Source organism: Chelon labrosus (genome assembly GCF_963514085.1).
Source record: "Chelon labrosus genome assembly, chromosome: 22".
In the NCBI taxonomy this organism is placed as follows: domain Eukaryota; kingdom Metazoa; phylum Chordata; class Actinopteri; order Mugiliformes; family Mugilidae; genus Chelon; species Chelon labrosus.
Genome location: NC_140355.1, coordinates 654907 through 781820, shown reverse-complemented (window position 1 = coordinate 781820; position 126914 = coordinate 654907). Strand labels below are relative to the sequence as shown.

Here is a 126914-nt window from a genome sequence, read left to right as displayed (position 1 = left end):
CCACCACAGTTGTGTCATTTGTCATTCTTTGCTACTTTACCTCTGTCATTTCCTTCCTTCATCCCTACCTTGCCAATTGATTGCAGAAACTACTAAAACTGGGTTAATTCAAGATTCAAGATTTACGATTTCTTTATTGTCAATTTCCCTATATGTTCACGGCATACAGACAAATCGAAAAAAACTTCTCTCTCTCCCACATAAGAATAAGAAAAAAATCTAAATGGACAAATGGGCAGGGTTCAGCACCCTGACAGCCTGGTGGACGAAGCTGTGGAGCGGGCCCTGAGGCTCCAGTACCTTTTCCCTGATGGCAGGAGACTGAAGGGGGGATGTAAGGGGTAGGAAGGGTCACTGGCAATGCTGATAGCTCTGTGAGTGAGGCGGGTGTGAGGGAGAGCAGAGGGGCACCGATGATCTTGCTGGCTGTGTTCATTATGCGTTGCAGAGTCTTTCAGCAGGAGGCAGTGCAGCCTCCGTACCACACAGTGATGCAGCCAGTGAGGACACTCTCAATGGTGCCCCGGTAGAACGAGTACATGATGGAGGGCGGGACTTGTGCTCTTTGCAGTTGCAGTAGAGGCGTTCTTGAGCCCTCTTGGCCAGTGATGTTGTGTTGTTAGTCCAGGAAAGGTCTTCTGAGATGTGCACCCCAAGGAACTTGATGCTGCTCACCCTCTCCACAGCAGCACCTTCGATGGTCAGTGGGGGCTGCTGGTGGTAACCTCTCCTGAAGTCAACAACAATCTCTTTTGTTTTCTCCACATTGAGGATGAGATTGTTGTCCTTACACCACTGCACCAGTAGGCTCACCCTCCTTCTCTAGTTGGCTTCATCGTTGTTGGTGATGAGGCCCACCACAGTTGTGTCGTCCGCAAACTTGATGATGTGGTTGGTGGTCTAGGTCAGAGCACAGTTGTGGGTCAGCAGGGTAAAGAGAAGTGGGCTGAGCACACACCCTGTGCTGTTGTCATCATTTACGTTCTTCTTGCTGGCAATAATTTCCATAAATACAAGGTACAATTTTACTCGTACACGGATGACACTCAGCTCTACTTGTCTACAAAGCTGACCTCCACTATTCCACTCCCTCCTATCTAATTAAATCCTCGTACTTCTTACAAATGAACAGCAGTAACACAGAAGTCATTCTTATCAGTTTCTAAATCCACTCCCTACTATACGTCTGCTTACTTCCACCTCCGCAACATCAACTTTAAATGTTCTTTTTGGTCTACCCTCGAAATGTATCCACAAACTTCAACTGGTCCAAAATGCTGCAGCTCATATCATCAGCTGAACTCCCTGCATGGACCACATCACACCACCAGCTCCACTGGCTTCAAATAAAATCCGGTATTGAATACAAGTGATCTTGAGTGCTCTAAAAGACATCCACAAATAAAATGGGTGTACCCCGCCTCTCGCCCAGTGACAGCTAGCATAGGCTCCAACCACCCTGCGACCCTCTAGAGAACAAGAGGTTACAGAAAATGAATGCTGCCGCCTTATCATGATGTAGGATAGGTTTGTCATCAGAGTTCAGGTATTTTATGTCTTTCCACAATACACCAAAGTCATATACTACACCGAATGCATATCACGTTTTACATTTAGCCATTTTTCATGTTTCAGTGAATGGCACTAATTCCGCAGCTTGTGCGATGATAGCCAGATTTTAAAACCACATGGTGCATCACAACGGTATGTTCACTTGATTTTGTTCAGTGGAGGGATCACAAGATGCTGAACCATCTACAAAAATAACAAGAGTTGTCATAGTTAGGCAAAAGTCTTTTCAGAGAGATTTGTGCAAGGAGAGCAAACTTCATCAAGCACAGCTACTCAGTTATGGTCTACACCTTCATCCAGTGCAGTAGTATCAGGATTTATCTCATTACAACATTTAGTAGTGAAATTAGTCATATCAAGCAACACTGTGTTGTATCTCAGACACCTGGCAGTGGACAGATGTGATGGTTTTTGTTCCATCACAATGAGAAAACTAAAAGAGTGAAATCAGAATAACCCACAATGTCCCTGGATACCATAACAGTTTTTATACTGACTTAAGTCTGCCACTGTAATCCTGTAGTAACTGTGGAGTCATACATACATTTCTCTTGTCAACAGTCTGTGTAAAGATTCTGATGGGGTCAGACAACTCTAAAGTCATAGGAGTTTGAAGTACTACCTTTAAGTCACTAAAAGCCTGCTCTGCCTCATGTGTCCACATCACCGTGTCACATGATTGTATGCCCTTACCAGAGAACTTGTTTTTAGCGAGTGAATGTGGAATGTTCTGAATTGCTTCACTGCATTCGGGTGAGAGGGATTTGCCCCTGCTGTGATCACATGACCCCAAAACATCACTTTTTCTTAAACAACTGGAGTTTTGAGAGGCTTGCTTTGTGTTCGGCTAAATGTTTTAACGGAGCAACCGTGTCTGTGACATTGTTCCTGGTTTCGGCTGCAAATCATTAGATCATCAACATATTGTGACAAAGCAGTACCCTTTGAAAGCTGCTCTTGGAGATTCATTGTAGATGGTGGGAGATTCACAATATCACTCACAAAGGCAAGTGACGCTTCAGTTTTTGATTTTAAACTGAAAGATGAACCAGAACTGAATGTCTGAATGAACAGGAACACTGAAAAATGCATTTGCCAGAACAGAGAACCATTGAGCATCTGAGCGGACTTGCTATAGAATAGTATATGGTTTTGGCACAGAGGGAGATCTACAGTAGGTTGTACAGCAGTATTTACAGCTTGCAAGTCTTGCACAAAGTACTATTTAGTAGACTGACGATGGTCACAAATCTTTGAGAAAATTAAGTGTGCTCAGGTGAATTTTCACATGAACCAATTTCTCCTGCATTTTTTGAAGGCTTATGGGAGTAATTCCTTCAATTACTTCAACCTTTGAAAGATATTGCTGCTGGCAAGGCCTATAACTAGATGAGGGGTGAACACCACTGGTTCTGCATTTTTAATTTTAATTGCATGCTAAGCAAAATAAATATTAAAAGATTAGTCCAGCATTTGAAACATTTGTTCCTGTGTAGGGGTTAACTGGACAGATGCAAACATTAAAAGTCGAAAACATTTGTGTAATTACAAGATGCTCATATTTCAATTATTCTCTTTAACCCTGCTTTTCAAATTGTATTTCTGAGCCCAGTGAGACAATGCGAAGTGTAGTGTGTCTCACTGCATGTCCATGCTTTGCCCAAAAATATGTCACTTGTGTCAGGTTAAATTGATTTGCATACAGCAGCAGGTCAGGATCATATTACACAAAATTTAAGGGGTCGATGCAAGGTAATCAAATTTAACTACCATTAGACCTTAAAAAAAAAAAAAAAATATATATATATAAAATTGGATTTGTCAGGTTTAAAATAGGGGTTACAATAAGCACTGACCTTCTTCTACGGAGGACAGCGATGCTACACAGCAAGAGACCCGATGTCCCTCGCGAGTTGAAGTGGAGGAAGAGAGGGCCCGTGCCAGGGTTGAACGTTGTGCCATGGAGGATTACGTGCGTTATTTCGGCTGCAGTCTGAGTGGAAGCAGTGCGGCGTCAAGGGGTTAGAACCATATCTGGCTATAAGTGAAACACAACACACAGCACAGAACAACCATGCACCTCCACTGCTCCCCCTTTTCACATCCTCAGATCCACCATTAACCCCCAGTGACCACCAGCGGAGTGGATGACGGCATCATCTACCTGCTGGAAAGAGCTCCAACTCACCTGGAGAAGACTGGGAGCACTGTGAGAATCATGTTCTAATAGACCACAGTATGAGACAGGGCTGTGTATCTGATGTGGTTGTCCGCAGCACAGGAGCCCCTCAGGGAACTGTAATGGCTCCCTTCCTCTTCTCCCTCTACACTGCTGACTTTAGACACCTCTCAACAAGCTGTCTTCTGCAGAAATTCTCAGATGACTCTGGGTTACCTGGGTGATCACTTGGACCAAAACTGGACTAGACTGACCACACTAGGGCACTTTATAAGAAAGGCCAGAGCAGACTCTACCTGCTAAGGTAACTTAGGTCCTTAGGAATGCACAACTGAGGTGGTGGGTGATCGGAGGATGGAAGCAAGCTGACAGCCCTGATGGAAAACTAATCCCACCCCTCAGCATTGTGCTGCGCCTTCAGCAGCCCACTGCTTCACCCACTGCATGAGTGTGCAAAGCAGTAATTAAAGCAAAGGGTGGCTATTTTGAAGAATCTAAAATATGAGTCATATTTAGAGTTATTTTTTCATTCATTCATTCATCTTCTGTAACCGCTGGACAGGTCGCCAGTCTATTTAGAGTTATTTTTTACTACATAGTTTTGTTAACTATATAATTTTTGTTTTTGTTTACTACATAATTCCATGTGTTCATTCATAGTTTTGATGCTTTCAGTGAGAATCTACAATGTAAATAATCATGAAAATAAAGAAAAAAACATTAAATGAGAGGGTGTGTCCAAATTACTGACTGGTAGTGTACTTCAGTATTTTACTTACATTTACTCACTTTACCTTTTTTCCATCCTTTCATTTTTTATTTCCTTCACTTTATTCCTTCATTAATTTCCATTCCTACATTCTCTCATTTCCATTCTTTCTTCCCTTCATTCATTTCTGTATTTTCCTCTTTTCTCTTCTTCCTTTTTGATTTCCGTCCTTACTTAATTTCATCCTTCCCTCCTGTATTAATTTCTATTCCTTCCTTCCTTCTTTCATTATGTTACACCCTTTCTTCCTTGCTGTCTTATTTCCTTCTCTTATGTCCCAATTAGTTTTATTTATTTATTTCTTCGTTTCATTTCTGTGTTTCTAGCCTTTACCCGTTCCTTAATTTCCTTGGTTTCTTCCTTCCTTCATTTCCCGCTTTCTTTCCTTGCTGTCTTTCTATCTCCTTTCTTCCTTTTTTGTATTTCATTTCTTTTGGGCCTTCATTTCTCTCCTTCCTTCATTTTCTGATTTTCTTAATTTCCCTCCTTTATTATTTACAGAAAATACTTCCTTCAGTCATTTCCATCCTTCATTTCATCCACCATTTCCTTTCTTATTTACTTCCTTCCTTTATTTATATATAAGATACAGAATTTGTAAGATATATAAGTTATGAAATATCACAGTCAGGTTTGGCAACCAGAGACCAGTTCTGTCCTCACAAGGAGTTGTTGTAGAACTGTATGGCCTGAGGGACAAATGATCATCTGCCAAAGGAGCAAGGCAGAGACAGTGGTAGACATTATTCATGATAGACTTTCATTGCTTCTGCCGCAGGCGTCAAGGACTTCAGCTCCAAAGAGCCAGCCCTCTTTATCAGCTTGTCCAATTGCAAGGTGCCCTTCTTTTTAGTGCTGCCTCTCCAGTAGAGAAGAGCACACTGGCTACCACAGTCTATAAAAACATCTCCAGCAGCTTTCAGCAAATGTCAAAGGACCTTAGCCTCCTGAGGAAATAGAGACGGCTCTGACTAGTCTAACACCAAGTCTTTGTTAGCTGACCAGTCCTCTTTGTGATCCAACTGTAGACTCAGTTACTTGCTGTAGACCCAGGTACTACCGACTGAGGGTTGGGGCACCATCTCTTTGCTCACCTTGAAGCGATGTTGTACATGCGTTTCCTGGACTCTTCCTCCTGTCCATCTCTGATATACCCCCACAAGAGAAGTGTCATAAGAGAACTTCTGCATGCGGCATGATACCACTATGTCCGGTAGGGGCTATTTGTCAGTCTGGAAGCTGAAGTCCCACAGAATCTTGGCCCTGTTGTTCTCAGCCACCTATACATATGTCAATTTACAATACATATATATATATCAAGGTACAAAGTCCCTGTGCACAGCCCTTCTTCCTCCAGGTGCAGATGGTGTGCAATATAACTATTACAAAATCAAAAAGTAGTATACATCGCACACTGGAGAGTATTTTGCTGACTTTATTTGGCGTGAACTCACGCCAAATAAAGTCAGATACTTTGATTTTATATCAATACTTTGATTTTGTAATACATATATATATATATATACCGTCCCTCTCACCCTCCTCGGGTGGTATCTGTGTCATCCTCAAGCTCGGGTCCTCTACCAGAGGCCTGGGAGTTTGAGGGTTCTGCGCAGTATCTTAGCTGTTCCTAGGACTGCGCTCTTCTGGACTGAGGCTTCTGATGTTGTTCCTGGGATCTGTTGGAGCCACTCCCCCAGTTTGGGGGTCATTGCCCCGAGTGCTCCTACTACCACGGGGATCACGCTTGCCTTGACCTTCCACATCTGCTCCAGCTGTTCTTTCAACCCTTGGTACTTTTCAACTTTCTCGTGTTCCTTCTTTCTGATGTTGGCGTCTGCTGGTATCGCCACATCTATCACCACCGCCTTCTTCTGCTCTTTGTCTACCACCACTACGTCCGGTTGGTTAGCCAGGACCTGTTTGTCAGTCTGGAAGCTGAAGTCCCACAGCACCTTGGCCCTGTTGTTCTCAGCCACCTTCTGTGGTGCGGCCCATTGGGATTTGGGTACTTCTATTCCATACTGGGTACAGATGTTCCTGTACACTATTCCAGCCACTTGGTTGTGTCTCTCCATGTACGCTGACCCGGCTAGCATCTTACACCCTGCTACTACGTGCTGGACTGTCTCAGGGACATCTTTGCATAGTCTGCACCTTGGATCTGATCTACTCTTGTAGATCTTGGCCTCTATGGCTCTTGTTCCTAGGGCCTGTTCTTGTGCTGCCATGATCAGTGCCTCCGTGCTGTCTCTGAGTCCAGCCTTTTCCAGCCATTGGTAGGTCTTCTCGATATCAGCCACTTCTTCAATTTGGCGGTGGTACATGCCGTGTAGGGGCTTGTCCCTCCAGGTGATCTGCTCCTCTTCCTCTGCACTCTTATCGGATTTCAGTTGCCTGAGACATTCACTTAGCAGTTCGTCCTTTGTATATATATTCATTCATTCATCTTCTGTAACCGCTTGTTCCTGTGAAGGGTTGCGGGGTCTGCTGGAGCCTATCCCAGCTGAAGAATGAAGGGTTAAAAAGCAAAAAAAGGAAAGAAGGTAGAGGGAAGAGTGAAAGGACGGAGCAGGAATGAATGAAGGAAGGAAATAATGAAGTAAGGAAATGAAGGACGAAAATAAAACTGAACGGAAACCAACGAGGGGGCTCGTCGCTCGTGAGAGCCGGACTGCGCTGTCGGGACTCGGTGGAGGGCCCTCCAAACCCGTTAGCAGGTGCAGTCAGGTGAGCTAACCCCAATTATCTCCCGTAGGAAAACCAGTTCCTTTCTTCCGTCACTTCTCCTCTTTCACTCACTCCAGGTTAGGACTGGTACCCCTGAAAACAGGTATCCTAGACCTTAGCAGACTTAGACTTAGATCAACTTTATTCATCCACAAGGGAAATTGCTTGGTCACAGTAGCAGTAACACTCTTAAGAACCACGGGTAAAAGAAAGATTAAATAAAATAATCTTTCTTAAGAGTGTTACTGCTACTGTGATACAGAAATATGGTGAAAGCCTGGAAGAATACATCCAAAGTTTACATGAACTAGCTCATAGCTCTGCAATGGCCCCATCCAGCCCCAGGATTGGCTGATGCCTCTCCAGCTGGACCGATATATTCCCTTCACCACCCCTGGAGGATCCTTGCTGAGGAGCCTCCAGATGGTCTTTGCCTTTACCACTGGCTTCCTGTCAAGACCCAGAAGCTTTCGTTGCCGGCCTGCTGGCAAACCTCCAGAGGATCTTTGCTTCTGCTCCGCTGGCCATCCTTGAGCCCACCCTCCAGCCCAGCCTCAAGAGGGTTTTTGCATTCATCCCAGGCCTCCTAGTCTCTAGGGCATATTTGTTATATTACAGGTGGGTGGGCTGGCATAGCACCATGTGTGTTACACTGTGTGTAACATTCATGTCTGCCAGTGGCATATCATTGGTGCTGACCAATTATAACTTGTGAGAAAGTACATATCTGGGTTTGATAACTCATACATTTATTTCCGTCTTGTTTCCAAAGGCTTCAGTGTTGACAACTTAGGGTCATTTAATAACATTTATGCTAACATTTAAACATTTTGAGTACATAGCACATTACATATTTGCTTTCTTTGTGTACACAAAATTATAAATAGTGGAGGAAGTTGCTGTTATAGGCTTTTATTTTGAATATGAACTGAAATAATGGATGTGTGTATTATCTTTAATTTTGAAAGACTAGTATATTTCCAGGCATAGCGGTTACCTCCTAAGTAGTTTTGGGCTTTTATTTTGAAAATCTGACATACACACTGTCCCTCCAGTTGTCCCCTGTTTGGTAGTTGGGTCTGTTTTTTTTTGTTGCTGTTTTGTTTTGAAATCCTGGCTTCCATTAAGTCCATCCATGATTTCCTGTTTGCGTCTTGCAGCTTTTATTGTAATTAATGAAAACTCGTTTGTAGCTCATTGTACACTTAACCATGAGAGGACACAATCGTTGCCTGTGTCTTAACATTGTTTCTTTAGTGAGTTTTTGATCATAGAAGTCCGAAGACCAACTTATCCACCAATATATCCTGTTATAAAGTGATTCTGACATGATTTTCTGTTTCTGGCGTGGCAGCAATGTGCTTCCATACTTCCATGTTACATTGTTTTGTTTCAGTATTATGCTACAGTTAACATAGTTCATTTTGTTTGATTACCAATTGTTCTCTTCGTTTTGAATTTTCTTATTATTAATTTTCCATTTTATTTTTTCTTTGTATGCGTTTAGTGCTGCAATTTATGAAGAATTATATACTACATGGCTATGTTTTAAGTTATTATAAGTCAAATGGTCCCAACATCCCTTTTGTTCACAGGATCTCTTGATGTGTGATCTTAGGAGCACAAATGTACAGGTATATAGTCCATAGTTGTAGCAGTTCATTCATCAGTCCAGTAATGTTTGTAATATTTGGATATATATAAAATATTCTAGGCTATTAATTTGTAATTCTAAATAGTCATTAAATTACTACAGGCCTGGCGTTGTAGTAGAGGTATATAGTCAAAAATGATATATAGATAATGGATGGTTGGATGGAGTTTAATCCTCAGTTTAATAAAAGTCTAAGATTTCTCTACTTATTTTGTTACACAAGTCATGTTTTTACTCAAATCAGTTAAAAAGCTCAGTAAAAAAAAAAAAACTTTTTTGGTCAGTCTCATTTTTGAGATTCACTGGAAATCCCTGGCTCACTCCTTCTTACTGGCTCACTCCTTTTTAACAATCCACATGTAAATTGTGTTTTTATTACCTGAAACCTGAAAACCTAAAACCTGTGTGTGGTATAGTGAATGAAAGTGGGTGAACAGCTGTCCGGATTTCTAAAATTTACATATTATCTCTTGACACCACTACCAGAAATAAAGCAAGACTGAATGTTTCCCAAACTGTTCAACTCTTGCTTTATTTGCTATTTAAACATCAAACACAAAATGCACAAAGACTAAATATAATAATTTATTTACTCCAGTCCAAGAAATGTACACCTGTGTACTTTGAGGGTATAAAATTTGTAAGAAACTGTTCTTTTATATATTAATGTAAAATATCATTATTTAATTAAAACCCCTAAAGGCTTATGTAAAACTGAAAACATCTGACACCGCAAATAAGCAAAATCATCAAAGAGAGAAAAGGTTAAGACTGTCAACAAAAGCCGCCCAGCAGTTTGCAACCTCACTTTGGATATAATTAAGGATATGTTCTTCAGTATATATTAACAAAGAATGAAACATATATCTAAATTTGAAACCTGAGAAAAGATAAATGCTTTGACAAAAAAATTACACAACAAATAAGTTAGTACAGATACTAAATCACAGAGCATGTTAAAGGCTTTGGTTGTTTTGTGCTGGTAGATACTTAAATTATTGCTGCTGTGGCTTGTAATGCTCCTGTTCTTGCAGCAGTTCTGTGTTGTCGTATTGTAGTTGGTGGTTTTGTTATTGCTGATTCCATTATTGCTGTTGTTGCTGTTCTCATTGTTGCTTCTGTCTCCAGACAGATGTTCAGTGTGATGTCACAGCGAAAAAGGTTTCTGTAACAGGAAGGTTGAAGCGATGGCCCCTGAGGCAACAAGTCAGAGCAGGTGATGTTTCAGTCAGGGAGCTGCCCAATTTGTTTTGATGTCTGGATTATTATGAAGATGGTGATAATTTCGAGGTGAACACAGGAACTCTAGAAAGAGAAAAGACAAAAAGTTGCTGCTGATAACACTGAAGTTGATATTTTTGGTTAAAAGTTCTGGGATTAGTTTTTTAATTTATTTTATTTATTTAAAAAACTGATGTTAATATCATCCCATTCCCTTTGACCCTTGTTATTCCATTGCCTCTGACCATTTTTCATCCAGTCCCCTCGGACCCTTTTCATCGCATCCCCTAAAACCGTTCTCATCCTATCCTATCATCTCATTCCTGCATCCATTTCTCTTACAGCCTGTCTACCAATAAACTTATTTGCATCAATTATGGTGTGGTCCTTGTAAACAAAATAACAAATACACAGTAACATTCTGTAATGTTTTACTGTCTGTAAGACATTGAATGTTTCCGAAACTTGTCATTTAGTTGTCTAATCGCTGTTTTTCCATTGTGTTTGTTTGGCCTCTACTACTTAACAGCTGTAAAAATAGCATCAATTCTGTCACAATAAAAGATGTTTCAGTCCTTTGTGGCCTTGCAATTCTTAGCAAATATGTGATTAGCAAGACCTTGTCCATAATTATGCAGTTAAACATACTGTTTTCAATTACAAAATATGTATGACATGTACACATGTCCTGCACATCAAAGGGGGATTCAGTAACATGGGGTCATTCACACAAAACTGACTGTGGAATTGCCCGATTTAAAATGAGATCATGGTTTTTAGTGACAAAATGTATCATCTTCCTACATTTTTAGAAAAGTGGATACAAAAATGTAATTTCCTAAAATAGACACTTGTAACATTATGTCAGTGACCATTTTCATCACTTCTGTCTGGAAACTCTAATTTTGACGAGTTGAATCCCCCCAGTATCTTCTTCAAGTATTTAATTTGAACTTCTTTCAAGCTTGAATTCTCAACTGTCTCTCTTCAGAACTTCATCATTTTGCCATGTTGAATCCATCTGTCACATTTAGTTTCACAAAAGGGTGGTTGGACCAAAGACAATGTAAGCAGGTAAATACAAAGCATGGGTTCAATAAAAGGGTTGATTCAAAGATAGCAATAAATCCAAAAAGAGGACCAAAAGCCAAGGCACAAGAAACCAGGTGATGCAAATAAATGAACAGGGGAACAAAGAAAAGAATATTCCAGTAAAAAAGACAACTGACATTTCATGGGTCGGCAAGCTCTCACCTAATCTGTCAAGTTTTATAATTGTACATGCACTCATGCTTGTGGGAACTATGGAGATGACTGTCCAAAGTCAGTATGTCCGTGACAAACCTGCCTCATGGGAAAAGAAAAGAGAAAATAAAGCCATTGACCCTAGTCAACATCCCTGAGCTGAGGATAGCTAACTGCTAGTTTATTACTGCTTTTAAGATGGTTTCAATATTTGCAGCATTTGCATCTGATTTGAAGGGACCTGAGATAGTTGATGCTTTTCTGAAAAAAGACATTTAATAGGAGTTGTGATTGGACCATTTGATAAAGCTTCCCTTCCTACTACAGCGCCAAATCCTCAGCACACATTTATATGCTCCTCGTGATGACAAAGCTCACAGCATCAATAGTTTCATTCTTTTGGCATCCTTCAGCCATCCAGAGTTCTGGCCCAAATGGAAGTGGAGGTTCCACAGGTACAGAACTGCTACCAAGATAGACAATAATAATGGAGAAATGCAGGTGTGTACTCTGCTGTATTTACTTGTAAGTGAAGAAGAACCTTTGTCTATGCAACCATAGATGATAATGTGTGTTAGGTCATGCTCGACAAACTGGATAAATACTTTGTACCCAAAGTCAATGTTATTCACGAGAGGGCTACTTTTCACCAGTGGATACAAAACCATGGTTAAAGTGTGGAAGAATACATGCACAGTTTACATGTACTGGCTGAAAAAATGTAACTTTAGCGAAAAATGTCGGATTTAACTTGAAAGACGGTGTGTACACAAGCCAGACAGTCGGAACAGATCAAAGGGCAGACCTTTCAATAGAGTGGAGCTTCAGCACTGTGAGGTGGCATGCACACACAGACAAGCCTACTCAGGCAAGAAGAGAGAGACGACCATACAAGCGGTGGATCATCTAAACAAAAGCATCATGTGGGCATGGAAAACACGCTCAAGGAAAATGATTAAGGTGTGGTAAACAGCATGCCAAGAATGATATCTGTGCTTCCTAATGTGCAGTGCTGCATGTGCAAGAAGAGAGGCCACTATGCTGTTATGTGTCGCTCCCTACAAGGCAGTGACATGTTTACAGAGCAAATGCAACCAGAGACATTTTTCTTAAGCTCTGTTGCAGGTTAGTGATGTGGGGTTCAAAACAGACAGTAGGACACCAGCATTATTTCCAAACAAACCTATGAACTATTGAAAACAAAACTTAGGCTGGAATATTCACATGTTGTATTGGAATGAAAATTGATTCAACATGCATGTCGTTGAAGGCCCTTCAGTCAATAACCTGTTTGGAACAGAGGTCTCAGCAGCCATGGGTCTCATTCAGAGAGTGGAGAACGTGATCAAGTGCACACAGCAACTCAGTTGGTCTTTTGAAAACAACTCTGGTGAAAATAAAACTGAGTGGTGGAGCAGTACTATATTCTATCACCACAGTTTGACACATCTTGGTTCCCCTGCTCCCTAAAGTGAAGGAGGTGCTGGACAGGATGGTCAAATGTATCCTTGTATGAGCATAACAAAGCGTCACCAAAAAGAAACACAATAGAGGAAACCAAAGTCAGAAAACAAATGTAGATAAATCAGCAGTAAGCAGCAAACATTTACATCAGTATGAAACAAACCATATAGTCTGACAATTTAGTGAAGATTTAAAATAGTTGTTTCACAGCTTGAAAACAGCCCAGCAGACACATACACAAACAAACACACACACACACACACACACACACACAGAGGTTGGCCACTGCCCCCCTCTCTCTGCGGCAGCCATAAAAACCCATTAGTAATCACTCTTTGCCTCTCAGTGGCATAAATCTGCATTAATTGAGAATTTTCCCTCCACAGAAAACAAAGGTTTTTCGATTTACGAAAACGTTATTTGTCGGCTTTCAGAGGAAGCGTCAGACCTCAGACACATATGTGCGCACAGCTGCACTCACTATTAACATCAGATACAGTATTTCACTATAGTAACATTTAGAATACAAATATAATGCAAGTGTTGGACAGAACAAAGGAAAGGCTAATGCTTTAGCTACTAATAGTGAAAGTCAAAATGTTCACCCTGTGAATGGAGATGGAGGAAACATCACAAGTATCTCTTCACTCTTTGGATTAATGATATGGACCCAGAAGAGAGTTCCTTGAAAATTTCACTTTCCTGCTCACAAGAGGATGAGCCAGTTTTATTTAGATGGTGTAATAGATAGAGAGCATGCCATACAGTAGTAGCATATGAGTGTGCTATTAGTGAGAGAGAGGAGAAGATAGATTGTCCAGTGCATCATGGGAAGTCTCCCAGCAGCCAAGGCCTATAACAGCAAACCTGGTTCGAGGTCACCCAAACCATACCTAAGTATAAATTTATCAAATAGTTTTAAGCCTTTAAGATAAGATGGAGCTGAATCTTTAAGGGCATTGTTTGTAAGGACAAGGATTTTAAATGTTATTCTGGAATCTAAAATAATAGTATAAAATTGGAGTCACGCTCACGTTAAACCATAGCTGCATTCCTCTGTTAAGACTATTACTTTTTTATGAAAATCAAAACAAAACAAAACTCTACAGCAAAAGCTTTTCACAGTGATATAAGTCTCATGTCTGTTGTGCGTTCTGTTGTCACTGGAACCTTAAAACCTTTATAAGCAGAGAGAGATAATGGATGGATAAGATAAGTAAGTATTAAGTAACAAGTAACTGCTATTTAATCTAGTTTTGTTTTCAGGCACCATGGAGGGAAACATAACCAATAATTAAACTAAATGTAGTACAACGCATTAACTGACCTATCACCTCAACCATTATCACAGACAACCCCACAGCCAGTCAGTCACATACACGCACAAACACACTACTAGTCTGCTGCATGGCTTTCCGTTTCAGTCAAATGTTGAGAATTCCATTTGCATTCACAAAAGGTCACACCACACTCACACATTGACTGGCTGGTTCTGCTGAGATCAAGGAAACATTCTCATTCTTGGCTGGGTGAAAACCACATGCTTCTAAACCTCACTATGTGGCACAAGGATGCAATTTAATATGTGTGTTGAAGTTACGGTTCCTCGCCCCAAAAAGGGTTAATCGTCATACATACTATTCTCTCTCCAGTCCTATCTGCAACTCATCTTCACATTTGAAAAAGCATATTTATTCAGTGTAATAGTTTACAGCTCACCTATATTTCTTCAGGTGGTCTTCCCTTCAAGCAGCTCTCGGGTGTTTTCTGCAGCGCGTGCCAAACTGTCAGCCATCAGTGCCTCCTCCAAACTCCTCCTGGCTTTGTGCACTTTTATTTCCTGCTCCCTGCACCATCATGCATACACAAGTGTTATTATCTTAGGATTTATCATTGCAATTCATGTCTGTTTGTCACACACACACACACTATAAAGCTGAATTAATTACCTTTTCTGTTAATGCAAATTTATCAAACCCAGCAGACAAAGTCTGCACCTGAAGCACTGAATTCCCCTGTAACATTGCTGAACATACATCATAAATAATACAAAGTGTGTCATTTGTGTGTAACAGTACAAGACTGAGGTCCTCAAACTCTGAAAAAAGTCTAATTTACACCTGATGCTAGGAATCAGGTCAGGAAAATTTCATAACAATCCAGAAAGTAGACATTAATAAAACAAAAAACATTCAAGCACATGTATACTACTATTTATGTACATGTACTATGTGCATGTATGTAAATTGTACATGTAGTTTACTTGGATTTATTTAACTGTTTAACAACCATATCACTATAATCTGCAAGTTTTCAGGAGGAGTTCCTATTTAAACCTCAAACTTCCCACCAGTCCCCTAGAACTGAAGAAGCTACTCGGATGGGTGGTGAAACGTCTTCTCAAAAAACTCTACAAGTTCAGTTGCCTTTTTTGAAACTTTGTTGGATATACCATGACCTGGATGACTGAGAACCTTCACAGACATATAAATGTTGGTGTATTGCCAAGTTGTTTATTTTTTTATTTGAAGAAGAATAGTTCCTGACACACCTTCTAGAAGCACTAAGAACAACAACATTTCTGAACTAGAATTATGGCCAGGCTGCAGTCTACATAACTGTTTGCATCATCATTTTATTGTATTAGATATGTGTGAACTTTTGTCATAATTTGTAAATTATTGGGTTATGAATTCTGAAGAGGACAGGTGCAAGGTCACACTGAACTTTGACAATATAAAATAATAAATATATAATTTTAAAAACTAAATACTCTGTATATTTTGACATTTTGAACAGTTTGAACATAACATTACGTTTTCCTTCCAGCAAGTGGATTTTGTCCTGTCTCCTCTCAGCTATTATCATCTATCACTGTTACATATGAATACATTTTCAAACGTTGTGATTTGTTTACAAAATCAAAAAAACACAGTTGACAGAATTGGACCCCTCGACAATCTATTACCAAGCAGTCAAATTTACATCATTATATCTTTAAAATAACATAGGAGCAAAACACGGCAGAGACAAATGTAATTAAAGAAAAATATGTGACTCAAATGTGATGGAGGAAGAAGTGAAGAAAACAGAAGAGGCAGGAGAAAAGAGCAATTTAGAATGACAAGCACATTCAGCTGAGGAGAGGAGAGACAAGAGGGAGAAAATGGGAAATTCATGGAGGGGAGGTATACAAAAGAAGGAGTAGAGGTAGGGAGGTTGGCAGGAAGGAGGGGGAGGGGTGAAAGAAAGGAGGCGGGTGGAAATTAAAAAACAGGATTAAGACAAGGATACATCATTGGAAGGATAGAGCAGATGAAGTAGAGAAGGATTAAATAGTGGATGGAAAGGAGGATAGAAGAAAGGAAAGGAGAAGGAGTGAATGAAAGAATGGAAATTAAATGTGATGATGATCACATCAATGAGGATGAGAAGGGAGTGAAGGCTCTATGTATTCCAGTGATTCTGCTGTTATGGATGTGGACAGCTCATCTCTGTTGTCAGTGAAAATTTATGTATTGCTTCCACATGTATAATGTGAAAAGAACCTTGTGGAACTCCACGAATAACTCTTCTATAAGTAGAAAAATCATTGTTGATACGGACAAACTGGAATCTGTGCGGGATTCAAACCAGTCAAGTGCAGTTCTTTTAATCTTGATCACACTTCCAAGTCTCTGTCATAAAATATTATATATTATATATATTATATATGATCAATAGAGTCAAATGCAGCACTGAGATCAGTCCATTATCTGAAGTCATGAACAAATTGTTAGTAACTTTAATGTTGTTGTTGTACTTAATTTACTTAAAATCTGAGCTAGAATTTTAGAAATGAAAAGAAGGTTATATATCGGTCATTGGTTGGCTAAAACATCTGGGTCTAAAGTAGATTTTTGCAGTAAAGGTTTAATTACAGCCATCTTGAAAGACTGAAGCACACATCCTGCAATAACATAGCAATAATAACAAGCAAAGAGATAACAAAACAAGTCCAGAAAAATATTACACCATTCACAACCAGAAACTACACTTTGTTTTACGGCCCACAGTGTGGTTTCATGCATCGGGTTGTGATGCATGAAACTACAGGCAGAGACTATAGTTTCATGTGAAATAAAGGCAGAGACAGACACTCTGCATGAATAGAGCAAACGTGATATACAGTGCTGCTTCAAAGTATTTGCACCCCCTCAAAATAATCTACATTTCTGCATAAAAATGACTCAAAACATCAGCAGAAGTCCTGAAAGAAGACAAGGAGAACTCAATCAAACAAATGATCTGCACCTCACATATATGCAGGATTGGGAACTAACGGATTACATGTAATGGCGTTACGTATTTAAAATACAAAATAAGAGTAACTGTATTCCTTATCCTACACTCACAAACAAGGCCTATTTTAAATTCTGTTCTGTTTTAATATACTAATTTGATGTGCTTAGCGAATTTTTTTTAAAATCATTTAAATATTGCTGGGTGTTTGTACATGCCAGCAGCCTACCATTTAGTCCATAAATGTAATGGCACCACTAGGTTGGTTCTTACCATAATATGGTATGGCTTATGAAGATATTATGTTCATCAGCACTGGGCTAATTATATAACATTATTGTATTTCTCAACCATTAAAATACCTAATCATCAAAGTACCTAATCAACTGATTATGATTCTTTTTTTCACTCTGTTTGCATTTATTTATTTTTATTTATATCCAGAGAAAGCACCCCATAGCCATGCAGAGGACAGCAGCTAAAAGGACTGAGAATTGAACTGCATGATTTTCATTAGTGTTGGAACCATTATATATTTTGCAGTTATCTTTAATTTAAATCACTGTGTTCATGTATTTACATGCAGTTCCGGGGTTTTACCAAGGGGGGGCACCAGTGTGGAAGTGCATATTGCTAAGCTGCAGGTGGGGGAAATGAGGTGTGTGTTTGTGGGGCAACAAACAGTTTTATGACCGTGTTAACCGGGAGCTCGTCAGAATGGCTGGTGTGTGAAGTATATGGATTTGGGACAGTGCTGTAATATTTTCAACGTGGTGACAGAATCTTCTGAGACTGAAAATAAATGAATTTCAAGAATCCGAATATATAGAACGCACTGGACATTGTTTATTGCTTATCCCAGGACACAGGTTCAAACAAGTTCACCCACACGCTACCTCAGTGGCTTATTTAAGTTCGTTTAGTTTTCTTTAAGTCACTGCAATTAGTCAATTTTAAGTAAATTACTTTTGTCAGTTTCAAGTTATTTCAGCGACTATCATTGTTTTTTTTTCTTTCTTCAACGGAAGGATATGTGTTTAGGATGTGTTTTGTTTTTGGAGTGATCATTGTTGGTCAACCACTACTGTGGAGGGTATCATTCTTCTTAAGCCTCCTCCATTTGTTCACAAAAGTCTGAAAAAGTCTGACTGTGAAATTATCACAGGTTTTGTAACCTTTTCCAGCCTGATGATCAACCACAACTCTTTTTCTGAGGTCCTCAGCAAGCTCCTTTGTCTGTGCCATCATACACTTTCACAAACATGTGTTGTGAAGATCAGACTGTGACAAATCCTTGATTTTATTAAACGACACCTGAGTCTTATTGCAATGATTGGAAACACTTCTCAACAGATGGACTCTAATTATTAACTTGTAATCATAGAGGTGCTCTTACTGTTGCACCTCACAGACATGAAATATTGCCTCATTTAAAAATGAAACAGATACTAAAGCATAATTGTTCTGTTTCATTTGTTTGACTGGGTTCTTTATATACTTTCAGGACTTGTGTGAAAATCCACTGATGTTTTTTTTTTTTATGAAGAATATTCTGAGGGGTGAAAATACTTTTAAGCAGCACTGTATGACAAGGAGCAGGGCAGAGCCTGCTCAGCTCCCCTCAGTGCAAGCAGAACCAGCTAAAAACTGAGATGAAATGGTAAACACAATGAAATGATGGACAGGGTAATGACACTGAAACAAGCAACCATAAAAGAATGTAAGAAGCTACAAGACGTGCAGTATGTCTCACCAAATATGTTCATCAGTGATGGTGAAGGCCTTACAGAGTGGCTGGGATGTGTTTAGCCAGATTGCTGGGTTCTTCTCAGCAGCACCAGATGTCTGTCCCATGATTGGAACAGAGCTCATGTGCAGAGCGCTGGCAATGGCTGACAAGAGAGTGTCATCACTGGAGTCTGGACCAATGCCTGCAGAGAAAGAGTGAGGGTGATACCAGATTTCAAGACTGTAGCACCGTATATGTTCAGGCGTATGTTGGAGACCTACTCTGCACTCCTTTGGGCAGACGCATGGTGCGCAGGACTTGTTCCGTGACATCTGATGACCGCAGACCTTTCAATCTCTTCTCCCAAAACAGCTGCAGACAGACAGACAAACACACAGCGTGATCATTCAGGCTTTCAGCCTGTTTCCAAAAAATGTTCTGCTGCTCCTTCACATTAAGAGCTTCCCAATAACATACCACTGGAATGAATTTATTGTGAAGGAGCTACAAGAAGTAATAAACCGGTTCCCAATGGGAATCAAAATTTATCATCATTTTATCATCTCATGACCTTTGGTGCTGATTTAGTCTGACTGAAATTGACCCCCAAAGATATCCCAACAATAAAGAAAATTCACTTGTGAGTTTTTATTTCCAGGTTAATGTTTCCAGGAATAATAGTTATAAAACAGATACCATCAATTATTTAGTCTTATTGTGGCTCACTATCGATTAAGGATATTCAAATATTGCATCCCTAAAATATCTATTTTATTTTGAGATTTATATTTTCTGAATATAAAACTATTTTGTTTCTTCACTTCCCGCCTTATGTCACACTTTTTCTTCTTAAAAATTCTAAGAAGTGTAAAGATACAGATAAAAATATCTTTATACTAATATATTACGTGATAAGTAGAGCACAGCACTGGTGTCATGCTACTTGTCCCAAGACACCTCAGCACCCTCTAGTGGCTTCAGTAGCCACGACAACCCTGTCTCCAACACGCAACCATTTCTGGTATGATCGTGTGTAGAATGGCAACACCTGTGTGTGTGTGCGTGTGTGTGGGTGCGTGTGGGTGTGTTTGTGTAACTTCTGACCTGCCTGGGTTGCTCGGTTGCTCTCTGCAAGTCTGTCTTCACCTTGTTACTAGGGTGACTTGTAACCTTAGTAACAGGCTGCTTAAAGATGGAAGCTGTCTGTCGGATTGGCAGAGCTGTGTTCAGGTCCGGTTTACCTCCCTGGATGAGACACAGGCAGAATTGTCATAACATGCTTTGCATCCTTCTTTCTTGGCCCCTTCCTTTGTTCCTTCCCACCCTTTTAACATTCTTTCTGTCTTTTCATTCTTCCTTTCCTTTACTTGTGTTTGCTTTCCTTCCTTTCCTTGCTCTTTACCATGCTCCTTTTGTCTCTCCTTACTTTCTCCTTGGTCTGGATGACCATCCTATTTGTTGGAGAGAAAAATAAGGAATCTTTATGTGTGTCATTTCAGCTTCGTACTTCCAACACAGATGTCAGGAGACATTACACTGACTAGCGGCTAGGTTAAGGTTTAGGGCAGGGGTGTCAAACTGATCCGTGAAAGGGCCACTGTGGCTGCAGGTTTTCATTCCAACCATGCAGCACCCATGCAGTGGGTGTGGCTGGCAAGTTTTTGTTCCAATCAAGCAAGAGGACACCTGAAATGACTGTGTGAAGGCCATAGACATATATAGATAGACGCGACATTGACTGTGGAGGGACGTGCCTAAAGCGCCGCCATCTTGGTACAGGGCTCGCAGAGGCAGCGGTGCATGAACATACGAAGGAAAGAGGTACTCCTCAATCTCAAAGTAGAACTATTTGCTGAATTTTGGACCGATTTCAAAACGTATTGAACTGTTAAAAACGTCACACATGTAGCTATGATAAAAATATGGTTTTACTACCCAAATACAATTCTTACTTAATGTTATCAGCAGACTAGCTTCTGACAGAGGATTGTAAAGAAAAGATGCCGGACTTCAACTGAGCGATTTATGATCACTTTTATTGTGTAGAAACCCCATTCCTCCATAGATGTAATGCACTGTAGGAGCGAGTGGCCCTGTTCCAAGATGGCCGCCCTGTAGGCACGCCGCTCTAGTAGATGGCAGCGCTCAATGTCGCGTCTATCTATATATGTCTATGGTGAAGGCAGTTCAGTTGATTGATTAAGCCAAGTCAGGTGTGTTGCTGCATGGTTGGAATGAAAACCTGCAGCCACAGTGGTCCTTTCACGGATCAGTTTGACACCTGTGGTTTAGGGTTATCTAGCCTAGCCTAAAGCTGAACCTAACATGTCTTCACCTTAAAATTAAATTATTTACATTATGAGAACTGGCCGTTTGTCCTTGTACATAAGACACATTCTCATAATGTGACTATGTAAACAGATTTAGGTCACCACAAAATGAGTAATACCTGAGGCATGTATTACATAGCAGGACTTGAGGTTGGTGAGGTTTCAGGTTTAACCATATACAAGATTAATAACAATACAAAATGTCTGAAGAATGCAAAACCTGGAACCCCCAGAGCAAGCACTAAGGAGATGGTGGCAATTGAAAAACTCCCTTTTAACAGGAAGAAACCTTGAGCAGAACCCAGCTCATCTGCTTGTGGTCAGCCGAAGAGAGAGAGCAAGAAGAAGTGAGAGAACAAATGAGAGGACAGGAGGAGAAAAGAGTTGATGCATGTTACATGATGATTATGAATATTAAGGGATGGATAGAGCTAGCACTAAAAATATTCATTACAGAAACATTTTGTGGGTATACAGAGTGCTCATAAAATTCCTGTTACAGGGTAGGACAGGAGCACAGGTGCATAAAAGTGTCACTGACAATAGTAGTTCTATTACATGTGAGTTAATTGGTATAATAATTGTATGTTAGAGGTATCATAAGCAGGTCACATAATGATGCATTGACCAATGAACACATGAAGCACAAAAAACTTGAATAATTCATTAGTTTAAGTTTTTTATGCTCATTATCCACCCAATGTTTTTCTTGCACTAATGCTACTGAACACTATATACTATATTCTTCAGTTGGCTTTGGATTCAGACTATGTACGATATGAGATACAAAATTTAAAAGACTCATAAAAGACTTTATGAGCACACTGGCATGGAAAGTGGACAAATGCAAAAAACTTCATAGTTAACAGTAGATAATCAAAAACAAAAACTTTCAACAAACCATCACCATTGCCCCTAATGAAATGATAGGCATTAACCTTATGGTAGGGCCCCCTACCAAGAAGTCCAGAAAGAAATTAACACCTCTAAGTGGTGGTGGATTACTTTACTTGCTGGGTTGAAGCTGGAATGTTACAGCACAGTACAAACAGTAGCTCGAATTCGAAAGAAGGAAGTGTTTTCCAGATGGGGTGTACCTGATTACATCTTATTTAATAAAGGTCATCAGTTTGTTTCTTCAAATACTGTCCAGTGCTGAACTCTGCTGAACTCTGTCAGCAATGGACAGTGACTCCCATCCGTGCATCTCACCCACAGACTAACATGAGAGAGCAAGTGAATCATACATTAAAATGTATTACAGCTTCTCATGTGGAAGACAATCATGATAAATGAGATCACTACCTTCCGAAGTTCAGATTTGCCTGCAAATCGGAAGGAAGTTGAGCAGCCCAATGGACAAAATTTTGAAAGGGAGGACTTAACCCCCAATGCACCTGCTCATGATATGGTTTATCAACTAAAACAAAAGCAGAGGAAAATATAAGGGTTTTAAAACGAAGGCAACTAAGGATTTACAACAAAAACTGCTATTCTGTTAATTTAAACACAAACAGAGACTATGGGTTAGAAATTTTCCTCAGCCGCATGGTAGGGAGAAATTTACAGCAAAGCTCGCCAAAACAGACAGCACAGATATCAGTATTTCTTCAAAAGGCTAATATCAGCAAAAAACGTATACCAACAATTAGTTCAACACCACAGCCACAGCCCCTTCCCAGCAGATGCAGGTCCATGACTATTACCTTGGCCAAGCTGAGTGGGTCATGCCTGAATCTCTGTTTGTTCTTCTGGAGTTTCCCAGGCATCATCTTCCCAGTGCGGAAGTCAAAACATGCCAGATCCACCGTGTTTCCAAGGTAACGGGACAACTGAGGCTTACTCCTGAACTTCTTCCCTGTAGGACTGGAGGGGAAAATAAAGGAAGGAAGAAAGGGTAACAGACAGAATGAGACTGATATTATCTTAACTGTGGATATCTTGACAAAATTATTTACATATAACGCATTCACATTTATGTTTTTGTTCTTGGATAAAGCAATGAGAGGTGAGTTAGATAATCTTATTTGTGAAACATATATAGGAAGTCAAATCTGTTCCTACCTACCTGATTTAATAAATTGAGTTTGATCTTACATTTAAACAAGCTCAGTGACACTGTAAAGGTTGAGTGTTGATGTTTATATATGTTAATGCAATATGTTAATGCAAAGAAGACAGTATGTTTATCCATTTTGCGCAGTGATTAGCCAAACAAAATGGTTTGTGTAAGTCACTAAACTACTTTATAGCATATTACATCTATGAACAAAATGTCATCATCAAATTATCATACCCAGTACCTGGGTCTACAGCTGGATCAGAAACTGGACTGGTCGGCTCTATTTCCTCAGGAGGCTAAGGTCATTTAACATCTGCCGGAAGCTTGTTACCAGTGCACCTCGCAGCTGGACAAAGTGATACAGAGGGCGGGCTCTGTGGTAGGGGCAGAACAGGAGTCCCTGACAACTACCTACACTTGACTACAATGTGGTTTCATGGACATCTCTGGGATATTCCTTTACCTGAGAAAAAGAAACGCAGTGGTATACTCAGCAACTGAAAAAGGGCTAAAAATTGACAGAAGTCAAAATTTATGGATGATTGCAGGACCCTTTCCAAGTGAAGAGTGAAGTGAAGTTATTATCCAAACTCATCATAAAGAGAAGACATCACTAGACCAAATACAGATTACCATGAAATGTATACCAAGAACAGAAAGCTGAAAAGTAAAAAGCTTTGAAGCAGTCATCAATAAACTACACACCTATAACTACACACTGTTTTTATAAACTGCCTTAGAAACGGAGAACAGCACTGATGCGCTGGCTACCGGCACTGAAGAGAAAGAGCCCTCCGACGGCACCGATGCCAATGTGTGTGCAGTGAGTATTTTTGGAGAACGAATACACTGAGGAGGTATCATTTGAGTAGGGCAAGGTAGTTGTTCACAACAGACTGTGAGGATGTTCTTTGATTTCTCCAGTGCTTTTAACACCATTCAGCCCTTTCTGATGAGTGAGAAGCTGCTCAGGATGGTGTCAGCTCCTCCATTGTCTCCTGGATTACTGACTACTTGTCTGACAGGCCCCAGTTTGTGCGGCTGGGGGGCTCCCTGTCTGATACTGTTGTCAGTAATGTGGGGGCACCACAGGGGACTGTCCTGTCTCCATTTCTGTTCACTCTCTACACCTCTGATTTCCAGTACAGCTCTGGGTCCTGCCACCTGCAGAAGTTCTCTGATGACTCTGCAGTGGTTGGGTGTATTAGAGATGGACAGGAGGTGGAGTACAGGACACTGATCGCAGACTTTGTGGAGTGGACCCAGACAAACCACCTACTCCTGAATGTGGACAAGACCAAGGAGCTGGTCACTGACTTCAGGAGGAAGAGGACACCAGCAGAGCCCATCACCATCCAGGGTCTGGAGGTGGAAGTAGTGGACCAATATAAGTACCTGGGAGTCCACATGAACAGCAGACTGGACTGGAGGGACAACAGTGATGCTGTGTACAAGAAGGGACTGAGTAGACTCTACTTCCTGAGGAAGCTTAGGTCTTTTAATGTATGCAGCAAGTTGCTGGAGATTTGCTACCAGTCTGTTGTTGCAAGTGCCCTGTATTTTGCTGTGGTTTGTTGGGGGAGCAGCACCAGCAAAAAGGACATAAGTAGGATCGACAAATTGATCCGAGAGGCTGGTCATGTGATTGGCAGTGAGTTGGAGACGTTTGTCTCAGTGAGGGACAGGAGGGCACTGGACAAACTGCTCTCCATCATGGACAATCCGTCACCTCCACTACACCAGACTATAGAGGGGCAGCGGAGCTCATTCTCCAACAGACTGATCCAGCTCCACTCCCACACTGAACGCTATAGGATGTCATTCATACCATTCTCTGTCCAGCTCTACAACAACTCACCTTTCTGTAACAGATAACTCCATGTTATTCATGTTAATGGACACTACTGCACCTTACACCTTACCCTGTATATATAATATATATTCTTCCGTCTCTATTTCTTGTACATTTGTCCATATGCTAATGTGCTAATTTGTACATTTTTGCTTATACTATTTTTATTTTATTTTACTAGATTTTATTTTACTTATTTTTATTTCTATTTTATTTAATCTTCTTTTATCTGAGGTTCTTAAGAGTGTTTTTTATGTACAACTAAGCTACTGTGACCAAGCAATTTCCCTTGTGGATGAATAAAGTCTAAGTCTAAAGCGTGAAGTCACTCCGTCTAATTTCAATTTCACCGCCTATAACTTGTCCTTGTACTGGCAAGAGCGGAACAAAGGCAGCAGTCTGCCACAGGGACATGGCGCTAAAACATGCCAGCAGACAGGCAGGGAATTAATAGGTAGCGCATTAGCTAAGAAACAGAAGTTCAAAAAGTCCGTTTTCAACTAAATCTGCCACAGCAAAACAACTTTTTGGTACGTACATCATTGACTCCAATAAATTTCCACACATGGATGTCTCTCCAAACAGCAGCGTAAACACCTGCTGCCTAATTCTCAACCCAGCAGGCAAGCACACTTCGCCTAAATATTATCATTGCAATATAGTCATTGGATGGTAGCTTGGCTAGAAAATACAGCAGCCAAATGACAGACACAAATTAGAATTGAATCACAATCAGATGACAGTAAACATTTTCGATTGTTCCACATTGGCCCATGGGTTTATAACAACAACAAATCAAAATTCTAAACAAATGATAGCTGCAGTATCACGAATAATATGCATTTCAGCCAGTTCAGTTCAGTTTCTTTTCCCCAAACCACTGGCTCCACCACTTCTTCCACTCCTAGCGGTACCGCTCGGTTCCCACACCCCATTGCTTCGAAAGCGTAACCAACTGAATTCATAATGGGCTCGATGAGCCTTTCCATATCATCTTCGTCACAGATGCTTCACTGTCAGTGAGGTCACTTCAAAATGGTGACTTGCTAGCTAGCAATTTTCATTCTCAAACATTTGGCTCACCGGTGTTAAAATCTGTGTTAAAACAACTGGTTAATGCTTTGTCTTGGCACTGACGGGTACTTCCTCTCCCTGTCTTTATAGTTCATATGTCGTTAAGCAAGTGGAGACACTGATCAACACTCAGGTGCCGTGTACAGCAATGTCCTGCTAACTTTTAGTTGTTACTTATAATACAGATGTGTGTCCAGTTTGGGACACTTTATCATAATACTTTTTCATTTCTTGTTTTCAGAGTATGTTCCTCTGGCGTCTGGCCGATGCATGTCAATGTCAGCTTAATGTATTTTTTATTTTTTTTGATTTATGTCCATCATTGAGTAAGCAATTTTTACGTATAACAGTAAATTATTATGTCCAATAAAATTCGCTGCCAGGTTGATCATTACAGACGTCTTCCAGTTAATGCACAAGATAGCTCTACCTATACGTTTGTAGTGCTTGCCATCATTGAAAATATCAACCAGTCACATGGTAAAATGGTAAATGGCCTTGCTTTTATATAGCGCTTTTCTACCTATTGGTACTCAAAGCGCTTTACAGTCAGAGACACATCTACCCATTCGCTCACACAAGCACACACCAGTGCCACGCACTGGGAGCAACTGGGGGTTCAGTGTCTTGCTCAAGGACACTTCGACATGTGGCACATTCCGGGGATCGAACCGCTAACCCTCTGGTTCGTGGACAGCCCGCTCTACCTACTGAGCCACAGCCGCACATATGGCTTGAAATGCAAACATGCCACTTCCAAGTTCATAAGCTTACAAAAATACAAAAATCAACACACAGCCAAACTGAATAAACAATTTGTAACCTTAGTTATTGCACACATTAGTTTTAGATTACTTCAAGGATACATTTTAATCCTAATGATTTATGTCATGTATTTAGTTGTGCAATATTATTTTAGGACTTTGCAGGATTAAGTTTATTTCATAATTAATTATTTAATTAGGAATACTGCAAAAACCAGTGAAACCAACAACAACAGCACCATCAGTGCTTAATCGGTCATCACTTACTGCTGAATAACAACAACGGCTTGAGGCTTTACTGCTGTCTTACAGTGGTGTTTTTAGCATGCATTCATAATAAAGATTATGGACGCACAAACATAGTCAGACACAGCACCAAGACAGGTGATCCACCATCAAACATCGAGCAAACAGAAACTTCCCCAACATCAGGGCAGAGAGATTAGCATCAGCAGCTCCTTTCATTAGACATTCACTCATTCATCTTCTATGTACCCGCTTATTCCTGTTAAGGGTCCCGGGGTCTGCTGGAGCCTATCCCAGCTGACATCGGGCGAGAGGCGGTGTACACCCTGGACAGGTCTCCAGTCCATCGCAGGGCTAACACAGAGAGACAGACAACCATTCACACTCACATGCACACCTACGGCCAATTTAGAATCACCAATTAACCTAATGAGCATGTCTTTAGATGGTGGGAGGAAGCCGGAGTACCCGGAGAGAACCCACGCAGACATAGGGAGAACATGCAAACTCCACACAGAAAGGACCCAGTCGGCCCATGGATTCAAACCCGGGACCTTTTGCTGTGAGGCATCAGTGCTAACCATCTCGTCACTGTGCCACCCGATTTTATGAAATATCAGATAACAAATCTATAAAGATCACATCATCCCAGATTACATGTTTAGACATTTCTGAGTGCCACCCCTTTCATTCGACATCATCGAGGAAAGATGTAGCCCCTGGTCTTCACCTGCTATTCTTGTCAGGAAAAAAAGATGGCAGCTACAGATTCTGTATTGATTACAGGAAGTTGAATGCAGCCACTATGGAAGACTCATAGCCTCTGCCACGTCCTGCAGAGCCACAAGACAGAGAGAAAACAGCATTCAACACTGGCAGTGGCCTGTACCAGTTCAAAGTTATGCCTATGGGCTTAACCAATGCTCCACCCATGATTCAAAGATTGATGCAACTGGTGCTCCATGGCCTCCACTGGAAATATTGCTTGATTTATTTGGATGATGTCCTTGTATTTAGCCGATCTTTGGCAGATCACCTTCAGAGCCTTGGAGAGGTATTCAGCTGATTTTGCTTTGCTAGAACCTTGAAAAGGTTTGTGGATGGCCTACACCCAAGACAGCCACAGAGGTGAGAGCATTCATTGGACTGTACTCAGATCATAAGTCACTTTTGAATCTGAAGAAAAGTCCAGTGGATAACAATCCCACTGGAAGGTGCACACAAGTAACCCCATTCTTGGCTGCAGGGGTCCCCTAAATTGCACCAGCCCTCTGCCTCACTGCTTTGTCGGGGGCCTTGCTTTTTCGACCTCCCACTCCTCCACATGTGCCTGTCAGAGACAGAAGGCAGTCTTTACCTTCTCCTGTCAGGTCTGCTCCTCATTGCAGTGCTCCACCTTCTCCTCATCCTCCTAACCTTCCCCCCTCTTCTCCCACAGTTCCCATTGGCCCTTCTCTATCTCCTTAGGAGCCCCTGGAAGATTCTTCTTTTGTTACGTGATGGACTGTGATTATCGGACTTTAACAGCTCCTCATATGTTGTGTTTCTTCTTGCCGAGGAAGCTGTGTGCTGTGTTTCTCTTATAATGTTTATACACTGCCTGGCCAAAAAAAAAGTCTCCACCTGGATTTAACTAAGCAAATAGGTACGAGCCTCCTATTGGATAATTACTGCATGGGTGATTATCTTTCAGCTGGAAACAAGTTATTTAACTCCAAGTGATGCAATGAGCAGTTTCTCATTTCTTAAACAACCATGTTGAAAGACACATCCCACGGTCATGGAAAAGATGTTAGTCTGTTTGAGAAGGGTCAAATCATTGGCATGCATCAAGCAGAGAAAACATCTAAGGAGATTACAAAAACTAAAATTGGGTTAAGAACTGTCCAACGCATTATTAAAAACTGGAAGGATAGTGGGGAACCATTGTGTTCAAGGAAGAACTGTATTCGGAAAAAATCCTGATTGATCGTGATCGGCGATCGTTTGGTGAAATCAATCCGACACACACAACAGGTTCAGCAACACTATGTTCCCAAAGAATAAGGTCAGCTGACTACCTGAATATACTGAATGACCAGGTTATTCCATCAATGGTTTTTTCTTCCCTGATGGCACGGGCATATTCCAAGATGACAATGCTAGAATTCATCAGGCTCAGATTGTGAAAGAGTGGTTCAGGCAGCATGAGACATCATTTTCACACATGGATTAGCCACCACAGAGTCCAGACCTTAACAACATTGAGAATCTATGTGCTAGAGAAGGCTTTGCACAGTGGTCAGACTCTCCCATCAGAATTAATGCAACACTGGATGAAAATATATCTTGTGACATTGCAGAAGCTTATTGAAACAATGCCACAGCGAATGCATGCTGTAACCAAAACTAAAGGCGGTCCAAAGAAATATTAGGGTGTGTGACATTTTTCTTTGGTGGTAATATTAGTAATTAGTAATTTTAGTTCCTACCTTATTTGTTTAAGGTAGGGCAATTAGGGGTGTGACTCTCTCCCTGTGTGCGGGTAATAAGAAAATATGACTGTGTGTACTGTCCTGCCGTGTTGGTGTTGATTAAAAGAAGATTTGAACTGTAACTCGCATTACACCCACAGCTCAGACAGTCTGGAGAAGGTCACTGCGAGAAACCAGGGTTTCAAAATGAATCTAATTTGCTCCACCATGGCCTCATAAAGATTATACCTCTCAAACAACATTATGCTGTGTTTTCCTATTGCTCCGGAAAGCATCTCTCCCTTACGGTGGCCCTGAAGGTCAAAACACAACGACATTTCAGAAAACACGACGACTTCTAATACTAATTTTATCAAACAAAACAAATAGCCTTATGTTATTTATCTTATTTACACTAGGGCATTTTATATCTGTCTCTACATGGGCGCGCGTTCACAATTCTCCTCTGCACTCTGTATCGCGCAGACACAAACACGCACACACAGGTGAGCATTCTCACACCAGCGGACAGAGAATATGTAGCATCAACCCTCTGAAAAAAAAAACGGCCAAAAAAATGTCGAACGAACTGAGAAGAAACGTTCAAAAGTTCAAATAAGTATTCAGTTGTTATATTGACTGCTGTCATTAAACAAAACACATGATCCACCACGAGTGAGCTACACCATCTTGTAGTTCACTTTAACGACACAAACACCGAGCAAAATTATGGTAACACGATATAGTACTTTTGTGTAAATATGTTTTTGTATAAAATGCATTATGTTCAGGTTTATGTACATTTTTATTAATCAAATTATTAATTGTGTAATTACCAATTATGCATTCATACTAACAGGTACCAGAGCAGACACAAATTCAACTGTATGTTGTAGCAGTCCTGGAACTATATTTTGTGGGTGTGAACATGGTTCCTGGTAAGTCTTTAAAGATGGAGCCAGTAGAGGCCCCAGAGAGGTGTTGCTGCTCTTCTAGTAACTTGACCTGCTGACTGGTTTCCTTACTGGAAATGATGAGTCACATTACAGACCATACTAACAGTAAACCGTATGTCAAAGCTTCAGGATGTGACTCTTTGCGAGCTGTTACAAAGATAGAGCCGTGGCTTTTTCACCAATCAACAGGAAGTGATTGCAGACTCCGAAAACAGCTGACAGATCAGAGTAGCCGCCTCATCACAGACCTGCACTAGGAGTGACTTCCTGTAAGATCTGCCACAGCAAGAGTGAAGATTCAAAAGTAGGAAAAATGTAACAGACAAAGCTTCAGCTTTCATTTGTGTGAAGCTGAACTGAAATGGGATTAATTCTGTCACAAGAAAAATATGCTGACTTGTTACAGCTTAGTGCTGAATGTGCATGTTTTGTTATAAAAAATGTAATGTGTTACGCATAAAGAAAAAAACAGAAGTGATTCTGCAACTTACTATTTTTGACCTTAAGTAATTAAATCCTGCGATATATACAGTTGAAACCAGATGTTTACATACACTGTGTTAAAAGACACATAAACCTTTTTTCCTAACTGTCTCTAGTTAAATCAGACTAAACCTCTCCTGTCTGGTCAGTTAGGACTATCAAAATTATTTCTATTTGCTCTGTTCTCTCTGGGTACTCCAGCTTCCTCCCACCGTCCAAAGACACGCTCATTAGGTTAATTGGTGACTTCAAATTGGCTGTAGGTGTGCATGTGAGTGTGAATGTTGTCTGTCTCTCTGTGTTAGCCCTGCGATAGACTGGAGACCTGTCCAGGGTGTACCCCGCCTCTCGCCCGATGACAGCTGGGATAGGCTCCAGCAGACCCCATGACCCATCACAAGACCAAGCAGTTACAGAAGATGAATGAATGAATGAATGAATGAATGCTAAATGGCACAATAATGAGAGAGAGAATTTCTTAGAGAATTTTTTATTACTTTCTTCAAAGTCAGAAGTTTACATACATTTCCTTAGTATTTGGTAGCATTGCCTTTAAACTGTATGACTTGGGTCAAACGCTTTGGGTATCCTTCCACAAGCTTCTCGCAATAGTCTGCTGGAATTCTGGTCCATTCCTCCTGACAGAACTTGTTTAACTGAGTCAGGGTTGTAGGCCACCTCACTCGCACACGCCTTTTCAGATCTGCCCACACATTTTCTATGGGATTGAGATCGGGGCTTTGTGATGGCCACTCCAAAACATTGATTTTGTTGTCCTTAAGCCACTTTGTAACTACTTTGGCAGTATGCTTAGGGTCACTGTCCATTTGGAAGACCCATTTGCGCCCAAGCTTTAAACTTCCTGGCTGATGTCTTGAGATGTTGCTTCAGTATTTCCACATAATGTTCTTTCCTCATGATGCCGTCTATTTTATGAAGTGCACCAGTTCCTCCTGTGGCAAAACAGCCCCACAACATGATGCTGCCACCCCCATAATTTACAGTTGGGATGGTGTTCTCAGGCTTACAAGCTTCCCCCCTTTTCCTCTAAATGTAACGATGGTCATTATGGCCAAACAGTTCCACTTTAGTTTCATCAGACCACAGGACATGTCTCCAAAAATTCAAGTCTTTGTCCCTGTGTGTATTTGCAAACTGTAATTTGGCTTTTTTATGTTTCTTTTGGAGTAATGGCTTCTTCCTAAGTCGATACAGGACTCGTTTCACTGTGGAGAATGACACTCTCTTACGCTTCAGCCATCATCTTGACAAGGTCTTTAGCTTTTGTTCTGGGGTTGATTTGCACGTTTCGGACCAAAACACGTTCATCTGTGGGACATAGAACCCGTCTCCTTCCTGAGCGGTATGATGGCTGGACCCATGGTGTCTATACTTGTGTATAATTGTTTGAACAGACGAACGTGGCACCTTCAAGCATCAGGAAATTGTACCCAAGGATGAACCAGACTTGTGGAGCACCACAATTCTCTTCCTGATATCTTGGCTGATTTCTTTTGATTTTCCCATGATGTCAAACAAGGAAGTAGTGTGTTTGAGGTGTAGCCTTAAAATACATCCACATAGGGCCGGGCGATATATCGATACAAAAAATATATCGATATATTTTTTAATGTGATGTGGAATTATATACCATATCGCATATATCGATATAGTTCAAATTTGCACTGTGATCCTTGCTCCAGGTAAGCTGCTGACCCGGAGCTCTCTGCACTGCTCCCCGCGAATCCGCCCCTCCTCTTTCATGCACAGAGGAGGGGCGCAACAACGTCTGCGGAAAAAAGTTTGGGCTGCTACTCGGACCGGGACTGCTAGCGCTAACAGCTCTTAGATGGCGCCGAAGGGTTGAAGTGCTTCGGTGGTATGCAAACTATTTTATTTTGCACAGTTTGCACAAAAACTCATCAGTCCTAGCAATGTGCTTTCATCCGATTCCTCCATTTTAGTAGCCGTTAGCCACATAGACATACACTATATTACCAAAAGTATTCGCTCACCTGCCTTTACTCATTCTATGAACTGAAGTGCCATCCCATTCCTAACTCATAGAATTCAATATGATGTCGGTCCACCTTTTGCAGCTATTACAGCTTCAACTCTTCTGGGAAGACTGTCCACAAGGTTGAGGAGAGTGTTTATAGGAATTTTTGACCATTCTTCCAAAAGCGCATTGGTGAGGTCACACACTGATGTTGGTCGAGAAGGCCTGGCTCTCAGTCTCCGCTCTAATTCATCCCAAAGGTGTTCTATCGGGTTCAGGTCAGGACTCTGTGCAGGCCAGTCAAGTTCATCCACACCAGACTCTGTCATCCACGTCTTTATGGACCTTGCTTTGTGCACTGGTGCACAGTCATGTTGGAAGAGGAAGGGGCCCGCTCCAAACTGTTCCCACAAGGTTGGGAGCATGGAATTGTCCAAAATGTTTTGGTATCCTGAAGCATTCAATGTTCCTTTCACTGGAACTAAGGGGCCAAGCCCAGCTCCTGAAAAACAACCCCATACCATAATTCCTCCTCCACCAAATTTCACAGTTGGCACAATGCAATCTGAAATGTACCGTTCTCCTGGCAACCTCCAAACCCAGACTCGTCCATCAGATTGCCAGATGGTAAAGCGTGATTCATCACTCCAGAGAACGCGTCTCCACTGCTCTAGAGGCCAGTGGCGGCGTGCTTTACACCATTGCATCCGACGCCTTGCATTGCACTTGGTGATGTGTGGCTTGGCTGCAGCTGCTCGGCCATGGAAACCCATTCCATGAAGCTCTCTGCGTACTGTACTTGGGCTAATCTGAAGGTCACATGAAGTTTGTAGCTCTGTAGCAATTGACTGTGCAGAAAGTCGGCGACCTCTTTGCACTATGCGCTTCAGCATCCGCTGACCCCTCTCCGTCACTTTACGTGGCCTACCACTTCGTGGCTGAGTTGCTGTTTTTCCCAAACGCTTCCATTTTGTTATAATAGAGCTGACAGTTGACTGTGGAATATTTAGGAGCGAGGAAATTTCACGACTGGATTTGTTGCACAAGTGGCATCCTATGACAGTTCCACGCTGGAATTCACTGAGCTCCTGAGAGCGGCCCATTCTTTCACAAATGTCTTGTTTCACAGTCTGCATGCCTGAGTGCTTGAATTTATACACCTGGGGCCAGGCCAAGTGATTAGAACACCTGATTCTGATCATTTGAATGGGTGAGCGAATACTTTTGGTAATATAGTGTATCATCAGTATAGTCGGTGTACCAGGAAATCGTTTGGAATGCAAATTGCGATTAGAGACAAGAGCCAATTAATAACGTCACTCGCCACCAAGTGGTCAGGGGTGTGAATTGCAATCTGTCAAAATGACAGATGGCCTTCAGATTTTTCCGTCACAGTTTTAAAAAACGGTCAATGACGGAAAATATTCGGTTAACGCGACCCCTGGTTATATGTAGATAGTGCCATATACAAGTTACAGCCAAGGGCGGAAGCACTACAAATCTTTTTCACCACCTAAAACAGTGGCACAAGCTGTCACAAGTGAAACTGCGAGCTGCAGAAGCCCCGAAAAAGCTCCATATCGTGATATATATATCGTATATCGATATTCAGCCTAAATATATCGGGATATGACTTTTGGTCCATGCAGAACCCACACAGATACAGGGAGAACATGCAAACTCCACATAGAAAGGCCCAAGTCGTCCCATGGATTCTCTTTTGTGAGGCATCAGCACTAACTACCCGAAATCATGTTGTCTATCATTTAAACAACCAACAATTGTATTATATCTATGATATTTGTCATCAATCTGATAAATATTACAAATTTCAGTTTCAACATTTGATATTTCATTGTTATACTATTTCCAAATGAGTTTCAAGTGTTGATGAATGATCTGCAAATCGTTGCATTCAGAAAGTAAGAACAAGACTTTACTGTATGCGTGTCCAAACTACATCCTGCAGGCCAAATGCGGCCCACGGTCCCACAGCTAATTCTAAACTTATAATGGAATATGGCCCACATATAGAACTTGCACTTGACTGTATTGTACGATTTAACAATACATAACACCAGCAGTAGGTGGCGTTAGCGTCTTGAATGCTGCAGCTTCTCTGCAAAACAAGATAAATCGAAGCAAACTTTTCTCCAAAGGTGGCCAAAAATGGCAGACCCAAAGACAGACATGAGTGCAGCGAGCGCAGACAGATTTGTGGAACACTAATTATTTCTTCGCAGAAAACGAGGGCAAGTGTGTCTGTTTGATATGCAATGAAACTATTGCTGTGATGACAGACATATATGACAACAATATGAAACCAAATGTCACACCTACACTGATGCTGAGCGAGAGCAGGAAGTTAAGCAAATGGTAGCTAGTTTGGAAGCTCTACAACTGTTATTTGCCATGCTATTAAAACACAGGAAAATACCATAACAGCGATAAGGCGTAGGCATAATAGACTGCCTCACTGAAGTCGCAGGATTGTTAGCAGCTGACAGAGACGCTAATCATAGCAATACTGGAACAGGCTGAAAGTACAATATCAATAGAAGATGAATTATATGACGCAAACCAGATTACATGATACCAGATGACATGATACTAAGTGATAATGGATGAAAAGGATGGACAGAGCCAGCATTAAACTATTAACAGTACAAAAGGTTGATAGGTGTGCCAGTGATTACAAGTGAGACAGCTATTTTTGCAAATGGGCCACGCTGAGTAGTGACATCCCCCTGTATCTACATTTACTGTTTTCCAATCTTTCATGTACGATTTCCAACACAGCCCTCATAATTCTCAAGAGAGAAATCCAAAATGACAGATATGCCGATTTGTTCAGGACTAGTAATATCGCAGGACCTCTTTCTTTGGAGAAACGTGGTGGCTAATTAGTTGTGTAATATTTCCATTACAAGTTATGGACATTGCTGATTGGCACAGGATGTTCACAAATGAACTCCACAATTATTACAAGTTAAGAAAGGTCCCCAGGAAATACTAGGCCCCTGCAAATCTAAATTTGTTAAAATCACAAGGTTTGAGTTTTTCTTGGCAATTTATATAGCATGATAGTTTAGTTATGCTTACAGCTAGTGGTTGTAAGCTACCACCAGCTATCAGTGGAACATACTGCCTCTATGTGGTATATGCCTGCAGTTAAACAGCATTGAAATACCAAAAGGAGCATACCACTAAGAGGCTATATATATAAAAACTCTAAAACACAAATGGCACACATAGCATGTGCTAGCAAAAACGAATCTGCCAGAAACTGGAGGGACAGTATGATGCTCCACTCAAATTGGAGATACCACCAGATACCACTCAAATTGGTGACTAAGATACCATCAGTCACTTTCTGATCTTTGCATCAATTTAGGCAAATAAACCCCCCAAATAAGTAAGTTATGTTGGCAAAGGGCATTTAGATTTCAATAAATAAACACTTAAGTAACACATACAATTCAGTATTTGGGCGGCAAGGGTGGAGGCTCATGATCTCAGAAGCTAAAATCATGCAGTGGTACAGAATTTAAAGGTTATCTAGCAGCATAGTCACTTTATAAACACATGTAGGACTGTTGTAGTGAAGCTGACGCAAAATTATGGGGCTGTTATTGAAAATAATTTTACAATGGATACCAGAGAGCCAGTGTGCAAACAGGAAATTTACCAACGCTGTTAACTTCTTCGACTGTAACTTAGTCACTATTTGTTCCTCTCTGAACAGCAGAGAGTGAGTTCCTTACTCAGGATTACAGAGCCAGGGCAAAAAAACACAGGTTAAATATTCTTTTATCTGTTTGCCGTGTGGTTACACCGACCGACTGCTTAGAGTGACGGACTACCTGTAGTAGTAGACGTCGCTCTTTCCAGCGCTCAGTCCGGACTTCCTGATCACTTCTTCTTTCTTCCAGCCGGGCGGCAGAGCGGGACAGTCCGTCCTCCTCCTCTCCATCATCAGTTATTGATCCCACAGTCAGTGTCAACCCCGTCGGATCACCAGAGAGACAGTGTGGTAGTACACCCAGCAGCAACACGGGAGAATTTCGACGAACAACTTCTTAAGCTCAGCTGTCTCCTTCCGCCCTGTCAGTTTCTGTCGTTTACTTCTGTTCTGGTTAAATAAAAGAACCAAAAAATGCCCTGTTCGGGCCAGATGCGCTGGGATGTTGTGTGTTAAAATGCCTCCATGTACGGATTTAGTTTCGTTTACTTCCCGGGAGAACCAACGGCTCATCCGATCTGATCAGACCGGGCTAACGGCAGACGTGACGTCTGAGCTATCAGACACACACACACACACACACACACACACGCTCCCACACCCCCACACACGCACAAGCACGCGCACGCGCACAAACACACACACACTCAAACGCGCACACACAAGCGCGCACGCACACACGTACAAGCTAACTCGTGTTTCTATGTTTGAAAAGACTTTCCACTGGCTTAATGCATTCCCTAGCCCCCAGACATCTCAAGAAAGAGCCTAACCATTACCAACCATGGTCTCATTGTAACTTTTATCCTAAAACCAGGTTTAATCCTCAAAAAGTTACGCAAGTGATTTATTAAAAACAAGAACTCACACACAATATTGCGCGCCTTATCTGAGATCGCCCACTAATGGAGATTATTTATCTAGAGGTAGAGTGGGAATAATAAAAACAGTTTGGAAACGCGACGCGCAGTAAAGTGTCAATTCCCGTATCTGTGTCACGTAGCTTTTGCCATTGCCCCGCCCCTTTGTGAGACTATAGCAGGTCTCCAATGGGAAAATTGATCATGTGCGCCAATCTGTAGATTTAGACCAATTATTTGACCGTATATACCTGACCGACGAGCTGTTCCCCAAATAGAGAGCAGGAGATTGTCCGTGTCAAATGCGCGTTACGTTCCCACCGACGGGAAATACTCTGTCCCGATTTTGCCGAGGTGGAGTGTGCGTTCGGACTCATCTGTAACAGGATAGTTTTTGCTACATTAATTCCAGCCTGTCCACGATATCAGATAAAGAGTGGAAAGTATACAAGCAAACACAAAAAATTAAAACTATTCTGTGTGCAGTGTGCGTGATAATCATCAACACACTCCGGCCACCAGCCTGCTATATTCAAACACACAAGACACTGCGCCCCGGTTGGACATGGCACTGATTTTGTGCTACAGAGCAGGAAGAATAACCTGTTTAAAGCGGATTAAAGTTCTGGCTGACATCATGATGTCGGAAGGCCAAACAGTCAAAACCACGTGAGTTTAAATGCGTTATCAACGCAATGGCAGCGTTATTAGAGTTAATTTGTCATCGTTAACCGTGTAAACAACGCCATAAACATCTCAACAACACATTAATAACAATTTCTCAGCATCTGCTCTCACACAATAGTTTCATTGTTATATTGAACAAATTTGCAGCTTGTCCATTTTGATCAGGTAAGTGTCATGTCTTCCCATTGGGGCCTAACCCATTTGTGTTCTCATATATCTCCTCCGAATGCTGTCCGGAAAACGTAGCTGCAGTGCATATTTGAAATACTCACCAAACTACACATTGGACCCACAAGCAACATGTCGTGCAAATATTTACACTCTAAAATTACGTTTTCAAACATACAAATCAGGAAAAGATAACTTTGTTCCAGACTTCTCCCTGTCTCAGTAGCACATCAGATCTGGCTACACCTCTTACAAAAACAAGTGGCACAATAGTTTTCTGCACCAACAGGCTGTAATAATAGGATGAACTTGTATTTATATTATGAATTAATCAGGTATCAACTCCCTGATACTCTGTCAGAGGGCTTGTCCTATTTGAAATGCCCTTTCAGCTACATAATGTCTGTGTATGGAGCTTTGACTTAAAGAGGACATAGAATGCCCATTTCAACAGGTTAATATGTTTCTTTCATGACTCTTACATGCTTTGGTTAAAAATTCTCAGTGATTGTGTTAAACAGGCCCTCTATTCACCAGGTCAAAAATGGCCTTTTTCACAGTGAGCCGTTTTGGTGAAATCATTGACTGTACAGAGGGGATGAAATGAACATGATGCCGTCATTTTGCAGTGCTAGATAAAACTTTTTTTTAGCACTGCTGTTAGCTCACTTAGACTTAGACTTAGATAAACTTTATTGATCCACAAGGGAAATTGCTTGGTCACAGTAGCTTAGTTGCACATAAAAAACACTCCTAAGAACCGCAAGTAAAAGAAAAATTAAATAAAACAAAATCAAATAAGATATAAGTAAAATCTAGTAAAATAAAAAATAGTATAAGCAAAAATGTACAGAATTAGCATATGAATAAAGGTACAAGAAATAGGGATCGAAGAATGTATATTATATACATAGGAATGATAGTAAGGTGCATTACTGTCCGTTAACATGAATAACATGGAGTTATCTGTTACAGAAGGGTTGTTGTACAGTTCTGCAGCGTTCACTGTGGGAGTGGAGCTGGATCAGTCTGTTGGAGAATAAGCTCCACTGCCCCTCTATTGACTAGTGTAGTGGATGAGATGGATTGTCCATGATGGAGAGTAGTTTGTCAAGTGTCCTCCTGTCCCTCACTGAGACAAACCTCTCCAACTCACTGTCAGTAACATGACCAGCCTTTTGGATCAATTTGTTGATCCTGCTTATGTCCTTTTTCCTGGTGCTGCTCCCCCAACAAACCACAGCAAAGTACAGGGTGCTCGCGACAGACTGGTAGAAAATCTCCAGCAACTTGCTGCAGGAGGTAGAGTCTACTCAAGCCCTTCTTGTACAAAGTATCGCTGTTGACCCGCCCCTCCAGTCCAGTCTGCTGTTCATGTGGACTCCCAGGTACTTATACCACTATAAGTGGTCTATTCCTTGTACATTTTCATGGCTAATAATGTAATTCGGTAGTAGTAACGGGTCTAGCAAGGGTGGAAAGAAACCCATTACAATTGATTGTAATGTTTGTTAACCACCATTTATAATTTGAAATCTGCAACCCATGTGTTCACTGTGAAAAGATTCCTGTGTATCTACAGTGTTATCACTAAAATCATGTTACAGGTGCCTTTGTCGCAACTGTGCCAAAATGACTACCAAACCGGAGAATATACTGCAGGGATATACCACAAGTATCGTAATTTCTCCTTGCTAGTTGCTATTATGCCTTATTTGTTTTATTTTTTCTTCTTTTTTGCCTTTTCCCTTTTTTAGGGTTACAAGGAGACCAGCTGCAAAATCTACCAGAATGTCTGGTAGATCATTCTGAAGTGGAACCTGATGGTTTAAATGTATTCTCCCTACAGAATGCATTCAGCATCTACAGTACAGAATATGGACCTTTGTGCCTAAGTGACATTGAGACATAAGTTGACATAAGATATTATATTTAGTTTTTGATAAATGTGAGTCACCAGTTGTCACTATAACATAAAAGACTGAGAAGTACAACTAAAATTACAGTTCCCCTTGATTCACTGTTCATCTTGTGCTTTTTTTCTGTAACATACCATTTAATGTAACATTAAAGGGATTGAAAGCAAACAAAACTATTTGTACATGCTTTTATTATTTAAGAGTTTGCTGTTCTAAATACCACAGCGCTCTTAAAACAGCTATTCTATACAACATGCACAGTACAACTGAATGTCTATAGAGAAATAGCAAATAAATATAAAAATCAATGTAAAAGTTGTAATAACTAACATTCTGTTTAAAAATATATTTGTGTATTTGTCTCAGTCATTACAGAAGGTTGGTTGGTGTTGGGGCTTCCTGGGCCGTAGAACCATTGTAGCTGCCCTGCTGTGTGGTGATGAATAAGGACCCTGATGCTCACAGAAGGTACGTGGGGTCCAGACCTGCGGTTGACTGAACCATGGCACAGCGCTGGCCATCACTTCAAGTCATCTGTCTGGTTTCTCAAAGTCACTGGGTGTGGAGATCTTCAGCACCCCATCCACATATGGGGTTGGGTTCCGGAAGAACACTATCAAAGGCAGCAGATTGTTCATATAGATGGAAAAATATATTGTAATTACTTTTTATTCTATTATTCCAACTCTGTAGGGGTGTAACACATTTTGCCACTGTAAGGTATTATATTGTTTTCATTAGTAGTAACTTTTTCCCCTTTTCTTTTTTACAAATATCATTTACAGAAAACACTTATTTATGTTCTGCTTGTGGGTGCAATGTCTGTCTTTTCAGAGTTTATTTTGAATATTAAATAAAAGCTTGTGAAACTCACAGAAGGTTGGATTTGCTTTCACTGGCTTTGCTGTGCACTCTCCGTTCTGGTACTTGGGGAAGTTCCAGTGTTTTCATCAGGTTGTGCCAGGTAGAGTCTTTGGAGGAAAATACTTCAAAGGTGCTTCCCTAAAAACACAATCCCAGCAATAATTAATAATAATAATAACAACAATAATAGTTGCAGTGCTATAGTTATATAAAACATAGAATCAAATACAGAATAGAATAAGGTAAGAAAGGAAAATTATATGAGTAAATTATATTAAGGGTACAAAATATATTTATAGATTGGATCAGGTTTTAAGTAACTAATAACTAAACAACTAATAACTAGTCATTTTATTTTCAAATGTAACAAAGGTAAAAAAAAAAAAAAAAAAAGCACCTCAATGTTTTAGATACATTTGACACATAAAAGTTCTTAATCTCGCTATTCATGAGCAAATAAGTGATCGTGTAACATAAACACAGTCATTGCAGCATACTGTTCCACGGTAGAACACAAATAGAAAACATATTAAAACATAAATGACAACACCACTACAGCTAAACAGCAGCCAGTTAACATACATACTAACATACAGTCACACTGAACGTGTCCGTGGGCCAAATAACAGCTGTAACTAGCATGTCCAACACGGCCTTAGCGTGCCAACTTAGCCCTGTTACTAGCTCCGCTCTCCACCGTATAGTAACCGCGTTAGCCCCGCTAGTCTCGTTTTATTCTGGCCTCCAGTTGAACAGCTGATAACAGCACATTCATACAATACACAAATAACGTTTGCCCACCATGCTGTGTACAATTACTCTCAGTTTCTTATAAAAAGTGTTAGCCGCTCCCGTTATAAGCTGCAGCCCTAGATGTTGTTGTTTTCTAATGTTAGCCGATATAAACACAAAACCAGAATTATTTTAAATAATACTGACATCTGTGTGACACGCTGGTGGCTCAGCTCCATCATCGTAGCACAACCTGGATCCGAGTACAGCGTCATATTGGGCCCCAGCTGGTAAAACAGTCCGAGGAAAATTGTTTCACTCTCTCCGGGACATTTCCGTAAAAAATAAAATCCAGACACTTTGTTCTTGTTCTTCCTGCATGGGAGTTAGTGTAAAGATGCGTGAAAGCATTTCAGTCGTGCACAGAGCAGCTGACATGTCAGGACCGCTTCACTGTCGATGCGTATCCGTGCTTGTTGAAAACGTGTCTTGCGTCGTCGAAGGAGGGGGCGGTCTGAAGGTCTGAAGCCGTGTGGTAGCAAGGGGCAACTTCCGGGTCTGAGCCACAGACTGTACGTTAGTGATGTTCGATACCACCCATTTCCTTTCCGACCCGATACTGAGTAAAATTCAGGCTTGTAACGGCGATACCGATCCGATACCGATACTATGTGCAAATACACCCTATGTGTCTGGTAAATCCAAAAAAGAAGTGTATTTTAATACTCTAGTTAGTAGACCCGTCATCCGCTCACCTCCCATGCAAAGAGTGATTACTCAGAATAGCTTCCTTTGACCCTCCTGTAAAATAAGAGAACAGAGCACTACTAAAGTAACTGCTGCTCCTAATTTGTACACAGTTTTGGTCAGAGTAGTGGACAGAACAGAACATCCAGAACTAAAGGGTAAAAAAAGAAAAAAAAAATAGACTTGACCTTTAAAAAAAGAAAAAAAAGAAAAGAAATTCCAAGTTCATAAATATTTTGTTAGCTCAGTAAATGTAAACATTTACATGATGTACTTGTACTTCTTTGCACTAAAGCAAAGGGATACATTTGGAGTTATTTCCAGGTTATTGTACTATAATATTTCTGGTCTGGTCCACTTTAGATTAGAGCACATTGAGCTGTATGTGGCCCCTGAAATAAAATGAGTTTGACACCCCTGGACTAGTCAATGACATCACACCACAGTAGAAAGTGAACTTTGCACCAATGAAATATTCTTGATCTGAATACATATTTTAGCATTTAACACAAAAGAAGATATGGAGGCAAGGTAAATGAAGCTTGCACAAGGGGTACTGTCAGCCATAGTCTACCCCAACACCATAAACACTGTCAGTCTGACACTTCTAATATGCAACTCTTGCTCTGCAATAGATAGATAGATAGATAGATAGATAGATAGATAGATAGATGAATCCTTTTCTGTGTTTAGCAGCTAAAGGTCTAACAAATTTAGACAATGAAATTCACCAGCAAATTGTTGAGTGTAATGCAAGGTGTGATCACAGGCACTAAACTGGTCACTTGCTCAGATCAGATTGCCCAGGTTGGATATTAATGAAAGGTCTGAACACGGCCTTACATGCTTTTGTCTCCTGTAACCTGTGGGTTAGATTAATTGGCCATAGGTGTGAGTGTGAATGGTTGTCTGTCTCTCTGTGTTAGCCCTGCAATAGACTGGCGACCTGGCATATCCAAGGTTTACCCCCCCACTCTTGCCAAATGAACCTTCAGAGGACTAGTGGTTACAGAAAATTAATGAATGAATAAAAGAGAGACAAGCAATATTTCAATAAAAATTGCGATAATCATTTAAAAAGTGCTCTGGTTGATTTGTAAATGTTTTAGTTAATTGCAAATTGGAAACTGCAACGCCACTACTTTTTATTATGGATTTGCTGCACCTAAAATTAAATCGGATGATTGTGAAAGATGAAAGAACAGCTATAGAAGGTCTCTGGGTTTCCGGGATTTTTCCACGCGTAAAAGAAAAGATCTTTTGAATGTGATGATGATTACAAACAGTAATAATCTGACTGGACGTACTAAATTTGCTCTAGAGACATTTAGAGGTCAGGTTGTCACCAATGATAACGTATCATGGAGAACCGTGAAGGACTGTGGCTGCATCTCTGTCATTGTTAAATATGTCATTTGCACAATATTTATTACTATATGATGGGGCAAGTGATAAGGTAAAAACGATAAAATGTGTATGGGAAGCCACCAATAGCATTACATTAGTGTGTAATTGTTCTGTGTATTGAGGTAGAGTTACATATCAGTTTTTTTTTTTTCATCTGTCAATACTTAAGTGCTGCATTATCTTGATTATCTAATTATCTGCAGCCCATTGCTGAATTGTTAACGATCACAGCTTATTATGTTTATATGGCTAGTCTTTCCAAATTTCCACCATGAAATCCAAATGTTACTTGAAGCAAATGTTTGGTTTGACATGGGCTCATGCAGTCTCTGTAGTTGACATAGGACATAGGTTTGGAACAGGTATTCTTGATTCTAACTTACATGAAGATGTCATGTTGAAGAATCATGTTGCTTTGGAGATCTCTTCTCAACATTACGTTGACAGGGTGATTGGTTGTTTACCGAAGACCAAGGAGGAGACTGGGAAACAAGAGATGCTGCACAGGCCTTGTGCTTTTCAACACAACAGCAAGAGAGTAACCTGGATCCAAGCCACTGCACATGCATCCAAAATCAGCACGATCCATATCCAGATGTTTCTGATCAGACCAGGAAGAGAAGCAGAGGGTGTCAATATTGTCATGTTGACCGAAGACAAGTAGAGGACGGAGTGAAATAGCGCCCCCCACATACCGTGCCAAGCTCCAACATGTGACACTTGATATGTAGGCGCACGTTTAATAATTAATAATAATTTGTTTTGCACGTGTTCATATCACTCAAAAATGTGCATCTAATGCAGAGGCGGTCCTGGCTAGATTTACGCCCTGGGCAAACCATCCCTAGGAATGAAATACAATTTATTTGGAAGCAGTACTACCTCTGCAGTCGCAAGTTGTTCCCCGCCCCCTTTCCTCTTTTGACACACAACCTGTATGACTCTCAGCAGCAAGTTGACATGACAATGAGGGCGCCCCAGCGCCCACTCCACTAACTTGACATGGAAATGAGCGGTAGTCTAGAAAACTGGCAAGTTTTGTTTTGAGGTTTTTTATTGTTTTTTTGGGGGGAGATTTTTTTTGGACATGGATTGCGCCCTGGGCAGTCGCCCACATTGACCATAGCAAAAACCGGCCCTGATCTAATGCAATTCAGGTTTGAGTCAAATAGTTCAAAAATTGTTTCACACACAAAAAAGCTAAAAAAAAAAAATCACCAAGGGAAGGGTGAAGGCAATCAGGTTGGCCCTGCCAATGAGGTGTCCCTTATTTATTTTTCAGGGAGTTGGCAACCCTTTGTGCATGTGTTGTTCTGCATTTACAAAATAGAATACATTGACTCCTTCAGTATGTTGTTGTAATTTCTTTATTTGTTACCATGATTACTTTTATTCTCTGGCCCCTTAGTTTGCCTCAGTTTCATGAGCTGGCCCCAATTCCCAATTAACCGAATAGCCCTGTTTACGGGTATATACAGTATGTGTGTGTTTTTATGTTTAAGTATGTTTATATATATGAATGTATTTATGTGCATGTGTATGCATATACATACACATGCATACTAACTGTCCATACTGTAGATGTTCATGGCATTCTGGAGGTGAACGTATAGCTCAGCTAAGGTATTCACAGCTGCACACTCAACTGCAGAGCGTAGATTTTCCACCTGTACAGGAACATCATCAGGCAGTGTAAACGCTCACAGACACATGGAAATAAAAAGAAACTGCATGAAACCAGGAAACAAAGATATAAAGAGGAAAGTGTGTACAATACCCCCTCAATGAGGACCGGACATACTTCATGTAGTTTTGTCTTCAAAGTCTCGGAGTGGTGCTGGGCCAGAGCTTGAAGGATTTTCAAGCAATCCATTTTCTTCTTCCTGTTTATATGAAAGGAATTAATTAATCACACCAAATGTGACATCAGGTACAAAACAAGTGACACCGACATTAAATGTTAAATATATAAATGCATTTTTATACTACATAACAATTACAGTATTTACTGTTTCGTCACAGTAAAGAGGCTGAGCCACAGTCACCCCTATATTTGTAGATAGATAGATATTCAGAGGGAAAGTCAGTGACCAGTAGCTGCAACACACCTCCTCAACCAGCAGCCTGTCACTGAATGTGCTTCTGTGATAGTGTTCTGACGTCTGTCAAGATTCTCAGCCATAAATGTCATCTAACAAACGACATAAATGAACGTTTAACTTTGCACTGACAGCCCCTAGTAAGATGGCGACGAAGTGATAACATCGTACGAGAGCATCGCTCATCACATGCCGTAAACGAAGGCCGTAAACCACTCATAACCGCGCATGCGTGAATTATAGCCTTTTATACTCGCGCATGCGCGATTTGGACACATCGGGTAACGAGAACAAAAACAGGAACACGATGAGAGTTTTTCTTTGATATTGTAAATACTTTATTGCATCAGCAGCTCCGCGCTCTGGGTGTTACTTGGATATAAGTATCATTCCTGTTTGGACTTTTTGTTTTCCCTGTGATAAGTGGTGGTGTCGGCACGAAGAAAAAGAGTTTCACTCAAAATTTGCTCAAAATAAGTCGAACCCACGAAGGTAAGTAAGTTTTAGACACAATTATAGGCATTTATTTTATAAAGACCAAATTCACATCATGTGTATATATAACCCATTCAATCTGATAAAACTAAGTCAAAAAATATGACATGGCACATGACGACGGCCCCCATGACTGCTGAAAATAGTGATTTCTCGGAGCTTCCGTGTTACTTGAAATTTAACATTAATTGTAAAGGCGTTACAATGTCTTGACTTTTTTGAATGGAATTTGGTTTAAAATATGTCATACTTGGCTGATACTTAATGTCTTGAAATGTGAAAAATGTTAATGCAGTTATTGTTGTAATAGCTTCATGGTCAGTAAATATTATTACCGCTTCAACCAGTCTTGTGTGTGAATCGGTTTCCTCATCTGGATGTCTACTCAAGCCTCCCTGAAAACAGGAAACAGTCAAGTTAGTTTTTCTTTTCCTTTTTTCTTGTATTGAACTAATTATTTTCACAACAAAATAGCCAGTTTCCAAAATATAAATAGAATGAAATATCTCTCCCAGATGAGAAATATTAAACAAATAGACAAAATACAAAACAAAAATGACAGAAAACAAAAACAAAACAACATATTTAAGTCATGATGTAAAATCAGCTGGCAGCATGCAGGTCGTTTGAAAGAATGACAGGATGCTTGGTTTCTGATGGTTATGCTGCCTTATGCAAGCAACCACCAACTCTGAGAATGTTGACTTGTAGGATCCTCCAATATAAGTTCCAGCTCGTACAATATGCTGTCTTTGGAGACCTTAACAGACCATGTTTCAGTTAAGCGATTTCACTTTTGAACTTGTGTCTCTGAACAAAACAAATAATTGCCTTTTCCACTTCATCATGATTCTCAGGAGTCAAAAATTCCCCTCCAAGTGTGACTTTGAAACGCTCAAGCTTCTGCTGGATGGAACTTCTAGTTCCTGCGTTCTTGTCACTCTCTGTGGCTTCAAGTTCTTTCCTCTTTTGACTCGGACTCAAAAGAACTCTTTTAAGCTCAAGGATCCAGGCAACAGAAGTCTTAAGTTTCTGCCATAACGAGAAATAGTTGATGAGGCTGTGGGACCTTCTGAGAGCTGAAAAATGGCATACACTGCTGATTCTCTCTTGACCTCCGGGTCATCAGAAGGAATCACGGCTAACTTAATGTCAGATACAGGCTACTCCTCTTCCGGCAAATAGAGGAACTCTGGGCCTTCATCAATCCGTTTTCCATGTGAAAGAAATTCCTCAGCTCTCAATCTATGAGATGCTGCGTTCACGGGGGTTGACCCTAAAACCCACATACCTCCATTGGGAAACATCTGTCGCTTCTCTAATAACAGAGACCCTGTCAGCGATGAAAGTATGAAAACGTTGACTTTCACCACTGATGTATCCAAAACACAGACTTTTCTAACTGCCACTGTAGCTCTTTTTGAAGCATAGCTTTCACTCGGACAGCGAGAACAACCGCTGTGATCTCCAGGCGAGGAATGGTAGTTTGCTTCAAGGGGGCAACTCTGGCCTTTCCCACCTGAAATGAAACATGCACCTTATCACCTTCTGTCAGTCTTAAGTAAAGCCCTATTCGCACCCGAGTAGTTTTATCCGGGGATGTCATGTCATTCAGACCCCCCCTACGTCTGTGTTTCATGTGCCGCATTTTGCACGGGAAGCAAACTTTTTGTTTTGCTCTAATTTACTACACATATTTATGTCTCTGCTACTTTTTGCTTCATTCCATTGCATGCCAGAGGACATTTTACGCCTTTTGACAGCTTTAGTTAGTTTGCGAATTCTAATTGATAATAAAAAATATACACTGCCAGTCCAAAGTTTGGACACACCCTCTCATTTAATGGTTTTTCTTTATTTTCATGATTATTTACATTGTAGATTCCCACTGAAGGCATCAAAACTATGAATGAACACATATGCAATTATGTAGTAAACAAAAAAGTGTGAAATAACTCGAAATATGATTCATATTTTAGATTCTTCAAAATAGCCACCCTTTGCCTTGATTACTGCTTTGCACACTCTTGGCATTCTCTCGATGAGCTTCATGATGTAGTCACCTGAAATGGTTTTCCAACAATCTTGAAGGAGTTCCCAGAGATGCTGAGCACTTGTTGGCCCTTTTGCCTTCACTCTGCGGTCCATCTCATCCCAAACCATCTCGATTTGGTTTAGGTCAGGTGACTGTGGAGGCCAGGTCATCTGGTGCAGCACTCCATCACTCCCCTTCTTGGTCAAATAGCCCTTGCACAGCCTGAAGGTGTGTTTGAGGTCATTGTCCTGTTGAAAAATAAATGATGGTCCAACTAAATGCAAACCGGATGGGATAGCATGTTGCAGCAGGATGCTGTGGTAGCCATGCTGTGCCTTCAATTTTGAATAAATCCCCAACAGTGTCACCAGCAAAGCACCCCCACACCATCACACCAACTCCTCCAAGCTTCACGGTTGGAACCATGCATGTAGAGACCATCCGTTCACCTTTTCTGCGTCGCACAAAGACATGGCGGTTGGAACCAAAAATCTCAAATTTGTACTCGGACCAAAGCATATTCCTTGTGTTTCTTGGCCCAAACAAATCTCTTCTGCTTGTTGTTTTTCCTTAGTAGTGGTTTTCTAGCAGCTATTTGAACATAAAGGCCTGATTGGTGCAGTCTCCTCTGAACAGTTGATGTAGAGATGTGTCTGCTACTAGAACTCTGGCATTGATCTGGGCTCTAATCTGAGGTGCTGTTAACTTGCGATTTCTGAGGCTGGTGACTCTGATGAACTTATCTTCAGCAGCAGAGGTGACTCTTGGTCTTCCTTTCCCGGGACGGTCCTCATGTGAGCCAGTTTCGTCGTAGCGCTTGATGGTTTTTGCAACTGCACATTCAAAGTTTTTACAATTTTCCGGACTGACCGACCTTCAGTTCTTAAAGTAATGATGGACTGTCGTTTCTCTTTACTTAGCTGATTGGTTCTTGCCATAATATGAATTCTAACAGTTGTTAAATACGGCTGTCAGCTGTGTACCAACCTCACTTCTGTACAACACAACTGATGGTTCCAACCCCAAGGCAAGAAATTCCAGAAATGAACCCTGACAAGGCACAACTGTGAAGTGAAAACCATTTCAGGTGACTATATCATGAAGCTCACTGAGAGAAGTCCAAGGGTTTGCAGCACTGTCAACAAAGCAAAGGGTGGCTATTTTGAAGAATCTTAAATATGAATCATATTTCGAGTTATTTAACAATTTTTTGACTACATAATTCCATATGTGTCCATTCATAGTTTTGATGCCTTCAGTGGGAATCTACAATGTAAATAATCATGAAAATAAAGAAAAACCATTAAATGAGAAGGTGTGTCCAAACTTTGGACTGGTACTATATTTTTTAAAAAAATTGATGAGATTATTGATCTCGGGGAAGAAATTACGAATGACCTGGCAGCATTTAAATTAGCTTCACCTTTGTCAATGAACTCATTAATAGATAGATAGATAGATAGATAGATAGGTAGATAGGTTTTATTTGTCACATGCACAGTTATACATAGTACAATGCACAGTGAAATGTGTTGTTGTACCTGCAGCCAGTAGTAAAAAAAAAAAAAAAGTACTACAGTAAACAGTAGTTACACACAAGGTAAGCAATGTAAGTGTAATGTACACCGATAGAGAATTAAATATAAAAAATAAAAAATAAAATAAAAATATAGACTGGTGACCTGGGGGGGGGTAGTTGTATATGTACATACATTTACAGTGGCTACATGAATGAAGTGCAGTGATATTTAAAGTTATAATTATATAATAAAGTTAAGATATTTAATGCTTGATTTAATGATTTCATCTATCTACCAGACTGGTTTGGGATATTTAAGTTAGAAAATTAACAAACTTGGGGCAGAAGTAGCTGTGGCCTTTATTATTAAATGATGCTGCCTTTAAGGATCACAGAAATAACACACTTGAATGTAGTTTCATGAGTCATTGTACCAAACCAGTGAGAAGTACAGATGACTCAAAGTAGCATTTTATGAATTTCTTTTTAAAAGATTAATAAAAATACACAACTTGGCCAATTTACATAAAAGTGATGCTGGACAATGCATAATAGAATCAACAGAACCCACTCTTTCTTTACTATTACTGTAGCGCCACCTTGTGGTTGAGATGTGTAAATTATTTCTAGAAAATCCTTTTTTTTGGCCCTACTGTCTACTGGTAAAGTCTCAACTTTGTACCGCCAGCGGTTCAATCTCCAGTCCAAGAAGTTTCGACATAGTAATAATAATAATAATAATGATGATAATAATGATAATAATCCGAACCACTTTCAATGCTTGAACCCAATAAAAAAGAACAATAGTCGTTAACTAAAGACAATGTATACGTGGATTAAGTTTTGGCAGACCCCTTTCCAAACCATCTGGAGATATCTACCAAGATACATGATGAAATGACAAATCATCTACGCCAACCACACTAACCACTACCCTACCTGTTCACTGTGTTTTTGTAATATCATAAATTGTGTTTGCCTTGAGAATAAAGTTCTTTGAACATGTGATTTTGGCATTGTTAGTTAGAGCTTCATTTCCTGTGAGTATGCTAACTTACTGCATTTTTACACTCCAAACAATATTTCAAGTTGAAGCATGTTATGAGCACAGTCGGTGAGGGTGAGTTTCCTACCTAGGTTTGGACTAAAAATACAAAACCTCAAATGAGTTAAATGTTTCCACTATGAGACTTTCGGCTACAGTTTCACTATATAATATTTTTTAAACACTGTATTGTGTTCTCCTTTGCAGCGTCAGTTGTCACCATGGGGTCTGCGGTCGAGAGGACAGACGAACATGTGAGGGAGTATCTGATCTTCCGCGGCTTCAACAGCACTCTGAAACACTTTGACAGTGACATCAAAGCTGACAAGGAGAAAGGCTTCAGGGTATGGAAATATTGATGGATGTAATTTTGGTCAAAAACATTTTTTTTAACAAGGACATAAAATGCACATTGTCCAAATTTCCATTGTTTTTGATAATAATTTCTCATGTGTGTTTAGAAACCCACAAAAATTCCCCTTGTTCTTTTCCCTTCTCCATTAGTTCAAAATAGTAATAGTATTTGAGTGAGATATTCAGTTTTGTGAATGATCCATATAGCACATCTGTCATACATACATTTGAATAAAGTGTACATGCAGCATGTAAACATGATGCATACAAGTCTAGAGAGTTTTTGAAAAAGGCTTCATAAGAGCAATGATGGATCATTCATCACAGAGTGATGAACAAAGACTCAAAACATACTGCAAAAACAGATAATGGATTAAAATATTCTTCTATAGAGGCAGTATCAGTCTGAGCATGATTTTCACTTAGACAAAACTAAAGGCAGAAAGACGGACAACTGATCATCACCAAGGAGGAAACCTTCATGGGCTCCAGACTTCAGGCAGTCATTTCCTGCAAAGATTATCAACAAAGTATTGAACCAGAAATGTAATTGTGCAAATTTTTCAGACTATGCAGAGTAACTCTTCTGGCCAGGAACTCAGAAATGTATAAACATGTAATCTGGGATGATGTGATCTTCATAGATTTGTTATCTGATATTTCATAAAATCGGATGGCATAGTGGCGTGGTGGTTAGCGCTGATGCATCACAGCAAGAAGGTTCCGGGTTCGAATCCATGGGCCGACTGGGGCCTTTCTGTGTGGAGTTTGCATGTTCTCCCTTTGTTTGCGTGGGTTCTCTCTGGGTGCTCCAGCTTCCTCACACCGTCCAAAGACATGCTTGTTAGGTTAATTGGTGATTCTAAATTGGCCGTAGGTGTGCATGCGAGTGTGAATGGTTGTCTGTCTCTCTGTGTTAGCCCTACAATAGACTGGTGACCAATGACAGCTTCATAAAATCACAAATGGCAATGGCAATTAATTTCAAGCGCTCCATGAAGTGAAAACTCAATGGACACTTACACTAAACATAACCCAACAATAATTCATAAACATTCCAAACAAGAGTGGACATTTTTTTTGCTTTTCTATGCCTGTCCATATGCTTCAGAAAATCTTAGCCATCTGCGATACTGGGGTCACTCCTTCAACATTGGTGCTTCTAATTCTGCAGCTCAACAAATAGTATCATCTTCCTCTATTCAACAACTGGGCCTCTGGCTATTGCTGCTCTGCTCTAGCTTCACACATTTGATTCTCTGCTTAACCTTAAGGCCCCAAACAAGTTCCAGGTATCGTTGTTGGTGGTATTTCGTTATCACTCTATAGCTCAGCTGCTTCTCATCTCTCTCCCACTGGCCTTTGACACCCTCAAGCCAATTACAGGCCCTAATTTCTCTGCCTCTGACCTTTGTGAACCTCAGGCTTTATCACAAGTTCTTTCTCTTTTCACAACAATTTTATTCATATACCAAAGTCCCATGTTTACATTCTTAATAAAATTAAACAGAGATGAGTCATGGTGAGGTCCTTTTCTCAGTATAAAGGTCAGTCAGATGTCTGCTACAAAAGAGACACACCCACATGAAACTGCCATGGCAGAAACTCCAGACCCATAAAGGAGATACCTAAGACTTAAATTAACTTGCTAAGAAAAGGGTATAGTAATTCTCATTTAAAACCTTTAATAAAAGCTACTTCAAAAGTGATTATTTTTGTTTTGTCTTTACATCCACAGGTGGATAAGATAATTGATCAGCTGCAGCACTTTGTCCAGAGCTTCGAGCTGTTAAGTCTCAAGGAGTACTGGCTTTACCTGGACAGACGTCTGTTCTGCAGATTGGAAGATGTTTATAGATCCACTGTAAACAAACTGAGAACCAGCCTGTACAGATATTATGTCATCAACACAATACAGGTAAAACATGATGGATACATTTAACAGACTATTATGTATGTGTCAGAGACAGAGCATCATTTTAAAAAATTGTGACTCATTTGTGTCTCATTTCACTATTTTGTGCCACCTCGTCTCTTCTCTCAGTCCTCCTGCATCTGACAATATAATTATGAGAGCAAACACCTAAAAATATGTCTCAGTCAATCACCAGCACCTGACCCAACATTCCAGAGCAAGAATGTCAGTTTTCATTAAATACCTGTTGCCTTGAGTCCTGTTTACCCATGCCTTTTACTCATCTCCTCTGCTCTCAGGAAGGTGGGTCTAAGATATGAGGAGAGAAAGTGAGGAAAGGCACTGAAGATGTGCAAACTGGGAAATGCAAATGGCCGTAGCTAGTACAATACATGTCTGTCTTATCATCCAGAAAGGAAATCTTGAGAAGACTCAAGAGTTTTTCCAGAAGCAAGCGTTGGAGTTGCAGGGTCAGGCTGAGTGGCGCGATTGGTTCATCCTGCCGTTCATCCCCAGCCCTGAGCAGAATCCTGCCTTTTCGATGTACTTCTCCCGCCAGTGGGCCGATACCTTTTTGGTTTCGCTGCACAACTTCCTGTCAGTCCTCTTCCAGTGTATGCATATCCTTCAGTTGTCGCCACAGTTTAAACCTAATTTTCAGATTGTATCCAGACTTAATTTAACAGTTAAAATGCTGTAATTCATGTCTGACATTTTAGAACGTGCCACACTGATCCATCATGAACGTGTGTCCATTTAATTCAGAATTTACAGGTTTTCAGTCTTTAACTGTTTTCCACCCCAGCCAGTCTTGCTGAGCTTTGAGGCTGAAGTCCAGAAGATGACCAGCCTGACTGAAGAGAATGAAAGAATCCGTCAGCGGGTAAGAATCACTTGTAATATTAGGCGCTTGCTATGCAAAAAAACAACAACAAAAAAACAAGCTCTACAACCACAGCAACAATGGCAATGAATAGAACAAAACAGAACTGAACATGAAACACATGAGCTTATCAAAACTGTGCGGTGCAATGTGCATAGCCTGCATAAATCGCCACCACCAATAGCATTTAATGATACTGCACAGTGTATTGTAAGATAATACACTGCTTGGCCAAAAAAAAGTCGCCACCTGGATTTAACAAAGCAAATGGGTACGAGCCTCCTATTTGATAATTACTGCATGGTCGATTATCTTTCAGCTGGCAACAAGTTATTTAACTCCAACTGATGCAATGAGTAGCTTCTCATTTCTTAAACAACCATGTCGAAAGACACATCCCATGGTCGTGGAAAAGATGTTAGTCTGTTTGAGACTGGTCAAATCATTGGCATGCATCAAGCAGATGAACACATCTAAGGAGATGGAAGAAACTACTAAAACTGGGTTAAGAACTGTCCAATGCATTATTAAAAACTGGAAGGATAGTGGGGAACCATCGTCTTCGAGGAAGAAATGTGGTCGAAAAAAAATCCTGATTGATCGTGATCGGCGATCAGTTAAACCTTTGGTGCAAGAAAAACAACAGTAGAACTCAGGGCTATGTTTAATAGTGAAAGTGAGAGCATTTCCACACGTACAATGTGAAGGGAACTCAAGGGATTGGGACTGAACAGCTGTGTAGCCTTAAGAAAACCACTGATCAGTGAGGCTAACTGGAAAAAAAGGCTTCAATTTGCTAGGGAGCATAAAGATTGGACTCCAAAGCAATGGAAAAGGTCATGTGGTCTGATGAGTCCAGATTTATCCTGTTCCAGAGTGATGGGAGCATCAGGGTAAGAAGAAAGGCAGATGAAATGATGCACCCATCATGCCTAGTGTCTACTGTATAAGCCTGTGGGGGCAGTGCTATGATCTGATGATTAACCCCTAACCCCCTCTGCCATGATTAATATAATATCTTGGTGAAAAATTAAAACAACACTGGATGGAAATAAATCTTAGATGTAAATAAACCTAGAAGTGCATTTAGTTTTGCAACTCAGAGATATGCAATATTGGCTCAATTTCTTGAATTTGAAAACAAATACACAAGTCCAATATTTTGTTTCATTTGTTTAATTGGATTTTTGGGTGTGAAAATCAGCCCAACAGACCCTCCTCCGAAACAGTATTGAAAGTCCTTAAACAATCAATTTCTGCTTAAGTGGTCACATAACTGATTCGCAATGATTTTTTTCTAAAATATTGTAAGACACCAGGGTCATTTTAAAGGCTTCTTTGCAGCAACCTTAAAACACCACATAGCCTGTTACTAAAGATACATTTATTTGATTTAATATGGAGATGTTAAAGAGACTGGAGAGAAGAATAGGTATTACAGGTGATCCCGAAGGCACTGTAATATATGATACATATTTAACAGATGCTGAGAGGATCTCCTGATTTTATTCTTTAGTGCGTGTTATTTTGTATGTAAAGAAACTTATTAAGTAATTTCTAAGAATTAAAGATATACATAGTCGAACAGAGCTACAACTTTATTAGGCTGGCTACAGTGTTGAAAATAAATTTGGGGTTTTCAGTTATTAAGAAATTGCAGTTTGGGTACTATGAAGGGCTTTTTTGTAGGTTGTCAAGCTATCTTTAAAGGCTACACAGATTTCTTCTAAATTAGTAGAGTACCGCTTTGTTTACATCTTTCTTGCTGTTTGCTTTAAAGTGTGCTATTGTGGGTAATAACAAGAAGCAATAACAGGGGCAACTGTGTCAAATGTTGTATTTCGCAAGGCTGCAGTGCTATCAACAAAATAATCAATTTGTGAGGATGGGATGTGAACAATCCCATTCTCAGGTTAATAATTTAGATTTTCTACAAACCATCCCATGCTGTAGTATGATTGATGATATTTTGGCTTCTCATTATAAATGACTTTGTCTGTCTTATCTCGTCCAGCTGTTTGCACTGCAGACAGAGAGTCGGGACCAGAGGGACAGCGATGAGATGGTCCATCACAAGTTTCCTCCGTATATCCAGAATAAAGACCGACTGGGAGACACTGAGCTGTGAGACGCTGACATCACTGTCTTTACTGAATATTGACTACAACAAAGATATTGCCATACTGACGGTTTAAATGTCCTTTGTGTAGACATAATAGTAGATGGCTGATGCTACTATGGAGTCATAAACAGTCAAGAGTGCTCCCTGATCTCCAAAGGACCTGAGTGTCCTCAGTAGAAAGTCTGCTCTGACCATACCTGTTAAGTGCAATAGTGTTGTCAGTCCAGTTTATTGTTCAGGTGCTCAGGTACTTGTATGAGTTCACCATCTCAATGTTCATTCCCTGGATGTTCACCGGTAGGTTGTGAGAGTGATTACTCCTGCAGAAGTCCACCACCAGCTCTTTGGTTTTCCCATCTTTGATCTGGAGGCAGTTCAGCTGGCACCTGTACTCCAGCTTTGATGTCATCCTCATCAACGATGAGGCCAACCACAGTAGAGTTGTCTAGACAACTTTTGTAGGTGGCAGCTCACTGAGTAGTATGAAAAGTCTACAGTCTTCTTCAAGGTGAAATGAAAGGGAGCCATTGTTGGTTCCCTGTGGGGCCCCTGTGTTGCAGACGACTGTGTGAGACACACTGTCCCTTGTCTTCACAAACAATGATTGATTGGTGAGGTAGTCCAGTGTCCAAGTAGTGAGGTGGTGATCCACTGCATGTGTCCTGAACTTGTCCCTCAGGAGGGAAATCTAAAAAACATGGTTGTCATAATGCTCCTAGCCTTTATCAGACGATTCTGATTTAGTGAAATAATACATCTGCAAACAATTGTTGGAATATATATATATAAAAAATAACAGGATTTTAAGCCATATGAGTGAAATTATTAGCATAGGAAAGTGTGAAATTTGCTCTCAATTTAATGCATGAGAGTCCATACTGGGTAATCACTTTCCTGCCATATCGGATTTCAAGTTGAGTGAAATCAACACGTTTTTCCCTTGTATTGCTTATATAGACATAATCATGTTCAATATAACATGATAACATTTCTTCGAGCAAGCATTAACAAAAAAAATGTTAAAGTGAAAACCCATTTATAAAAAGTAATGTCAATTAATTCAAAATACATAATGTCAAATAAGTGATTGCATACCTTTTATAGGAACTGCATTTTTTATTTATTTTTTTTACCTGATCCAATAATTGTAATATTTTCTTAATAAATATGTCCGCAGCATGGTGCTTTTAACCAAATGTATTTACTGAAGTTGATATGTTTCTGATGTGGCTATTTCCACTCAGCCAAGATGGCTACCCTGCTTCACATGAAATAGAGGAATTGTGTTTTTTGATTATGGGATCTTGTACATTATGTTCCATGTTTGTCAGTGCGGTATTTGTAACTTTGAAACTCTTCATGGTGCAGCATTACCCAAAATGCTAATGTTGCTAGCTGTGGCTCGCCACATTTCTCTTACGGCACAGTTTAACAAACCTGATAGTTGCATCTGCTTCCTGGTATTTTGCCAAGAGACTATGTCCATCTTTTCCTTTCTGGTCTAAACATGAGTGTAATTTTCAATAAACCACATACACAGTAATGAAGAGACACATGCAACTCTGTAAGGGTTGTATGAGGACATGGGGGGAGCATTATGTTTGCTTGGAAATATGCTTGTATATTGAGTATATCCCAAAAAAATAAATAGGCTGAAGGGCAACTGGACAAATTATTTCTTGAAGACACTTTGCCACTCATTCATATACCAGTTACCTGGATGACTGAGAATGTTCCCACACATATTGCCACACACTCTGGGACAGGCATTGTTTGACTTGTGCAGAAGAATGAGATGACATCAAGGAAAATTGTCCAGCATTATGTGTTCAATTAAAAACCATGTCCACAGATAATGGCCAGAGGTGGGGCCGGCACCTTAAATATTGTGCATGGGGGAAAAAAAAAAACAACGGTGAGGAAACTACTGTGTGTGCAAGCTTCCTGGTTTACTTTAATAAATTTTATTAATATAATCATGCCATTTTCAGTAATTCTGGATTACTCATCTAAAGTAGTATTTTCCAGTTTCAATCATGGTGGGTGTTTTTGTGTTTTTTTTTTTTGTTGTTTTAATCTGTTTAATAGCCTGTAGTCTGCCTGCAAATGTTTTGTACTAAAATCAGTGTTAAGAAATATCGGGTTCAGTCTATTGACACGCTAGAGGGATTTTAATTTAATTTAGAAATACCAGCCCGACTCCAATATAAACCCCTGCTGCCTTCTGCCATTGAGGTAAATGAAGGTCATAGCCACTGTTTGAGAAATTACTTTACTTCTTCCCCCGGTATTAATGTGAACCCGTTGGTTGAATTTAGGTGAAATTAACAGCTCTAATAAACACTAGTGATTTCACTGGGCAAATAACATTGTCAAGATCTTAACATCAAAAACTCATCATCTGTTAAACTGTCCATCCACTTTGACTCTGGTAAGGTGCCATGTGTTAAGCTATGTTTCACAGATCTAAGTTATGCTGTTCTTGCAATCAAGTGGGCTGCATTGGGAAACTGTGTTTGCATGTTAAATTTGAGGATTGCCTGTCTTGTTAGCATTTGTTACCTTATGTTCCATGTTGTTCAGTCACGTTTGTTAGTCTTGCTTTGGCAATGCTCATCCCTGGGTTTGGAGAGCTAAACCTCTTAAGGAGCACTGTGTGTTTGGCTTTGGAGTTCAAATATCAACAGGAATAGATTCCTCTATATTCAAAGAAAACTGAGCTATGTTTTGCTTATTTTTACAAACTATACAAGTTGCTTTTAACTTGCTGTTACTGCCAATGTAATTGTGGCTGTTACAGTATTTGCATTGTGCAGTGATGTAGTTGATGGTGCCAAAGAACACTAAGTTTTGTCCTCTAAGTTAATAAACTTGGCAAGTGGAAGGATTTGAGCAATACAATACAAAGGACAATTTTTAAACAAGAGAAAATATTAACATACTCTGCATTCTCTTAAACACTGACTTCATTATAGCTTGGGTTTAATTTACTGTCATTCAGTACATTGTTGTTGATCACTATTTGCTATCTTCTCTGCCCTTATAGGGACTTGATGTCGAGCCAGCGAGCCACCGTTGCCACCGCTCCCTCCAAAAACTTCTTCTCTACATTCTTGCCACCGGGCAGGCGCACTCCGGGTAAACCACCCCAGGTTACGACAGGGTTCTCACCAAGCCAAGCAGGAGTCGTCCGACAGGATCCACAAACCATTCAGGTGACTGCAGGGCATAGCTAAATTCCTAAACTTCAATTCCGCACTTAATTGGATGTTTTAAAAAAAATTGTATTCTGGTGTCATGACTAGTAGCCAAAAGGCAAGCGTGTATTCAGATATTCGATCCTTGTAATGTCTACTATACACAGACTGTATTGAAAGTATTGAAGGGAATTTGAAAACATCAAACTGTCATCAAAAATTTGTCAATACGGGATTTTTACAGTAAATATGGTATACAGTGCTGCTTAAAACTATTTGCATCAAAAACATCAGCGGATTTGTCTACTTTCTGCAGTTCTGACATTAGACAAAGAGAACGCAATCAGCTGTCCACAGTAGCCCATTCTTCAGTACAGAACCGCTTCAGGTCTTTCCACAACATTTTTATTGGAATAAGGTCAGGACTGTGACTGTTCCAAAAAATGGATTCTGTTCTTATTTAACCATTATTGTGTAGAACGACTTGTGCACTGTTGTTTGTTCAGTGTTCTGATGGTGGATTGATGAACATTTACATTAGCCAGTGTGAGAAAGGCTTAAAAGTTACCCTGGGTTTTCTTGTAACCGCCCGACTATTATGCGTTTTGCTTTTGGCGTGATCTTTATTCGCTGTAACCCTCTACAGATGTTGTCTTAAATCTCCTCCATTTGTTCACAACATGTCAGTCTGTGAATGTGTGTATTCCAAGTTCTTTAGAGATGATTTTGTAAACTTTTCCAGCATGATGAGCTCATTAGGAGCCCTTTCTGGCAGGACCCATCCCTGCTTGCTTTATTCTTCACTTGGAATGTGTGCTAATTTTGACACAACAGAGCATACTGCCCTCTGCATGGTAGAATTACAGATTCTGTTCGTTTCCCACAGTGTCACTGCTGCTGCTTACATCATTTCCTACAGGTTGTGCATTAATCACACGTACATTTGATCATAAATCGTACAAACATAATGGTAAAAGATAAAAACAATTGAAAATGAGAAATTTCGTTTGGTGAATTTGATACCAGCAACACAATTAGTTATTTACCACAGTTACATCACATACTAACAAAACTCATGCATTTGGAACTGTGAAGACCTTTCTTGCTTGATAGACATTTTCATTTGCTCAACAGATAAGGGCCTCCTTTGTTGTAGTTTTTATTTCTTAATTTGCAAGATGGTAATAGCTCTGGGCTGCGGACAGGCCCATTTAACACTCTGATTCTGCATTGACTTGCTGAAAATAAATCGTCGGGGTGGCAGTGTATATACTGTATCATAAAACTTAAATGTGTTACCCATCGCAGATACTGGCCAAAATAAAAAATAAAAAAAGAGAGAGAGAAAGAGAGATGGCTATACTTGGTATGGTGGTATGATTAAACACATGTTTGAAATGATTGGTATCTAATTCTGTTAAACTAAAATAAAGCTTAAAATGTTGTAATCCTTTCCGGCCATTTCAGCCTTCAAAGTCTAAAGAGGCAGTTCAGGCTAAGGAGGTGAAGCCAGCTTCCAGCCAGCCATCAGTGAACGAACCTGTGAGTTCCCAGTCCCTACAATCTACAAACCATTCAGCAAACCATGTGACAAACCAGAATCCCAGACACAAGAGAATCCAGGAACATGAAAAAGAGAGGAAGGAGCTTTTCTCCAAACCACCGCCACAGGTATCTGAAGGCTAGTGCCCTCTTTTGATACACAAAAACTCTGATGCACATTGCTTGCTCAAAAGTGCTATGCTAATTTCCTCCTGGCTCCAGCTACATACTAAGCATACAGATATGTACCCTAAATATGTAGCATGCCTGCATGTAAACAAGCCCATTTCCAAAAATGTAAAACTATCTCTTGTTCCTGTAAGTAGTGGTAGAGTATAAAAATATAAATGAGTTCATTAGCTTTCTCTAGCTACATGAGTAACCTTCGATTTAGAAGTCATCAAAGTCACTCCACAAATACGGAAAATATTGAACAATTAGCATTCAAACAAAAAAAAAAAAAAACATTTTCTGTGTTGAACCCTTTTAACTCATATAATCTTACAATGCTTGAGAATAATCTATAGTGTATTCTATTTCATGAGGATGCTCAAATGAATTTTCTGGTCTGGACACTTGAAGCTGAATACTTCCTTCCCTGTTCTCTGTAGACACCAGAGAAGAAAGGAGAGACAGAGGAAGTAGAGCCCCTTGCGGAGACATCGAGTGAAGTTCCTGATTGCTTAAATAGGAGCTGGGGAGCAGCAGCAGAGGGAGGCGGACTGTCAGTGGAACAGCCTTTCATCAAACTCAGTCAGGAGGAATATGGAGAGCACCACTCCTCCATCATGCACTGCAGGTCTGTCTTCAGCACACCCACACTTGAGAAACATCAAACGAGAACTAGGCCTAAAACTCTCAACTTTCTCTTTTTCAATTCTGTTCTGATTTCCAGAGTTGATTGTTCTGGTCGCCGGGTTGCTAGTTTGGATGTAGACGGCGTTATCAAGGTGAATGTTTCTTCTGGGGTGTTAACATGAAAAAGCAAACTATGCTGTAACTAAGAGAAATATATAATAAGGTCTTCTTCCCCTCTCTATAAGGTGTGGTCTTTCAACCCCATCATGCAGACAAAAGCTACCATCATGTCGAAGTCTCCTCTGCTGTCTTTGGAGTGGGCCACCAAACCAGACAGACTGGTATTTGTCAGAGACACAAGCTGCTCAACGTTTCACACTTCATTTATTACATTCAGTTATAAATACTACTGAAGGGAACATAAATACTATCAACCTGTGAGACAGTCTACAGTCCATGAAATGATATGCGTACATTGTTTTGTTTTTTGTGTTTGTGTGTGTGCATGGTCAGTTGTTACTAGGCAGCGGCGTTGGAACTGTGCGGCTGTATGATACAGATGCCAAGAAGAATCTCTATGAGATGAATATTGATGACACCCATCCACGGTAAACCTGTTTGTCTGTCTGCATGAAGGAAAAGACCTAGCCACAGTAGGAAAGGTTTTGTAACATCGTCTGTATTTTAGCTAATTGACATACATTTTACTGATTTTACTGTATTTTTACACTGAAAGTGCTTTAAAACTGTAAACCATTTAAGAAGACTAGAATGATTGCCATGTGGATATATAACTCCACCAAACAGTAAACATATTTTTACAGAGGATTATGGTGTCGCGGTGTAGTTGTCTTTTAACCTTTTTTATATAAAATCTTGTCCCTTAATCTTCTTATATTAGACATTTATCTATAATGACCTTATGGCCAAACGGAACAAAACAATAAGAATATTTAGCCGAAAACAATAATGAACAAGCTCAAACCCACTCACAGGTTTCATAAAGACCAGTTAGCCGTGGCACATAGCTAATTAACTACCCTGAGGTAACTGGAAGGTTTGCTAATAATATTTTCTACCACTACACAGAAATACAAATTCCCAAGTCGATTGTCTCATGAGCTCAAATTTACTTTTCTACCCTTCTCTGTACAAATCCATTTTCCCGATGACCTCATTTAGAGCCCCATCTAAAAGAACATTCAGTCTTTTTTAAAATATTTCCATGTCTTTATTGCATGTTAAATATGGACCTGAATTTATAATGTGAATAGAGGATAGAGGATAAGATGAGAACAACCTCTGCAGCTCATGAATTAATAGACCAATCAGGCATAACATTATGACCACCTCCACCACCTCTTGGGTCCTATGGGTTGAGGGGAGGGGCCTCTGTGGATCATCCCACAGATAGTTGATCAGTTTGGGATCTAGTGAATTTGGAGGCCAGGTTTTTTTGAGCTGCTCCTAAACAGTTTTTGTGTGTGTGGTCATTTGTGATTTTAGGGGGACCAGATAGATTACAAAAGATTACATGCCTCATATTAACATTTTGTCATGTAGTATTAAATAATGTTTATTGTTGTAGTACAAGTTCTGACAGTAATATGACTTTTCTCTGTGTATTAGTATCTTGTCTTTAGCTTGCAGCCCCAGCGGTTCATCGTTTGTCTGCTCAGCTGCGGCTGTCGGTCGAGCTGGAAGTTTTGAATCTTCACGACTTCCTGTACCGGTGTCAGGTCAGCTGCTGCTTTGGGACACAAAGACTGTCAAGCAACAGGTGATTAACATATCAAAATACATGTATGGTGACTGAGTAGCAATGTGTGTTGCTGTTTATGTGACATTTACACTGAAGATCAACCTAAATCAATTGGGTTAAGATCCTCAAGTAACCTTCTGTTTCTTTAATCCAGATTATGTTAGAATGTTAGCATTAAGATCTACATGGCATGCAAGCATTTAAAGTTTAAGAATGCTAACATGTTAAGCTTTACATACTTGTCCTAATGTTGGTTACATACAACATAATTGTCACCTAACAATGCCATTCTTGCTGTAATTATGTACTGTAAGTGTCACAGAAGCCATGGTTAGGCTTTGATACCTCAGCACAAACACAAACACACAGATAGAACTGCAGCACAGTGGATCATACACATTCAGTTCTATGAACACAAAGATTCTTCCTGAAGCTGCACAGACTGTTGTGCCCGTGCCCTGCTGGTGTGGTGTGTTGTCTGGTAGCATTCCTAGCATGGACTGCTACATGGACAACACCTGTGCCAATTAGTTCTCCCTTGCACTGCTCACTAAACCAATCGACATCACCTCTCCCACTGCAACTCGGCAAAACCCCACGCTGCTACCTCAGTTATAATGTTTTAACATTTGCTTTACACTATGTACATCCTCTGTGTTGATCTTAAGAAAGTCCTGAATTTCTGTTCCTCAGCTTCAGTTCTCTTTAGAACCTGGACCAGTAGCGATTAACTGCACTGCCTTCAATCACAATGGAAACCTGCTGGTGACCGGAGCTGCTGACGGAATCATCAGACTGTTTGGTCTGTATTTGTTGGCAAAGCAACTCAGCAGATTTTTTTTCTTTTTTTTTTTCTTTTCTTTTTTTTTTTTTTACTGTCGGTTCATCTGTTGACTCTTTACCGTCAATCTACCAAATCTTTGAGATATTTAATTTTTCCAGCAAAGCTAACTGGTAGAATCTCAAAATAATTTCAAAAGCTTAAGAACGGGCCTTGATATTAACACTGATATGCTAATTTTATTACATTTTATTTCACAATTCCACAATTCCAAAATGGATTTTGTTTTCAGTTCAGTTAAGTGCCTGATGTTTCAATTACAGCACATAAATGTTTCTTCAAACAAAGTGAGCTCAAATCCCAAAAATGTGATTTCTGGATCAGCTGTTTAAAAGCAAGCAAGTCATGACAGTGACTGATCCCCATTGACTGTATTTACATCAGCGTTTACACAATAGTCATGTCTCATATTTAATGGTACTTTTTCCTCCAAGGAGACAGGACATCATCCCCTACTTTCAAATAACATTTAACACAGATATTACTTTTACAGAAATAAAGCACAAATGATCAATACTAGGATTTTAAAGAATTAATATTGGATTATCAAAAAAGTCACAATTAAGTATCTTCAATAAGAGATCTTGAAATATTAGTTAAATACCAGAAGGCACAGATGTTTTGGCTTAACTCTTGACAATAATCACGATGATATAAAACTTGACAAGATCAGGCTGTCATTTTCAAATATTTTACCTATATTTTCATGCAAACATACTGTTTCTTTTTCTGTAAGTGATTTTGTAGCACTTACTGTGAATATGTACATTAAATAATTTAAGATATAGTCCTTTGAATTAATCGTCTCTCCTTCCTATAGATATGCAACGGTACGAGAGTGCAATGAGCTGGAGAGCTCATGATGGAGAAGTGTACAGCGTGGAATTCAGCTCTGATGAAAACACAGTCTTCAGCATTGGAGAAGATGGCAAGGTGTGTGAAAGCCCATTATGAAGACAAAATTATGGAAAACTTGGTTTTCATGCGAGTCATTACACGGAATTCAGTAAATAAACTTGAGTTTTTGTGTGTGTGCAGTTTATCCAGTGGAACATACATCGCTGTGGAGTGAAGCAAGCAGAGCAGGTTTTATCTCAGGATGCAACTGGGCCCTTTGTCCTGTCAGGATACAGTGGATATAAACAGGTGAGCTTTATTACCATTGAAACATCTAGATTACCTTTTCATAGAATGCTCTAGGTTTTTATGTTATATGTATATGTATTAGGGGTGGAACTCGATTAAAAAAATTAATCTAATTAATTAGAGGCTTTGCAATTAATTAATCTCGATTAATCACATTTTAATCGCATAACAATATATGGCCCAAAAAGCAACATTTTTTAATTTAAATGGATATTGGTGGACGACTGAATCAAATAATATACACAGACACAGATAATGTAAACTCAACCTCTTTTCATGTCTGGAAAATGCATTTCAATCCAAAACAGTAGAAAAAGAAAGAAAATATCCCTGGCTAAAACTGAACAGACCTAAAGTTAAAGTGCGATTTAAGTACTTTTTCTGAACGTTATTGACTTTAAATGGTAAAAAAAAAAAAAAATTTGGGCTGCCGACATGTCTTGTCCGTACTCAGACCGGGACTGCTAGCACTAACAGCTCCAGCAGTTTCTGTGCTCACTGCAACAAGCTTTGCATTTAGATGGCACCGTAGGGTTGAAGTGCTTCGGTAGCATGCAAACTCTTTTTTTTTTTTTTCTTTTTTTGCACAATTTCCACAAAACCCGTTATTTGCATTACTGCGTTCATTTTTTTTGTAATCAATTAATCGTAATAAACGCGTTAAAGTCCCACCCCTATATACATATATATAAACATAACTTAAAAACACACATTGAGGATAAAGCAGCCTGAAAGCCATAAAGCAGTAATGAATATCAAGTCTGCCTGATGAAAAAAAGCAGTGACTTGCAACATAAATTGATTTTTGCATTCAGAATTATATAAAACTAGGTGATAATAAAATGACTTCTGCTGATAAAAAGTTTAGTAAGACAAATTTAAATGATTTAAGTTTAATGATTTAATGTCGCATTTATTCATGAATGAACTCTCAGGTTCAGGTTCCTCGGGGTAGACTCTTTGCTTTCAACTCTGAAGGACAACACATCCTGACGTGTTCTGGCTCTGGGGGAATCATATACAGAGTAAGTGCATATATCACTTTCATCCTAATTCCTCCATCTCTGTTCCACACTAAACTGTCCCATTTATGTTTTATATTTACATTTATTTCAACTGAAATATGGTGTTTATTTATGTTCATGTGTGTGTTATATACATTTCCATATCAAAGTCAGTTATATTCCTCATTTGTAAAACAAGTTCCAGATGGTGTCCGTACGGACGCATCTAATTGTATCCTTTATAGTTAAGGTATTATTTTTGAAAGCATGCTTACATTCTCATTGTGCTGTAACTGTCAATCTGTGGTTCTGCAAGTAGAGGACAACAAGAACTGACAAAGATCTAATCTTACTTATAATAAGAAACATATTTTCATACTCATAAATAATAGATATATACAGACACAACTCCCATTCATTAACTACAAGTTTACAGTATATTGCCTAAATTAAACATGTAACATAATGTTAGTTAGCTAGTCAGCTTAACCGTAGGTATGTTTTTGTTTGCACAGCTAATGTTAACACTAGTTGTGAAAGCAATAATCTTGAAAAAATACATAGACATACAGCACATTACTTTTTAGTAATGTCCTATAATTTGACCAGTTTTTTTCTTTTTGGTGATTGTGGACTTGTGAAAAGTCATCAGCAGTAGAACTGTTCAGGTCATAGTATGCATCTTACTAAGTACAGTCCAAATGCCCCATGGCTGTGCTGAGACACCTAGAACTGTTAATGTTCTTCAGAGAAGGCAGAAGGCTACCAATGAATTATTATTATTTTTTTTTTTTTTCCAGCGGTTTTGATAATGTTGTTCTGGGCTTTCTTGTTTGTACCTGAGTGACCAGTATACCACACAGTGATACAGTATTCAGTTCAGTTCAGTTCAGTTTATTTATGTAACTTCAATAACAATACAAATTGTCTCAAAATGCTTCACAAAACCCAGTCTGAAACCCAGCCTGAAACCCCCAGAGCAAGCCTGAAGGCGACAGTGGCAAGGAAAAACTCCCTTTTAACAAGAAGCTTGAGCAGAACCCAGCTCATATGGAGGGACCCATCTGCCTAAGGCCAGCCGGGTACAGACAGTAAAGAGAGATGTTACTATAACCTTCATATTACCGTATCAGTGTAAAGTTTCATATTTAGCATTCCATATTAGTAATTTGTGTTAACCAAGAAAAGCTGAGATGGTGACATCATCTGTTACGCTGCTGTTCCAATTGCAGAACATCTGTCATGGAGACGCATGAACTGGCATGACCACAACTTTGTGTGCTGTTCAGAGGGTTTTCTTTCCCTCTCAATCAGACAGATGCACACATGCATAGACTGGAGGGCTAAGGTCATTGTTTGTTGTGGTAGACATGTACCACCCACCCAGATCAGACCAAGCGCCCCCACCCCATAGCAATGACGCTCCTTGATGGCAGCAGCCATCCAGATGCAGGATGCAGCCTGACACAGACACACACACAAAAATACTTTAGGAACAAACATGAAGAACAGCACAAGGTGTTGACCTGGCCTCTAAATTCCCTAGATCCCAATCTGATCAAGAATTTGTGGGATGGTCCACAGAGGCCCCTCCCCTCAACCCATAGGACCCAAATATTAGGCTGGTGGACATAATGTTACGCCTGATTGGTGTATCTAGTTTTATCCTTACAATGTTGTGTATATTTGTATATGAGATGGGTTTTTCTTCATTCTGCAATGCTTTTAATTTAGATGTTCTTACAAATACCTGCTTCTCGTTGTCCAGCTGACCAATGGGGAGCCAGCGCTGGAGAGAGTGCTGTCACTTGGTGGGCACAAAGCACCAGTGGTGACAGTTGATTGGTGCTCGGCAGTGGACTGCGGAACCTGCCTGACAGCCTCCATGGATGGGAAGATTAAATTGAGCACACTTCTGGCACAAAAGTCCTGATGGAGAATATCTGACGGAGGGTGTTTAATTAAAAAGATAAACTGAATTAATTTACACACTTACTGATAGAAATTTGTCCAATACTGGATAAATATGGCATATACTCTTGATGTCATACAAACTGTTTCTAAAATGGCATTAAAATGTAGCTGAAGTTAACTGTTTATGTCTTAAAGCTAAATTCAATGGGCGTCACACTTAAATTTGTGGTAGTCATCAATACTTGTGTATTTCAACTTGCATTTTATGCAAAATAATGCTAAAAACACAGAAGAAAGATGTTCCATAATTTTTTCTTCATTTAATCATTTTAATTGTTTATACTTTGTTAAAGATTGTAGTTACTACACTGTTTTTTCTGCACAGCCATAACATTAATTACACCGATGATGTGCCATGTTTTATTTAAAAAAGAAAAAAAAAGAAAATTTACTGGTTACACCACTGGTCACACCTGAATTTTTAAATTAAATTAAATGGAACTACAATAAGTAAAAGTGTTACTTCTTCACAAAACAAATTTCAGATTAAATGCTCTTTGTCTGTGAAGATCATAAACAGTAATCCAGGTTATGGTAAGTCCAGAAAAACCTAAAACAAGGGCAATAGATGTTTCACTCCTCATCCAAGTGGCACCCTTTATTGGATTCATCATCAAACTGCATTGAGTAAGGAGGGTTGTGAGTGACTGAAGAGGACTGAAATGGTATGCGGTTGTTAGTACAGTTTTGCAAGATCCCTAAAACTGCATCACTGGTGCATTTAGAAGATATTAACAAATTTGTAGGTAATGAAATTATTACATGGTGAATGTGAATGTGAAGGGCAGGGAGATCTATTTGATGGTAGATGCTTTGTATTTAGTGAAATATTGTAAGTCGATGTACCTTCTTGCTGTGAGGCATCAGTGCTAACCACCACACCACTGTGCTGCCTGGAAATATAGATGGAAATATGGAAAAACTCCCTTTTTAACAAGAAGAAACCTTTTGCAGAACCCAACCCAGCTTATATGGAGGGACCCATATGGTTGAGGCTGGAAAGAGACAGAAAAGGGGAAAGGAGAGAGCAGCAGGAGGAATAAGATAAACATCTGTCACAGATACAGCGGGTAAAATAAGTATTGAATACGTCACCATTTTTCTCAGTAAATACATTTCTAAAGGTGCTACTGACATGAAATTTTCACCAGATGTCGGTAACAACCCCATGCAACCCACGCATGCAATCAATGAAATCAAACGTAAGATGTCCATAAATTATGTGTTAAAAAATGGAGTGACACATGGAAAAAGTATTGAACACACTTACTTAAATTTATTTAATACTTTGTACAAAAACCTTTGTGGTAATAACAGCTTCAAGACACCTCCTGTATGGAGAAACTAGTTACATGCATTGCTTTTGCAGGTGTGATTTTGGTTTTCAAATCTTTGAAGGTTCTGTGGGCCTCTTCTATTCAGATTATGAACTCTGATCTTTAATTCTTTCCATAGATTTTGTATTGGATTCAAGTCAGGTGATTGGCTGGGCCATTCTAGCAGCTTTATTTTTAGTTTCCTTGGCTGTGTGTTGGGATCATTGTCTTGCTGAAATGTCCACCCTCATTTCATCTTCATCATCCTGGTAGATATATGAAGTTTGCCAGTGCTGTATGCTGAAAAAAAAAGACCCACACCATGATGTTCCAAACTTCACTGTTGGTATGGTGTTTTTGGGGTGATGTGCATTGCCATTTGACCGTCAAACACGGTCTGTGTTATGGCATCCAGAGTGTTCAGTTTTGGTCTCATCTGATCAGACTATATTCTCCCAGTATTTCAAAGGCTTGTCGAAATGTTGTGCAGCAGACTTTAAACGAGCTTCGACATGTTTTGTTGAGTGTGTTACGTGTTGTTTTCTTTGAAACAATTGTTCCTGCTAATTCCAGGTCTTTCTGAAGCTCGCCACAAGTGGTCCTTAGCTCTGATTTTTTTTAAACTCAGAAAGACAGAAATATTTTGAGGAGCACGTGGTCATGGCCGGTTTTTGGTGAAATGATGTTGTCGGGTCAATTTGACTCGAAGACAACAGGAGGGTTAAAACCAACCACTGCCCCTGGTGGACATTTGTTATGTTTTCAAACATCTAGATGACTTTGTTCCAGAAGATATTCTACTGTATCTTTGTATTCCATCTACAGACAGGGAGAAATGGATACATGTCTGGTATAATTTCAATCCTGAAACCAGGCAAAGAAACATCTAAAACCATGTTATATCGACCATAGCATTAACACCAGTGCTACACAAAATTTTGGAACAGATAATTACCAACTTTTTCTCATTATTTGTTTTAGAAGGCAAGGAGCTTTTTTGCTGATTTTCTGAATGCATTTGGAAATGGAAGCTTAACAATTCAGTTACAGTTTTAGATCAAGATATAAAAGGGCTTTTGTTAATAAAGAAATAGCTGCAATTGGAAATGAGAACGTTCGGAATTGTTTGTGGATAGAGGGATCCATGATTAAAATGTATTACTTAGAAATCAGAGGAAAATTAAAGAATTAAGGAAAGGTGCTGAAATTTAACTGAAAAGATCAAAAGTGCACCTCACAAGGAAATATCACCAAATTAATGATTTAGGAATGTTGGAAGAGGGTGTGACCTGTCTTTATTTGCAGAAAAGAGGAAGAAATGTATTCCAAAAAACACTAAAATAGTGGCAACTAAAATTTTTTTTGTTGCCACATTTTGTTGAATTTGAAATGTTTTTTTCTATTTGCAGGTGAGTATTGAGTTGTTAAAAAGAATTTAGTTGTTCCAAATAAAAACCCTGAAAAAGTGATGAAGTCCCCAATAATCATTAAAACTCACTTTGATGACTGGTGAAACATATTTGGGGAAGTAAACATCAGAGATGCTTTGCCACAAGCTGCAACTGCAGAAACTAAACTATGGTGATGCAGATCTTCTTCTGAGATGGTATTTCTTGGAGCATCCACGTTGTTGGAAACCCTTCCGCATCATCAGCAGGGATCTCAGGTTCACAGGTGTTTTGCAGCTTAAGCTGTACACCTCGCCTGAGTGGGGCAGTGAAGACTGACTAGGCTTCGCCTGCAGAAGGTTTCCAATTGTGGGCTCTCTTCAGCCACAGCCATCTTGAGCTGGACTCGGCTGCTGTGGCTATGTCCCTGGTGGCTTTCTTCAGCCCGACCCTCTGGAGGAAGTAACGCACTGATTTTGCTGGGAACCCACGACAGCCAACTTCAATGGGGAAGATGGTTGCGTGCCACCCTTTTAAAACCGCTTGATCGATCAGCAACTATGATGGTTTTGGTGCTCCTGGATAGCAGGACCATGTCTGGCTGGAGCAGGGTCACTGCCACATCCTGTGACAAGCTTCCTCTTCAGGTCCACACTCCCAGTCTGAGGCGTGCTGCAAGGTACAAGGTGGGTTCTTGGTCACCTTGCTGATCTTGCAAGCCTTTCCCCCTTCCCTCACAAAGGTTATGGCTTTAGGTGGTTGGGCCTGCTTCTTCTTGGCTTTGACTCGCTGCTGTTCCATCCATTTGGCAGTTTCTGTGAGGACCTTATCGTGCCTCCATCTGCAGCGCCCTTCTCCCAACGCCTTTGGACAACCGGTCAGGATTTGGTTCAGTGTACAGGTGGCTGCTCCACATTGGCTGCTCCAAGATGGGTTGTCCTCTCTGCCCCAGATCTTCAGGTTGCATGGGGTTGGCAACATGTCAGTCACAGAGTGCAGGAAAAAGCTCAACTCCTAAGTCTAAAAACTGAATAAGCCACTTCGATGAGTGGTGAAACATATTTAAAAGATATATGGCGGGATTCAGATTAAAAATATAGTTTAACAAATGTATAAATGAATGTATGAGGAAACTGAGAATACAGCAGTAAAATATCACAAACAATAGAAGGTGATTTTCTGTTCCCTCTTTGTCTTATGCAAGAGTTGTATATGGATTTGATATATTTACAAGAAAATGTAATTGAATCACAAAAAGAGCATCAAAGTGCAATGAAATTTTAAGTAGGATAGTAGGATTTGGTGTGTATGTGCCAGAAAATCAAGCTCAGCTCAAATAAGTCAATAGGTTAGTTGACAGCTCGGCTGAGGGATTCATAAATCTTATCCAGGGTGTTTTGTTTTAGCCTGTCTACTGTTTCTACCCTCTCTACCCAGCTCCTTCTTGTATGCAATTTCAATATTGTTTCTGTCCGATAGGTCAGATAGTGATGCTTGCTCTGTTCTGTATCCAGAGCTCTTTGCTCCTGTACTCAGTGTTTTAGGCATCCATGTTGGAAGTGAGTCAAATTTTTATCCACATGAACAATCCATTTATTTTATGTTATAGTTTGTGTCAGATATTGTATTTTAATTAGGAGGTTAAGGTGTTTCTCCTTTGTATATACAGTAATTCCAAGGTAGGCCTACTCGTTGTAATGCAGGGAGCTTTTATTAGTGAGACACACCTTGAACGCACATGAGACTTTGTTAATTTTGGATACAAATAACACAATGCAGCACTTGAATGGAATGTTGTGTTCTCGTACTTTCTTTCCTTATTCATGAAAATATAGTAATAACAAATGACAACACAAATGATTCTGTTCTAAATGAATGGAGGACATTTTATCAATGAACTGTAAAGCAATGTAATGTATTTCACCATATTTACACCCTTTTTGAAAGAAGCTTTTCTGTAGTGAGCCTGTCGCTGTATCTGCTCACTGTCTGCAGCTTTTTTTTACACGTGTGATCTTTAACTTCGTTAACTTCATCTCTTAGTTTGAAATGCACTTGTTGATTCGACTACGATGATCCAATTGTATTTATTCAGTGTAACTTACATTTATTTATTTTTGTTTTAATTTTGCGCAAGCAGCGGTTTCTTTCTTCAACTGCGCACATTAAGCGTATTTAATCCAAATATCCTTTATATGTCAAAAAACAAGCGCTCTGTCTGCGCCGGCTATGTACAAAGATCTAACGTCGTTGTACCTACATCATTTTATCCTGCAGAGGGAAGTAATACGCACAGTGGCGTCAACACTGCCACAAATCCAAACCGAAGACGCAGAATAAGAATGACAACAACAATAATAAGTCAAAAGGAAGAAGAAGGAGTAAAAATGCATATGTGTCTTAACTGGAGGAAATCTTCCGTTCGGTGTCCTTTCTTTCACAGTGAATTCGCAGCGTAACAGCGAACAGACTGCAAAATAATTCTCAGAGGTGAATTCAGGCGCCATGGTGAATGTTTAAGTGCAGAAAAAAAACATGCTGTCGTTGTGACGCACAGACGCTAAAGGTTAGCTAGCTACTCGATTGTCGTTTTTTTTTTTGGATTTGCGTTTAATGCCACTGGTCTCCGGCTCCACGTACAGACATGGAGAGCTTATACAAGCGGAAAATGTTCGCGTCGATGCGAAAAACCAAGGTGGACGCGTCGAAGAAGCGGCAGATCGGCCTGCCCGCTTCCATTCTGGACGACAGTGACGAGGGCTCTTTCTCCTCCTCCTCCTCCTTCTCAGGATCCAATTCTGACTTCCAGAGCTCCCCAGAGGCCAGCGAGCAAGACGACCGGAGCGAGTCCGGAGCGACATCCAGCGACGACAGCCGCTCCGTGACCCGCAAGAAGCGGTCGTTTCTGGGAGACAGCTCTTCGTCGTCCAGCACAGACGAACAGCAGAAGGATAAAGGGGAGGCGGGCGATAAAGATGAGAAGAGGGGTCACCCGAAGAGGCTGGTGCAGCCTCGGAAGCGAAGCAGGCTGCAGAGGCAGGACGAGTCGGACTCGGATCACACGGAGGAAAAGCAGAGAGAGGAGGCAGAGAAAGTTAAAAGGAGGCAGAGACACAACAAACTGCTGGCGCTGTCGCGGAGGATGAAGGCCCGTGTCCCGAGCCGCAGGAGGAGCCGCCTGGTGCAGGTACACCCCTTCACCGCACGCAGAGATCCTTGGTTTAAGACATAAAACTATCAGTTTATGTATAGTGTATTGCATGTCTTTGCTGCTTTTTTGATTCCAAATTGTACTTGTATTTGCAGGGAAAGGATCAAAAGGAAGACTCCAAAGAAGCTGAGGATGAGGCTGGTGGTGATGAAGACACAAACGGACGAGTAGATGGCAGCAAGAAAGAGGCTGCAGGAAGAAGAAAAGAGACTAAAAAGAATGAGGAGGACGAGGAGGTGTAGAAAGAGAAGCAGTTGGCCTGCACAGTGATGGAGAACATAAGACTGAGGGCAAACTAAGAGTGTATTCCGTTTGAAAATGGCTCAGAACTGTTGATTTGTACACTTTTATCTCCAGCAGCACTTAATTTGGAAGTACAAGGTTGTCTTAATTATATCTTCTTGGAAACAGACAGTGGTGACAAACAACAAAAAATGTAAGGAGGACATGGACAGCCACTTTTACCTAAAATTCTGTATTTTGTGATACTGCTTAAGACTGAAAAGGGACTGGTGCTGTGTCACGCTGTATGATGATTCTTAGTAATCAAGCTGTGCTGATCTGGTCTCAAGTTAGTTTTACTCATCGTAGCTGACAGTCAATAATTAACATTAACACTTAAAAGAGCTACTTGTAGATGCATATAATATTATATGATATAGTGAGCATAACCACAATTTGAGTGGCAACTAAAATGTGCCCACACCATTTATTTTAATTGATTATTATGTTTTTTTGGACAATGCGAAGAGGTATTTCGATTGTGTGACGTGTCAAAATAGTTTTGTCTCAAGGGCCACTTAATGGATTTTTGTAGAGCTTTTACCAATGTCGCACAACTTTCAGTGAGCTGACTCAGTTTTCAAAAACTTTTTGGGCTTGAAAGTTGTGCTGAATGTAACAGCTATTGTCACTATTGATTAATCTGACAGTCATTCTTCTGCAGAAAGTCACTTTATGGTTTCCACATATGTATGCCTGTAAGCGTCTAAATAATGCAAAATTCATTATTCATCATTGCCTGAGTGCAGACCACACATCATTATCATTATGGCCTGCAAATATACCACAATTGTGGATGCTTGTTTTATATGTACAGTTAGGTCAGTATATGTGTGGATACGAATATGTTTTTTTGTTGTTATTTTAACTGTTGCAGAGTTTATTGAGGTCACAGTTATATCATGAATATGGGCTCAAAGTACAGACTTGTGCTTAAATGTGTGGGTATTTACATCTAAATTGGAGAAAAGGCATAGATGCAAGTTTATACACAGTCACGCTTGACTCAGAAAGCTGTTTCAAGGACAGATGTTGGATATTACTTGATATTTTCTTCCTCAATTACACAGGTAAAAGGTCTCAAGTTATTTCAAGGCATTTTCAAGGTATTTGCATTTAGAAACAGTTGCCGTAAACTCACGATATTTGTTAAAAGGAACTGTCAGTTGTCAAAGTGAAACGGGACATTCTTTGGCTGCAAAAACAAAACTAATTGATTTCTAAAGTAGCAGGGACATCAAGAATAGGGAATATATGGATATGGATATGCTGTGTGCTCAGATTCAGCTAAGCAAGTTGATGCTTCACAGTATACAGGGATAATGACCCTAAACCTATTGTAATAGCTATCCAGGAGTATTTGAAGGTAGAGACGTTGAATGTCCTCCTAAGTCTTAGTCACAACTGTCTGTCTGCCCTATTTATTATTTATTTTATTTTTTTAATTTTAAATATACAGTGAAGTGCAGAGCACAGGTGTGGTTCAAAACAGCTATGAAATGACCAGTCACCTCATCCCAGCGCAACCTGAGCAGCATTTCACTCGCTGAAGACAAAACTAAAGGAAAGGCCCACAAACAACTGAAGACGGCTGCTGTGTAGCATCATAAAGGAGAAAACTATTGCTGCCACCACTTGTCAGCATCATGATTATGTAAATATGAATATTAATATAACTGAATAGTATTTGTCAAAACAGTACAACGTTTCAGCCCAAACAAGACCAAGTTTGGTAATTCTTGAAATGGAGACCTAGTAAGTTGCACAGTTGCCCAAAATGAAATGGCCCACCACTGTTGCCCAGCTACTAGACGTGTAAGTACTAAGCGCGTCAACGGGGAAAATCCGCTTTCTGACCTCAAAACAGCATCAGTATTTGGACTATTATGGTGAATTTTGGGTGGTGGTCAATGCCTGGGAGTTGCAGTTGTGTCTTCATCTGTTGTTTTTCAGGTAAGAACTCAACAAAAGAAGCCTCAGGAGTTCAAGAAGTTTTTGGAGACTTTCAAAACACTTCTCATGGAATTCCTGACTGCAATTACTGCATTGTTGTGATCAAATTTGTTTTGTAGGTCTCCAGAAATGTAATACAATATGTGACAATTTTAATCTCCATTTGGCACGTTTACAGGGCAATTGAGACAACGTTCTCATGTTACAGAAAATGTGGATTGTAGGAAATAATCTAAGTGAAAAAGGAGCTCCAGCAACAAGTGTGCACTGGCATTTTTTGTTGCGCTGTGGTTCAAATTCATTAAGTTTATGCATCAAAGTTAAGCATAGAAAACACAATTTTAAGGTACATGCTGTGAAGTCACACTGCTGCACCCAGCCAGAAGTCGAACACAGGAGGCCTAGTTATATTGGTTCATGAGTAATGTGTTCTCACTGCTAACAAATCCCTATGAAAGTGACTGCAAGCAGGCTGAACACACCCTCTAACTGGTCTTAGATCTGTTGTTTTGTTTGTTTGATTGCTCGAATCGACCTGACCTGAATTGATTGTGGTTTCAGAACAATGCGCTAATCTTACTTATTTTTTGGTTTGAACAAGACATTATATTGTATTAGTGGTTTTTTTTTTGTGTGTGTGTAGTGTGTGATGACACCACTGTCTGAATGGCTCCTGCCTGACGTCTGCATTCATTACAAAAATAATAAATAAATTCTGGTACAGTAGTCTTTTATTTATTTTTTAAAATCTTTTTAAATATTACATTTAAATGTAATTTTTGCAGAATTCTGAATTTTGGGTGGATTTTTCTTTGTCTGAGTTAGAAGAACATTTGATTAGCGACTGTAAGGATCAACCGGAGGTGCATCTTAACTGAGGCTTTATTCCACTTTTTCACACCAACAGGTTAACATACAACAGATCTGTCTACTGTACAGGCTTCATCGTAAGGTCCCTAGTACATGCACAAGCCCATTTTCACCAGACTGTTCTGCCATATGTCTAGTACCGCTTAAAAGTATTTGCAGCCCAAAGAATTTCCTACATTTTTATGTATGAATGACTAAAAACAAACAAAGTCCTGAAAACAGACAAAAACAAGAATAAACAAGAAAAATACTGACAAGAGTATAAAGCTGAAGTTTGTAAACTGATGTAACTGAAGCTGTGCCGGTCAAATACTGAGGCTCTGCTGGGAATGTCTAGTTACTGTACTGGACCATGTCAGAAGGATGTTGCAGCAGCTAAGGCAGCATGGGATAAATCTCAAAAAGTGTGATCTGTCCAATGCTAAAGTGTGGTATCTGTGTGGTATCTTGGGCAGATTGTGTCGACTGAAGGAAACAGGACAGACTATGCTGACACTGCTGCAGTCACTGCCCTGAAACACAACAACTTGCCCCTTGCCCCCTACTGCCTGCCCCTTGTATGATCTACTTGAAGCACATTCAGAAACTGAAGTACAGACAAACAGAAGGAGAAAGTGGCAAACAAAGCAAAACAGTGGAGTTCCATCCAGCTCTCCCATTGACTGGACTACAACGCACCAATCTACCTTATAATGGTTGAATGACTGTCTAACCTAGCCTCCTGTTCTAGGTTTTCCAGAGTTTTCAAAACCATTCATTCTACATACCGATGCCTCTAACCTGGGATCAGGTGCTGTATTATATCAGAAACAGGATGAAAAGCTTTGTGTCATTGCATATGGTTCTCGTACTTTAAGTGCAGCACAGAAGAATTATCATTTGCATTCAGTCAAATTAGAGTTTCTTGCACTCAAATGGGCGATCACCCAAACATTTTGAGATTATTTGTATTTTGCGCCATCCTTCACAGTCTACAGTGATAATAATCCACTTGCCTGTGTACTTCTTCACCTTTCTAAACTACTTCATCTTCTTTTATCTAAATTTGACTTTTTAAAAATATGATGATGTAATGGTGGATGGTGTTAACGCCTGGAATAGATGATCTGTCTGTGTATTGTACTTGCAATGAAGAATGACATGTTTAATGGTTTCTGGCTGGTTGCAGTGTGAATACTTTCCTGTTTGTGTGTCTTCCTATTCTACAGTTATTATTCTAATGAGTAATTTAGACCTGTATGGCCAGTTCTCAGACAAGTGATAATATTTTCTTCTTTTCTGTTCAATTTTACTTTTCTCCCAACCCCAGCTTGTTTTTGTATATGTTATAAGCACCATCCTCTTTTATTATTGCCCCAGTGTTCCTGCCGTTCCTGAATGTGAATATGATTTAATTACTGACTTGACTTCATTTTCACTTATTAGAATTTGAAGTTCTATGCTTTCATGCCTCACTGCTTATATCTACTTGCTCATTCCCTTCAACACTGACATGAGCAAAGGAAGCGAATTGATATTGCCCTATGAGATCTGTTCTGACTGATTACCTACTGAATTTGATGCTTTCAAGTGCAGAGAAACTGATGGTCAAAAACTGATGGTTATAGTATTTTTAAACCATGCATTTCACCAGTTTCCACCTGCATAGCTGGTAATGGAGATGTTCTGAATCACACAGCTACATATTCTCAGGAGGGAGTGTTGCGCAACCCGAATGGCATAATGGTGAATTGGAGGAAAGTGTCAGGGTGACAAAAGCAGATATTTCGGAGGCGCGTGGTGTTAAAGGAACTTGCCAGTAACCTTTTAACAGGTCCAGCTTTGCCACAAATTGGGATTGACTCCATATGCATGCTGCTTAATGGGTTTGTGGCCCTCCACATCAATGTCATGATCCACGACAGAGGTTTAACGGGGATAATCAGAGAAAAGCAACAAATTATCTTCAAAGCAATAATATCTACACGAGCCCAATCAGACAGATGAGCCAAAAAAAAAAAAAAATTAAAAGAAACAACCTCCAAATCACTCAGTAATTCTGAATTTCTCAAACAAGCAGCTGGCATCAAACCACTTGTCTTCGACAACCCGTCGTCAGAAAGATGGTAGGCTACAGAGAGGAGCAGCAGACACAGACATTACGGGCACAACAGGAGGCGGCGGGGGAACACTCTGCTAACGTTTTACCATGTTAATGTGACATACTCTGGATTTTCTCTTCCGATCGGGGGTTTGAACTGTGTATGGACCGGAGAACTGGGACTGTAAACTGGGTTGACGCTTCATTTGTGCCAGATTTTCACAGGCCAACTGATATACGTGTCATTTTAATGAGAACTTTCACAACAGGTTTTGCTTTGATGGCATGCAGTGGGATGGCCTCAGGATACCGTGTCGCAGCACACGTCACAGTCTACTGATGTCCAAATTTAGTTTTTGGCAGAAGCCCAACACAATCTATTAACACCCATTCAAACGACTCCCCAGACACTGCTTGGATGCGGGGGGCCAGCGCAACAGGTTGATTGGGCTTCCACACAACTTCACATGTGTGACAGGTGAGGCAGTATTTCACCACGTCTGTTTTCAGCCTGCGCCAAAAGAAGCTGCGCAACACACGATGATGCGTTTTCTTAACACCAAAGTGTCCAGTTAAGCTGGAGTCATGAGGAAGACTGAGCACTTGGGGTTGAAACTCTGTTGGCACCACCACTTGGATAATGATATTTATCCAATTTGAGTCTTGGTTCCACCGTCTCACTGTTGTCCAGAAAAAACAAAAAACAAAAACATGCTCCGTTTTCCTCAGCACTACAACAGAGGACAGACACAAAGACGGATCAATTTTCGGAGCGTTAATCAACATTTCCCTCATAACATGTAAGCTAAACTCTGAGAAAAAGGTCAGACTCATTGACACATTTTGACTCTCAGTGGTGGGGGATACTGAAGAGGAAAGCTTACCCTCAGCTAATGTAGCCATGAACGACTTAGACCAGGGGTGTCAAACGGATCCGTGAAAGGGCCACTGTGGCTGCAGGTTTTCATTCCAACCATGCAGCACCCATGCAGTGGGTGTGGCTGGCAAGTTTTTGTTCCAATCAAGCAAGAGGACACCTGAAATGACTGCGTGAAGGCAGTTCAGTTGATTGATTGAGCCAAGTCAGGGGTGCTGCTGCATGGTTGGAATGAAAACCTGCAGCCACAGTGGCCCTTTCACGGATCAGTTTGACACATGTGACTTAGACAAATCAACAGCTTCACCCAATTTACGAGCCTGTGCGCAAACACATTTAGCAGAGTCAAGTCAAAACAAACAAAAAAAAAAAAACAGCCAACCAGAAGAAAAAAATAATAATACTCACCGAACTTAGCACAAACAAAGTGCGAAAAGAAAGCGGACGAGCCCCCAGTTTATGTTATGGCCCGTCTAAGGGTGTCTAACATGGTTAGGTCCAATCCCAAGTAGCCACCAAGACACAAATTGTTCCAATATAAAGAAAAAGAAATTTATTTACAAGAATGAAACAAATTAAAAGTGAGTGGATGGTAACTTCGGGGTGGATTAAGACCAAAATAACAAAACACCTAGAAATAAATCAGATAACCTAACAAACAAGCACATGACAAACATTCATTCATTCATCTTCTGTAACCGCTTGTTCCTGTGAAGGGTCGCGGGGTCTGCTGGAGCCTATCTGCTGGGCGAGAGGTGGGGTACACCCTGGACAGGTCGCCAGTCTATCGCAGGGCTAACACAGAGAGACAGACAGCCACTCACACTCACATTCTCACCTACGGCCAATTTAGAATCACCAATGAACCTAACCAGCATGTCTTTGGACAGTGGGAGGAAGACTCCACACAGAAAGGCCCAGTCAGCCCATGGATTCGAACCCGGGACCTTCTCGCTGTGCATCAGTGCTAACCACCTCTCCGCTGTGCCGTCCATGCACAAATGTCTATGACTCACTCACATGTAAAGTCTTTGGTCTTTTCGAGGTAAAAGGGGCTCAAGGCCTTTTGGGAGGCCTTATATAGGTTTTGGAGGAATGGTAAAGCAATGATATCACAAGATGCAGACAGGAAGTAACTTGGGATTTAACAGCCGCCCCTTCTAATTGTACATATAAACTCCTTAACATTTACAAGTTACTGATCTAGGTGTTGTTCAAAGAGGGAAAGTATAATTAGTCTTTACACAAGATTCAGGTCCTTCCATCTGACTGATGTAAGAGAAGCAAAACTTTGACTACAGGCCACAGACCTCAAGAATCAAGAATCAAGAATCCTTATTTATGTGAGAGCACAACGAAATTCGTGTCAGGTCGGAGGGTTGAGTGTGTGTGTGTGTGTGTGTGTGTGCAGGGCGGGAGGAGGCGTGATTGACAGCTCTGGGGAAGAAGCTGGCTCTCAGTCTGTTGGTTGTGATTTTGATGTTTCTGTACATTTTCCGTGCAAGAAGAGGTACATTGATCCTGTTGAGGATCAATGGGGCAAATGTGGAGTCCCCTATCCTCACCACCTGGGGTCTGTTGGTGAGGAAATCCCTGATCCATGAGCAGAGCGATGCTGACAAACCCAGATTGTGGAGCTTCAGGGCCAACACGTCCGGGAGAACAGTGTTGAAGGCTGAACTGAAGTCCACAAATAGCATCCTAACATAGGTGTTCGGATGCTGCAGGTGAGTCAGGGCCGTGTGAAGTGCTAGCGAGACAGCATCCTCCGTAGAACAGTTCTCTCTGAAGGCAAACTGTAGGCTGTCCAGGCCAGCAGGGATGGCGTCCTTGATGTACTTTAGGAGGATCCTCTCGAAGCACTTCATGATGATTGGGGTCAGAGCGTCGGGACGGTAATCGTTGAGGCAAGTGATGGCTGTTTTTTTTAGCTCAGGCACAATAATGGAGGACTTCAGGCAGGCAGGGACCGTGGAAAGCTGCATGGACAGGTTAAAGATGTCCAGAAAAACTTCTGTCAGTTGGTCAGCACATGATTTCAGGGTCCAACCCGACACCTTATCTGGACCTGCAGCCTTGTTGGTGTTGATCCTCCTCAAGGTCACTTGGTACCACTGCAGGACGAGAGGCTGATGTTGCACCTCTGGCTCGGGAAGGTGTACAGTCCTTCTGCGGCTTGGAGAGTCAAAGCGTGCAAAGAAGCTGTTTAAGATGTCAGGCAGAGTGGGATCATGGCTGACCTGCACACGCTGTAGTCTGTGATGGTCCTGATGCCTTTCCACATATTACGTGGGTAAGTGGGGGTCCATCAACAGTACCACTGCTTCTTTTTGTGTCTCTTTGTGCCATTTATTTTGTAGCTGTAGGTTTGGAAGGTAGTGTCTAACAGGACCAGAAGCGATCCGCAAGCACTTGGCCATGTCTCCACTGTCTTCATCCAGTCAAGTCAAAGTCAAAGATGATCCGTGGAAGAGAAGCATCTCAACACCCCATGAGAAGGAGATTTGGTGTAACAGGGTCTGGATCTGCTATGTCAGAGGAGGCGTAACCAAGTGGACCTTCTTTCTCAACCAGAACTGTGTGCAAGACTTCCTCTGAAACAGTCTGACTTCCCAAGGGGACTTGGAGAGCTGCTTTAAGGGACCTGATCTCTCTCTCCCACATTCCCCCGTAGTGTGGGGCATTCGGGTTAAAATGGAACTTTATCTGGGACTTACTTAAATTTTCCATCAAGGAACCATCACGTTGCTGCATGCAGAGCCACATCTTTGACTTTTTCCCTGTGACTCTTCCTCAATGTCCACTTTAAGCTTGGCTTCCATAGCCTCAAGAGCCATTTGTTGTTCAAATCGTTTCAAGTCTTGATGCTGTGCATTGATGAGGTTTTCCTTTTCGAATTCAACCTTTTTTGCGGCTAACTGAGCAGCCGTCTCAGCTCTGGCTGCTAAGCTTGCTGACTCTGAGGTCGGTTAGGAGTTGCTGGCAACAGATGATCTGGAATCTGTGGATCCATATATGGATTTGGCGTAGTGTCTGACATCTCATCTAACCTTAGCCCCTCTAGTAGGCCTATCTGCGTTGGTTCAGGCCTGTGGCGGTGGCAGGCCAAACAGGCTGACAGTTAAAAAAACGGGAATCATATTTAATAACAACACTTTAGAAAACTCTTTTACAATATTTTTCTCTTTAGCAATTACAACAACTTTTACGAATACTTTTCTTTTTTGTACAAATTACAGATGCAATTACTTACAACTATTTACATCTATTTGCAACGGTTTTATCCACAAAGCGTGCATCTTTCGTTATACAGTGGATCTTCCTCTGCCATTGGACACATCTGGCCCTGCCGCTTTTCGAGAATTTATACATCTTATTGCTACCGAGATCTCTTCCTATATCAAGTTCCAGTTCCCTGCTCTGTCTAGCAGCCACTTCAAAGGAGGGAAAAGAAACACAGCCTACCAAAAAGACAACACAGAGGAAGGCCAACCCTGTGGCTGTCATAAGTGGCATATTAGCTATATTGTTGGATAAGTGCGCACAGAAATATCACTATTGTTGACTCGTGGGGATCCAAGGCCCCATCTGATGCTGAACAAACTGGGAACTTGATGGGAGAAACTGAGATACTGTTCCGGTTGGGGGTAACTCTGGGCCTGTTCAGACCTCAGTTTATAACTCCAACCCTGGAATAGAGGTAAATAAAGACACCACTGATTACTGAGGAAACACATAACTTAACTCCACAAGTCTCCTTATACATCAACATGACTGCATCAATAATTAACCATGTATTCATATAAAATACCTTTTTTTGTTAATTCTTGTTTAGTTTTATTTATTATAGGATTAGTTAGAAGCTTCAAGGACAGAATATTTTAAAAGGCTCTCTTTACTAATGAACAGACCTCACTTACGGGGCTCTTTCGTTTTCAAGCGACCATTTATAATAACAGTTTGGATCGGATTCCCCAGGACAGGTGTTAATAAGAATAAGAATAAGAAAACCTTTATTTGTCCCACAATGGGGAAATTGCAGTTTGCAACAGCATACAGAAATGACAGAGATAGAATAGATGATAGATATATTGAACAGACTGGTGTTATTACACCATAAGGTGTAACAATATTGCACATATTAGGAGTGCTCTCCGTGGAGCCTAACAGCAGCAGGAAGGAAAGACCCTCTGCATCTTTGCTTCACACACGGAGGGTGAAGCAGTCTGTCACTGAAGCTGCTCCTCAGTCCCGTCAGGTCACCATGGAGGGGGGCGGGACTCATCGTCCAGCATGGAGGACAGTTCAGCCAGAACTCTCCCTTCACCCACCTCCCCCACCGAGACCAAGGGGCAGCCCAGGACAGAGCTGGACTTCCTGATGATCTTATCCAGCTTCTTCCTTTCCCTCTCTGCTACGCCACTGCTCCAGCAGACCATCTCCATGGGAAGCTGCCCCCCCCCCCCCCGATTCAGGGTCTATTTCTGCATGCTTCCCCTTAATAATTTTCCCCTCTTATTACTCTGCACTTAATCACTCAAGAAGACCATCCCACCTTACTAGCCAGGCAAGCTTTCTGAGCCAGACAGCTCATCTTCTGAGCTTTCTCAGAGTTGGATTCTCAGAGTTGGACTGACTCTGATGAAAGCCACGAGCCGAAACATGTCGACCTAATAAAGTTGTTCCGTTTACTACAAATGCTGCTGGAGTCTTGACCTTTTCACTATTTCTGTCTCTGTCTTGGCATGCATATCTGTGACTTTGCCAATTTTCTAAAAGTTTCCCTAAGCAGAACAGTGAAATGTCACAAGATGGTGGTCATTTACTACTCCTGCCAGTGGTTTTAATGTTGTGGCTGGTCGGCGTAAAGAGATCTAAAATACATGGTTGTAATTATATTATTATCCTGTAGAGGGCAGTAAAACACCAAGTAGCGTCAAAACTGCCAAAAATCCAAGAAGAAGAAGACGACGACGAAGAAGAAGAAGAAGAAGACGAAGAAGAAGAAGAAGAAGAAGAAGATCCACCGCCAGTCTTATTCGCCATCATTGTTAGTGGCACTGAAGCCTATGTGGAGTTTGAGGAGGAGCTCCAGCGCAGTTTCAAGGAGTAGCTACCATAGCGGGTGGCAATAAATGTTTCCCGGGCAGTGATCATGGTTCAGACTTGCTCTGCTTACGGTTGTAAGAACCGATACCACAAAGACAAAGACATTTCCTTCCACAAGTAAGTTAATTTGAAGTGTGTACGAGAGCTGTGTAGAATAAGCTGTCCAGACACTGTGGTTAAGCACTTTGATTTCACCTTTTATATACAGTCCATGGATTTGACCATCCTGCGTATACTATTCTGCCCATTTAAATACTTACTGGTTGTCGTTTACTGTAAACTGAATGAAGGATCTGACATTTTTTGTGTCGACATATTTCACTGGTAATATTGGGGGAGAGATAATCAACCAAACACATTATTCTCTGATAGATTAAAAGTGTTTTACTGAGGCTGCTCACCCAGTTTACCCAGGCGCATACTTTCCCCTTCAAAGTAAGCAAGTGAACCTACGTCTGGGCTACTGTGACGATGCCACTTAATTATTGTTTCTCACATTTTCTATGCTCTTTTGCCTCGTTTGTAAATGTGGGGATTGTAAATGGATACGCCTAGCTTTGAAAGCTGCGTTCGCTTTTAACTGTCGGTAACTGCAGAGGTGGACTTTAAAAAGACAGACACATTTTAATTCTCACATCTGTTCAGATGAAGTGGACTCACCTTCTTTTTCTTTTTGTAATTACTTACAGTGCTGGACACATTAAAATGCTAAAATAATAAACAAATAAACACCCAGTGGTCCCAGTTTCATCAGCTGACATCAGTAATCTTTGATGAAAATGTCTCAGGTGAGGTGAGACCGTTCACACATGGAATACCTGCTGGAGCAACACTGTCAGAGATAACCGTATTAGGTTTTATCTGCTTTATTAAGAACCATTGACTTGAGAATACTCTCCAGAAACCCAGCATGCATTATGTTTAGTGATCGCAAAGTTGCCGCAGGAGTGGCACTGCTGTGGTAGTGTGCAACGGTACAAGTAGTGAATTCACTCCGAGGACACACTCCCAGAAACAGCACATTAGCGATTAATTAGGTCCTTGTGCACTGACCTATTCAGGTTGATGTATTTCATACAAATTGATAGATTTAAGTAATCAACATGCCAGCGTATTTGATGATGTTGGCGCATTGTTTCAAGCCCTACGTTACAGTAGTCAAATCTGCTTGTTACAATGGCATGCACCATCTTCATTGTATTGAGTTAGAAATGATCTTAGGGATGAATTTAACAAGTCCTCCCAAGGCATCAGAATGAGTTAAACTGATTCTGAAACTCTGGGACAGTGGTCATTTTGATAACAGGGACCACTTGGCCTGTGTTTTGAAGTTCTCCTTATAAAAACTTACAAATGTTTTTGTAACATACTTCTAACAATTTAAGCTAATGCTATAAAAGCAGCAAATTTTAGAATGACTGATGGTCACCAAGGGCCTTATTTGGGAAAAAACTAGGTCTACAGGGACCCATCGATATCATCAATGGCACTGACTATGTAAATGCGTCACAGGGTTAACTGAAAAAGCCCTGACCCAAACATTAGAAGTTAGACATTTATTAAACAGAGACTCTGAAACCTACACCCACTGTAGCCTAGCCGCGGAGTGTTTGGACTACATTTAGTCTAATGGTTGGTTTGTGGTCAGAACCTGGGAGTCTTTGCGGTGTCCTAATCAGATGTTTTTGAGAAAAGAAAAATATTAATATCAAACCGCTGCTTTCCAGTGCATTTGCAAGTTGTAAACAGTTGGTTTATTCCTTCTCTCTCTCTCTGTTCTCTCTATCTGTTGTCTCTCTTTCTTCTGTCTGTACCCAGCTGGCCTTAGGCAGATGGGTCCCTTCATATGAGCTGGGTTCTGCTCAAGGTTTCTTCCTGTTAAAAGGGAGTTTTTCCTTGCCACCGTCACCTTCAGGCTTGCTCTGGGGGTTTCAGGCCGGGTTTTGTAAAGCAGCTTGAGACAATTTGTATTGTTATTGACAATATTTAAATAAAATTTAATTGCATTGAATTGAATTGGTTTCTGCACATGTAGACCTATAAACCCAAATGAAGTAGATTTCCAATAACGGTTTGCCCTAAGTGGGTGCATGCAACATTTTGGTTCTGGGTTTGAACCAGCTGGCCTGTTGTAGTCTTGTTTCGTGGAGTTTACATGTTCTCTCTGTGTCTGCGCGTGTTTCATCTCACACTGATTTGTTCGTTAGGTTAATTGGTGATTCTAAATGTGAGTGTGAATGGTGACCCTCTTCACCATAACACAGTTCATTTCCAATTACAATCAGCACAAGTCAATTAATCATAGAATGTCGTTAGGAAGAAAAAAAAAGTCTTTCTTAATTACACTGAATAAATCTGAACCATGAGTGAATAGTATAATTTGGTAAGAGTTTAAGTTTGAATATGGATTTGTTTGTATAAATGGGGTAATGGGAGTTCTGTAAACTCTTATAATTAAGTGGTTAAACAATGGATAAATCAACTACTCTACTAGAAAACAGAATAGATAAATAATTGATGAATAAATTGACTAGTAAAAAAAACTATATGATAGATTAATCGTTGTTAAGTGGTTGTTGCAGCCCTAGAATAAAAAATGTATTTTACTAATACACTATATTACCAAAAGTATTCGCTCACCTGCCTTTACTCATTCTATGAACTGAAGTGCCATCCCATTCCTAACTCATAGAATTCAATATGATGTCGGTCCACCTTTTGCAGCTATTACAGCTTCAACTCTTCTGGGAAGACTGTCCACAAGGTTGAGGAGAGTGTTTATAGGAATTTTTGACCATTCTTCCAAAAGCGCATTGGTGAGGTCACACACTGATGTTGGTCGAGAAGGCCTGGCTCTCAGTCTCCGCTCTAATTCATCCCAAAGGTGTTCTATCGGGTTCAGGTCAGGACTCTGTGCAGGCCAGTCAAGTTCATCCACACCAGACTCTGTCATCCACGTCTTTATGGACCTTGCTTTGTGCACTGGTGCACAGTCATGTTGGAAGAGGAAGGGGCCCGCTCCAAACTGTTCCCACAAGGTTGGGAGCATGGAATTGTCCAAAATGTTTTGGTATCCTGAAGCATTCAATGTTCCTTTCACTGGAACTAAGGGGCCAAGCCCAGCTCCTGAAAAACAACCCCATACCATAATTCCTCCTCCACCAAATTTCACAGTTGGCACAATGCAATCTGAAATGTACCGTTCTCCTGGCAACCTCCAAACCCAGACTCGTCCATCAGATTGCCAGATGGAAAAGCGTGATTCATCACTCCAGAGAACGCGTCTCCACTGCTCTAGAGGCCAGTGGCGGCGTGCTTTACACCATTGCATCCGACGCCTTGCATTGCACTTGGTGATGTGTGGCTTGGCTGCAGCTGCTCGGCCATGGAAACCCATTCCATGAAGCTCTCTGCGTACTGTACTTGGGCTAATCTGAAGGTCACATGAAGTTTGTAGCTCTGTAGCAATTGACTGTGCAGAAAGTCGGCGACCTCTTTGCACTATGCGCTTCAGCATCCGCTGACCCCTCTCCGTCACTTTACGTGGCCTACCACTTCGTGGCTGAGTTGCTGTTTTTCCCAAACGCTTCCATTTTGTTATAATAGAGCTGACAGTTGACTGTGGAATATTTAGGAGCGAGGAAATTTCACGACTGGATTTGTTGCACAAGTGGCATCCTATGACAGTTCCACGCTGGAATTCACTGAGCTCCTGAGAGCGGCCCATTCTTTCACAAATGTCTTGTTTCACAGTCTGCATGCCTGAGTGCTTGAATTTATACACCTGGGGCCAGGCCAAGTGATTAGAACACCTGATTCTGATCATTTGAATGGGTGAGCGAATACTTTTGGTAATATAGTGTATCAATCTTCCTAATATTCGTCCAAATTGAATCACAGAAGTTGTGAGGACTGGCTTAGAAGAGTTGGAAGTGTATAGTAAGTTATGTGCATACAAGACTTTTAATATAATGTTTTCTTAGTATACAACTTGTAAAAAGAGTTGTGTAATAAGAAAACACAGTATGCTTACTCTAAGTCTTGGAGGAAACATATTTTGAGAAAAGCAATGGACCCAAAATAGAGCCCTGTGGAATTGCAGATGTTTGATTAATGTTTCTGGAAAATCATTCATTCATTCATCTTCTATACCCGTTCAGTCCTGTTAAGGGTCACGGGGGTCTGCTGGAGCCTATCCCAGCTGTCATCGGGCGAGAGGCAGGGGTACACCCTGGACAGGTCGCCAGTCCATCGCAGGGCTAACATAGAGACAGACAACCATTCACACTCACACTCACACCTACAGGCAATTTAGAATCACCAATGAACCTAACCAGCATGTCTTTGGATGGTGGGAGGAAGCCGGAGTACCCGGAGAGAACCCACGCAGACACAGGGAGAACATGCAAACTCCACACAGAAAGGATGGATACGAACCGGTGACCTTCTTGCTGTGAGGCATCAGTGCTAACCACCTCGCCACTGTGCCGCCCGTTTCTGGAAAATATCAAATTACAATGACACATGCCATTATTGTAGGATTAATGTACATGAACATGGACAACTGTATTTTCAAATTTCAGAATAATAGTTTTTAATTATGGAGCAATATCTTGTGAAGAAAAGCCAAGAACCCTGTAAAAAGTAGCTTTATATACATACAACTAAATGGATAATGTTAAACAAAAATAAAATACCAATTAAAATGATTGAACTTGAGTGAGTTTTGTGTAATTCCATGATGTGTGCAAATGAACTATGTGGAGTGAAATAGAAATGCATAAATGTGTCCTACTTAAATATTTATTATTTGATATTTAAATCATTGCTAGATATGTCCTCTGCTGTTCCTTGACTGTGGAAATAAGCAAGTTAACATGAACATAGGGTAAAATAAGTTATCAATGTATGTTGATTTCTGTGGATGTTTGCACAATACCAAAACTGCAAATTAGGTTTAGGTAAAATCAAGGCCTGGTTAAATCAAACTTCAGTCTACTTTAAATGTTACAATGCAATAAATACTCTTCTTGTACTGTACGTTTCAGTTACATTAGTCTTCTGACTGTTGACCTGTTTGCGTGAGAGGGTTCATTCCCTGTAAACAGCAGGCTTCCAGGTTGAACTGAGGACAAAATTCTGGGAGTTTACAAGAAAAGGTTTTCTGACTTATAGCTAGTGATACACTAGTAGTAAACAATTTACTAGCAAAAAGAAAGTTCATAGTAATTTATACATTAATCAAGTATTGATTATAGTGGTGATGAATCCCATTTCTAATGGAATCAATTCTAATCCCAAATTGATTAAAAATAGATTTGTAACTTTTTTCTATTTGTGACTTTTCCTAAGATTTCCTCTGGCTCGTCCAGATATTTGTGGAAAATGGGTGGCCGCAATGAGGAGGAACAACTTTAAACCGACAAAGTACAGCAACATCTGCTCACAGCACTTCACCAAAGACTGTTTCAAGAGGGAGTGCAACAACCGAGTGCTGAAGGAGAATGCTGTGCCCTCGCTCTTCACCTTCAACCTCAGCATCAAGGTGAAGCTGCTCGGAGTTCACATAGAATCAAAGAAGAAGTCTTATTTACGTGTTTTTGATTAGTAATGCACAGACATAAGTAAAAAGAAATTATGTATTTTAATCTGTGACATAATGTATCTTTAGTCTGTCTGTAATTCAGTTAATGTAATCCAGACGAAGGCTAAAATAATCCAGTGTTAAGATTTCATTTCTAGGGAGCCGCTATAGAGTCACAGACTCATCTCAATGACGTTTTTGGTCAGTCAGTTGAAACAGTCTGTGTGTTGGTCCAGTTCAGTTAGTATATACTGTAAATTTGAGAAAACACTACAGACACAACAAAAAGAGAGATTATCTTGCACACTTAATATGATGCCGTTATTGCCCGAGCCACCTTTCAAAAGGTTGATCAATGGCAGAAAATAGCCACTTGCTGTGAGCGTAGCTGCTCTGTCTAGCCATGGTTACTGCGTTTTTGTTCTCCTGATGGTGGATTCATGAACATTAGAGAGATGAGAGAGGATTTGTGGGTTTCAAAGTCAAACCTTTTCCAGCCTGATGAGCAACAGCAACTTTTTCTGAGGTCCTCCTTCAACAAACATTTGTTGTGAAGATCAGACTGAAAGTTGCCTGATTTTTATTTACTTATTTATTTATTTATTTATTTAAACAAAAGGGGCACTGAACGACACCTGAGTCTATTCACAATGACTGGAAACACTTCTGAACAGATTGACTCTAATTTGGTCATGGATTTAACTAGAGGTGCACTTACTTTTGCGCTTCACAGATATATAATATTGTCTAATTTTCCTGAATAAACAAATAGTTTATTTGTGTAATAAACTATTGTGTAACATTTTCATTTTATATGTTTGATTGGGTTATTTTTAGTACTTTCAGGAGTTGTGTGAAAATACGCCAATATTTTGAATAATTTTTATGCAGAAATGTTGAAAATTATGAGGGATGCAAATACTTTTGTGCATTGTATATTGAGCTTAGGAACTCTTGTGTGTTTTCTAACAGTCAGAGTCTGTGGAGGATCCCTTTCCCTCAGAGATTGACTTCCCACTCTCTCTCCCTCTGACCTCTGAACCAATGTTGGAAGAAGAGCCTGAGAGCAGCCTTCCCAGTACCAGTGGTGACACGACTACAGTCTCCTGTGACCATAATTACACAGCAGAGGATTCGGCACAACAGAAGAAGCGTATTGAGCAGCTGGAGAACCAGCTGGAGCGTCTGAGGAAGAAGCTGAAAACAACGCAACAAAAGTGTCGGCGACAAGAGAGACAGCTCAAAAGGATGAAGTTTGATTCCAAGGCGCCCAGGACTAGCTGTGAGCGAGCGCCGGCATTTGGTGAGGGATATGTGATTTTACCCAAACACATCTATCACACACTCAAAGGCATGGAGTGACTAGGAGGAGAGGAAGACGAATTGGTCAAACTGAGAAACCGATTTAATCCACTGAAGCCACACAGACTGTTGAGAAGCTGTTTAGCTACACAGCAAACCCATGGGAGCTGAATTACCCTTTTCCAGAATGTAAGTGGATTCCAGATCAGCATTTGTTGTATATGACCTGGTGGATTCAGCAAATGTACAAACTGATTTTTCTTATTTCTTGCGTTTTGGCTGCAGTGGAATATCTTTTAAAATCAATGGTTTGAATTTTTGGGTTTGGTTTTTAAGAAAAGTGTGACTTGGACCTTCATTCATTCATTCATGTGTTTGAATACCTTTTCCTAAAAAGAAAAAATGTCATATTGGAGATTTAACTGTTTGTTCATGAATACCTTTGTCCTGAATACTTGCCTTTCTCAGTTTTTCTTCACATAAACGAGATAAAAAGGTGTGTGTGGTGTGTGTGTACAAGTGTGCATGTTTTTGTTCGCTCAGAATCCTTGAAACAGCTGCTCATGTGCAATAAACTGCTATCACTGCGATAAGGTTCTTTTTGTTTAAATTAAGTGCTTTGTCCTACAGGAAGACAAGCAGTACATATTTCTGGATAGTGAAACAAGAATGTACTGCTTTACCAGGCCTTTACTGCAGCGTTTTTTTTCTTGACCAAGTGAAATGCATGCTGAAATACGGTTATTCGACACTAGATGAGTGCCATCCCATCAAGCCACAGTAGCCTTAATTTGGAACATACCAGGTCAAAATAAACTAGAATCATCCTTAGAGGGAACTCCCAATGCAGCCCAAACACAGAAATGCTACACATATCAAATGTCCAAAAATGCACTGAATGAATATTTGCCACACTGAAATTGCTTTCAAACACTAGAACGGGTGACTGCCTCCATTTGACCGAGCAATAAATAAAGCTAATAAATAAAGATACTGTATTGTAATTATTTGGTATAATTTAGTAAAGTCACAAAACCATATGCCTTTCACTTTGGGGGCAAAAGACAAACATCAGTAATGGTGTCTTCATATAATGTCTTCAAACATTTTGATCTTTTCAAAGTGTCCAGGATTTGAAGAGTCAATTTTTTTCCAAAAAGTGGAATTGTGTAATTTCCATGTTACTTTAATTTCTCTTGAGAACCTTTGAGGGTTCCAACCCACCGGCTGGATATCACTGATGTAGCGGAAACATTTGAACATTGTACAGTGGACACCAGGGATGCCATCAACCAGTGAGTATACAAATAAATAATAGTTGCCTTCCACTTATTCTAAAGAAACCGTTATACCCAAAAAAAAGCACTCCGTAATGTTAGAACAGCATATTATTCATTAATAGTAGAGAACAAAAACAGCCACCGATTTCTTTTCAGCACTGTATCCAGGCTGACAAAGAATCATAGCTCTGTCGAGCCATCTATTGCTTCAGCCCTCAGTAGTAATGACTTCATGAGCTTCTTTACTAACAAAATTGTAGGCAATAGAGAAAAAAATCCAAGGCATCCTTCCGACAGCTGTCAAAGATGTATGTGCAGTGGCATTAGAAACGTCTGTAGGTCCTAATCAATATTTGGAATCCTTCTATCAATAGATCTTTCTGAGATAACTTCAGTAGTTACAGCATCTAAACGATCAGCTTGTCTTTTTGATCCCATAGCAATTAAATTGCTTAAGGAGATTCCTCCATATTAAACTGGATAAATGTATCCTTATTAACAGGATATGTTCCATAGTCTTTTAAGATTGCTGTAATTAAACCTTTACTTAAAAAAACCTACTCTAGACCCTGGTGTTTTAGCTATAGACCGATAGTCCACAGTTGTTGCTAATCAGTTGTGTGACCATTTAAACAAGAATGGCTGCCTTAATTGCTTTTAATTATGTCTCTGCCACAAGACAAACCACAGGCAAATTTTAAACTCCAGAAGAGATGTATTGCTTTGTCTTGCGACTCAATGCAAGGCTCATTTGAGTTTGTGTTTCTCCTCTTGATCTCGACCATCTTCAGGTGAACAGATATCTGTGTACCTGAATCCGATCCAGGTGGACAGGTCTGGTCTGAAGATCTGGCTCCCAGACATGGCATCAAGGTCGCAAGCAGTAACGCTCCTCATGCGGCAGTCTTACTGAAATTAGATAACTTTTTATTCTTTTGAATTTAATGTAATAATTTAATGTGATGTATTGCCACTGAGCATTTCTTTTTAACACAACACAAGTATAAAATGAAAAAGTAGAAAGGCACTTGTATAGCATACCCAGTTTTAAAGGGGAACTACTGTTTTTTACAACCTGGACCTTATTTCTGGCATAACATATGATCGTTTACTCACCCATATTACTTTTGAGTCATTTGTAATTTGCCTTCTGACCTAGATGATGTCATCTCTGAGCAGAACACGCACCCACGATGGTTTACCTGTAATTTACTACTGCTATTTTTTTGCAACATGGCTGAATATATTTCCAATTTTGAGGTTGTGGACGAACTATAGCAGTAGCATATTACAGGTATTACAGGGTGCACGCGCTGCTCAGAGATGACATCATCCAGGTCAGAACACATCATCCTGGGTCGGTAGGTCAATCTACCGACCCAGGATGATAATAACACGTACGTAACTCCGGACTCAACGGGGAATAGCACTAGCGTACGATAACAAAATACTGGTGAAATGAACGAGTTTTGCCGCAGATAATGTGTTATTTAGAGGCTGTTTGCCAGAATGACAGATTTGCGTTAATTTACTTCAATTAAATGTTATTTACATAGCGTCAATAACAATTCAAATTGTCTCAAGATGCTTAAGAGAACCTAGAGCATAAAAATCCCCAGACTCACTACAGCAAAGGAACCTAGCGAAGGATGTGGGAAGTGTCATTAGTGCGGGTTAATTCATCCTGACAGTCGGACGTTCTGCAAGGGGTTCTGCTTAGCATGCTCACTCTCTGCCAAAGTAGATAAAGCGGTGAAATCATGTTACATCCCTAGGAGGGTCTAGGGGAATTTAGGGATTTAGGGACACGACAACCATTCATTCATTCATTTTCATTCATTCATCTTCTATACCCGGTTATTCCTGTTAAGGGTCGCGGGGGTCTGCTGGAGCCTATCCCAGCTGTCATCAGGCGAGAGCCACCCTGGACAGGTCGCCAGTCCTTCGCAGGGCTAAAACAGGGAGACAGACAACCATTCACACTCACACTCACACCTATGGCCAATTTAGAATCACCAATTAACCTAATGAGCATATCTTTGGAAGATGGTAGGAAGCCGGAGTACCCGGAGAGAACCCACGCAGACACAGGGAGAACATGCAAACTCCACACAGAAAGGCCCAGCTGGCCCATGGATTCGAACCAGTGACCTTCTTGCTGTGAGGCATCAGTGCTAACCGTGCCGCCCACATGACAACCAATGAAGTAGAATCTGGATGGAAAGAAAGCTTAACAGAATTTATTTAAATACAAAATGTAACTGCTTGAAGCATAAACAGTGGGACATGATTGGAACACATGGTTTTGACAAATAAAAGAAAGTAATATAACAAAATTAGATCTGGCTAACAAACTTCTCCATATTGAAAGCAACAAACAAATGCCTATCTTCTCTATTAAAAGATATTACCAAAACTACACAGGTGGCACCAACCAATAGCCCTAGTATATATAAACAAAATGTTACCTATGTGATGAGTGTACCCCAATCTCATTACACGCCTGCCATTTTTTTTTACACCATTTTGAAAAACTTGCACCTCAAAATCAGCTCCTCCTAGCCCATTCATCCAATTCTCACCAAACTTGGCATGTATCATTTATGGACAAAGATAATGAAAAGTTCTCAAAAGAACTTTAGCACGGTTATTAATTACAAACTTAATGGCTAATTAATTTTTATGGCGTGGTGCTGTATAACTCCAAAGCTTTAAAGTGAAGTATATACCCAAACTTAATCAAACTTCATATCATTGATAATAACATGATTCTGTACAAGCACCCCAACTTTTGTGACCCTTGGTCTCTAGGGGGCACTACAAAAGCAACATTTCAATATCTCAAAAACTGCAATAGCTAACTTCATGAAATTTGGCATACACAATCTGTAACATATTGTGTAGATGCCCATCAAGTTGCGTGACATTACGTCAACAGGGGGCGCTACAGGTGACACGGAAACATTTCATATGAAGCAACCGTCATTATAATATGCTTCGTACAATCATGGCAAGTTTTGTGAAACTCGGGCTGTAGGGGGCGCTACAATGACTACATGTTTGTATCTCACAAACCACCACAGTCAGCTGGTTGAAAATTGACAATAATCACCTGTGTATGACTCCTTACAAGCCCACCAAGTTTGGTGCAATATGGTCTGTAGGGGGTGGTGCTGGTGACTTATGCCTCTGCGTCCCGCTCGGGGACGACTTCGCCACGGCATGGACCCCTTTATGATCGCTTGTGATCATCTAGTTTTGTTTGGTGTTTTTTGTTTTGTTTTTTCATAAATAGGAACCAGGGATGTGGAGCAGGGGAAAACATTAACATAAAAAAAATAAACATTCAAAGCTATTTTAATTACAGACAGAGCAAGGGCAAGAGGTAACAGTCTTGTGTACCTGCAGAAATTCTTATTGTGAATGACTGCCACCTTCACCTCAAGCCTCCTTATGAATGTTTGTATGTGACAGTAAAACTTAACTGAGTAAATCTCTCAGATGAACTGATAACACAATTTAAGTATGAAGCGTTATTAAGCTACTCTCTGACATAAAGCTTATTTAATGAGATGGGTACAGATGCTGATGCTGTGTTCAGGGATATATATGCTGCCTTCTGGATAGAACTTTTAGACTGTGCAGAAGAGGGTGCAGATGTTTGTTTGGATCCACTCTACTAAAAATGGCAAGAGGAAGAATAGAGGGCTGTTAGTAGAATTTTAATCTATGGATTGAAGGACCATGGATATTTTCCTTCTCGACTAGCTCAAGTGTTTACAGTAACTGTCACATTTTGAGAACATCCAGTCTCTTTTGGTTAACTGTTTGACTCCCTCACGTTGTATCTAAGTCAGTCTGAATGTGATCTGTTGTCGATTACTTTGCCGCCGGAGACCGTAACTGGTAACGATGAAGATGAGCTCTTGAATCTTATGAGACCAATCTCAGACATTTCTTCCCAAGTGCATTAGAAATTAAGGAGATGTATGATGATAAGCAAACAATACGGAAGGTGTTAAAGGTAATCAAGGCCTCTCTAGCTACTCCAAACCAAAGTTTGCGTTTTTTCCATGAGTACATCGGCAGGCTAGATGAAACTGACCTCAGGAATATGTCGAGATACAGTACATACACATGCATTTAAGTAGATTAATAATATCAACTTTTATGCATTAGTGCAAACATAGAATCATTGGAAATGTTGAAAGTCTTGTTGAAGTTTAAGCATTTTGCAAGCTAGCATGTAAACAGACACCGACTGGACAGTAAAGTCGGTCCAAAACAGCCTTATGGCTGACAATATGTGAGAAAATGTCAGCCGGTATACTCCATACAAAAACAGGACTGCTTAGTGAGTATACCATTGTATGAAAATGAAAAAAGCATTTTATCTTTAACATTATAAATCTGATATATATTCACACACAGTGCTTGGGTAAGAAAGTCAGTCAGCAATTACACACGATAAAGTTTATTCTATGTTACCCTGGCAACGCACACTCCATTTTTCTAATTGGCTGTCAAAAGGCAGTTGTTAAAAATCAGCTAAAAGCAGTTGTAGCACAAAATATATTAAAATAACCACGACAATGGTCCTGATGTTTCCAGGTGTGTCAGCTGTAAGCTCACTCAGTCAGAGTCAATTGAATGGTATTTCTTTACAACATCCTCATGACCTGTACAGAATCCTCAAGCATCAGAATCAGTTTTATTAGGCAAATCTGTTAACACACTAACAATTTACAGACAGTGCAGGTTGTTAACAAACAATACATAATATGCAGATTTTATAAGAAGAAATTTTCCCAAGAACTTCAGAATGGCCCTGATGTCCTATGCTGATACAACAGAGAAGACAGATGATGTGCCACTCTACGTGATACCTTTTGTGCCGCTTCTCTAGTTTTCATTCTGACTGCAATGGTACAGTCAGTGGTATAGACTTGTGCCTAAGCATCCACAACTAAGGGCAGCACTGACTGTCACTGTGGTCACTTCAAGCAGAGGTCTACAAGATACAGTATCATAACACAGATCCATCATTTCCCATGGGTCAGAGGAAATTAAATGTTATTGCAATACTAAAGCAAACATAAACATCTAAATAAATCTCTCCATGACCTATTGGTGGCTCCATACAGACGCTTTCAGAATATTCCAGGAGCCTCTCAGAAATGTAAGAAGATCTCCCAAGGCCCCAGGAACTGCTTTGAGGGTCTCAGGAACATCTTCAAGAACCACATGTACCCACTCAAACACCCAAAACAATTACTGCAGACTCTCAAAGCTCAAATAAATGTATACAGCCCAGAGAGCATTGCTTTTCATAACTGAATAGTTTCAGTGATTAGATTATCCTGCTAATACATTTGAATTACACTTAAGTCTGCATACTAGACCATACAAGGTTTTTCACTAAATATAACAATTTATAAAAAATTTTAATCTGAAAGTGAATCAGTTATTTATTCCCAAGAGAGGCAAAACACTAAATTATTATTATTTACTTTGCAATCCAAATGCAATCCTTACAAATATGCTTTAATAATGTGCATGCCAGAAGCAGCATCAGATTTATATTTCTGCCTTTCTTTAACCTACAAAAGTCCATTACTACCATAAATAGCTTTGACCAAAAAAAAAAGCATTCACATAACGGAAAAACAAAGTGTTCAGTCAAATTATGTGGTGTAAAGTTGCAATTCTAGCTTTCAGTGAGTACTTTCAAATTCTTTTTTATTTCCATTATATATATATTTTATATATATATATTTCCTGGCATGACACATGCCAAACAAATGTGCAAAATTAATTCATTTATATAAATGAAATTTGTTTACAGTGTAGAAAGTATAAAAAATAACAACATCACCATAATAAATATTTTTCAGTAGTCATCTACATACAATATATTCACAATATTAATATTTACGGCAAAAAATAATACTTCCCCTAATTTGGATCTGTTCAAAGAAATTTTATCAGATATTTTCCCCCAAAAGCAAGCTTGTTTTCTTTTTACAAAAAAGAATTGAGTGAAATCTTGAAATTTATGGATTAATTACAGTTCTCCAATCGAGAATAGACAAATATGAGTTGGCTTTCTGTGTTAACTGAAACCAGGTGCAGATAGTGTTGCTGGCAGATTGTACACTGCCACATCTACTGCCACAATTACATCACCGTGAAAACATAGCTTTTACAGCATGACTGTGTTATTGTCAATCAGAGCTGTGCTTGGGTTACAATCATGCAAAGAGATTACAGTAATCAAAGTGGTCTTTAAATGTTTTACATAATGTAGAAGCACTTTTGTTGCATTAGCACACACTAGTGAAAGAAAAGTAAAGGGATTAGATTACATCACACAAGAAATAGCAGTAAATGTCATTTTGTTGTAAATTATAAGAAAAACAGTGCTCACTCTGTAACTAAAAGTGTATTTTGGGGGTCTCAAATCTCGTAATTTCTTCAGATTAAATTCCCTGGGATTATTATTTTATGTTGTATCTTGTTCTTATGGTGTCGTCTCATGTCGTTGCCCCCCCCCCCCCCCCCCCCCCCCCACTTCAGCAGCCGGAGTCCTTGCTGCTGGTGCCTCCTACTCCACCCCCAGAATTACTGGTGGCTGCAGATCCGATGGCAATCTGGCATCCATTGGTGGCATGACTCATGAACTTCTGTTTGAGCTGAGCAACCTGCTTCCGTAGCATGGTGGCAGTGGAGGTCAGATCCAAGTTCTGGCTCTTGAGGACCTTCACTTTCTCCTCCAGCCGTGAGATGCGCTCCAGCTTCCGCTTGCGGCATTTGGACGCAGCAATGCGGTTGCGTAGTTTTTTTCGTTCTGCTTTGATTTGCTCCTGCGTATCCAGGTCAACTGGGGAGAGAGATGGTGGGGAGATTGGATCGCCTGGTGGGTGAGGAACTTCAGGGACGGTTTGAGGGGCATCCAGGCTTCGAGGGTGGGGCTGAGGGGCTCCTCCACACCCCTGGCCTGAGCCCCCACTGTATGCCATCTGCCCACAAGAGTATGGCATTTGACCTGGGTTGTAGCTGCTAAGGTTGGTGTAGACAGGCATATCTCCACTAGACATGAGGTTTCTCTGGTAGCACGTCTGTAGGGAGACCGTGGAGGAGGAGGATGGGGTTATGGGCCTACCTCCCACCAGTTGATTCTGTTTGTGAAGGTCTGCCAGTGCTTTGACAAAGCCGTCTGCAAATCCCTCTTGCTCGTTGGTGGCCTGGCCGCGGTAGATGAATGGGTTGGTGGAACTGGACATCGGGCTTGTGGTTATCAGTCCCGGGCTGGACTGAATTATCAGATGCTCCAGGTCGGGGGATTCCAGCTTTAGCAGGTTCATGTCCGCAGGGGTCCCCGATGTCATTAGGGAGCTAGTGCTAGCAACCCCCCGGCTGTTGGTGTTCCCGCCCCTCCCTCCTGTTACATTACCACCACCACCGCTGGGGAAGATGGGATGATTGCCTGCCACTGACATAGCCTTCTTACTCATCAGCATCTTGTTTCCTGGGTAACGCTCATACTCCACAATATGGCTGAATCCAGGGACAGCAGAAGCATCGTCATGGTAGAAAGGAGTTTCCATTTTGGAAGTCACTGACAAAGACCTGCCTCAGAGAAAGTCTTCATAATGAGATTAACCTGAATATCAAAGAGGATTGAAATGTTCCACTGATGTCTGCAGCTGGGGGATGAATGCAGGACACAGATGAAAAGAAGAAGAAGAAACAAAGAAGAGGACAAGTCTTGTCTTTTTTTTGTCCCCAACCATCTCATAGGTTCTAATCTAATCATGCACTAATACCACCTAGTAACCTTGGGGTTATATTTGACCAGAATATGCTGTCCAAACAGCTCTCTAAAAAGCCTGATTTAAAATGGTGCAGCAAGAGCATTGATGGGAATTAGCAAGAATGATCATGAGTCCAATTTTGTCTATAAGAACAGAATTTCAAATCATTCCCAGCCAAGCTACACCATATCTCATAGACCTCATAGTACCACATTACTCCAATAAAGTGCTTCACTCTCAAAGTGCTCGCTTATTTGAAGTAGAATGGGAGGTAGAGCCCTCAGCTTCCAAGCCCCTCTCCTGTGGAACCAGCTCCTAGTTTGGGTTCTGAAAGCAGACACCATTTCTACTTTTAAGGTTAGGCTTAAAACATAAAGGATTAGGGATGGCTTAGGTGATCTTGAACCACACAGCAGAGTAGAAACAGGACTTACACTGTCAGGTTCTGTCCAGTCAGAAACAAGAAGTGTTGTCTCTACCCTTTCCGTAATCTGAAATGTCTTTGTGTTTTGTCGTTGTGTTTTGTGAAATGTTGTGTTTTGACCTTCAGGCTATATAAGTTAGATGTCAATACTGTGTGTCAACATGACTTTAGGCAGTGGTGTAGGGAGGGAATCATCACAGTGATAGATAGATAGACAGATAGATAGATAGATAGATAGATAGATAGATAGATAGATAGATAGATAGATAGATAGAATTGGCTGTAGGTGTGAATGTGAGTGTGAATGGTTGTCTGTTTCTCTGTGTTAGCCCTGCGATAGACTGGAGACCTGTCCAGCCCCCCCCCCCCCCTTCACAGGAACAAGAGGATGAATGAATGAATATATATATATATACTCATCGGCCACTTTATTAGGTACACCTGGCTAGTACCGGGTTGGACCCCCTTTTGCCTTCAGAACTGCTTTAATCCTTCGTGGCATAGATTCAACAAGGTACTGGAAACATTCCTCAGAGAGTTTGGTCCATATTGACATGATAGCATCACGCAGTTGCTGCAGATTTGTCGGCTGCACATCCATGATGCGAATCTCCCGTTCCACCACATCCCAAAGGTTCTCTATTGGATTGAGATCTGGTGACTGTGGAGGCCATTTGAGTACAGTGAACTCATTGTCATGTTCAAGAAACCAGTCTGAGATGATTCGCGCTTTATGACATGGCGCGTTATCCTGCTGGAAGTAGCCATCAGAAGATGGGTACACTGTGGTCATAAAGGGATGGACATAGTCAGCAACAATACTCAGGTAGGCTGTGGCGTTGACACGATGCTCAATTGGTACTAATGGGCCCAAAGTGTGCCAAAAAAATATCCCCCACACCATTACACCACCACCACCAGCCTGAACCGTTGATACAAGGCAGGATGGATCCATGCTTTCATGTTGTTGACGCCAAATTCTGACCCTACCATCCGAATGTTGCAGCAGAAATCGAGACTCATCAGACCAGGCAACGTTTTTCCAGTCTTCTATTGTCCAATTTTGGTGAGCCTGTGCGAATTGTAGCCTCAGTTTCCTGTTCTTAGCTGACAGGAGTGGCACCCGGTGTGGTCTTCTGCTGCTGTAGCCCATCCGCCTCAAGGTTCGACGTGTTGTGCGTTCAGAGATGCTCTTCTGCATACCTCGGTTGTAACGAGTGGTTATTTGAGTTACTGTTGCTTTTCTATCAGCTCGAACCAGTCTGGCCATTCTCCTCTGACCTCTGGCATCAACAAGGAATTTGCGCCCACAGAACTGCCGCTCACTGGATATTTTCTCTTTTTCGGACCATTCTCTGTAAACCCTAGAGATGGTTGTGTGTGAAAATCCCAGTAGATCAGCAGTTTCTGAAATACTCAGACCAGCCCGTCTGGCACCAACAACCATGCCACGTTCAAAGTCACTTAAATCACCTTTCTTCCCCATTCTGATGCTCGGTTTGAACTGCAGCAGATCGTCTTGACCATATCTACATGCCTAAATGCATTGAGTTGCTGCCATGTGATTGGCTGATTAGAAATTTAAGTTAACGAGCAGTTGAAGTCAAAGCTAGTAGAGTTCCCCCTGGTGACTGGCTGCAGTATAGGTCATTGGCTCCACCCCCTCCAGGTTAGTGGATAGGTGTCAGGGTTTAGTCAGAGAATATATAAGGGGAGAAGTTCCACTCTCAGTGAACTTCCGGCTTCTGAACTGTTCGTTACAATGGGACTTAATAGAGAGTGGCGAGGCTCTCCGTAGACGGGCTCTGGTTTAGTTTCTTGGGTTTCTGTTTATTGTATTTTGTCAAGTTCTTGGTTTTTAGTTTTTCTGTTTCCTGTTTTATTTTGTCAAGATCTTGATTTCCTGTTATGCGTTACTCCATGTGTTTTCCCTTTTGAATAGGTCATTGGTTTCTCGTTTCTTGATTTGCTTCACCTGTGTCTCGTCCCCCCTCTGTTCCTCGTGTGTATAAATAGCCCTGCCTTCCCCTTTGTTCCTTGTTGTGTCATACTGTTTGTCTGCCACGTTCATGTTCCATGCGACAGATGCCAAGTTGTAGTTTTGATAGCGTTTTGATTTTTGTTTGTTCTTGGATTTCCTGCGACATCAGCCGCGCTTTTGGTTTTGTTAGCTTTGTCTCTTTTTTTTGTTAATTAAAAACCCTTTTTCGCCTACCCCTGCCTCTTAAGTCCTGCATTTGGGTCCTAAATCTCCAATCCCCGCTACCCTACTTGACAGTATGACAGACAAGGAACAGAGGGGAAGGCAGGGCTATATATACACACGAGGAACAGAGGGGTGACGAGACACAGGTGAAGCAAATCAAGAAACAAGACAAGGAGAAACCAGTGAACTAATCAAAAGGGAAAACACATGGAGTAACACATAACTAAAAACTAAGAACTTAACAAAATACAATAAACAGAAACCCAAGAAACTAAATAGGACTTAGCCCAAACTAAAACAACTCAAAATACATTTTTTTCAAGGACTGTTTCTATAATTTTAGGTAGTTAATAGAATGTTGATGCATACTCAAGTATCCATTTTCAGATACGTTTTAGTTATTGAAGTAATTTGATGCTATAGAAACAGGATGTGACATCATGATGACTATAAGTTGCCATGCCAACTGCTCTGTGAAGGAGGGTTGGAAAAAATAAATAAATAAGTACAGTGTATAATCCGTCATTACTTTGTGACTGGTGGAGGTAGAACCGAGCACATATCAAATGAAAAAAAATCATTGGTTATCATCTATAATATGGCTCTGCGTGGCTACACTCTCAAGTCTGGAGCCAGAGTCTGTATATCCCTGAGAAACATAGCATCAGTTTAGCCAATGCACTTGAGGATGCATTGTCCATATTTATAAACAGTCTATGGTAGCACTGAGTAAAAAACAGCCTCTACTTTGATATGACAGAATTTGGCACTTTTACATTTTATTTTACAAATATGAATTAAACAGGGAATAGCACTTGTGTATCAAAACAAAATATTGGTGAAATGAACGAGTTCCGCTGGATCTAAATCCCTGCCAAACGACTCCAAATGACACTAAAGTTATATGGGTGAGTAAACGATCGTATTTTATGCCAGAAATAAGGTCCAGGTTGAAAAAAAATGTAATTCCCCTTTAATGTGGCATTAAACAACAGATTGTTATTACTAAACGCACCTTGAGTCAATGTTTAATTAATTATTAAGTTTAACACTTTTAACTGTTTAGCCTGTTTAGATATAGTAAATCTCATGAGTGGTTGACACATAGTTCTTCGTGTTGGAATTTTGTTGTTTATAGATAATCAGCCTCATTATAAATCTCATTAAATAAAATGAACACAGTGTACATAAAAATTAAATTCGTTCAATAATGTTGTTAGGTCCGATGTACACTGACACACTATGGTCATATACCTTGTAACGAATTATATTATAGTTGCAATATAATAATATAATATGGGCTTGAAGTGCTGTCTCCCAGCTTCAATCTGATGGAATTCACATACAAATTGGAGCTTTAACTGTTTATTTTTCATGGGACCAAACATAATTGGGACAATTAAAGCATTTTAATGGACAAATGTGCTATATTTCCTTATTTATTACTTTAAAAATTAAGCAGAAAGCTCTATTGTGAATTTCAAGTGCTCATTTAGAAAGCTTTCCTGTAAGCTCATAACATGCCGCCAAAGGATCCTTCACTGTGGTGAAAGAGACCATCCTTAGGTTGTAAAAACCAATTGAGTGCAAAAGAGAGATAGAAACAACATTAGGAGTGGCCAAATCAACTGTGTGGTATATTTTCAGAAGATGAACACACTGGTGAGCTTAGAAACATGAAAAGGCCTGGTTGTCCATGGGAGACAGCAGTGGTGGAGGACTGCAGAATCCTATCCTTTTTCCTTCTTTACGTTGGAATGCTTGTCTCTGTTTCACCAGGGATAAGTTTCAAAAGAAGAGAAAAATACAGCATCTTCCATGTGGTGGGCATTTTAGTAAAAGTGAATACAGAGGATTCGCCACAAGATGAAAATCTTTAATTCAAAACAAGAATAGTTCAAGAATACTCCATTAGATTTAGCTAACAAGAAAATAAAGAGAAAAAGCAGTTCTGTAACACTATACCAACCTGTACCAGAACAATGGGTAAAACCCAGTGTACGTACATTGATTACATGGCAGAAGACAGAAGCAGCTAGATGAATTTTTAAGTGTACAGCAGTGCCCTTTCTGTCAAGCTTCGAACAACTGCAGCAAAACTGACTTAACAGTATAAATGGGCAATGGGCAAAGAAATGTGCGAATTTAAAGTACCAGCAGCCAGGCTTATACAAAACTGTATAGAAACTGGCATCTTCAAGTTACGTGGGTGAGAACAATGTTTGAATGCTTGTCTCTGTTTCACTAGGGATAAAATATGTGCCTACAGTGATTCACAATTACCAGAATGCATTTAACTACAGACAATGATTGTAATGATTTGTTTTACCTTTTTAAAGGCTGTATGTCACTTTGTTGCCATTGCTTTATATACAGTGTTTAACCATGTTTGTGCATGCACCAACTACGTGGAAGATGGCTGTGGTAACAAAATGTAAGTGGTGACACAGAACAGAGGACTGTCTGAATCCCCTTCTGTCTGGTTTAGGATGTCGAGATTTGAGGGACTCTGGGGCTTGTATCCACTGGAGCTTAGTGTAGGTGTCTCCTCTTGAACCTCAACTCCTGAATTTGTCTGCTGATTCCCTGTCTGCATTATCAGGTTATATGACGGATTAGAAAATAAACCTCTCAAAGGAGAAGCTGGTAAACCCGACTGAGACTTGACAGCTGTGGTGTGTAGGGTGAGGGGTGGCTGGGTACACATTTTCAGGTCCTTGTTGTAGTAATCTTTAGAAGGTTGTACAAATGCAATATACATGTCCTCCTGGCTTGCATAAGCGGTCAGAGGTGCTCCAGATTTATAATGCAGTTCTGGAATATCCATGATATCTGCTTCACTGTGGAAACTCTGATCCATGTGAAGTTGTTCACCCTGAAAAACAAAGTTACACCATATTCATAAAAAAAAAAATATGAGCCGAATGGAAACATCAGCATTCTAATAACCTCACAATATTTATTTGGTGCTAAAAAAATAAAGTTATTATGAATATGATTTGATCTAAATGCAAGGGAAGTGTTTTGGGGGTAACATCATGCTCCTGAATAAAGATAGACATACATCATACCCCCATAGTTCAGTGCAGAAAAACTATGGCTAGGGTGAGGTGGAATAGTCCTACTTGTGTTAGAATCAGAGGATTAGCTGCACTGCTTTTACAGTTGAAGTGAATGTTCATGAATGGCAGTCTGTAGCCTATGAGGCAAGCCCCTAAAATGCTGTTTTTTGTGAAATACACCTGATGTCTGCTGCCACTGCTAAGGACAAAGGCCTACTGCAGCATAATATTTGCTCTGCTGAGAGGGTAACTGGTTGCAATCCGCCTTCTCTTCAGGACCCACACACCTCCCAGACACTGAAGCAGGCAGGAAAGATTGCAGCCGACCCCTCTCACCCGGGACACTAACCTTTTGAGCCACAAGAACTGTTTCATTCCATTGGCAACTGGACTTGAAAATAACCTCCCACATATGTACTCTCTCACAGACTTTTTAAGTTGACAACAAATTCCTCATATGTGTGAACATATGTGGTGATAAAGAGAATTCTTATTCTAATAGTGATATCACAGTGACATCATCTAGGAGATTTTCACAGGAGACACAGAAGAGTTTAGCTGTTTTCACAGATTAACTGATGATGAATTTTACATAAATAAAATCAGTGGTGTCCCCCTTTAAGCCATGATCTTGAAAACGTACCAATCGTGTCAACCACTTGTCCTTCAACACTGGTGTTGGTATTGGAGGGTAGATTTTCTGAGTGATACTGTTGGATGCAAGAATGCAAGGGAATAAATCTCAAACCAAGAAGCAGATTACATAGAAAATGAATGTGCTGGCTTGCTCACCATGCCGAGTGTCTATAGCAGAGGATAGTGATGAAGGAAAGGAGAACAAAAACTGCCCCCAGGGAAATAACGACTGTCTTGATCAAGTTATCAGCTGGTGAGGACAAACAGCCCAAATAAGTATTTCAAACAAAATTACAGAGAGTGATGACAGATCATATCCAGTAATACGGTCTGAAAAAAAAAAAGAAGTAACATACTCTGAGAATTCAAGGTCACAATAATAGACGCATTGCCACATTCTCCGACTGCTGTCTGTGCCACGACTGTGAATGTGTAGGATGTGATTTTCAGGTTTGTTGCAGTCAGGCTGGTGGCCTCTGGGTTGTCTAAACAAAGAGAGAGTGACTGGTATTACAATGGTATTATCTTTATGGTCACTGCATAACACTGAATAAGACATAAGACATGACACACTGTTTATTTATCCCACGTATGGGAAATTTCCTTGTCACGGTAGCACGGAATTTGGCAAAAATATATACAAAAAACAATAATGAATTTGACAGGAAAATTAAAAAATAAATAATAAAAAAATAAAAAAACTGAAAAATATATACAAAAAATAAAAACACCCTGAAAAACATATAGAGAAAAATAGAAATATAAAGACATTCTGTATGTACATTGTGGTGGATGGAAACTTTACAAATACTTTACTTTTGTTCTGTATTCAGGACACAAACATCAAGGTTTGTAAAGCTGTATTTTGCAGTCTCTAATCTGTCCTGTGTGTGATGATAGATTAGTCCCAGCCATGCGTTATATTTATATTTTTTTCCAGACTTTTAAATTCAATTACAGATTGTTATTTTATAATTTTGTATTGTTTAGTTGTTATGTGTCAAAAGTCAGTGTTGTGCATGATCGCGCTCAATGAACAGCGTTCATGAACTGTGATCTGAACGCATAATTTTTCTAACTGTGAGCGTAGACGTGGGTTTTGCTCAATCTAGAGGGAAATAATGACGTTAACCCCCATTCAGGAAAAAAAGAAAAAAAAAATTACGACAGCTGTCAGCCAACTTGCAATTTATGGCATACAGCATGACTGGTGAAACTGAAAGAGAAGCCGCCTCTGGCACCACAGAAGCAGCTGATCCACACAAACATTTAAGTTATTTCCCAGTATATACAGTCAATGTTATTCAAAAAATCAGTACAGATTGTCACAAAAGGGTTGGCAGGGGTTGGGGTGCGGACCCAAATGCAGGACTTGAGAGGCAGGAGTAGGCAAAAGGGGTTTTAATTAATAAAAAACAAAACTTACAAAAACTAAAGACGCTGCTGACAGGGCAGGAAATCCAAAAAGCAAAACTCTAACACACAAACAAATCTATGACGTAGCATGAAACTATGGCAAGGAACATGAACAATGACATGAAACGAGGGAAACATGCAGTATGACGCGACAGAGACAAAGGGGAAGGCAGGGCTATATATAGACATGAGGAACAGGGGTGACGAGACACAGGCGAAGAAAATCAAGAATCAACACAAGGTGAAATCAATGATCCAATCAAGGGAACAAAAAGGCATGAAAACAGGAAATCGAGAACTCAGCAAAATAAAACAGGAAACAGAACAGAAACAACTAAACACTAACCATGACTATGAAAACCGAGAACTTAATACAATAAACAGAAACACAGGAAACTAAACCATGACGGACTAAGACATGACAGAACCAAGAACGGAGGACATTACAAAACATGACAGAAACTAAGACATGACAAAAGACATGACGAAGGACAAGACATGACAAAAGACGTGACACAGATCCTGGTGGAAAAAATATCACAGGCTGGGAATGGATGGGCAGGTCAGTCAGTGATTCTAATAAACAAGTATAGCTTGAAGCTGCTCATTTAAAAAAAAAAAAATGTGCATGAACTGTTCATTTTGGAGTCTATGGACAATTAAAAAAAATGTTAACTATGAACTTAAACTAATTCACTTTTATCTATGTGAACTGAACTTCGAACTAATTCTGAAAGTTATGATGGCAGATTCTAGTGTGCCTGTGCCTGCTGAGTGAATATCCTGATAAGTGGTGCTTTTTGATGGTAAACGACTTGGACTAGCCACAGAGAAAGAGGAGTGCTAACACTTACAGAGCTAGCCAGATGCTAAAGGTGAGTCAACAACTGACGTCAGTAATGGCATCAGAAATGGATCCATTATTACTTTCAGATTTTACATATACAATTATTGCAAGACATGCAAAAACGTTTAATCAAAAGAATGCATCTAGATATTTGCAACCACACTTTAAAAATGTTAATGTTCAAAAAAATCTCTGATTGTAGATTATATAATCTGTATGTCTACAATCGGAGTAGTTTCCATGTAGTTTCTTATTACCAATCCAAGAATGTGAAAGACCTAAAGGCTAAACTACAGCAGAAATCAAAGGTTCAGTTACTGTTTGTGGTTTATGTATGTGTTCATATTTCGTTACTGGTCTGACTGATTGCATTTTTAACATTTTGAGGAGCTGTACCATCATTCTGAAGTAGAACTAATATAAAGAGTCATAGGGAAAAGCAAGAGAGTATGCAAAATTTTATGGGACTCAGAAGACTATGATATCTTCTGGGTGTTATTCTAAAGTGCTGAATATTCATTTTGAAGTGGAATTTGATTTTTGGAAAAGGGGAGTTTCTTACAGGGAAAGGAGAGAAAATACATGACATTTTATGGGGCTTTAATTTTGAAATCCAACATAATAGAGAATCTCTTCTTTTAACGAGGCCACTTGGATGAGTGGTGAAACATCTTCAAAAGGAACTGAGAATGCTTTGTAATCATTCAGTATATAATTGTAAGTAATCCACATTCAATGTTTTTATTTTTGTTTTATTTGTAATTTACTAGTGTTCACTGCGAGACATCACTTTTATTTTGTAGCTTTTGCATACATTTCCTGCAATGCTTCAGTGGGATCTGGCTTTGACAAAATTTGACTATTACTTCAGAAGATAGGGTGATAATATTTTGTCCACCTATTTCTTTATATTTCTGTCTCAGTAATGTATATTTGTGTTTGATTGGGTTCTCTCTGTCTACTTTCAGGACATACATTGACTTACGCAGAAATGTAGACAATTCTGAGGGATGCAAATACTTTCTAGCAGCCCTGTAAACCTATAATCATGCTTGGTATGTGCAAAAGTTCATTCCGGTGCCAGTATGAGTTATAGTATGAGTTGTTTTCTACCTGAAGGTGAGATATTGGGGGCCTACCCGGGTCAAAAGTCAAAAACAAGCTGTACCTGTTGAGTATACTCATTTCAGCCTGAGCACCAAAGTAATATGGAATGCCTGTCTGGTGGCTGGTCAAACTCAGAAGGGAAAATACCATAAATACAGTATGCAATCCCTGGCATCCTTAAAAGCTCTATGACCAATGGGTCTAAGGTGTTACATTTGTAACCACTTTAGAGAGGTAACACAGTGTATTGACACACCCTGCGCTACACTTGTGAGGTTAGTAAAAACATTTTCAGCAAACAAAGGCTCTCAGTTAATTTCTTTGTGTGATAAGAAGGTGAGTTTGAGCTTACCAGTTTTCACTTTAGAGACTGTGCTATACTTGTCCAAACCGTAGAGAATATAGCCTTGGATAAAAGCAGTCTGTTCTCTCAAAGGTATCGGATCCCAGGATACCTCAACATTGAAGTCTTGTTGTTTAAATTTCAAAGATTTGAACAGCGGGTCTTCTATTCCTGGAAAAGTGACTTGAATGACACACGTGGCATTTTTAAGCACCAATACTTTGTGTGAGAAGTAGTAAAATTCTGGCTTACTTGTCTCTTTCACATATCCCTCCAATCTCTCCAGTAGCACAGGAGCTCTTTCGGTGCAGGCGTATATGGACAATAAGTACCGTACTCCATCTCTAAAGTTATCTTGGGTGAAGGAATAACGTGTTGAAATATGAGCAATTGTGATGTTAGGCGCAAAAGTTTTGAAGGTAAAGAAGAGGACTTACTTGAAGATATTCTGGTGTTAGTTTTATTGGGAGGTACTTTAAGCCACTCCACAGTGCCATGCCCAAAAGGACACCAGTCTACTACATAACCACAAGTAGCTTGAAGACTGGCAGACCAGGACAGATTGAAGCTACTGTTGCTGCCGGTGATCCAAGAAGTGTTCACTCTGGTTCTATCTGAAAACAAAGACTTTTTAAGTGTTAGATTTGACAAGCAATTACAATGAGGTGCAAGGAATCCCATGCAATAGGGGCATGTGCCAGATGTTCCCAGTTCATCCTAACTATGTGTTTGGGACTTTCAACTTGTATGTGTTCTGGACATACGTCCATAAATGTGATGATACGACTACAAAGTTTATGATTGACCTTGGGCCTAATGTGCTCTGGTATACACTCTGAGCCACTTTATGCTCAAACATTATGTTTGTTACGGACAGTGAGTGGCCGACACAGTCCAACATAACACCTATGGTTCAGATAAAAGCAAGCAATTCCCGATCAATCCCCTCCAATTTACTCCACTGTTGAGGAATTTGTGGTTTAGGTCTCCAAGAACAGCTATGGAGTAACTACTTCCAGGAGTCCAGAATAAAGAGTAAGCTCTGTAATTAATTATAGGTTTAATTACAACAACATTAAAACTGTGGCATATAACCTGTTATTAAGGATGGACTAATCTGGTTCAGTATCATAGTGTTGATTAAGGGTAAACTATCCTTGAGCATGGAGAATAAAATAATTGTGAAAGTTCAGAAAGAACTATATGGTAGAAGCTAACTAGGTCATACAAACATTCTTAATGCCACTGTACTTGATGACACATCTTTGACAGTTGTAGCAATGATGCCTAGAGTTATTTCTGGAATGTCTACAATTTAGTTAGTAAAATGACTCATGAAGCCATAACTACTGAGAGTTACAGGAATAGGTGGCTCTTTTTTTCCTGCTCATTTTTTAAGGAGCTGATTGGCAGATATAGATTCATTTTAAAAAGAGGGAGCTGTTTTCTGTTTTCTCCCCTGTTGCTGAGTGCAGGTACACCTTGTTCTAGTCTGCCTGGCTGGTTATATGTGTCTTGTAGATCTTGAGGTTAATTTCCTTTTAGATGCTGGTCTTTTGTGGTCCGGTACTGGAACATATTCAGGTACCACTGTGTTGTTTAGGCCTTTAGAGGGTCAAACAACCGGAGGGAAGTCCCTCAAGACATTGACAGTTTATATAGAAGTTTTCACAGATACCTGCCATAAAGTGCTTTACATGAAAAAATATTGAAAACTGGAGTTAAAGGCAGCGTAAAGATTGTGCACATTAAAACTTATATGTTTGTAACATTTGTACATTACATGTAAATTCAAACTACACATATTTCAAACTTGTTGCATTGCTTTCCAAAGAGTTCCAAATTTCTTAGATGTAATGTGTGCAGCTCTTTTAAAGTCTTACCTGGACCAAAGCTAGGAATGTTGACAATTGATGTGGGTGAGCGGCCATATATGTTTCTTGCGGTAACTGTGACGATATGCTCTTCACGTGTGTCCAGACTCAGTGTAAGATTGTGCTGGCTATGAGACACTGTTTGGTTTTGTTGATCTTGCTCACTGGTCTTTGTCCAGGCCACTTGATAGTCTATGATGTTTCCATGGCTTTGCTTGTCCAGCAGTGGCTACAGAGAGGTAACATCAGGAATTTAGTTTACCTGGCATACTAAAATCTAAGGAACTGATGCCATGGTCATCACTACTCTCTAACTGTTGAAGATGACTACAATACACAGATCTATGTCACACAGAACCATGTGGTGGCTGCCCTTGAAACACAATCAAAAGGCACTATCAAAAATAATGGCAGGTGATTGAATGAACCATCAAACTATTACCATCTAGCACAGGCTAACTGCAGTCAATTCAATCAACAAACTGTTTAGCGTCGTAGAATAGTTTCACTTACTTTCCAAAAGATGACTGTTTGGTTTTCCATTATCTGCATCCACACATCGGGAGCATCTGGAACTGTGGTGCAAGCAGAAATTAAATATCTGTTAAATTTTCAATATTGATTAAAATATTTGCTTTTTAAAATACTTACCATCTCCCTTTGTGGTGAATTTGACATTTTTACTCCATTCACTCCATTTCCAGAAATTTTGTGAAGTTCTGCATCGTACTGTCATATGATATGTCCAGCTCGGTGTCAGATCATTGATAACTGTAAAATTAAGGCCAACTCCAAAGTTTTCCTTCTGAGAACACAAAATGAACACGAATTATGTTAACCTGTTCCAGTGCAGCATTTTAAGTTAATGAGCAGATGTCTCACCCTCCACTCACTATTGTATGTGTTTCACCATCGCTAACGTTTACTTGGCACGTTATATTGATGTTATGGTATTGCAGCACAGTCCACCTCCACTCCAGACTGATGTTTCTGGCATTCACAGATGATGCCGTCACTCTATCCGGAGCAAACATGTGTACTGAAACAAAAGACCACAACAATCTGCTGAATGTGCTGAATAAATGCAGTTGAGGCTAGAAGTTTACAAGCTAACTGGTTGAAAAAGATTTTTCAACTTTTTTTACTTACAAACTGTAGTGTTAGCCAGTTGGTAAGAACATATATGTTATGCCATGTTATGTTATGTTAATAACATAACATGGCATGTTATGTTAATTTTTTCCAATAATGATTTCACTTATAATTCACTATCACAATTCCAAATTTTCAGAAGACTATGTCTTTAAACAGCAAGCTACTGATGGGTTGAGGACCTTCTGCGGCCCTGTACAGCTCTCCTAGAGTAACTGCCTGTCTCCTGGAATCTCCTCCATGTTCTTGACACTGTGCAGGGAAACACAGCAAACCTTCTGGCAATGGCACGAATTGGTGTGCCATCCTGGAGGAGTTGGACTGTCTGTGCAACCTCTGTAGGGTCCAGGTATCGGTCAGAAAAGATAAGGAGGGAAGAAATGTCAGGGGCCTCCACCTGTAAACCCATTCTTGTTTTGGGGTTTGTCTCACCGTTGTCAGTCTAGTGCACTGTGTTATTTCATTAACACCAAAGCAGCTGAAACTGATTAACAACTGCCTCTCTTACTTAACTGACCAGATCAATACCCCAGAAGTTAATTTGACTTGATGCTATACTCCGACAAGTTTGATTTATCCTGAAAAACAATTTCCAAATTCCTGAAGGTACCATGTTCATCTCTGCGAACAAAACTACACACCATGGAACCATACATGGGGCAATTATGGCGGGTTGTACGCAAGCAAGACACTAAACCCTGAGTTGCTCCCAGTGCTTGTACTGGTCTGTGAATGTGAGTGCGCTTTAGGGAATCACTGAACAGATGTGTCATTATGATCGTGACTGAGCCACAAGAGCACAGCAACAGCAAAAGACCACATGAAAACACACAAAAATGGCTATATCCAAGTAAAACAAGTCCTACACATTAACATAACCTAAAAGGTTGCTCAGCAAGGAAGAAGCCATTGCTCCATAGCTGCCAACTGTAAGGCACGAGGCAACATCATGTTTTGGGGGTGCATTGCTGCAGGGGGGACAGGTATGCTTCAGAAAATAGATGGCATCATAAGGAAGGAAGATTATATGGAAATATAATCATGGGTCTTCCAAATAGACAATATCCCAAAGTTTTGATAGAATGGTTAAAAGAAAACAAGTCAATGTATAGGACAGGTCTTTGCACATCCCTGACCTCAGATCCTTGCAATTTATAAATTGCTCTATAGAGCAAGAAACGTATGGAAGGCCAACGAAACATTTGAGCCAAGTTAAATCATTTTAATGCAGTGCTATTGAAATGCTAATTTCTGACCCTCTGGAACTGTGATATAGTGAATTCTCAATAAAATGTAAAGTGTAAAATGGATAAGGAAAATAATTTTTCTGTTAACAACTGCTTACAGACAGATTTTACAGACTGTTTTTACTAGTGTTGTACATAAAGTAGATGTCCTAACTGACTGCCACAATATTTTTGGTTAACAAGAAATCTGCAGGGTAGTTAAAAAAAATATAAGTTATTACTAAAGTATTACTCAGGTGTATAAACATGTAAGCATTTTGCCACAGAAACTATTCATTTTTTATAAAATTACCTCTTTTAGTCAGGTCTGCCCTGTCTTGGAGCTCCACTTGTCCAAGCTTATTTCGTGCTAATAAGGTCCAGTTCCTTTCGCCAACATCGACTTGCATTTTATTCAAACATTTACCCGGTAATCCATCTGTACATGGACTGAAACACAAAAATAACATATGTTTTTTTATATATGTATATTTATTTTTATTTCTTTCCCACAACAAAAAAGAGACCACCGTGACTACACCTGCAGTGTGGAAACTAAGAATGGTATGAATTGCATTTTGTTTTACCAACTATCCACTAAATAATAAATAAAGTTGTATTGATATGTTTAAATGTCACTTAGCAATACTCCAAATAACTTCAGCACTCAAACCACGACTGATATGAGTGACAATTAATGTGACAATAAAATGCCCACAACATTACACTACCAGCAACAGACTAGATGACCTGACCTGCCATCAATAAATCTGTCTCGTGTTTTTCCAGTCTACAACTATCCAGTTTTGGACAGTGTGCCCACTGATATTTGTTCTTGACAAACTGTGGAGGAACCTGAATTTGGTTCTTCCACAGTTGTTCAACTCAAGGGTGGCTGTGTGGTTATCTGAATCACCATAGCCTTTCAATTAGCTCCAACCAGTCTGGCATTTATCTTCCCACCTGTGTCATCAGATTTGTTTGGTCTACAATATGAGTGGCAGCAGTGATAATTACACAGACAATTCAATCTTCCTAATAAAGTGCTCAGCAGTGGTAACATTTCATAGTTATTTACTCTGTTGCTTGCAAAATTAAAATCCTTGTTTCCACACGCCACCTTGTGGTTGTACCAAGTATAGTTATATTATACCTTCTAAGTAGCTCATAAACCGTTGGACTCTTGAGGGATAGGTGAGTATGTCTTCCTATTGTCCAGTAACATTCAACTGATTCGAAATCCCGGGTTTCACATTGAAGGTCTCTGTCCGCAGGTGGGTCTGATATATTGCAAACACAAAGAAAAAAAGAGCCAGGATTTGTAAACAAGAGGACTTTTTTTAACTCGAAATATCAAATGCTAAGTCATACTTACAGCCAATATAAGCACACGCCCCAGACATGTTTCGGTTTGTTTTACATATTACATTGACACAGGAACCGGACGCAACGTTCGGTTTGAGAGTCAGAACATATGTCTGATTGCTGATCTTGACAGTGCTCATTTTGGTGTGGTTATAATGCATTTCGTCAAATGTTTGACCAGCTGGCAGAATACAGCAGAAGGTGGCTGTGCTGCCGGCTTCAAACACTCTGTCAGTTGGATAAACACGTATTCTTGTGGAGCCTTGGTTCCCTGTAAAAGCACAATGATAAGACAATAAGCGTGTACAAATGATGACATTATGAGGTTATTTGAGACTAAATCTAACCAGGAAGAGTCTGTTCTTGTGTCCATGGAACTGTATAATTGTGGTTTTGGAGACGGAGTCTGACTGAATGAGAAGCACAGTCCAATGGCAAATTAGACGTCCAGTTCCAGGAATGACTAGATCCAATCTGGTCAGGTGTCACACGAACTTCATCCTAAAACATTTTCACGAACAAGTTAGAGGTATAATAGGTTTGTTTGGCTGTTCTGAAAGTGTAGGTTGTTGATATGGAACTCTTACATAATGTACTTGCTTGTCTTCTCTGAGAACCACCACCTCATAGATAAGCCCATCATGCAATGCAGAGCATAATTGGTCATCTTCCCAATTTAAAATGAGCGTGTCATCAGACGTGGTAAGAGTCAGATTCCGAGGTTGACATTGCCAAAGACCTGAGGAAAATGACCACAAGACATTTTAATAGGAATATGCTTGTGTAGTCCTGTGTTCCATGAAATAACACATAAGGATTTTATCAAATTTTAGATTTTGCTTCAAAGCCTTAATCAAACAAAAGGTGGTTACACAATTATATTCTGGCCTCATCAACCAGTCTATACCCTCACGTGTCACTTTTTTGACTGCCATTCAGTTTTCCATTTATAACCACTATATGGGTAGTTGCTAAATAGCCTACTGTATAAAGGCCATGAACTAATGAAACCGTTACCTGCTGCAGCTCAGCCTCTCCAAAATGTATTATTCAGGTGCAAATCATTCTCATAAATCCCCATACTCACCGGTATCAAACATCCTGGTATATTTACATGAAACCCAGCACAGACCACATTATAAAAAATATCCCTCTTCTTAGAGCAACTCAACAAATGAGCGAGACAACACCTCCTGCACAATCACATCAACAGCCAGGTACAGTAGTTCAGCAGTGAACTCCCCACTTTAATTGTAGAAAAAAAAATCATTGTTGTGGGTTCAAGGATTATCTTATTTTAAAAAAACATATTTGTCTATTTTACTACATATTGTTAGGACTGTGAGTCGCGTGTCTGACTCCCTCCTGTAGACCAGCCATGACTGTATACCAGCCAATAGTTGGAGGAGACTGGCTGAACTGGCATTTAAAAGGCCTTTGTTGGAGAAGACACTCACTCTCCTCTTTTCCTGTAACCCATCAAGAGTTGAGCCACTCCACTCTGGCTGTATGGTTCACTATGTCTGAATTTACCACCGCATTTCTGTCAAGTAGGGGCGAGAAGCAGTTTTGCTATCTATCTATCTATCTATCTATCATCCTCCACACACACCGGCCGTTCACCTGCTCTGTACAGAATTTAACCTGAACTCACGTAGAATAAGAAGTTATTTGTGTGGTTCACTAATAAAAATTGACGTTACCGCAGTTGTTTAAAACTCGATGACTGGTGGTGTTGATGTATTTTTTAGACCACTGAGATTTACAGTTATTTTAAGAGAGTTTGTCAAAACCTGAAGAAAGGGACTCCAGACGTGACGTGAACTAGCTTAATTTTATAAGCGCTATAGCTGACAGTTAAATTGCAACTGTTTACTGTAAATTACATTTATTCGCGGATACTTTATTTACATTTGTCCACAGAATACTACATCTCAACAGCTTTTTGTGTAGTATTTCTGCACAGGCTGCTGCTATTTGTTACTAAATCCAGCGTCCGCGTTAGTAATTTTAAGACATCATATGACTTGCAATGTCAAGAAACCTCTGGACAAGGGGTCGCAGTTTGACTGTCAAACTATGTATCACAGATTGTATGCTAAAAACGCTCTTTACTTATTGTGACATTTCTAACTTTCCTGAGCTGACGACTGGGAAGGTATCATGGCATTGATGGCAATGTTTTTACACTATTAGTAGGCCTACTCTTCACAGCTGTAAAATACATTAAATACTTCGTATACTTGCTAGCTTTAAGACGTTAGTAGATGACATGCTCACCTGTTTTTTGTCCATTCCCACTTTGTGTGCTCTTACAGAACAGTGAGACCAGCAATATCCATGTGATCGTTATCATCCTCCAAACAATCACAGTGGACATTTTTTGATAGAAAACGCAGTAAGCTAATGGTGGTGATATCTATGGAAATACATTACAGTACTGTGTCAGTATCATTAAAAAGCATGTTCCTGAGGCAATTACTGTATAGAGGTGAAAATACAAAGACTTACATGAGGATGTCCGACTGGTGAAGGTTCGGAAGGGGTAAAAACAGAAGAAAGTTCCACTGTCAAGTTACTCCTTGAAGCCACACCCGCCAAATCCCGCAAGTGAGACATTCTTTGGAAATCCATTTGCCGGAGGAGTTCAAAATGATTGTGAAATCTATGGGGATTTCAGTGCAGGAAATGGAGCAGCTGCCTTCTCGTAACTATGAGTCAGAGTAGCCAAATTAGACACAATACTTGCACTCGAATGTTTTCATGGTTAAAATTTAGGACTGCATAAAAGCAATTTTTTATTGTGTATTATTATTATTATGCTATTATTTGATTTCGATTACACATCAGCCAAGGGAGTGGGCTCACTCACAATTTTGCCTAAGAACACAGCCATGAATAAAGAATGTATGGCCTACCAAAACATCCTCCGAGAGCAACTTTTCCCAAACATCCAAGAACATTTGGTGATGAACAATGCCTTTCCCAGCACGATGGAGCACCTTGCCATAAGGAAAAAGTGGTAACTATGTGGCTCGGGGAACAAAACATCGAAATTTTGGGTCCTTGGCCAGGAAACTCCCCAGACCTTAATCCAGTGGTTCCCGAACTTTCTCTGCTGGGGCCCCCCTTTGGTAGGCTACATAAGAAAATCTTCACGCCAAAAACTTATCTTACCATAACTTACCATATCGCTTCATTCATTCCATCTAGAGGGTGACACGGGAATCAGTTGTCGCTCCAATCCCATCCCGAGCCCACAAAAATACTCCCGTCATATCCCGATCACGTGACTTGTCTAACTCTGCTGAGGTCTTGAAAAAAAGGGTCAACACTGCAAATACTGACTCTTTGCATAAACTTAATGTAATTGTCAATAAAAGCCTTTGACACTTATGAAATGCTTGTAATTATACTTAAGTATAGTAACATCAGACTAAAAGATCTAAAAACACTGAAGCAGCACTTCGAGAAAACCAATACTTGTGTCATTCTCAAAACTTTTTGCGACAGCTGTAGCTAAATATATACACTACCGGTCAGAAGTTTTAGAACACCACACTTTTTCCATTTTTTTACTGAAAATTATTCGGTTTAGTGTCTCATTGCACGCTGAAATGAAAGCATAGAACAAATAAGCAATTTGAGTTGAAAAAGAATATATTCTAAACTTTTGACTCATCAAAGTAGCCACCTTTGGCAGATATAACAGCTGAACACACTCTTGGCATTCTTTCTACAGTAGAAATCAAATATTCTTCAGAAAGTTCTTCTCAAATCTGTTGCAGAAGTTCCCAGAAATGTTTGACACTTGTAGGTTGCTTGGCTTTCACTCTTCTGTCCAGTTCATCCCAAACCAGCTCGATGGGGTTTAAGTCTGGAGACTGTGCTGGCCACTCCATGTTTTCAAGCTTACCATCTTGTTCTCTTTTCCTGAGGTAGTTCTGGCATAGCTTGGACTTGTGTTTTGGGTCATTATCTCGCTGTAGGATGAACCTCTGACCAACTAGGCGCATACCAGAGGTTATTGCATGGCGCTGTGGAAGCCGTTTTGGCTCAGGGTGCCTCTCACTCTGTACAAGTCACCAACCCTGGATCCAGCAAAACAGCCCCAGACCATCACACTTCCTCCTCCATGTTTGACAGTTGATGTCACACACTGTGGAACCATCCTCTCGCCGACTCAGCAGCGTGCAAAGATCCTGCGTGATGAACTGAAGATTTGAAATTTTGATTCATCAGTCCATATTACCCTCTTCCAGTCTTCAGTAGTCAAATGGCTGTTTCATGGCCCAGGCGAGCCTATTTGTCTTATTCTGACATCTTAGCAATGACTTTCTTGCTGCAACTCATCCTGTCAAACCTGCAGCTCGAAGTCTTCTCTTCACAGTTGAAACTGAGACTTGCTTACTACGACCACTATTAAGCTGTGCTTGAAGCTGTTGTCCTGTGAGCCGCCCATCACGCAAGCTGTTAACTCTCAGAAACTTGTCCTCTGATTCAGTTGTGGCTTTGGGTCTGCCAGACCTCTTCCTGTCAGCCATTTTTAAGTGTTATGGTGGTCTGTCTCTCTTCCATTGTTAATTGCCTTTTTCTCGCCATTTTTGTAGCAACACACTACTTTCTGCAGTACAATACTGTTCACCTGATGCTCATGAGGGTCTGGTACCACAGTATGTTCCAACACTGCTTTTCTGCGGACAAAGGGGGTTGTAAGTAATCAAGAAAAACTGGAACACCTTGATTCAACCTTCATTGCTGCAGAACAGCTTTAAATTGTTAACCCACTTCGTGTTCCCTGAAAGAGGCCTTTTTGTATAATTCTGAAATGTACATTATTTTTCAGTTTTGGGTAACCAAACCTTTTTTTTTAACCTCTGGCTGTTCAGTACTTACCTCTGTACCATTTCAAGCTATTCATTGGACTTGCACGATTTGAATTGCAATAAATAACTGGAAAAATTAGGGTGTTCTAAAACTTTTGACCGGTAGTGTATATATATTCAGTATTTTCACAGCATTCTGTGAAAATACTGAATATATATTGTCAGACAATAGATTGCTACTAATGTTAATATTTCAGCTTCATACAAAAGCTGACTGGTATTATGAAGCAGTCACATGAAATGAAATGTGTTTTTTCCAGTGAGCTTATAGCTTACCACAACTTGATCAGAAGGGTATCTATAAAAGAGGACAAAGGTTATTTTGGGCATTTTTGACACCAGATCAGTTTGAAACAGTGCAGGGGGTATGTTACACAGAAGAACATTCCAGATGAAGAGCTGCTGTAGGCAACAAGCTGTACACTTCAGCTTCTCTGCACGGTTACCAACTTTTTCACAGTACTCTGTTCACAGACTCATGTAATGTACATGAAATCAGATCACTGTTGCTCACAGAACGAGGGAAAATGCAAAGTGCAAAAAAAAATATTTTGCCTAATAATAGCAATTCCAAAACTACCCTAAAAAGAAAACAGACACTGAGGGTACATTGCTGAGGGTAAGGGTAATTGAGAAGGACATTTTTTTTGAGATTATATACTGTTTGTTATTGTAAAGGTAAATTCAGATCAAGATTCAAAAGAGGGCACTCAAGAATCTTCAAAGTTTACAAGAACTCTGTCTAGAAAAATGTACCAAAGCCTGTGTGCTATGAGCTATATCCATCTTCTGTAACCGCTTGTCATGTGAAGGGTCATGGGGGGCTAGAGTCTATCCCAGCTGTCATTGGGCAAGAGGCGGGGTACACCCTGGCTTCCAAATCACAATCACCAGTTAACCTAAAGAGAATGTCTCTGGACAGTGGAAAGAAGGCAGGGTACCCAGATTCGAACCTGGAACCTTCTTGCTGTGAGGCATCGGTGCTAACCACGTCACTGTGCAGCCCCGCTATGAGCAATAGTTTTTGCTAAAAAGCTAAAAAGACAAGTAACTGGCAATTACTGAAGAAAGAAAACATGGACAAAATATTTTTATTCAAAAGTTCAAACCATTTATCTTTAGCCTGTAAAATGATGTAAACAAAAGATTGTCAGACTACATGCTCATTCAATGGCATTTGAATTAAGTGATCTTGACAGTGATTTCATCAGGTCATCATTAAATAATAAATCATCCATTAGTAGGATAATTTCAGTTGGAAAGCAATATAGTTGGGTCAATAATTGTGGCGTCTGTAAGAAACACCCTGAATGCAATGTCTGCATTTAGAAGAACAAGCACATCAGTGTCATTGCAAGCATTACTGAATAATTTAAAGTGCACAGTGATGATCAATAATGCGGTGAAAACACAGAATACTGGTTGAGACCACCAACTTGAACCTTACACATGGATCTCCAAATGTCACTCAACCACAGTTTTAAGTTGTCATCGTTCACTTCTGTAAGAGCTTTACAGTTTAGCTCTTGGGGTTTGTTCAAGTAGTCTTCTCATATCCAGCAGAGCATCAGTCACTGCCTGGGCCAGAAGTCCTGCATTGGTTTCTTTACAGGTATTGAATGACGACAAAGCAAAGTTAATGTGATCATTCATAGGATTGTAGCAAACGCCATACCCGTTGGGCACAACTGGGCCAAAACACATGACGCAGTCAGTCTTGGACGGTACCTTGTGAGGAAATGAGAAAGTAGTGTTAAGCTAGCAGTTTTGGTAGTGTCATGTTTCCATCTTCTATCCTCTATCACTTTGGATTTCTGTTTTAATCCTAAGAAAACATGTTCCTTATTACTCTTAGGTCAGACCAAGACAAATATATTTTCCATGATGTGTAGGTTTTTTCAACGTTGGCCCATACCTGACTTGTAGATAGTTGGTAGTGCGTGGCTTTACTGTAGGCAGTGTCTTTGAAAATATCAGGCACGGGTAGTTTTTCTTCAATTGCCTGCAGTTTAAGGCCCAGCAGATGTCTGTCAATGGCCTGGCCAGTGATCGCCTGTCAAAAAGAAGAGACCAAATTTGTCTACATTGTTAAGTCAGTTAGGCAGATGTTACCTGCTTTCAAAATTAATATTTGACAGACCATTAGATAATTGAGTCATCACTATGTATAGCTAACTTTATTCCTCTAAAGCAGATAGTGTTCAGATACCTTAGGAATGTCAGGCTAACACAAGTCCTATAGTGACGCATGTAGCAGCGTCTCTGGTTTTTCCCTACATATACAGTAACTTAGAAATCATGTGGAAAAATGTACCATGGTCTGATGAGGATAACACCGAACTCCTTACTCCAAATTCTAATAATCCTATGGAGATGTGGTGCTATATGTTTACGGTTTCCTTCATCCACTGATTACAACCATGAAAGGTTCAAATCTGTTACCATGACCAGACCACCTTCTTCCATAGCTCTGAGGTCCAGTTTTGATGCTCATATGCCCATGTAGTCACTTTTGATAGTCAGCATGGGTGCACTGGCTGCTGCCACACAGCCAAATACGCAACAAACTGTGATTCGGCGTGTGTTCTGACACCTTTCTACCAGAACCAGCATGAACTCTTTCTGCAATCTGAACACCACCACCTTGTCTGTTGGATAAGCCTGCAATACAAACGTACATCTTGACATGCTCAACAATGAGATTGTTATTTGGACTCACAAAAACCTGTATCTTGGCTCTTTTTCAGAAAAAGAGATACACTGTGACAGCCCCAGGGCCTTTGCTGTGTTGGTGTTTGTGTCTTTTTTTTGTCTTTCAGTGTGCTGGTAGCCGGTTGGCCATTATGGGATTGGAGGCAGCTGGCCACTGTCTCCAGACCCATAAAACCTGCGAACTCATTCTCTCCCGGACACCATGCTATGTTGATTTGAGTTCTTCTAATTTCATGTATGGTTTAGTTTGCATTTTTCCTAGGTTCATCTAGGTTGGTAGTTTCATTTTGTTGAATGACATGGTTAATGTTTCCTTTTGGAATTTATCTTTGTTAAAATAAATGTTTTCTTTTGATGTAACTCCCCGTAACTCCCCGTGTGTTTCCCTTATTTGCTATGGTCTCAGAGCTGGGCCATAACACTACACATTAGAAGCCTCTCCCAAACAATTTGTTATACATGCTTATCAAATCACCCCTACTTATCCTGGGGCGGCTGTGGCTCAGCAGGTAGAGTGGGTTGTCTACGAAGCAGAGGGTTATGAATGGGTAGATGTGTCTGTGACTGTAAAGCGCTTTTACCAGTAGGTAGAAAAGTGCTATATAAAAGCAAGGCCATTTACCATTATCTGTCAGTATTGATGCTATGAATACTCACCATATTAGTGTATGCTCTGTGTGCTTTTACAGCTTTCTCCATGGCATCAACCTTCTCAGTGTTCTGGGCAAAACAAGAAGAGGAGAGTGCAGTACGTTGGTTAAGTGGTTGTTTGAAAAGGTTTTAATGGTAAAGGTGTAGTACTCATTGTACACAAATCACTTTCTAAATTGGTTGCAGACCTGTTTGCTGGGGTCATCAAAAGACTTGACAAAGAAGGCTGACGCATTTGACAGTGATCGGATAGTATCTGTACGGCCACGTCTGTACATACGTAGGGAGGCACTCTCATATGTGGAACAGCAGCGCTGATGCATTCTGCAAAGGGTAGAAGTGATACACTGAGAGGAAAATCTAACAAATTCTCACTCACTCAGACCAAGAGTCACCTCTGCTGCCGAGGATAAGTTCATCCGAGTCACCAGCTTCAGAAATCGTAAGTAAACAGCACCTCAGATTAGAGCCCAGATCAATGCCACACAGAGTTCTAGTAGCAGACACATCTCTACGTCAACTGTTCAGAGAAGACTGCGCCAATCAGACCAAGGCACAGATTTCAGGATTACAGGAAATCTGTGCCTTGGTCTGATGAGTCCAAATTTGAGATCTTCGGTTCCAACCGGCGTGTCTTTGTGCGATGCAGAAAAGGTGAACGGATGGTCTCTACATGCATGGTTCCAACCATGAGTGATTCCAACCATAAGTGATTCTGGCGAAGCAAACGTTAGCTCTACTACTAGTAGTAGCCAGAGTAGCTCTGCCGCTGCTGATTCAAGCACAGAGCAGAGCAGTAGCCCACCTGCTAATGACAGGGTTTGACCCAACTTGGCTGGAAGTATTCCTCCAGGCTGTACAAAACTAATATTGGTATGTACGTACGTAAGATAGATAGATAGATGGATAAATGGATAGATAGACAGACAGATAGATAGATCAGCCAGATGCGTCTGATGTCTGAGAAATATCAACCATTGCAAATAGATGTACATAGTTGCAAGTAATTGTATCTGTAATT

At 40.3% G+C, this 126914-nt stretch overlaps 7 protein-coding genes and 1 long non-coding RNA gene across 12 annotated transcripts in view; 3 read left to right on the top strand and 5 right to left on the bottom strand.

The window, feature by feature from the left end:
- Positions 1 to 7983: 7983 nt before the first annotated feature.
- Positions 7984 to 37417, bottom strand: mbd2 (methyl-CpG binding domain protein 2). The gene is made up of 7 exons (XM_084572172.1): positions 36927 to 37417; positions 22881 to 23040; positions 19949 to 20089; positions 19126 to 19216; positions 18869 to 19046; positions 14554 to 14681; positions 7984 to 10209 (listed from the first exon to the last, which is right to left on the bottom strand). The coding sequence occupies exons 1-6, from the start codon at positions 37037 to 37039 to the stop codon at positions 14564 to 14566; spliced, it is 801 nt and encodes a 266-aa protein (XP_084428298.1). The 5' UTR covers positions 37040 to 37417; the 3' UTR covers positions 7984 to 10209; positions 14554 to 14563.
- A 1765-nt stretch (positions 37418 to 39182) lies between these two features.
- On the bottom strand, positions 39183 to 42516 carry LOC311508196. The gene is made up of 3 exons (XR_014699749.1): positions 42243 to 42516; positions 41314 to 41441; positions 39183 to 41052 (listed from the first exon to the last, which is right to left on the bottom strand). It is a non-coding gene; the product is annotated as an uncharacterized lncRNA (long non-coding RNA).
- Positions 42517 to 46406: 3890 nt separating this feature from the next.
- wdr91 (WD repeat domain 91) lies at positions 46407 to 72729 on the top strand. Of its 2 annotated transcripts, XM_084572718.1 has the most exons (18): positions 46407 to 46780; positions 51590 to 51726; positions 53475 to 53654; positions 54064 to 54271; positions 54452 to 54534; positions 56549 to 56658; positions 59703 to 59871; positions 61321 to 61524; positions 62007 to 62194; positions 62291 to 62345; positions 62439 to 62534; positions 62707 to 62801; positions 63823 to 63973; positions 64649 to 64757; positions 65617 to 65729; positions 65835 to 65942; positions 66878 to 66967; positions 68715 to 72729. In XM_084572718.1, the coding sequence occupies exons 2-18, from the start codon at positions 51604 to 51606 to the stop codon at positions 68877 to 68879; spliced, it is 2247 nt and encodes a 748-aa protein (XP_084428844.1). In that variant the 5' UTR covers positions 46407 to 46780; positions 51590 to 51603; the 3' UTR covers positions 68880 to 72729. The 2 variants fall into 2 exon arrangements, with proteins under 2 accessions (XP_084428844.1, XP_084428845.1); XM_084572719.1 differs by lacking the exon at positions 61321 to 61524.
- A 301-nt stretch (positions 72730 to 73030) lies between these two features.
- On the top strand, positions 73031 to 77796 carry LOC311507558 (uncharacterized protein). The gene is made up of 2 exons (XM_084571930.1): positions 73031 to 74811; positions 74931 to 77796. The coding sequence occupies exons 1-2, from the start codon at positions 74269 to 74271 to the stop codon at positions 75075 to 75077; spliced, it is 690 nt and encodes a 229-aa protein (XP_084428056.1). The 5' UTR covers positions 73031 to 74268; the 3' UTR covers positions 75078 to 77796.
- An 8103-nt stretch (positions 77797 to 85899) lies between these two features.
- thap1 (THAP domain containing, apoptosis associated protein 1) lies at positions 85900 to 93489 on the top strand. The gene is made up of 3 exons (XM_084572165.1): positions 85900 to 86123; positions 91359 to 91551; positions 92563 to 93489. Exons 1-3 carry the CDS (start codon positions 86053 to 86055, stop codon positions 92950 to 92952), a joined length of 654 nt encoding a protein of 217 aa, XP_084428291.1. The 5' UTR covers positions 85900 to 86052; the 3' UTR covers positions 92953 to 93489.
- A 7255-nt stretch (positions 93490 to 100744) lies between these two features.
- june (JunE proto-oncogene, AP-1 transcription factor subunit) lies at positions 100745 to 102416 on the bottom strand (the record flags this gene model as incomplete). The annotated part of the gene is made up of 1 exon (XM_084572402.1): positions 100745 to 102416. Exon 1 carries the CDS (start codon positions 101777 to 101779, stop codon positions 100745 to 100747), a length of 1035 nt encoding a protein of 344 aa, XP_084428528.1. The 5' UTR covers positions 101780 to 102416.
- Positions 102417 to 106430: 4014 nt separating this feature from the next.
- Positions 106431 to 121304, bottom strand: LOC311507710 (leukemia inhibitory factor receptor-like). Of its 4 annotated transcripts, XM_084572163.1 has the most exons (20): positions 120832 to 121304; positions 120563 to 120646; positions 120156 to 120355; positions 119925 to 120063; positions 118232 to 118383; positions 117992 to 118145; positions 117655 to 117915; positions 117433 to 117559; positions 116593 to 116729; positions 114795 to 114940; positions 114553 to 114706; positions 114415 to 114476; positions 113911 to 114130; positions 112465 to 112641; positions 112280 to 112381; positions 112037 to 112198; positions 108671 to 108799; positions 108471 to 108564; positions 108322 to 108388; positions 106431 to 107491 (listed from the first exon to the last, which is right to left on the bottom strand). In XM_084572163.1, exons 3-20 carry the CDS (start codon positions 120276 to 120278, stop codon positions 107021 to 107023), a joined length of 2877 nt encoding a protein of 958 aa, XP_084428289.1. In that variant the 5' UTR covers positions 120279 to 120355; positions 120563 to 120646; positions 120832 to 121304; the 3' UTR covers positions 106431 to 107020. The 4 variants fall into 4 exon arrangements, with proteins under 4 accessions (XP_084428289.1, XP_084428287.1, XP_084428290.1 ...); XM_084572161.1 differs by having other exon boundaries at positions 120563 to 121304; XM_084572164.1 differs by lacking the exon at positions 120563 to 120646 and having other exon boundaries at positions 120156 to 120169.
- Positions 121305 to 123592: 2288 nt separating this feature from the next.
- The window catches only part of crata (carnitine O-acetyltransferase a), a 14963-nt gene continuing 11641 nt past the window's right edge, over positions 123593 to 126914 (bottom strand). The window contains exons 11-14 of the mRNA XM_084572073.1: positions 126082 to 126217; positions 125900 to 125962; positions 124446 to 124583; positions 123593 to 124258 (exon numbers count right to left, since the gene is read on the bottom strand). Of these exons, the coding sequence (XP_084428199.1) occupies positions 124043 to 124258; positions 124446 to 124583; positions 125900 to 125962; positions 126082 to 126217 (553 nt within the window). The 3' untranslated portion in view covers positions 123593 to 124042. The remainder of the gene's footprint in view (positions 124259 to 124445; positions 124584 to 125899; positions 125963 to 126081; positions 126218 to 126914) is intronic.

Coding starts and splice junctions, on each gene's coding strand:
- mbd2 (XM_084572172.1), bottom strand. CDS start 37,039: ATGATGGAGAGGAGGAGGACGGACTGTCCCGCTCTGCCGCCCGGCTGG. Junction 19,217..19,948: donor CAACCGAGCAACCCAGGCAG/GTCAGAAGTTAC, acceptor GTCTGTCTGCAG/CTGTTTTGGGAGAAGAGATT. Junction 19,047..19,125: donor TCTGCCCAAAGGAGTGCAGA/GTAGGTCTCCAA, acceptor CTTTCTCTGCAG/GCATTGGTCCAGACTCCAGT.
- wdr91 (XM_084572718.1), top strand. CDS start 51,604: ATGGGGTCTGCGGTCGAGAGGACAGACGAACATGTGAGGGAGTATCTG. Junction 63,974..64,648: donor CAAAGACTGTCAAGCAACAG/GTGATTAACATA, acceptor TCTGTTCCTCAG/CTTCAGTTCTCTTTAGAACC. Junction 65,730..65,834: donor GCATTGGAGAAGATGGCAAG/GTGTGTGAAAGC, acceptor GTGTGTGTGCAG/TTTATCCAGTGGAACATACA.
- LOC311507558 (XM_084571930.1), top strand. CDS start 74,269: ATGGAGAGCTTATACAAGCGGAAAATGTTCGCGTCGATGCGAAAAACC. Junction 74,812..74,930: donor GGAGGAGCCGCCTGGTGCAG/GTACACCCCTTC, acceptor TTGTATTTGCAG/GGAAAGGATCAAAAGGAAGA.
- thap1 (XM_084572165.1), top strand. CDS start 86,053: ATGGTTCAGACTTGCTCTGCTTACGGTTGTAAGAACCGATACCACAAA. Junction 86,124..91,358: donor AAAGACATTTCCTTCCACAA/GTAAGTTAATTT, acceptor ACTTTTCCTAAG/ATTTCCTCTGGCTCGTCCAG. Junction 91,552..92,562: donor CCTTCAACCTCAGCATCAAG/GTGAAGCTGCTC, acceptor GTTTTCTAACAG/TCAGAGTCTGTGGAGGATCC.
- LOC311507710 (XM_084572162.1), bottom strand. CDS start 120,278: ATGGATTTCCAAAGAATGTCTCACTTGCGGGATTTGGCGGGTGTGGCT. Junction 120,064..120,155: donor CACCAGTCGGACATCCTCAT/GTAAGTCTTTGT, acceptor GTATTTCCATAG/ATATCACCACCATTAGCTTA. Junction 107,492..108,321: donor ACAAGTGGTTGACACGATTG/GTACGTTTTCAA, acceptor TTTGTTTTTCAG/GGTGAACAACTTCACATGGA.